Source organism: Haliotis rufescens, unplaced genomic scaffold, assembly GCF_023055435.1.
Source record: "Haliotis rufescens isolate VD_foot unplaced genomic scaffold, xgHalRufe1.0.p SCAF_6, whole genome shotgun sequence".
NCBI lineage: Eukaryota > Metazoa > Mollusca > Gastropoda > Lepetellida > Haliotidae > Haliotis > Haliotis rufescens.
The window spans coordinates 40285919-40430097 of record NW_025964334.1 but is presented as its reverse complement, the minus strand read 5'-3'; the positions used below and the strand labels follow the sequence as shown (position 1 = coordinate 40430097).

General features: G+C 41.3%; 3 protein-coding genes across 5 annotated transcripts; 1 reads left to right on the top strand and 2 right to left on the bottom strand.

Annotated features, from left to right (window-relative positions):
* Positions 1-8530: 8530 nt before the first annotated feature.
* On the bottom strand, positions 8531-11598 carry LOC124115559 (proline-rich extensin-like protein EPR1). The gene is made up of 2 exons (XM_046476591.2): positions 11589-11598; positions 8531-10809 (listed from the first exon to the last, which is right to left on the bottom strand). Exons 1-2 carry the CDS (start codon positions 11596-11598, stop codon positions 8531-8533), a joined length of 2289 nt encoding a protein of 762 aa, XP_046332547.2.
* A 17893-nt stretch (positions 11599-29491) lies between these two features.
* Positions 29492-75700, bottom strand: LOC124115550. The gene is made up of 22 exons (XM_046476578.2): positions 75568-75700; positions 67599-67692; positions 67149-67261; positions 66740-66815; positions 66152-66273; positions 65060-65138; positions 64547-64671; positions 64018-64093; positions 63548-63672; positions 62881-62956; positions 61878-62002; positions 61339-61414; positions 60430-60557; positions 54642-54717; positions 42950-43068; positions 42509-42587; positions 40188-40315; positions 39464-39536; positions 33449-33576; positions 32005-32077; positions 30751-30881; positions 29492-30591 (listed from the first exon to the last, which is right to left on the bottom strand). The coding sequence occupies exons 1-22, from the start codon at positions 75599-75601 to the stop codon at positions 30509-30511; spliced, it is 2139 nt and encodes a 712-aa protein (XP_046332534.1). The 5' UTR covers positions 75602-75700; the 3' UTR covers positions 29492-30508.
* Positions 75701-119952: 44252 nt separating this feature from the next.
* LOC124115563 (flocculation protein FLO5-like) lies at positions 119953-141844 on the top strand. 3 transcript variants are annotated; one of them, XM_046476598.2, is made up of 24 exons: positions 119953-120011; positions 123822-123918; positions 127999-128111; positions 128450-128522; positions 128951-129072; positions 129244-129319; positions 129773-129900; positions 130464-130542; positions 130754-130875; positions 131020-131095; positions 132290-132417; positions 132827-132905; positions 134332-134459; positions 134763-134838; positions 135166-135293; positions 135703-135781; positions 137205-137332; positions 137636-137711; positions 138204-138331; positions 138587-138659; positions 139638-139765; positions 140076-140148; positions 140719-140852; positions 141102-141844. In XM_046476598.2, exons 1-24 carry the CDS (start codon positions 119978-119980, stop codon positions 141179-141181), a joined length of 2358 nt encoding a protein of 785 aa, XP_046332554.1. In that variant the 5' UTR covers positions 119953-119977; the 3' UTR covers positions 141182-141844. The 3 variants fall into 3 exon arrangements, with proteins under 3 accessions (XP_046332554.1, XP_046332555.1, XP_048242168.1); XM_046476599.2 differs by lacking the exons at positions 134763-134838; positions 135166-135293; positions 135703-135781; positions 137205-137332; XM_048386211.1 differs by lacking the exons at positions 135166-135293; positions 135703-135781; positions 137205-137332; positions 137636-137711.
* The last annotated feature ends 2335 nt before the right edge of the window (positions 141845-144179 follow it).

Genomic DNA, 144179 nt, shown 5'->3' with positions numbered 1-144179 from the left:
AACCTGATTGTAGATTTGTTAGTAAATCATTATCTCTCAAGTAATTAAATACATATTTAAAGACACACTTTTCAAAAACTTTAGACAGGCAGCATGTAAGAGCTACCGGCCTATAATTTGAACACTCATTTACATTGCCCTTCTTAAAAATAGGTACCACTGAAGCTTCTTTCCAAATACATGGAAAAACTGACTTATCTAACGATGTATTAAATAATGCTGTCAGGGGATCAGATATTGCTGTTGCGGACAGTTTTAGAAATTTATTTCCTATTCCGTCTGGCCCTGTTGCTTTATTCGCATCTATCGAGAGTAAAATATCCAAAACTTCTTTTTTTGAAAGAATAATAGACGAAAGTGATTCATCAGTTTTCTTAGCAAGTTTAGGTGGTGTAAGGTTTGGTTTTTCAACGATAGCTTGGTCCGTAAAATATTTGTTAAGCACACTCGCAATGTCTTCATTTTCATCATATATCTCGTCTTGATACTTTATCGGAGGGAATCTGTTGACATTGTTTCTGTTCTTAAGAAAAAAAATTACCAAACGCCACCAAATCTTTTCTCCGTATACATTATTAATTCTGTTTTCAATTTTGGCTACATATTCCTTTTTAGCAATACGAACAGTTGAAACAACCCTATTCCTAATATGCCTAAAGTTAGCCCAGTCGATAGCTCCATTACGTTTTTTAGCGAGTTTATGAATGCGATTGCGTTTTCTTATAAGTTTGCGTATTTCATTATTAATCCAAGGTGGATCATCAGGTCTTATTGTTACAGTTTTGTTTAGAATTCGTTTATTACATATATCCATAACAGAGCAAGTGAAAGATTTAGCCATATTATCAACATCATCAGTTTTAAAATAATCCCACTTAATATTAACTAAATCATTTACAATCCCATCTCTAGCAGCTTGATCATAGCTATATATTTTCCTTTTATAGTTACTTGAACTGGGATTTTAGTGATGACATATACTGGACAATGGTCACTACAAATAGGATCTAGAACATCAGATTTCCAAACACTATTAACATTAGTAACAAACAATAAATCAATCAGAGTGCTGGAAGTAGATGTGATCCTTGTAGGTTCAGTGATAATCTGAGTCAATCCATACATCGATTGTAAGTAATCGATTTTGTGTTTACTTACCCCAAAGACATCTAAATTAAAATCCCCAGCAATAACAACTGGAATATTCAAATCTACTGCATTACCTATTGACTGATCAATCAGTTCCCAATATGCTTCACTCTTGTCTACCCTATAAAATGTTCCTATCAGATATTTACCACCTTTACATCTAATTTCTACCCATAATGCCTCAAGATCATTAGTGCATAACTGGTTCATGTCTTTTACATACAAGTTATTTTTAACATATATTGCAACACCCCCACCTCGACTTGGTCGGTCCTTTCTAAACGGTAAATGGAAACCGGGTATTGAGATGTCAGTACTAGGTATGCCCTCATGTAGCCAGGTTTCCGTTATACAGATGACATCATTGGAATTAAGTTCTGTGTACAGCATATCTACTTTATCTTTAAACTTCTTACATTAAGATGAACAATCTTCTAATTACCATAAATTACTGGTCCTGGGTTGGGATGAACATCGCCACAGCATAAGAGAAGAAGAGTCAAAAGAAGAATTATCCTTGAATTATAAATGCAAAGACAAGATAAAAGTGATAATGACAAATTTGACTCTTGCTTTGCCGTGAATAAGAGCTGAGAGCAAACCCATCGCCTGTCTGTATTGTGTTAATTCAACCGACATCTTTAGTTAGTGGCATAAGTTCATACAGGCAGATGGTGGGTTTATTTATTGATAGTTGTGTATCAGGAACAAAACAAACCTGACACGGCCGACAACAGATGACAACATAATGCAAATAATAATGATGAAGAAAAGAACTGAAAACAAAATAACCATGTCCATGGTTATAAAACAAGGTAAAGAAAAGATGAAGAAGGATTGACAATAATGCAATCATTCTTCTCATGATTTAAATGGGAAGCCAAAATAAGAAGAAAAACAGTTATTCAGAAATACGAAACTAAGTCAGATCGGTAGTTATAGGTCATGATGACCTGGCAGCATTGCACGGGCCACGAAGCAGTTGTTGCAACAGGTGCATACTTTTTTCAAGTAATTGGCAATACCAGCCAGGATAAAACTTGCCTAGATTGTCATCTTAACACAATCATACCACGTGGATTGTAGACGGAATACTACCAATGTAAGTAGAAACTGTTATAACAGTAGCGTTAGTGGTTATTTTACTACTATTTGAAATTGTAGTTAGACACGTTATACTAATTACTTCTTGTGCGATTTGTACGAATGACATGTAAAATAGTGTCGATATCAGATTATAGAGTTTTACAGACTATGAGAAGTTAGTCATTTTCTGATCACTGGTCATCCAAATATAAACTGACGTCCAAAAGAAACTTTACCAACTGAAAATATAAATTTCAGACAATGTATAATTTTTTTTTCGATAAAGTCTATCTAAATCACATAACCTAAATACAACAATAGTGTATGGAGCAAATGTTAATCGTCTGTTACATGTTCGCGAGATAACACGCGAAAAAGTGAAAAACACGTGCACCACTGACAACTGCAAATGCACGTGCGGGTAAGGGTATAAAACGATTGCAACGGCAAGTCAGACATCCACAGTGATAAAAAAACCAAAAGAAATGCCACGACTCACAGTCGAACAACGTGAACGAGCCTTGGGTACGGTACAGATAGGAGCCACCCACGCCCATATTGCACGAACCTTCGGTTGCTCCCGTGTTGCCGTTACCAACTTGATGCAACGTTACAGACAGACAGGGCGGACCGCTGACAGGCCAAGAACAGGCAGACCCAGGGTGACCAAGCCCCATGATGACCGGTACTTGCGTACCTTGCACCTCCGGAATCGCTTCCTGACAGTGACGTCATCGGCGACAAATGCCTTAGTTCACAGGGTTAGTCGACAAACAGTGGCCAGGAGACTCAGGGCTCATGGAATCAGGGCTTTTAGACCATACAGAGGACAGCTATTGACAGCGCAATATCGTCGTCTGCGATTGAGATGGGCCCGGACTGTACGACGTTGGCAACGACGTGACTGGCAGAGGGTTGTCTTCACTGACGAAAGTCGATTCTGTATGTTTAGGGCTGATGGAAGACAACGCGTTTACCGCCGACGGGGTGAACGAACGGCGGCGTGTTGCGTGCAGGAGGTCGTACCGTATGGTGGAGGGAGTGTCATGGTGTGGGGAGGGATCTGCGGGCAGGAGAGGACACCGCTGGTCATCGTTGACTTGACAGGTCAGCGGTACATGGATAACATTCTTCGTCCAGTTGTCCTATCATTTCTCCAACAGAAGCCACGTGGTGTCATTTATCAGCATGACAACGCTAGAGCCCATGCAGCCAGAATTGTCGCTAACTTCCTCGCAGCCAACAACGTCAAGGTCCTGCCGTGGCCTGCACGCTCACCCGACATGTCCCCAATAGAACACCCCTGGGACTTGATGGATCGTCGTGTTCGACAACGACCACACTCTTCAGCCAACCGGCAAGACCTGATCTTGGCCCTCCAAGAAGAATGGCGTCAAATCCCACGTGACCTCTCATCAGACGACTGACTTTTTCTGTGCGTCGAAGAGTTTTTGTGTGTATTGAGGCATTTGGTGGTCACACACGCTACTAATGACTTCTTATTGAACGTGAGCGATTGTTTATGTACTCTGCCTATTGTCCATGATTCTGAAAGCTCGAGATTTGTACCACACCCAACATTGGGGGGCTCTGACGTCATTCTCGGTCGCGGTATGATTGTCATTTTCAGTGTCGATTATGTTGATATATTGATCTTCTCAATACACTTTACTTCATACATGTATGTTTTGTTGTTTTTGAGAAAGAGTGATTTCAAACTCTGGTAAAGTTTCTTTTGGACGTCAGTTTATTTATATAACAATCAATGTAGGTCATCTAGTTATCATAACTGCATGCACTGGAGACTTGACGTTTAGGCAGGAATAGACACACATCCTGAAAACATGTGAGGAAAACAGATTTGGCCAGTCAGCGGATGGCAGATATTAAGCAGCTGCCTCCGAAGGAAAGCATCAATAACAGCAGGTTAGCATGTGAAGAAGTGTGACAGGAACAATTTCACAACAAGCCTGTCTGTTATGGATTGCCTAGGGGTCAGTTCTGAAACAAGCCAGCGTTATAGAGATACCCCATCGATGTCGGCACTCACCGTCAAAATGAAGACCTACAACATCGTTATAGACTTAATGCTTGTTCCAGCAGGCAACCACATGCTATTCCGTGTTAGAATGCTGTCCCTCTGTGTGAGCAAAGTATGCCGGTATGTGCAAAGAAGCAGTTCCCCTGTCTGTCGAGATATATACATAACTGACATCCTCATGTTTTTTAATGATATGATATATAGTTCGAAGGACATATGGAAACACACACGGACAAAGATCCGTGTGGAAAGAATTGCACAAAGAACAATAAAAAAGAGATATCACGAATATAATTAAAAAGGCAACGCAAATCAGATTGGTGATAAGACACTTTTATACACCAACTTCTTTCTAAGCTTTAATGTGTGTTTATTTGTGGCTTCAGTATCACATGTTTCTATTCATGACAGAAACGAATATCAATACCTTCAGGTCGTAGCGATAATAATCATATCGTCTATTATTACCTCAAGGGTAAAACATATCAGTGCACATATTTCTGATATTTGAACTTTGTGAACGTGAGAACATGTCGATTTCATGGACGTGAGGCAAAATAGAGGGGAAATATACATTTACATCTGAAAATCAGCGATGACACAAGGTGTTCCTGAAAAAGCCTGTCCGTCCCGAAAGCACCCACCACTCACATACTGCCGTGTTGTAGACTGTCACAACTATAGCGGAAAGATGAATGTAGGCATAGTGGTAGGAAGGACGTACTGTCGTGTTTGGACTGTCACAACTACAGCGGAAAGGCGAATGAAGGCACAGTGTCTTGAAGGACTTACTGCCGTAATGCAGACTGTCACAACTATAGTGGAAAGGTGAATGTAGACACAGTGTCTTGAAGGACTTACTACCGTTATGTAGACTGTCACAACTATAGTGGAAAGGTGAATGTAGACACAGTGTCTTGAAAGACTTACTACCGTTATGTAGACTGTCACAACTATAGTGGAAAGGTGAATGTAGACACAGTGTCTTGAAGGACTTACTGCCGTAATGTAGACTGTCACAACTATAGCGGAAAGGTGAATGTAGACATTGTGATAGAGATGACGTACTGCCGTGTTGTAGACTGTCACAACTATAGCGGAAAGGTGAATGTAGACACAGTGATAGAGATGACGTACTGCCGTGTTGTAGACTGACACAACTATAGCAGAAAGGTGAATGTAGACACAGTGTTAGAGATGACGTACCGCCGTGTTGTAGACTGACACAACTATAGCGGAAAGGTGAATGTAGGTACAATGATAGAGATGACGTTCTGCCGTTTTGTAGACTGACACAACTATAGCGGAAAGGTGAATGTAGACACAGTGATAGAGATGACGTTCTGCCGTGTTGTAGACTGTCACTCAAGACTATAGCAGTACTGCCGTGTTGTAGACTGTCACAACTATAGCGGAAAGGGAAAGGGAAAGGTGAATGTAGGTACAGTGATAGAGATGACGTACTGCCGTGTTGTAGACTGTCACTCAAGACTATAGCGGAAAGGGAAAGGGAAAGGGAAAGGTGAATGTAGGTAAAGTGATAGAGATGACGTACTGCCGTGTTGTAGACTGTCACAACTATAGCGGAAAGGTGAATGTAGACACAGTGATAGAGATGACGTTCTGCCGTGTTGTAGACTGTCACACCTACAACGGAAAGGTGAATGTAGACCCAGTGATAGAGATGACGTACTGCCGTGTTGTAGACTGACACAACTATAGCCGAAAGGTGAATGTAGGTACAGTGATAGAGATGACGTTCTGCCGTTTTGTAGACTGTCACACCTACAACGGAAAGGTGAATGTAGACACAGTGATAGAGATGACGTACTGCCGTGTTGTAGACTGACACAACTATAGCCGAAAGGTGAATGTAGGTACAGTGATAGAGATGACGTTCTGCCGTTTTGTAGACTGACACACCTACAACGGAAAGGTGAATGTAGACACAGTGATAGAGATGACGTTCTGCCGTGTTGTAGACTGTCACAACTATAGCGGAAAGGGAAAGGGAAAGGTGAATGTAGGTAAAGTGATAGAGATGACGTTCTGCCGTGTTGTAGACTGACACAACTACAGCGGAAAGGTGAATGTAGGTACAGTGATAGAGATGACGTACTGCCGTGTTGTAGACTGTCACAACTATAGCGGAAAGGTGAATGTAGACACAGTGATAGAGATGACGTTCTGCCGTGTTGTAGACTGTCACAACTATAGCGGAAAGGTGAATGTAGACACTGTGATAGAGATGACGTACTGCCGTGTTGTAGACTGTCACAACTATAGCGGAAAGGTGAACGTAGACACAGTGATAGAGATGACGTTCTGCCGTGTTGTAGACTGTCACACCTACAACGGAAAGGTGAATATAGACACAGTGATAGAGATGACGTACTGCCGTGTTGTAGACTGTCACACCTACAACGGGAAACTTGAATTTAGGCACAGTGTCTGGAAGGACGTACTGCCGTGTTGTAGTGAGTGAGTATGGTTTTACGCCGCTTTTAGCAATATTCCAGGAATATCACGGCGGGGGACACCAGAAATGGGCTTCACACATTGAACCCATGTCGGGAATCGAACCCAGGTATTAGCAGTGACGAGCGAACGCTTTAATCACTAGGCTCCCCGACCGCCCCTTGCTGTGTTGTAGACTGTCACAACTATAGCAGAAAGGTGAATGTAGACACAGTGATAGGGATGACGTACTGCCGTGTTGTAGACTGTCACAACCATAGCGGAAAGGTGAATGTAGACACAGTGTCTCGAATGACGTACTGCCGTGTTGTAGACTGTCACAACTATAGCGGAAAGGTGAATGTAGACACAGTGTCTCGAATGACGTACTGCCGTGTTGTAGACTGTCACAACTATAGCGGAAAGGTGAATGTAGACACAGTGTCTCGAATGACGTACTGCCGTGTTATTGTAATACGATGAAAATCAATTTTGTTAACATTGTTTGTCATATGCAAAAGTTACTTATGAATGTTTTAAATTGTTATTCATTTTGTCGTTAAATGATAAATAATGATATACATGGTAACTACTGTCGGAAGTAAATAACACCTGTATTGCTGAAACGTCACTGTTACTGTTACTTCAACTACGTTTACATGTACTTCCTAATTTTTGAATACTAGGCCTCCGTATATGTCATTAGAAGTGAAGTTCCTATCCAGCAGCCTAATCTCAGTCTGCAGAGTGAACGCGAGATGTAATATGGGACAAGGCACAGGAACAAGGAAATGATGGCAAGCATCTACTCTTCACAAAACAGTGGTTAGATAGAGCTGATACTCTATTATACTAGACACCTGTCACATGACCATCCTCATAAAAAGGCACGAACTTTAGTAAACACCTTCCTTGCCTAAAGAATCTCGAGATCAACGTTTTCCTGCTAAAAACCCTTGAAACACAATTGTGGCTCACTGATTAACATTAAAGCCCTTGTAAACTATCTAGATATTTTAGTTGACAGCATAAAACATCAACATCATTACTACCCGAACTAATGATGTGAAAACTGTCACCTTATCAGCATATGTTGATATAATAACATTTATGTTCAACTGTATGGAGCCTGATGCGCAAATAATTGACATCACATGAGAAAATCCTTTGACGGGTCAAAACAGCTTAGAAATAAATCCTAGGTTTAAACCAATATTAGCGTGGGGTTTAAGCCCGAGATCACGACAATTACTACTCGCAAGGCAAAACAAATTGGAGTCAAACATACACATAGTTTGTTCAGGGAGGTGGAAGGTGAAGACTGTAGAGGGGGTACGTGGAACGTGTAGGTGTTGAGGTTGGTAGGTGGAACGTGTAGGTGTTGAGGTTGGTAGGTGGAACGTGTAGGGTGTTGAGGGAGGAAGGTGGAGCGTGTAGGGTGTTGAGGGAGGAAGGTGGAGCGTGTAGACTGTAGATGGGGGTAGGTGGAACGTGTAGGGTGTTGAGGGAGGTAGGTGGAACGTGTAGACTGTAGATGGGGGTAGGTGGAACGTGTAGGGTGTTGAGGTTGGTAGGTGGAAGGTGTAGGGTGTGGAGGTTGGTAGGTGGAACGTGTAGGGTGTTGAGGTTGGTAGGAGGAACGTGTAGGTGTTGAGGTTGGTAGGTGGAACGTGTAGACTGTAGATGGGGGTAGGTGGAAGGTGTAGGTGTTGAGGTTGGTAGGTGGAACGTGTAGGGTGTTGAGGGAGGAAGGTGGAGCGTGTAGGGTGTTGATGGAGGTAGGTGGAACGTGTAGATTTAGATGGGGGTAGGTGGAACGTGTAGGGTGTTGAGGTTGGTAGGTGGAAGGTGTAGGGTGTTGAGGGAGGAAGGTGGAAGGTGTAGGGTGTTGATGGAGGTAGGTGGAACGTGTAGTCTGTAGATGGGGGTAGGTGGAACGTGTAGGGTGTTGAGGGAGGAAGGTGGAGCGTGTAGACTGTAGATGGGGGTAGGTGGAACGTGTAGGGTGTTGAGGGAGGAAGGTGGAGCGTGTAGACTGTAGATGGGGGTAGGTGGAAGGTGTAGGGTGTTGAGGGAGGTAGGTGGAACGTGTAGACTGTAGATGGGGGTAGGTGGAAGGTGTAGGGTGTTGAGGGAGGAAGGTGGAGCGTGTAGACTGTAGATGGGGGTAGGTGGAAGGTGTAGGGTGTTGAGGGAGGAAGGTGGAACGTGTAGTCTGTAGATGGGGGTAGGTGGAAGGTGTAGGGTGTTGAGGGAGGAAGGTGGAGCGTGTAGGGTGTTGAGGGAGGTGGGTGGAACGTGTAGGGTGTTGAGGTTGGTAGGTGGAACGTGTAGACTGTAGATGGGGGTAGGTGGAAGGTGTAGGGTGTTGAGGGAGGAAGGTGGAACGTGTAGTCTGTAGATGGGGGTAGGTGGAAGGTGTAGGGTGTTGAGGGAGGAAGGTGGAGCGTGTAGGGTGTTGAGGGAGGTGGGTGGAACGTGTAGGGTGTTGAGGTTGGTAGGTGGAACGTGTAGACTGTAGATGGGAGTAGGTGGAAGGTGTAGGGTGTTGAGGGAGGAAGGTGGAACGTGTAGTCTGTAGATGGGGGTAGGTGGAAGGTGTAGGGTGTTGAGGGAGGAAGGTGGAGCGTGTAGGGTGTTGAGGGAGGTGGGTGGAACGTGTAGGGTGTTGAGGTTGGAAGGTGGAACGTGTAGACTGTAGATGGGGGTAGGTGGAAGGTGTAGGGTGTTGAGGGAGGAAGGTGGAACGTGTAGTCTGTAGATGGGGGTAGGTGGAAGGTGTAGGGTGTTGAGGGAGGAAGGTGGAACGTGTAGGGTGTTGAGGGAGGTGGGTGGAACGTGTAGGGTGTTGAGGTTGGTAGGTGGAACGTGTAGGGTGTTGAGGGAGGTAGGTGGAACGTGTAGACTGTAGATGGGAGTAGGTGGAAGGTGTAGGGTGTTGAGGGAGGAAGGTGGAACGTGTAGTCTGTAGATGGGGGTAGGTGGAAGGTGTAGGGTGTTGAGGGAGGAAGGTGGAGCGTGTAGGGTGTTGAGGGAGGTGGGTGGAACGTGTAGGGTGTTGAGGTTGGTAGGTGGAAGGTGTAGGGTGTTGATGGGGGTAGGTGGAGCGTGTAGGGTGTTGAGGGAGGTGGGTGGAACGTGTAGGGTGTTAAGGGAGAAAGGTGGAACGTGTAGGGTGTTGAGGGAGGTAGGTGGAACGTGTAGACTGTAGATGGGGGTAGGTGGAACGTGTAGGGTGTTGAGGGAGGAAGGTGGAGCGTGTAGGGTGTTGAGGGAGGTGGGTGGAACGTGTAGGGTGTTGAGGTTGGTAGGTGGAAGGTGTAGGGTGTTGATGGGGGTAGGTGGAGCGTGTAGGGTGTTGAGGGAGGTGGGTGGAACGTGTAGGGTGTTGATGGAGGTAGGTGGAACGTGTAGACTGTAGATGGGGGTAGGTGGAACGTGTAGTCTGTAGATGGGGGTAGGTGGAACGTGTAGTCTGTAGATGGGGGTAGGTGGAACGTGTAGGGTGTTGAGGGAGGAAGGTGGAGCGTGTAGACTGTAGATGGGGGTAGGTGGAACGTGTAGGATGTTGAGGGAGGTAGGTGGAACGTGTAGACTGTAGATGGGGGTAGGTGGAACGTGTAGGATGTTGAGGGAGGTAGGTGGAACGTGTAGACTGTAGATGGGAGTAGGTGGAACGTGTAGGGTGTTGAGGGAGGAAGGTGGAACGTGTAGGGTGTTGAGGGAGGTAGGTGGAACGTGTAGACTGTAGATGGGGGTAGGTGGAACGTGTAGGGTGTTGAGGGAGGAAGGTGGAGCGTGTAGACTGTAGATGGGGGTAGGTGGAACGTGTAGGATGTTGAGGGAGGTAGGTTTGAACGTGTAGACTGTAGATGGGAGTAGGTGGAACGTGTAGGGTGTTAAGGGAGAAAGGTGGAACGTGTAGGGTGTTGAGGGAGGTAGGTGGAACGTGTAGACTGTAGATGGGGGTAGGTGGAACGTGTAGGGTGTTGAGGGAGGAAGGTGGAGCGTGTAGACTGTAGATGGGGGTAGGTGGAACGTGTAGGATGTTGAGGGAGGTAGGTGGAACGTGTAGACTGTAGATGGGAGTAGGTGGAACGTGTAGGGTGTTAAGGGAGAAAGGTGGAACGTGTAGGGTGTTGAGGGAGGTAGGTGGAACGTGTAGACTGTAGATGGGGGTAGGTGGAACGTGTAGGGTGTTGAGGGAGGAAGGTGGAACGTGTAGGGTGTTCAGGGAGGTAGGTGGAACGTGTAGGGTGTTGAGGGAGGAAGGTGGAGCGTGTAGACCGTGGAGAAACGTAATTATAATGCTCAAAGTCAATACATTCATATGAATTGATTTACACATCAAGACATAACGACCTATTACCGACAGCAACTATGTCACATGGAGGAAATGAGAATTTCTTATATTGTCGTCTTTTGATATCGCTCGCTCTGAAATGGAGGGAAAGGGAGGTGTGTGTGTATGTGTGCGTGTGTGTGTTTGTGGTGCTGCTGATGTCGATTTATAGTGCTAGCCCACAGAGATACCATGCTGCAGTTTAACATGAATACCCAACTCAGACACCGTTTACCGACTACGAAACAACCAGTCCTTGTTTTATCCTCTTAATGCCGAGCGCCAGACAGGGTAACAACAATCACCATATTTAAACGTATTTTGGTATGACGCGGCCGGGGATCGAACCCTTGACCTCCACCACTAGACCACAGAGGCGGTTGTTTTATATGACATGTAGATGTGTATGAATTCCTAATGCGCGTTAAATAATGTAAGTTGACATCTACTAGACAAATTATAATGCATGCCTTGCGCTAAGACATAGTCTGTAACCTTTAAATCATTTCTCACTATGTGTCATTCTGGTCTTAAATGTTTTTGTTTTTTTCAGAAGGTAAAATTCAAGGTATTCATATGCTAGTAACCTTTTCAAACTCTGCATCGTTTAGCAGAAAGAATGTCTTGTAATATATATTTGTACCGGCTTGATCAGTCTTAACAAAGTAGACACAGTTTATGGATAACAACTTCTTTAATATTGTAAAGGCGACGTTTCGGTATAGATGCTTATTGTCAACGGTATAAGGATCCATACCGAAACGTCGCCTTTACAATATTAAAGAAGTTGTGATCCATAAATTGTGTCTACTTTGTCATCCGTCAACTTCTAAGTAATGCCTATCAAACAATTCATGTTCAGCCTTCTTTTACAATTATGATCATTCATATGATAGAAAAAATTAATTTGAAGTTTACACGAAATACGGCATGAAGTGCTTGAACGACACATTCTGACGTTCATACGTTTTTCACGAAACTGTAGTCTGGAAATGACGTAAAACACTGACTGACTACTTCCACATTCCTCGGGACCCCTGGGAAAACCTTGCACGAATACCTACAAAAGCGCTGTTTCCGATCATTTTGACCCTTTCATCGTTTTACAGGTTCTACTACACCAAATCAGAACCAGCCTTCAGTGCAGATCGAGAGATATCTGCAGGCTGTGATTGGAGGATATTCTTTAAGATTTTTATGTCTTTCAAATATACATCCATCCATTTATTAAAACTGACCATGTTTTTCTATATTTAGTCTTTTTCAACATGATGACTTATGCTGAATGTGACCACAGCTATTTTCAAGTAGGTGACATTTGGTGCGAAACTGGGGGTGGTGTGTTTAGCTTCCTGTACTCGGAAAAGGAGCTGGCTAAGCTGGTAAGTTTTTATTTTTTTACTGCTGCTCTAAGGCCAAACTGTGCACACACGTACAGGTAATAGCTGTTGAATGCTTAGTTATTTTAAAAAAAATATAACGTTACTATAAAAGTCTATGGGAAAACATTTGGTTGTGTGTAACCTGTAACATACACTGAGAAAGGTCAACGTGTTTAACTGCATGATCGTTCTCGAATCTCCTCGCTACGACCCATCTTTGTGAACAAAACGTAGAAATGCACATCCACTAGGCTTATTGAGTATTGATTCTATTCGTGTCTAGACTGACAGTTACAGTCTACAGCAATCTATGAATTTACCTTGGTATCTATTTGACACATCTTTATAATCACCTTTGAATGATCGCCCAGCTGATCAATGATGACCAACACATGTAAACGCCCAAGGCTTATTAACAACTTCGGATATCTCTCCAGTCACGTTCATCGTGTATTACGTGTGTTACGACGCGCTTTCATTGTGACTGACTCACTAAGGTGGTTCGTACCATACCTTTCTGATCCAGTGATGTTATTATTTGAATACATTTCTTGTAAAGAAAGAACAACAGTTTTTCCTGTAAAGCAGGGTGAGCGTGCATACATTTATGTCACCCTACTTTTTGGCGAACTATATTTCCGCGATACAGTTGTTTGTTGTATGGATATCAGTGTAAACATGAAATCACACGTACTAAATAAATTTGTGAATAGTTCTAGGACTACATCCCGTGAGGTAAAAAGCAGCGATATAAAAATTATAAGAATAGACTTTCACTTTGTGTGAGGTCATTGGAGTATGAACCTTCATAGAGTGTGGGCCAAGCTCCGACGTTCATAGAGTGAGGGACCCGTGAAGATCCGGGGTTGTATAAGTCTTCAGCAACCCATATTTGCCGTAAAAGGCGACTATGCTTGTCGTAAGAGGCGACTAACGGGATCGGGTGGTCAGGCTCGCTGACTTGGTTGATGCATGTCATCGATCCCAATTGCGTGGATCGATGTTCATGAGGTCAATCACTGGATTGTCTGGTCCAGACTCGATTATTTAAGACCGCCTCATCCTCATCGGACTCCTCTTGCATAAAGAAAGAGGTAAATATAACAGTCATGATAAACACGATATTATATTGTTGGGCATATTGCGAATTATTCTAAATAATATTTCCAGAGACCCACTGTCCATAAGTTTTCCAAAGCGTTTTTCAACGAGTCTGAGGAATAAATTCTATTTTTGAGTTTCTAAAGAGGCTATGAGAGGGTTCAATGTGAAAATGTGATCCTTTGCAGAGTAACCTTTTCCGAATCCATATTGTTATTCAGATAATATCGCAGAGCTATCTAAGAATGAGTGAGTGAGTGAGTGAGTATGGTTTTACGCCACTTTTAGCAATATTCCAGCAATATCACGGCGGGGAACACCAGAAATGGGCTTCACACATTGTACCCATGTCGGGAATCGAACCCGGGTCTTCGGCGTGACGAGCGAACGCTTTAACCACCAGGCTACCCGACCGCCCCTATCTAAGAATGAAGTCAGTCTGGTGTTCAATAGAGATGTGAAAGGTTTACTTAAAGAGCAATGGGTTATGTGTAGTTTCACAGAGAGTACTGCCCATACCAACCGGAAGTTGATAGATAGCAACTACTATTTTCTCGCTGGCCAGTAAAAAAACTGATTTCACCCAAGCAAATGGGGCATGCATTAGGCAAGTGTTATACCCTTTTAATTTATGTTTTGAACTAAGAATAACTTCTATCCTGCACCGAAGGGCTTCTATACCATAATCTGTATAGTATTTATCAACACCACGCAAAAAAATGTTCAAATTTTTTATCTCTACTTTTGATTTAATTTGTCGCGAACCAGGCATCATTTGATGCACGTACTAACGCATGTGTGTGTCACTTTCAGCGTTGTAAGGCTATTTCGGGATTTTTATCAATTTCTTATCTTTGTGTGATGTATATATTCCGAGGTTTTTAACAAAACAAAAACTATAAGAATTGATGAAAATAACACTATCCAGGTTGTTGATTTTGTACATAAGCTGTCTGTCTTGATATTTTTAGTTTGACAAAATCTCATTTGTACCTTATTCAGATTGCCAATAAGCCACAAGTAACTCTATAATGTTGAAGACATTTATCATTCTAGGAATGACAGAGGCCATCTTTCATTGCCATTACTGATTACAGTGAACGCTTTTCACGTGTAGTGAAACGTGCACGTCTTTATTCATACATTAATTCATGTTTCTTTTTGACGTGGGTGCTTGAAGATAAGGAACTGGTGTAAAAAGAATAATGTCAAACTAGTACTATACATGTAGTACTAAAGACGATCGAAAAAAATTAATATATGTGACATATCAAATAATGCTCCATATGAAGCCAGTATGTTAACTGAGGAAGACATCTGCCAAAACATGCATCAGTACCATCAACTTTGGACTTCACTTTAAAACCTGTCCATTCTTCTTTTGAACGGAATTTCCAAGCTCAATACATGGCTGGGCCCAGCAGCCAGCTGTCATCCACTGTGTGACAGTCCTAAATAACTAGTTAGTAGTTGTTCCCACTGACATGGCCTCAATAACATAACCATTATGTTTAAGCATTACTACATTAATTGTTTGATCAAAGAACTTGCTATACGTTACATTACAGATAATGCCACATGTAAGGCCAGTATAATAACTGACGAAACTATCTACCACAAATATGCATCAGTCCCCTCACCCTTTGGCTTGACTATAAAATGTCCCTTGAACGTCCATTCATCTTTTGTACTGGATTCCATAAATGTATGTACAAGGAGAGATATTTTACTAGGTCCAGCAAATGTACAGCCAAATCCCTGTCTCAAAGATTAACCATAATCCTTTATACAATCAAGGAAGAAATCTATTTATATTCACAGAAGGTATTTGAGACAAGAGGAATAAATACCAAGTGGATTCTCAAACCTCAAAGGACTTGCTTGAATTGTCACAATCTCAGAAAAGAACCAAAAGCAATTGTGTCAAAACATTTGATTTTGTGACATTCTACACCAATGTATCCCACAGGACAAACGTAAGGGCAAACTTCAATCAATGATCCATGGTGACCATAGATATAGTTGCATCTCCAGCTTCAGAGGTTCAGGATTATTTGTCTCAAAAGTGAAAGAAAATGTCATCAAAAGTTTACCGAGAAAACAACGTGAAATGCTGGACTTCTTGAGTCATAACAGCCATGTGAAAATTGATGATAAGACATGATGGCCACCAATTGTCATGCCCTCCTTGCTGAACTGTTTCGTTATTCACATGAATTTGGAATTCCTGCTCAGATTAGCAAAATCAACACAAGGGAATTTGTCCAAGAAATTTAACTTAAGCTTCAGGTCTATCAATGACCAATAACCGTTAAACAGCCAATTCCCTTGCACTGCCTTTACCCACGTGAACTTGAAATAAAAGAGATCAGTGAAACTGCCTCATCTGTGACAAAATGTCTCCACAAGACTGTATGACAAGAGACATGACTTCAACTTTCCAATAGTCAACTATTCCTTTGTGTCAAGCGAAATTCTCACAGCTATATTTCAGCAGCAGAACTTTGGACGTACAGTCGAGCATGTCCTTCCCACGAAGCTCAAAAGTTTGATCAGTGTTGCAGTATTCAAGGACTCTTCCCAAGCTTTCACAAAGTTTTATGGTTGACATGCGATGGACATTTTCAAATGTGTCGCATTAGTATGGAATACTGTAAGGGACATTCTCGCGATCTCGCATTCTCGCGATCTCGACCTTTGGAAACGAGGTAAATATGCCCAAAACACGAGAATGCGAGATCGCGAGAACGCGAGATTTGGCCAAAATCTCGCATTCTCGCGATCTCGCATTCTCGTGTTTTTGGTACATAGCACTTTTTGTCAAAAGTCGACAACGCGAGAATGCGACATTTTGACATGATGCAAAATCTCGCAATATCGCAATCTCGACTTGTCAAATTAGGCCACAAAAACACGAAATATTATAAGGTCAAGCGCATGCGCACGTTAGTAGTCCTTTGGTCATGCTTCTTTCATGCTCTTCATTCTCCAAGTAGCATTTAGCAAACTTATGACTTGAGCTTGAAAATGCTATGTAATTTACATACACAAAGTCTGAGTCATCTCCCGTTGTTACAGTTTCCTATGTACTTTATAATAAAACCCTCAACATGCTAAATATAATTTAACAAAAGAAATTGTGTACATGAATGTCCAATGATAGTGAAAACATTAAAGTGTCCGAAAGCTGGAAACAAAACTATCACCGTCAGTGAGTGAGTAATATTGCTTAAAGCCGCATCATCAGTACTACAGTTACAGAAATAATCACGACCAGTGAGGTTCTCCATGAGGCAATTTTATACACGACTAGCATATTCATGAAAGGCAAAATTCTCATAGACCAATTTGAAATACAAAATTAATTATCATATTTTCATCCGCTCCAACCTGACTACAAAACATCCCTCTTTACATTATTTTATAGTTAAAATGGATAAAATTATCATTAAACCGCCCGCCTGTTATCATAAATGAGCGGGCCACTGTTAAAGAAATAAACGACGAGTGGGGGTACAATACAACACTGCAGGGAGAATAAACCATGAGGGGCGAGTTTTTTATTGTACAATAAACAACAACCACGGGTCGTTTAATGATTATGTAAGAGATCAACATTATGTACAGCCTCTTTAAGGATGTTGATAAAATGTACGAGGTTTAAAAATATTTACCCCTATTTAAGGTGGGTATTTCCCGCATATGCTCACACAATCCTCAGGTCGATTACACGTACCTTTTCTCCCAAAACCGATTCTCATATTGTAACTGGGAATTGTGATGGAAATTACAATTTCAAACAGGCTACGGGTGTGAGTGTTTATTGCCAGAGTAGATAATGACATCCTTTAATGTACAAAACAATAACATTATAAAAACAATAGTGCATAGGTTTCATACACATACATATTCACACCTTCATTCATTTCATATAAACATACGTCTATATTCTGTACATGAACATGAACTTAATAATCAATGATATACAAAATCATTATCTTAACCCTATAATAAACAAAAAAATCATTTAGGGCGATAACTCGATCCCGACATCACTCATAAGATACAATATAAACCTGGTCCATGTCGTAAAATACACTTAACATTATAAATACAATTACCACTTTCTTGAAACTGCTGTATTTATTCAGTAACTCACCATATATTTGGCACAATACACTATTTACAATTCATATTTCGAGACGCGACAAACATGTAAATTACCCGTACCATGTGGGTGACACTGGGATGTTTATCGTCTTCATGCAGCCGTCTAAACGAAGGAAATGCCTCAACATCTATGGAGAGCAACCTGACGGTCACTTCCCTCTCACATTTAATGTCGTCAAACTCACTGCGTTATAATGTTACAAGATCACATTCGAATAATCAGAAATGAGGTCATGATTAATCGTATAATACACCCCGCTTCGTTCTACAATGATCTTAGCGATTAAACGCGTAGTCATCTATAGAATAAGTGAGAGAGTTGGGTTTAACACCGCTTTTAACAGTATTCCAGTTATATCACAGCGTGTCAGCTTAATATGAGAGGAAAGCCCGAAATGATGCAGGTCTCAGACGTTTTCCTCTTCGATGAATCCCACGAGAACGGGTATGGTGAAACAAGAAACATAATCAGGCCGAACCGGGATTCGAACCAAAAATCATAGGTTTCGGGCGTGCCCAACTGACGCAACTCTGCAGAGAATCGCGGCGCCTTAGACGACTGGGCCACCCTAACGAGGGTTGATATATTTGATGTCAGACCGCCGTCATATAGCTGGAATATTGCTGAGTGCGGCGTTAACAACAAACAAACAAACAAACAAAATCTTTCTGAAAAGTACCATTAGATATCCATGTTGGTTATTTGACTGTTAGTTGTCAGACCATTCTTGTCAAATTCAGTCAGTTCACAGGCAAGAAACGGAGCGTGTTCTTGACTTTATTATGTTACCAGTCTACATATATATTACTGTATATTCAAAAGACTTGGAAAATTTGCATTCTGACATTGTCAAGAGTCACGTGATTTTGAGCAGCCATTTTGAAATAAACTGCATTAATTTGCAAAGCAGAAATTTCTATGAACGTTTTGGTTCATCTCGTCGTTTTGATTTCAAAAGACACGAGCGTGAGATTATATTCATCATCCAACATCATTCTTCCAACTTTTTCAGTTTGTAGACAGTAATAAGCAGTGTCTTAAAGATGTTTGATACAATGGTTCGTGCGCATCTCAGTTCACGCCGTTGCACGCGAGTTTACCGTGACGAATTACCTTACAAAATAGTTACATATAACTGTATAGGCAATTAGCACAAAAACACGAGAACGCGAGATCGCGACACTTGACCAATGTCGCAATCTCGCGTTCTCGCGATCTCGTGTTTTTGTGCTAATTGCCTATACAGTTATATGTAACTATTTTCAAAAACACGAGAACGCGAGAACGCGAGAACGCGAGATCGCGACACTTGACCAATGTCGCAATCTCGCGTTCTCGCGATCTCGTGTTTTTGTGCTAATTGCCTATACAGTTATATGTAACTATTTTCAAAAACACGAGAACGCGAGAACGCGAGATCGCGACACTTGACCAATGTCGCAATCTCGCGTTCTCGCGATCTCGTGTTTTTGTACTAATTGCCTATACAGTTATATGTAACTATTTTCAAAAACACGAGAACGCGAGAACGCGAGATTGCGACATTGGTCAAGTGTCGCGATCTCGCGTTCTCGTGTTTTTGTGCTGATTGCCTATACAGTCATCTTGTGTCTTAGTCGTCTGAGTTGTCGCAATTCGTTGTGTAGAGTTGCGTCCCTTGGATGTGCCAGAAACCTACAATGGTAGGTTTCCCCCCATTTTAAAGGGGCACTGATCTTCAGCAAGATCACTGGTCCGAGACTGGTTGTTGCCTTTGTTATTGTTTTTCCCCCGTAAGTATCCGGATGATATAGCAGATATCAAGACTAGTTCGCGACCTGTGCTGCGCCATTCGTAAGCGCATGTATCGCTTTTATTGATAGTATTTCATTGTGGGTATATTGTTTAGCCAAAATGTATAAAGTTTCACGAAGGCAATTTTTGCAACGCCTAAATATTCAGTTATTTTACAAATTGACTGAAAATCGGTTATTGTTATTACGAATTCCAAACATTTTTATGTTTTAATTTCATCACCCAGTGACTGAAAATGATAGGATTAAAAGAAAACGAAATTCAAAGTACGTTTCTATAGTTTTGGCTTCTAATACTAGCGGGGCGGTCGGGTAGCCTTGTGGTTATTGCTGGAATAGTGCTAAAAGCGGGGTAGAATCAAACACACTCACTCACTCTAATACTAGGATAAATAGTCTATTTTTAAGCCCTTTTGAACCTCTTAAAAATTGTTAGTCAATCTGGACTTGGATTCAGTCAATTTGTATATTACTGAAATAATTAGACATTTTATAAATTGCCTGAGTGAATCACATTTTACACATTGAGTGTAACATACATGTATACACGCCTACAGGTACAAGAGGAACAAAAATGATTCTATCCAATGCAACAGCAAATGAATGAAAACAAAATGCAAATATCATAATTACGACCCACCGAAGTTTTATGTATACATTTGGGCAGCTTCCTTGTTCGAGGAATGTATCCGTGAATATTCACATATAGGAACAATATCCCATACGTCTGCAACTGTACAAATAAACTTATTCAACGTCACATGGCTCCGTTACATTCAAATATTTTAAAATATATACATATAGCCTTACTGGATATTATAACCCGTGTTCGTTTCTCAACTGATCACTAAGTTTGTTTCTGATGTTTCACAAAGGTGTCAAGTCTCATCGGTCAGCTAAGATAGCACGTGTGACAATTATGTTCATGATGTCCATGGTGCTTTAAAAATATCCATGGAGTTAGAAAGCAATGAACAATCAATAAACGTATTATCGGCTAATCCTTTGAACCAAGTATGTTGTTTTTACATCGGCACTTCACGCCATGATATGAGTGTATTCCGTCTGCTTAAGTAAACCTACACATGTAAACACTTACAAATCCACTGTGCAAGATAACAGTGATTAATCAATGAAAGTATTTTCTGTGGAACTTTTGATGGCGAGGAATGATACGTTTACAAAAAAGTTAATGAACTGATCACTCCTCTTGCTGGGCTTGCGACGTGAATATTACATAACATACATTTCACCTCACTTCAAACCTGGATTCAGATGAAATAATTACCCCAGCCACAATCATGCCAAATCGGAACCGTTGTCAGGTAATCTGAGCAGTGATACCACTAACTATACCTGTAATAGGTTCATAACTGAGCTTCTAGTGAATGGCAACAAAGACACAGGTGTAGGGTTATGCCAGAAAACGTGGATGACAACAAGAGATAGCAATCGTATTATCCGCCCAATCCAAAATCTGAAAATGCTTTCACTGCTAGGATACCATTTGTTTTAACTATAAAAATAAACTGACGGCCAAAAGAAACGTTACCAACGATATTTCTAGGATAAAATATGACCAACACAAATTGAAGCAGCAATAACAATTGTATTGTAGAAATTCATCATTCAGAACAGTAAAATGCGAATTTACTAATTCAACAACAAAGTCCTTGACCTCCAACAGGGACATTTTCTTGACAAGGGGTCATTCGTCCAGTATTCGATCAACAACATTGGTTACAACTTTAAGGTGACGACGACCCAGACCGTTCAATACGGCATATGACCTCCATGAGCGGCAATGCCTCTTCGAATGCGGCGTCGAACTGAGTAGACAAACGTCCTCACATCGACTGCAGGTATCCGATTCCATTCCTCACGGAGGGCAACGATCAACGCTTGTCTCGTTAAGGGAGGATGTTGACGTTTCCGAAGACGACAGCCCAGCTAGTCCCAGAGATGTTCTGTGGGTGACAGATCTGGTGATCGAGCTGGCCACGGCAGGACAGTCACGTTGTTGGCGTTGAGGAAGTCTCTAGTAATACGGGCTTAATCGGGTGTGGCGTTATCTTGTTGGAACACCGTCCGTTGTTGACGCTGGATGAGGAAGAACCACTGGCCGTAAGATATTGTCAATGTAGCGTTGTGCTGTCAGATTGCCTTCGATGATGACAAGTTCCGTCTTCTCGTCCCCGCAAATGCCGCCCCAGACCATCACACTTCCGCCCCCGTAAGGTTCCACCTCCTGGACACAACAAGGAGCCGTACGTTCACCACGTCGTCGATAATCTCGCGTCCGCCCATCAGGTTTGAAGAGTTGGAACTTGCTCTCGTCACTAAACAGCACTCGCCGCCATTCCCTTTGTTGCCATCGCTGAGTTTGCCTGCACCACGTCAATCTGGCACGTCGATGTTGACGGGTCAAGGTCATGAAAGGGCGATAAGCCCGGAGACCATAATGTCGTAGTCGTCTGGTCACTGTTTGTCTGCTGACCGGATGTCCTAAGCTGTTGGCAGCTGATGACGTCACAGTGAGAAATCTGTTCCTCAGATGAAGTGCCCGTAAAAAGCGGTCATCCTGCGGGGTCGTGACCTTTGGTCTGCCACTCCGTGTTCTGTCTGCGGTTCTGCCAGTCTGTCGGAGACGTGCGACCAGTCTGGTAATGGTCATCTTGGAGCAGTTCATGTTAATGGCAACCGCTCTCTGTGTCGCTCCCATCTGCAGCATACCTATGGCTCTCTCCCTCTGGACAGCGGCCAGTCTTGGCATGTTCGTTGGTGTTAATCATCGCAACCATTGATAGGGAACAGATCCGTGCGTTATTTATACCCGGAAATTGCACGATAATTTGGGAAAGAATGTTTTAAAAAATTGCTGTAAAAACACCAATATTTCCCTAAATCCGCAAAGCACGTGCAAAGAACGACAGAGAACATGAAGGCTGTATTCGTGAAATGTGTTCTTTACTGTTTTTGAAGAGGTTGGCATCTTTGTTTCAAAGTGGCAAATCAGTTAATGTTGGTAACGTTTCTTTTGGCCCTCAGCTTATAACCATCTGGGGTATTTCCAAATAACGACATCCGATGAGCTTCCATCGTTCTTTTTGTCCGTTTGTTTAGGCTGAAGAAATTAATTAACATGCGCCCTTTGTCTGAGATTCAGAGATTACAGGTAACCAATCAGTGTTCTTGAACACGGTAGTCCAGTCTCTTGTCACGCTCAGTTGCGTCAGCGAGCAAATCGGCAGATAGTGAGCCCCAGCTGGCAGTGTTAGACAGCCGAGAAGAAGATTAGTGCCCCTTTAAACCGACAAGCCGGGATATAACTGAAATATAAATACTGTGCAAACCAGTGTTAAGCCAAACTCACTCACTTATTCAGAGCCATGCCGGTCCCCCAGGATGGATATTGGGGGTACTTTTCCAGTATAAGCATGCCTGTCATTTGGATGTTAAGGCCGCAATAAATTAATAGTTACAGTTTGATTGATTTTTTAAAATCATGGGAGACAGGAGGCATTTTATTTTTTACGTTTTATTTTGTTCTTATAGACCTACTTTAGGCATTTGTGTACAATTGCTGTCGACGGGTGCGATTCACATGCATCATGTGTGTTCAGTAGGGCTACGTGTACGGAGTATTTCATCAGATAAAGAAAGTAGGAACACTCATATTAACGATACTTCTATTTCTAGGAATTTAAGGGCATTAGAAGAATGTAAGACAGGATGTTTTGTTGTCAGGCGGGAGCGGATGAAAATCTATTAATTAAAGTAGCGAATATGGTATCGTAACAACATCGGACAATATCATTTTATCCGAATGCTACAAATTGGTCTGTGAGAATTTTATTTTAATGAATATTCTAGCCGTGTAAAATTGCCTCATTGAGAAACTCACTGGCTTGTGATTATATCTGTAACTGGCAGTGTAGCCGCGAATAGCTGAAATACTGCTGATGCGGCTTTAAGCAATATTACTCACTCACTCACTGACGGTGATAGGTTTGTTTCCAGCTTTCGGACACATTAATGTTTTCACCATCATTGGACATTCATATACACAATTTCTTTTGTTAAATTATATTTAGCATGTTGAGGGTTTTATTATAAAGTACATAGGAAACTGTAACAACGGGAGATGACTCAGACTTTGTGTATGTAAATTACATAGCATTTTCAAGCTCAAGTCATAAGTTTGCTAAATGCTACTTGGAGAAAGAAGAGCATGAAAGAAGCATGACCAAAGGACTACTAACGTGCGCATGCGCTTGACCTTATGATATTACGCATGCGCACGGACAGCGTCTAAAACGCGAGAACACGAGAACGCGAGATCGCGAGAAAATGAAATGTCGCATTCTCGCGTTCTCGCGATTTCGTTATTTTGTGGCCTAATTTGACAAGTCGAGATTGCGAGATTGCGAGATTTTGCATCATGTCAAAATGTCGCATTCTCGCGTTGTCGACTTTTGACAAAAAGTGCTATGTACCAAAAACACGAGAATGCGAGATCGCGAGAATGCGAGATTTTGGCCAAATCTCGCGTTCTCGCGATCTCGCATTCTCGTGTTTTGGGCATATTTACCTCGTTTCCAAAGGTCGAGATTGCGAGAATGCGAGATCGCGAGAATGTCCCTTACAGTATTCCATACATTAGTGACAAAAATGACGGACTAACAAAACGTCCTAAAATGTCCTCAACAAAAACAGTTTTCATTTTTGTCCCTGCTGTTTAAATCTGTTCAAATCAACGTGAAATTCGTACACTAACTACCCAGACATTATTATTCCAACAACCTTGACAGTAACTTTGTCATCATCATCAAGTATCATAAACTCGTACATTTTCTGTGGTGTTAAATAACTAATATATACATCACACAAAGGTTAAATATTGATACAAGTACTAAAATAACCAAATAAAACTAGACTTGACACAAACGTGCCCTGGTTTGAAATAATAATGTCATTTTCATGGTGAAAAGCATCTCGCTTTCGTCTCGTCTCTATCGCGCCAAATGACATTAAAAGAAAAGATGCATAAGGGATTTCTTCTGCCTCTCAAAAGTCTACGTGCAGCCTGACTTGCTCGTGGCGGGTTTATTCCCCCGCTGAGAAATGTATTACCTCCAAGGCGGGTTACATTATAAGTTGTAGCAGGATCACTCGGGGTACATGGCGTATTATGCGTCCCGCGTAAAGTTTTATAACACGAGCCGGAGCCGAGTCGTTTATCTTATCGACACGTTCTAATGTGGCATTGTAAAAGAATTAACACAAATTCAAAATTAATAGACAATAGCTGTCAGATTGAGCTGAGGTTACCTTGTCTGTGTAGTGTGACTTCCATTGACTCGGAAAAATCGGGCGGGTTTTTTTTGCTTTGAAGCGGGAAAATAAGGGATTTATTCTGCCTCTCAGATATCCACGTGCGACCTTTGTAGCTCTTGACGAGGTATAAGAGATTTATTCCGAAGCTGAGAATTTTACTACCTTCCAAGGCGGGTTACATCGTAATTTATCAAGCTCATGTGGACCATTCAGATCTCATCATTCTGACATGGCGGTATGATAAAGTATGTTATCATGATCACGAGGACCAATCAGGTCTCATCATTCTGGCATGGATCACGTTAACCAATCAGATCTCATCATACTGACATGGATCACGTTAACCAATCAGATCTCATCATACTGACATGGATCACGTTAACCAATCGGATCTCATCATACTGACATGGATCACGTTAACCAATCAGATCTCGTCATACTGACATGGATCACGTTAACCAATCAGATCTCACCATACTGACATGGATCAAGTTAACCAATCAGATCTCATCATACAGACATGGATCACGTTAACCAATCAGATCTCATCAACTGACATGGATCACGTTAACCAATCAGATCTCATCATACTGACATGGCTGTATGACAATTTATTTTGTGAAACATTTTGTTCCAGAAATAAGTATGGACAAAAAATAATGTCATCGGGTTTACCCCCTCAAAATATTTTCTCTGGACGTGCTGAATGTCCCCCCCCTCCCCCCCCAAAAAAAAAAAAAATGCGATGTGAACCCTTTTACATTATTCGGTTCTTGTAGCACAGAGACAAAGGGGTGTTTTTTTAATGTGAATCACATCCTGTCACTAACAATAATCCGCTGCATGAGAGGCTCGTTGCTCGTCGGTACTGTGCTCACTCACAGCACCATCGGTGTCTCACAGACTTCTGTTGACAGTATTGAAAAAAGGAGCGCTTAGTGGTGTGCTTGTTTGTTATATATTGAAATGGGTTCCGTCCGTCCGTTGGTGCGTCCGTGTGTGCGTGCCTCCCGAAATCGTTTCCGGAGAATAACTCAGAAACCGTTAAATATTTCTCTTTCAAACTTTGCATGTCTATCAGACTCATGCTGAACTGGTGCCTTTTTCTATTTAGGAATTTTAGAAATTTCTATTTTTACCGTTTCCATGGCAACAAGTTGGACTTGGTTCTATAAGGGTGGTGTTCGTTTCCGGAGCGTAACTCAAAAACCATTAAATACTTTCTTACAAAACTTTTTTTACTTAGTGATAAGTGTCTTCAATGGGGACAAGTTTTCTAAAAAAACTACTGATGTTACATGAATGAAACTTTGCAAGCTTATCAAAGAGAATCTTTACATATCAAGACTGAGTTCGAAAATTGGTGCCATAATTTATTTATTCTTAAAGGGGTACTGATCTAAAGCAATTCCTCGGGACTGGTTGTTGCCTTTGTTATTTATTTATTTTTTCCCTGAGTACCCGGATGATACGCAACGCAACTGAGCGTGACAAGAGACTGGGCTACCGTCTGCAAGGACAGCTAAATAAACTTGGAGGCAATGTTTGTTTTACGCATTTTTGAACACTGATTGGTTAACTGTGATCTATAGAGATTTCGACAAAGGACGCATGTCAATTAATTTCCTCAGCCTAAACAAACAGACAAAAAGAACGGCGGAGCTCATCAGATGTCGTCATTTGGAAATACCCCAGATGATTATAGTTTAGTAATAAAAAAAAGTATCTCTGCAGTGAAATCATTTTCGGATATCGGATTGCGTCGATAATACGATTACTACTCCCTTGTTGTCATCCACGTCTTTTTGTATAACCCTACACTTGTGTATTTGTCATCATTCACTTGATGCTCAGTTATTGAATTTATTACAGGTACAATTAGTGGAAGCACCACTTAGATTACCTGACAAGGTTCCCATTTGGCATTTATTGTGTCTGGGGTAATTATTCAATCTAAATCCAGGGTTGAAGTGAGGTGAAATTAGTGTTATGTAATATACACGTGGCAGCCCAGCAAGAGTTAAATGATCAGTTGATTTACTTCTTTTTTTGTAAATCAACGGATCGTTCCTTGTCATCAAAGGATTAACAGAAATTACGTTGATGATTAATCACTGTTATCCTGCACAGTGGATATGTCAAAAGTGAGTGTTTACACGTCTAGGTTTACTAAAACAAAGGGAGTACACTCATATCATGGCGTGAAGTGCCGATGTTAAAACAACATATTTTGTTCAAAGGGTTAACTGATAATACGTTGATTGATTGGTAATTGTTATCTATCACTCAATGGATTTTTTAGGAACCGTGGACGTTATGAAAATAGTTGTCACGTCGGGCTTTCTCAGCCGACCCTTGAGACTTGACACCTATATGAAACACCTGAAACAATCTAAGTGATCAGTTGAGAAACGAACACGGGTTATAATATCCCGAAACGATACATTCCTCGAACAAGGAAGCTGCCTAAAATTATACCCATTAATTTGGAAGGTTGTAATTATGATATTTGCATTTTGGTTTCCTTCATTTGCTGTAGCATTGGACAGATTCATTCTTGTTCCTCTACGTCTTAGTTGGGAAATTCTTCAATGCGCGGTAGACGTTGTTTTCTCAAGTCTTTTCCTTTGTAAGCGTGTATATATTACCGTAATATGTAAAATGTGATTCTCTCAGGCAATTTATAAAATGTGTAAATATTTCAGTCATTTTGACTGAAAAATCTGTCCAGATTGACTAAAATTGAGTTGCTTTAGATCAGGGCCCCTTTAAGGCTTTATGGGACGCCGAGTTCTGTCCCTTGAGCACACCTGAAATCTATGATCGTGGGGTCCAAACCCAGTTCACTCTGATTTTGTTTCTAGGTTTCTCAGCACCATACCCGTGCTAATGGATTGCACCATATTAAGGTAATACGCCGTGGTATAACGGGAATATTGTTCAAAGAGGTGTTTAACCAAACTCACTCACTCATGGCGAGGGGATAGTGATAACGCTGATTTCTTATTTGTTTTGATACGATGGGTGACTCCTCTAATACGAAAGCCTAGAGCTGCCACTTTGGTAACATATATCTTTTTTTCAATTATTTGGTTGTTTTCTCGAAATTTCGAGTTTCTTTTCGTTACTTCGATTATATTTTCGTAATTTTAAATTATTTCCCCCTTGTTTCAATTATTTACTCGTTATTTCAATTATTTTCTCGTTGCTTCGAGTTTGTTCTCGTTACTTCGATTATTTTCTCGTAATGGCGATTATTTTCTCGTTATTTCAAGTTTCTTTCCGAAATTTCGAGAAAATAATTTATTGAAATCGAAATTTTGAGTTTTTTAAATAAACTTCAAATAACGAGAAAATAAATGAAAAATATCGAAGTAACAAGAAAAACTTGTTATTTCGAGCAAATAATCGAAATAACGAGAGAAAAAAATCGAAGGAACGAGAAAGAGCTCGAAATATCGAGAAACTATCTGAAACAACGAGCAATTTCGATTTAAAAAAAAATATGCTTCCATTGTGGCACCATTAGGCTTTCGTAATCTACGGAGTTCCCATGGTGTTCACTGGATTGTAGTAGAGAAGACAAATTCGATCAGATGCACAAGGATAGGATGATGTTTCAGTGTATCGAGTATAGCGGCGTTGGTCGCGGTACTATGAATTCCAGACAAACAGCTCAGCGCAAGAAGGCGAACACAACTGTGCCAGCACATCACTACAAAGGTTGAAATCTTGTCTTTCTTCCGATGAAATTGGTCGTCCCGGAGATTGTAATCCTGTGACAACAGCACGGAGCTAAACAAACATGATTTAGTCAATTACGGAAGATTATGTCCATGCACCGTGGTCGTTAAGTTTTCATATCCCCTGTAATTGTCCAATGGTGACAGCTGAACTGACAGTTAATCTTCATGACAAACACGCTTTCTACACATAATGACGTGACCTCTAATGACAATTAAGCTGAACGTGATGGCGTGATGATAGATATATTAAAAGGTGACATGTGTATAGGTGACATGTGTAGTTTCAGCTAACCATTTTCTTGTATAGGTTTCAGAACAATGTGATTTAGAACTATATTTCCATATGAATAAAACCTGCATGAAGATGTGTTTCATGTTACCAAACTATCAAGAGTTTTCCAGTTTGGCAAATTAAAACTGAAATAGTCAGGACACAATAAACTGAAACAGTCAGAACACAATAAACTGAAACCAAACTGATAGCAGAATACGTTCCCTCGTTCCTCGAAGCACACCCGGTGAAACCTATGATGAACGATGTGTCGCGGTCGTGTGATCACAGTTACGGTGACGAAACATATAATAATAATTCATATTTTAATCTGTGAAACCGACCGATGGCAATCTTTCGCGAGAGGAGATAGTTTCTGAAAATAATGTAACCCAATCTCTGATGAAGACCAGTTTAATGATCTAAAAATCTCCAACAGGTTGTACATTTTATACATCTTTTATCAAAACACCAAACTAATTAGATAACGGAGTTTGTGTAACGGTCATGTTCACACATTCTTTAGTCAGAGGAAGACAGTCGACCGTGACTTCAAGGACACTGTCGTTGTTCCTCAACATCTGCATATTTGATATCAGAAATGAGTAGAACTTCTAGGATTCATTGTAAACTTTATTAAACTTAATTCAACGCCTACATAGTTGTACTTGTAACCTTAACAACGTAGGGGAGTAACATGTAAACAAAGGCGGATCGCAAAAGTTATCAGGTTGCATGTTTCTAATATTTAAACACGAGAGCTGATTTCCCAAGGAGACACGAACAGACATGCTGTAAAGACACGTCGGATCGTAAACCTGCTCATAGTTTAATCAAATATGTTTCACTCGTTTTAGCCAAACGTCTGTGCTCTTTGATCATGTCATAAGTCAGCAACTGCAAACATTGACACGACCTGGGCAAAGTTGATCATCGGGGATACAGGGTCATTGGCTGGGAAGATTGTTACGCCCGACACACACTTATATCCTTAGACGTTACACAATCTATATTGTGACGTCTTTACATTTTAATACTGAAAGGTGAGTGAGATAGATGTGTTGGGTTTAACGCCGCTTTAAACAGTACTCCAGTTATATCACGGCGTGGCCTGCTTGATGTTGGAAGAAAGCCCGAAGTGACGCAGGTCTCAGACGTTTACCACTTCACGGAAATCCAGGGGTTTGATGCTGACAAACCTAGAAACATAATCGGGGCTAACCAGGATTCGAACCCACGATCCTAGGTTTCTGGCGTGACCCAAGCGACGCAACTTTATACAGCGAATGATGGCGTCTTAAACTACTGGGTCACCCGTGCCCGCTAAAACTGTAGTTATGAACGTGTGGAGGTGCGTTTACAAGGAATAACACATTTCTATTGTCTTTTCACATGCATACAGTAAACATGACTGTTCCTCTGATTCAATAAATATAACACACAATTCGAAGCATTCTCGAGAAACAAGAGTTTACAGGGGGTGCGTACCCTTCACCGCAAGGAAAGGTTTTCAGTTATAAATGTACATGCAGACACCCACCCCCACCCCCCAAAAAATAAATAAAAATACCCATTCTGCTTAATCATTCCAACAACAAGTACGTAAAAAACTACTAAGTATTTGTGTGTTTACTACTCATGCAACTGTGGCAGCAACAGCTTGGATGCTATAGTCAGGAGGAGCAAACTCAGGATCGAAGAATCCGTCGAGCCACCTGAAAACAAAATGCAACACAGAAGGTTATAAACTATTTACAGAATATATTCCATCGACGGTTATATAATTGTTCAAAGAAAACATAACATGTATTACGGCACTAAATGAAAGCGAATGACATAAGTGCGTGAGTGGTTAATTATGGAAGTAAGCAGACCTGATGAGCAGAGGTCCAAGTGAGATGACATTGACGCTGTGAGGAGATCCTCCTTCAACTTGCTGCCGTCACATACAGGGTCAGTTGTTTCCGTCACAGCCTCCAGGCAACGCAACAGCTCCTTCAGAGATCTATGCGACGCAGGAAATATTGCCTTCACTGATTCAATGAATATGTCAAGCTATTCAGGCATATATCTTATATTCTCGTAGAAACCCTCTTCTGACACGTCACCGATATAAATAGTCGTGGGAAATAATCGTCATTCATCTGACAAGTAGCTATACAAGTGTCTTAAAAATAGCATTCACGTAGGGTGGTATAAGATGTATAATTCTTGAGTTAGAGTGGTGATCAAGGGTGACGTAGCGGCAAGGGTGATAGAACTGAGCCCATTCTTCCACCCGTCCAGGAATTATAATGATGGAAGTGGGTATCTGGCAGTTGGAAGACTCCTGACTCCAGCCCCTCAACCTCCAGACTCCCGTCCTTCAACGCAGGGACGCAACACACGGCGAATAGATTGCCTTCTTTAGTCGGCTCACACGACTACTACTTATAAGGTTATGGGGAAAATTACAACTTAGTACGAACATAATATTCAACATTGTAATATTTTCATTGAAGCCACATTCATCGCCAACATTGGACCGAGTTGTATAGCTGAAGCTATTTTAGCATAGAGTGCAAGCTTTTCTTTACTGATGCTAGTTATTGGTGAGTTGGTTTGGTGTAACGCCGCAAGGAACAGTATGTCAGACGTGTCATGGCGTGTCAGGTGATGCACGTCTCACACGTTTACCACTTTAGCGAAACCCTGACAAACCCAGAAACATAATGGTTGCATTTGTGGCTCTGATATACATGCAACAACGGTGAATAGTCGAACCTACATTATTTGTATTTATACTTTATCAATACACAAGTGAAGTCTTTATCAGATAATTTATAACGAGAGACATGGGTCAATACACCTTTTAACGTCAAATACTGTAACTATTAAATTTCAATACGTTGTTAACTCGCGTGCAGCTCGGTAGGAACGATTTCAAATACACTACGACTGTAAACATATAAATATAATATAACTTGAACTGCCATTGTAGTATATCTTCTTTGACTAATACTAACTACGATTAAATGAATACAAGTGCAAGGTATATGTTTTGGGACTGCTGCGCCAAATCACACTGCACTGATATTTCCTCTAAGTACTTAAACATCGAAACCTCAGGGGAGATAAATCTAACTTACTTGCACGTGGTAGATCTGTCACTGATATCGGCTTTGTTGAAATTGATCTCACATTGGCATGTGGAAGTAACCGCTGTAATAGAACACAGGCTAGATTACAATAGTGCGTGCGTCACCAGATGCATGCTTTAAGACAACTGATTTACTCTCACTGTCAATGAATCGAACAAATCGTAAACCTCAAAATGAGCATAATAATTAACATGAACCAATTTTTGATAAGTAATTAGTTTTCTGACCACAATGTTTAAAAGCAACGTGTCTATGTTCGTCTATTGTTCAGTGTTAGAAGAAAACTTGTAAAATATTTGATACATACTAACGGAAAAAAGTAACTGTGCTTCATATAAAGTTCAATGAAAAAATAATTTAATCTGAAATTATATAATGCAACTTTAAATACATTTTACGAAGACCTCGCCTCGACTTTAAGGTCGTGATTCACAATTTGCACGAGCATGTTTGCGTGTTTGTTGGGATCATGATACTCACACACGTGTTTTTGTTACTGTCACCAGCACACAACGATTGTTTAGCTATCAGGTGCTCCTAAAACACTTTTGTTTAACCGTAACACTTACGCAACTACACGGCTTGCTGAAAAATCAATGTCTACATGCTATGGATATGCTACAGGCAGGAATGGCGCACAACGAAGTCCAGCGACACGCACAGTTCTGCTTCCATGTCACGCCTAGCTTGGTGTAGACAGCAGTTGGTACATGCGTCCAGGTTTCACTTTGGCAGCTCTGATGGTCGCGCATGAGTCCAAGAGAATGTTTTAGCGACGCTTGCGTTACTCAACGCCGTCAGTTTTATGGTGGAAGTGAAATGGTATGGGATGGCATGACAACTCATGGAAGAACACAGCCCATCATAGTTAATGGCAATTTGAATTGCGGCACGAAGGTTTTGTCAATGAGTTGTAATGATAAAACATTGATCCGACAAAAGACCAAATATTATGTTGTTATTTTCAATAACTTAACATTTACACCACTTTACATGAAGCACAGTTACATTTTCCCGCCAGTATAGATGGAGAGAGATAAAAAAAAAATCACCACTGAGATATAACAAATAGTGATGTAGCCCTACTAAAGAAATAAATAATTGAATGAAATAAAAATAATTCTGCCTGAAAACGAATGCCTCTTGAGCAAATATCTGTGTCTCAATACACTCAATGGTAGATTGCTTGCATATAGAGCTAAATACTAGACGTGTCTATGTGCATCAAGGTATATGCAAATATTATTAAGTTAATAGCATCTGCTCCGCTTTGGGACCAATGCGTGCCTTCCACTGCCCAAGATTCGCTCCGGGTTTGGTCGTCTGTGTGGACCATTCTGAAGTTGTAAACGTCCGCGACCTGCGTTATTGCTGGGCTTACCTTGACCTGCCATACAGACAGATGCTAAGCAGTTATAACAGTAATACGTACGGCAGTCGCTTGGACCAATGTCAGTGAATGTCGACTCTACAATTTTGCCGATGTACGTTTGGGTCGTTGCGGAGCCGCAGCCATTGGCGACAGACGCTAAAAAGCATGAAGTTAGCTTCTTGACCTCACTGGAGAAGAAAGGAAAAAGAGACAAATGTCTGGGTCTCATGACTCGATTATTCATCACCCTGCAACTGGTTTTCCGGTCGATTAACAGCAGAATTTGGACACTGGCAATAAATCCGATTGTTTACTCTATGAGAAATCATATTGAATCTGATTACATGTATTCAAGGCCCTCGTTCACATTTCACAAGGCCCTTGAATTCCTAAGGCGGATTAAACAGAATTTTGTTTGAAAGAATGGATATATTTGGGAAATAATAATAATAATAATAATAATAATAATAATAATAATAATAATAATCCATTAATAAGTCCATTAATCTCCCATGATAGTACCATAATACATTTAGTACTATGTAATCCTTCGTACCAACATTTCATTGGTGCGATGATAACCTTCGTATGAATGATTCCCTTTGTACGATGATATACCTGGTACTATGCTACGCTTCGTACCGCTTCGTACCATCATACACTGTGAGACATGATACACAGTGAGCCATGATAAACTGTGAGCCATGATACACTGTTGACCATGGTACACAGTGAGCCATGATACACTGTGGTACCTTAAACACTGTGAGTCATGATACATCGGAGACATGATACACAGTGAACCATGATACATTGTAGGCCATGGTACACATTGATCCACGATACACTGTGAGACATGATACACTGTGAGCCATGATACACTGTTGACCATGGTACACAGTGAGCCATGATACACTGTGGTACCTTAAACACTGTGAGTCATGATACATCGGAGACATGATACACAGTGAACCATGATTCATTGTAGGCCATGGTACACATTGATCCACGATACACTGTGAGACATGATACACTGTAGGCCATGATACACTGTGGTACCTGAAACACCGTGAGTCATGATACACTGTGAGTCATGATACACTGTGAGTGATGAAACACTGCGAGCCACGATAAACTGTGAGTCATGACAGACTGTGAGCCACGATACACTGTGAATCATCATACACTGTGAGTCATGATACACTGTGAGTCATGACACACTGTGGTACCTGAAACACTGTTAAGCCATGATAAAATCTGAGTCATGATACACTGTGAGACATGATACACTATGAGTCATGATACACTGTGTGTCATGATACCCCGTGGTACCAGAAACACTGTGAGTCATGATACACCGTGAGACATGAAACACTGTGAGTCATGATACGCTGTGAGACATGATACACTTTGGTACCTGAAACACCGTGAGTCATGATACACTGTGAGTCATGATACGCTGTGAGACATGATGCACTTTGGTACATGAACCACTGTGAGCCATGATACAATGTGAGTCATGATACACTGTGAGACATGATACACTGTGAGTCATGATACACTGTGAGTCATCATATACTGTGGGTCATGATACACTGTCAGCCACGATACACTGTGAGCCATTGATACACTGTGAGTACTGATACACTGTGGGTCATGATACACTGTGAGTTATGATACACTGTGAGTCAAGATATTGTGGGCCATGATACACCGTGAGTCATGATACACTGAGAGTCATGATACGCTGTCAGACATGATACACTTTGGCACCTGGAACACCGTGAGTCATGATACATTGTGAGACATGATACACCGTAAGACATGATACACTGTGGTACATGAAACACTGCGAGTCCTCATACACTATAGGTCATGATACACTGTCAGCCGCGATACACTGTGAGCCATGATACACTGTGAGTCATGAGACACTGTGAGTCAAGATATTGTGGGCCATTATACACTGTGAGTCATGATACACTGTGAGTCATGATACTCTGTGGTACCTGAAACACTGTGAGCCATGATACACTGCGAGTCATGATACACTGTGAGTCATGATACGCTGTGAGACATGAAACACCGTGAGTGATGATACACTGTTAGACATGATACACTGTGAGTCATGATACACTGTGGTACATGAAACACTGTGAGTGATGATACACTGTGAGACAGGATACACTGTGAGTCATGATACACTGTGAGTCATGATACGCTGTGAGACATGATACACTTTGGTACCTGAAACACTGTGAGTCATGATACACTGTGGGCCACGATACACTGTGGGCCATGATACACTGTTGGCCATGATACACTGTGAGTCATGATACACTGTTGGCCATGCTAAACCATTGGCCATGATACACTGTGGGCCATGATACACTGTGAGTCATGATACACTGTTGGCCATGCTAAACCATGGGCCATGATATACTGTTGGCCATGATACACTGTGAGTCATGATACTGTGTTAGCCATGATACACTGTGGTACCTGAAACACTGTGAGTCATGATACACTGTGGTACCAGAAACACTGTGAGTCATGATATACTGTTGGCCATGATACACTGTGAGTCATGATACAGTGTTAGCCATGATACACTGTGGTACCTGGAACACTGTGGGCCATGATACACCGTGAGTTATGATACACTGTGGGTCATGATACTGTGGTCCATGATATACTGTAGGCCATGATACACTGTGGGCCATGATACACTGTGGACCATGATACACTGTGGGCCATGATACACTGTGGGCCATGCGAAACCATGGGCCATGATACACTGTGGGCCATGATACACTGTGAGCCATGATACACTGTGAGCCATGATACACTGTGAGCCATGATACAATGTGGGGCATGATACACCGTGGGCCATGTTACACTGTCGGCCATGATACACTGTGGGCCATGATACACTGTGGGCCATGAAACACTGTGAGCCATGATACACTGTCGGCCATGATACACTGTGGGCCATGATACACTGTGGGCTATGATACACTGTGGGCCATGCTAAACCATGGGCCATGATACACTGTGGGCCATGATACACTGTGAGTCATGATACACTGTGGGCCATGATACACTGTCGGTCATGATACACTGTGAGTCATGATACAGTGTTAGCCATTATACACTGTGGTACGTGAAACACTGTGAATCATGATACACTGTTGGCCATGATACACTGTGAGTCATGATACAGTTAGCCATGATACACTGTGGTACCTGGAACACTGTGGGCCATGATACACTGTGAGTTATGATACACTGTGGGCCATGATATACTGTGTGTCATGATACACTGTGGGCCATGATACACTGTGGGCCATGATACACTGTGGGCCATGATACACTGTGGGCCATGATACACTGTGAGTCATGATACACTGTGGGCCATGATATACTGTGAGTCATGATACACTGTAGGCCATGAAACACTGTGAGCCATGATACACTGTGGGGCCTGATACACCGTGAGTTATGATACACTGTGGGCCATGATACACTGTCGGCCATGATACACTTAGGGCCATGATACACCGTGAGTCATGAAACACTGTTGGTCAGGATACACTGTTAGTCATGAAACACTGTGAGTCATGATACACTGTAGGCCATGATACACTGTGAGTCATGAAACACTGTGTGTCATGATACACTGTGAGACATGATACACTGTGAGACATGATACACTTTGAGTCATGATACACTGTGAGACATGATATACTGTGATCCGTGGTACACTTTGAGTCATGATACACAGTGGGCCATGATACACTGAGGGCCATGATACACTGTCAGCCATGATACACTGTCAGCCATGATACACTGTAAGACATGATACACTGTGAGTCATGATACACTGTGAGACATGATACACTGTGGGCCATGATACACTGTGAGTCATGATGCACTGTGAGTCATGACACAATGTTGTACCTGAAACACTGTGAGACATGATACACTGTGAGACATGATACACTGTGAGTCATGATGCACTGTGAGTCATGATACACTGTGGTACCTGAAACACTGTGAGTCATAATACACTGTGGGCCATGATACACTGTGAGTCATGATACACTGTGAGACATGATACACTGGGGGCCATGATACACTGTGAGTCATGATACACTGTGGTACCTGGAACACTGTGAGTCATGATACACTGTGGGCCATGATACACTGTGGTACCAGAAACACTGTGGGCCATGATACACTGTGAGACATGATACACTGTGAGACATGATACACTGTGAGTCATGATACACTGTGAGACATGATGCACTGTGAGTCATGATACACTGTGAGACATGATACACTGTGAGACATGATACACTTGGGGCCATGATACACTGTGAGTCATGATACACTGTGGTACCTGGAACACTGTGAGTCATGATACACTGTGGGCCATGATACACTGTGAGACACGATACACCGTGAGACATGATACACTGTGAGACATGATACACTTTGGGCCATGATACACTGTGAGTCATGATACACTGTGAGACATGATGCACTGTGAGTCATGATACACTGTGAGACATGATACACTGTGAGACATGATACACTGTGAGACACGATACACCGTGAGTCATGATACACTGTGAGACATGATACACTGTGGGCCATGATACACTTTGAGTTATGATGCACTGTGAGTCATGAAACACTGTGAGTCATGATACACTGTGGTACCTGAAACACTGTGAGACATGATGCACTGTGGGCCATGATACACTGTGAGTGATGATGCACCGTGAGTCATGATACAATGTGAATCATGATACACTGTGGGCCATGATACACTGTGAGTCATGATACACTGTGAGACATGATGCACTGTGGGCCATGATACACTGTGAGACATGATACACTGTGGGCCATGATACACTGTGGTACCTGAAACACTGTGAGTCATAATACACTGTGGGCCATGATACACTGTGAGTCATGATACACTGTGGGCCATGATACACTGTGAGCCATGGTACACTGTTAGCCATGATACACTGTGGGCCATGATACATTGTGAGCCATGGTACACTGTGAGCCATGATACACTGTGGGCCATGATACACTGTGAGCCATGATACACTGTGAGCCATGGTACACTGTGAGCCATGGTACACTGTTAGCCATGATACACTGTGGGCCATGATACATTGTGAGCCATGGTACACTGTGAGCCATGGTACACTGTGAGCCATGGTACACTGTTAGCCATGATACACTGTGGGCCATGATACATTGTGAGCCATGGTACACTGTGAGCCATGGTACACTGTGAGCCATGATACACTGTGGGCCATGATACATTGTGAGACATGATACACTGTGAGCCATGGTACACTGTGAGCCATGATACACTGTGGGCCATGATACACTGTGAGCATGATACACTATGGTACCTGATACACTGAGCTAACTTATACACTGTGAGGCATGATGCTTGTCGTGATGCGACACTTTTCTTAATCTGGGGCACGGGTGGCCCAGTCGTATAAGGCGCCGCGATTCGCTGTGCAGAGTTGCGTCCCTTGGGCACGCCAGAAACCTATGATTGTTGGTTCGAATCCCGGTTCGCCCCGATTATGTTTCTAGGTTTGTCAGCACCATACCCGTGCTCACGGGTTTCACCGAAGTGGTAAACGTCTGAGTCCTGCATCACTTCGGGCTTTCCTCCCACATTAAGCTGACACGCTGTGATATAACCGGAATACTGTTAAAAGCGGCGTTAAACCCAACTCACCCACTCACTCTTCTTAATGTGATGCCGCTCATGATAAACTCCACTTCGTACTGACATCAATGATATTCTTCGATGACACACTGCGTACGAATGATATTTGTTGAACCTGATGACCGTCCTTTTGTACCCTCGGTAGTTGTTATCATATTTGGATAGATGTACAAGTATGTTTTTTGCTAATGCAAGTTTAAAGTGTACATTATACAATGGTTATAGAATTCGGATATGTATGTGGTTAATGTATGTTTAATTACGATGTAGTTACTGTAGAGATGAAGGCAGCTTGGAATACGAACGTGCATTTCTTGGAGTTGTCACTGATATCAGCCGTGATGTAGGCGATCTGACACGCACAGTTGGATTTGCTGGCTGGGTGAAGAGACAGATATGACTAATTTAGAATAATTGTTATTGGACTTTGTTATTTTCTTACAGAAAATACATAGCATCAAGGCACTGTTGCTCATTGTATAAAGCTGAATGTGCTATGCCATCAAGTGTGGCTGTATCTAACGATTCACCACAGTTCGTAAAGCGTTGGGATGTAAGACACCGTCAACAATGGTCAAACCAGTTTGCAGATGATGTTCTTGATATAATTTATTCCAACTGTAACGCTATATATTCCACACACATATCTGAGCCCTTTGATTTCTGTGAAGAGGATGTTGAAACATTCTCCACGAATGAAAGGTTCCTACAGTTAAAGAAAAACAAACATTCCTACAGTTAAAGAAAAACAAACATATATTTTGACACAACACACAGACCAATGATGGTTCCAGACATCGTCCTGAATGTTCGTGCTTACACCTTAACATTGTAAGGGGAAGTGAAACGTTAACACACGGACATGCGTACAAACGCGCCAGGCTATGACTTCATTCTGGTGAGCTAAATCTTGTAAAATCGTCTTGTTTTTTTAAACTTTCAACATTATTGTTACGTTATTGTTACGATGTGTAGAGGATGACATGTTTCATTCTTTCGTATCAAAAAGAGACCACAATTTACACATACGACAATCTGTGTCGCCCAACGCTGTCATGCTGGTGTCAATGTTAGACGCGAGCGTGCGCAGGGTTGTACTTCCGTCACATCCGGTTCCGGATGTTCCGATCAGGCAGCCAAGAAAATCCCGAAGAGCTCTGTGGAAGGCCGGCAGGTACAACAGGTAAAAATAAAGAAGACAACATCAGCTGAAAGTCCCACCCACACGGGGGCGGTCGGGTAGCCAAGTGGTTAAAGCGTTCGCTCGTCACGCCGAAAACCCGGGTTCGATTCCCGACATGGGTACAAAGTGTGAAGCCCATTTCTGGTGTCCCCCGCCGTGTTATTGCTTGAATATTGCTAAAAGCGGCGTAAAACTCACTCACTCACTCCCACCCACACGCTATCATCATCTCCAACTTATAGATATACAGGAAGGGAAATAACTCTGTCACTTGTTCAAGAGAACACAACACGCAACCTTGTTTCACAACCATATTTTTAAAGGTAAATTAAAAAAAATTAGCAGCTCCAAGTGATTGAGAGATATACCTTTACTTGCCTACAAGCAGTGCCTCGGTATACATTCTCTCGACATAGCGACAGGAATGTGTGTAAAGTTCCAGGTAATACTGTTATAAGGTTAAAAATGCATCTCAGAAACGAATGATAATAAATAGAACCCATTAGATATAGTTCGTGACAGAACTGGTAGTTGGAAAGGAATCAATAGAGAAAAGACATTTCACATTTATCACAAGTGTATTCTGGACATTTCATATTTATCATTGGATTGGTCCCTGGCTATTATCCATGAGTTAATGAAACAAATGGGGAATTACAAGGTATAATCCATTTGGAGCTTCGGAGCGAGTCACGAAATCAATAGAGAGATGAGCAACCTGGCACGTAGGTTTTTGGTATTTTTCCGATGGTGACACACATGAGTTCATGGTAAGATATAAACTTGTAACGAATCAAATGGAGGTATTGAGACATGTGACAAGGACAGGTCAGGCTCGAACACTATAGAATGATACCCTCAACATTAGGAGAGTGGTGCGCGGTTTACAGTCGATCGAGGCGAATCCCGATCGTTCTAAGTTTCCACCAGCTAGTGACGAGCCTGGCCAGTCTGATCCTGTTCTGTATTGATAGATGGGCTGAGAGTAAGTAAAACTATGTGAGTATAAACTGGTGTTGCGTTTCTTTATTATGCGTGTGTGAATGCTGATAGAGACAACTTGGAGTAAGGGTCATTAGACCAATCACTCCTTGACGGAGCCGAGCCGTGGTGGACAAGGCGAGGGCAATGTCCTGGCTTAAGTGACCACAAGGACCAGGAACGGCAATACATTTAGTAACTGTATTAGGGTCGCACTGGACGCCCGAAAGCAGTTACGACAATACTTTGTCAAACAGCGGGTCTCGGGCCTGTGTTAAGATACTAGTAGGCTGTGGTCGTGTAATGTCAGCTCGGTACGTGAGGAAGTTGGGTGTGCGTCGCCTTGAACATTGTGCTCTCTAATAAAGTAATTTACGGAAAATAATTTCAGTTTGGACAGAATGACATTACATATGTCATTAGGGTGTCAAATATGTTGATAATATAGGATCATCATTAAGTATTTTACGTGTGATTCACCAAATCGCATACGAAAGTTATCTGAAATATTGTCATTCATTATTACAGTGAAATCAATGGTCAGTGCTAGTACCACTTTTCTGCTTGTCCCGGTGAACACGATACGTGTCACATAGGTAGGTCCGACGTCATCTTATACCCTGCGCTAATTTCAAACACATCCAAACACCACCACACCACCACCGCCACACCTCTACGCCCAACTATCTGCACCTGCGAGGGTTGAATTATGATACGTTCGAGGCCTCATATAGAAGGAATTATGTAATAGTGAAATCTTGTGGACATTACGTGACGTCATGGAGGTATATCAACAAAAAACTCAGTATGTTGAACAAATATGACAAGTAATTAAAATGTGACCTTTGGAAAACGGACAAACTTGAGGAAGTACTTGCAGATTGTTGTTTGGAATCAGGCTGGAAATGGTGAACCCAGATTTCATCCATATTCACAAATCGCTGCAAGTACCTTTCTGACTCAGCTTCAAACAACATGACAGGCTTGGGTAACTTTTGATGTTAAGCCCCTTTTCTACATTTACTTCATCACTGCACGTTCCTCAGATCTGTCACAGACCTCTGCTTAGTTTGTTGACGTTTCAGCCACACAGAGAGGTGCTACAACTGCACGCGACGTCGGAACACGCAGGGGACACACCTACATGTATCGTGGGCAGTCAAAGCCGACCCACGGTGATACTTACGTGCATTTCAGACTGCTGGTGCTCATATCAGCCTTCGTATAATTCAGTTCACACGCACATGCTGATCCATCCGGGAAACCTGGTGACGAAAGAACACCAAGTTGCGCTGTTTACTGTTGTATTAGAAATAATCCTAGCGTAGTATTAGAAATAATCCTTATATTAGAAGGAAAGTGAGAGCAGCAGTATAGTCCATACATACTGAAGCACTTCCCTTTACCATGGAGGATGTTGCCAGTACACGTGTACTGTTTCACAACAAAATCAAGGATGCTGAATAATAAACGCAAATGCCGTCGGATACGCTGATATCAAACTCTTACGTACGAAGTTGATGACTTTGATCCATCAGCAGTCATTTGTTGAGATTGTGTTTATCAATACCCACGTCAGGCGATCATCTGCTGCAATCAGTCTTTACAATGTTTTCGGCATACTTACTACAGCTAGTGGTTGCCAGGGCAGCCTGCGCTGAAGTTGCCAACTGAGCAACACTTGTCATGCCGTCACATCCGGTCTGAGATTTTCCCGCGAGACAGGAGATAAATGCCTTGGTCTCACTGCAAGATCAACATGATATGATAAAGTGAAGATCCTTCTCGGACATCTACAGTCCGTTTGACTCCAAATGAGAACGATGAATTGCAAAATAACACGAAATCCAGAAAAGTGTATGAAACATCAATACGGTACTTGACCATGAATACCCTGTGCCCAACAAAATCTTAATTTTGTTTATTTCAAGACCCATGACGGATGAAGTTCTTTAAGAAACTATCATGTAATTTTGTATAGAAATGTGTACATGACACGTAGGGGGGACACACCGAGGAAGGCACAGCGCAAGCACGCATGCACTGCACGTTCTGTGGTAGGGGAAATGACTGAGCGTTAGAGGGGCCGTCTCATGATAATGTCAGTCGCAATCTGACTCGCTCATTCCATAGATCTCGTCGTCGGAACTGCTGGTACCTGAACCGACTGCCACTATTATAGGTTGGACTGTTGCTGGCCGTAGTCCATCTCGTGACCAATAACGTGGCTCTATCTACTCAACGACTGTGGCCACACAACGCCTCCATGTTTCTACTGTTACCCGACCACGGGATAACTTTACGAGTTGTTCAACGTCTCGTAATTTGAACGTTGTTTTCGATCGTCCAACGTCACCCTTGACGATGCCCCATACCAACTCGATTGGATTCAGGGCGCAGTGATAAGGTGGCAGTCGTAAAACAGCGTGACCCTGACCCTTGATGTAACTGTCAACTTTATACACGGGGTCAGGTTTCATGGTTTTGATGATTTCATAGAGCTGTGGTTTCGTCGCTCGAGAAGGAAAGGTAATGTTCCTCCGTTGCAGCCAAGTAACCATGTCTCCTTTACGGTTATTAGAGGTTGGAGTCTTGCTTTCTGGATCCTGCACACTACGATACCGTGCACTGTCCATGACAATGAGAGACTTGGTAGGCAAAGCACTGACTAATTTATCTTTCACCCACTCCAGAAATACATTGCCGTTCATTTCTGTGTGGTAGTCCCTGTTGTCTTTGGCCTTGGCTCTAAAGACGAGGTCACAGTCTGGGAGAAAACCCTGACTAGCAGAACCAGCATGGAGAACTATGAGTCTTTCACCCTTTTCCATTGGTAACTTTCTACCAGACTCCTTACAGTCACCACTGGGTACCCACTGACTGCTGGCTGTGTGTGACGCATTTACCCATGTCTCATCTAAGAAGACGGGCTCATATCCTTCTTCACGGTTCTGCTTGATGGTACGAAGGTAATGATTTCGGAGACGAACAATGTCAGACCGTTCACACAACACAGCCCTATTTTCTCCAGTTATCTTTTTGTATTTGTAACCCAATGTATGCAACAGCTGCCATAGTTTGTACTTTGTAACACGTAAATCATGGTCAGTTTCAAGGTGTTTCTTCAAAATTCTTAGGGACAGGAACTTATTTTCTGAGTGCAGTTTAACAATTGCACGTCTGACTTGATCCCTCTGAAAACTGTCTAATTTATCAACCTTGCGTGGTTTTGACATGTTCCCTACCTCTTTGGCCTGACTATTTGTATCTCGTCGACTAACAACATTTTTAAGTTTCTGAGGGGACATACTAAGAGCTTTTGAAGCTCGTTTCAAGAATTTATTAATTGCATAAAAAGGCTTTGCTCTTTCTGCTTCACTTCTAAAGAAATCATACACATTCAACATCACCTGTTTAACATCTGCTGAGTAGCGCATCTTGTCATTGAATGAACACGGTCACTGTGTAGCACGTGCAGACCGTGCTTGCGCTGTTCCTTCCACTGTTTGTCCCCCTACGTGTCATGTACACATTTCTATACAAAATTACATGATAGTTTCTTAAAGAACTTCATCCGTCATGGGTCTTACAATAAACAAAATTAAGATTTTGTTGGGTACAAGGTATTCATGGTCAAGTATTGTATTGATGTTTCATACACATTTCTGGATTTCGAGTTATTTTGCAATTCATCGTTCTCATTTGGAGTCAAACGGACTGAGTGTGTCATGTCCTGCTTCCCCTCCCCGGGGAAACAGTGACTCGACATGTGGAGACTAGTGCACCATTTGCCTACCCACTCCGACCACGCCCGCAAGGATAACATGGCTGCTGTGGAGCTTATAGTGGATCCTCAGCAATATTTCCGTTGTAACTATATAGTAGTAATTCAGTAGGTCACTCGTACTCAGGTTAGGAGTCTGAGTTTCAGTCATATTTCATTTCCACGAAAGAGTAAATGTAGTATATTTCAAGTGTTTCATGTTGTCCATGAAACCGTTATATTGAACTGACGTATATACGTAAAGGCAGGATTGTGTAATCACTGCCCACTTGAAGGATTGTGTAATCACTGCCCACGTGAAGGATTGTCTAATCACTGCCCATGTGAAGGATTGTGTAATCACTGCCCACGTGAATGATTCTGTAATCACTGACCACGTGAAGGATTGTGTAATCACTGCCCATGTGAAGGATTATGTAATCACTGCCCACTTGAAGGATTGTGCAATCACTGCCCACGTGAAGGATTGTGTAATCACTGCCCACTTGAAGGATTGTTTAATCACTGCCCATGTGAAGGATTGTGTAATCACTGACCACGTGAAGGATTGTTTAATCACTGCCCACGTGAAGGATTGTGTAATCACTGCCCATGTGAAGGATTGTGTAATCACTGCCCATGTCAAGGATTGTGTAATCACTGCCGATGTGAAGGATTGTGTAATCACTGCCCACTTCAAGGATTGTGTAATCACTGCCCATGTGAAGGATTGTGCAATCACTGCCCATGTGAAGGATTGTGTAATCACTGCCCACGTGAAGGATTGTGGAATCATTGCCCACGTGAAGGATTGTGTAATCACTGCCCATGTGAAGGATTGTGTTATCACTGTCAACTTGAAGGAATGTGCAATCAATGCCCTTGTGAAGGATTGTGCAATCACTGTCCACTTGAAGGATTGTGCAATCACTGCCCATGTGAAGGATTGTGTAATCACTGCCCACGTGAAGGATTGTGGAATCATTGCCCACGTGAAGGATTGTGTAATCACTGCCCATGTGAAGGATTGTGGAATCGCTACCCATGTGATGGATTGTGTAATCACTGCCCACGTGAAGGATTGTGCAATCACTACCCATGTGAAGGATTGTGGAATCACTGCGGATGTGAAGGATTGTGGAATCACTGCCCATGTAAAGGACTGTGCAATCACTGCCCACGTGAAGGATTGTTTAATCACTGACATCGTGAAGGATTGTGTAATCACTGCCCATTTGAAGGATTGTGGAATCACTGCCCACGTGAAGGACTTTGTAATCACTGCCCATGTGAAGGACTGTGTAATCACTGCCCATGTGAAGGATTGTGTAATCACTGTCCACGTGAAGGTTTGTGTAATCACTGCCCACGTGAAGGATTGTGTAATCACTGCCCATGTGAAGGATTCTGCAATCACTGCCCACGTGAAGGATTGTGCAATCACTACCCACGTGAAGGATTGTGGAATCACTGCCCACGTGAAGGATTGTGTAATCACTGCCCATGTGAAGTATTGTTTAATCACTGCCCACTTGAAGGATTGTGCAATCACTGCCCATGTGAAGGACTATGTAATCACAGCCCATGTGAAGGATTGTGTAATCCCTGCCCATGTGAAGGACTATGTAATCACTGCCCATGTGAAGGACTGTGCAATCACTGCCCATGTGAACGATTGTGTAATCACTACCCATGTGATGGATTGTGTAACAACTGCCCATGTGAAGGATTGTTTAATCACTGACCATGGGAAGGATTGTGTAATCACTGCCCACGTAAATGACTATGCAACCACTGCTCATGTGAAGGATTGTGTAATCACTACCCATGTGATGGATTGTGTAATCACTGCCCATGTGAAGGATTGTGTAATCACTGCCCATGTGAAGGATTGTGTAATCACTGCCCACGTAAAAGACTGTGCAATAACTGCCCATGTGAAGGATTGTGCAATCACTGCCCACGTGAAGGATTGTTAAACACTGACAACGTGAAGGATTGTGTAATCACTACCCATGTGAAGGATTGAGTAATCACTACCCATGTGAAGGATTGTGTAATCACTGCCCATGTGAAGGATTCTGTAATCACTGCCCATGTGAAGGATTGTGGAATCACTGCCCATGTGAAGGGTTGTGCAATCACTGGTCACGTGAAGGATTGTGCAATCACTGCCCATGTGAAGGATTGTGTAATCACTGCCCACGTGAAGGACTATGTAATCACTGCCCATGTGAAGGATTGTGCAATCACTACCCAAGTGAAGGATTGTTTAATCACTGTCCATGTGAAGGATTCTGCAATCACTGCCCACGTGAAGGATTGTGCAATCACTACCCATGTGAAGGATTGTGTAATGACTGCCCATGCTAAGGATTGTGTAATCACTGCCCATGTGAAGGATTCTGCAATCACTGCCCACGTGAAGGATTGTGCAATCACTACCCACGTGAAGGATTGTGGAATCACTGCGGATGTGAAGGATTCTGTAATCACTGCCCACGTGAAGGATTGTGTAATCACTGCCCATGTGAATGATTGTGTAATCACTGTCCATATGAAGGATTCTGGAATCACTGCCCACGTGAAGGATTGTGCAATCACTGCCCACTTGAAGGATTGTGCAATCACTGCCCACTTGAAGGATTGTGCAATCACTGCCTATGTGAAGGATTGTGTAATCACTGCCCATGTGAAGGATTGTGCAATCACTGCCCATGTGAAGGATTGTGCAATCACTGCCCATGTGAAGGATTGTGTAATCACTGCCCACTTTAAGGATTGTGAAATCACTGCCCATGTGAAGGATTGTGTAATCACTGCCCATGTGAAGGATTGTGGAATCACTGCCCACGTGAAGGATTGTGTAATCACTGCCCATGTGAAGGATTGTGCAACCACTGCCCATGTGAAGGATTGTGCTATCACTGCCCACGTGAAGGATTGTTTAATCACTGACCATGTGAAGGATTGTGCAATCACTACCCATGTGAAGGATTGTGTAATCACTGCCCATGTGAAGGATTGTGTAATCACTGCCCACTTGAAGGATTGTGTAATCACTGCCCATGTGAAGGATTGTGTAATCACTGCCCATGTGAAGGATTGTGCTATCACTGCCCACGTGAAGGATTGTTTAATCACTGACCATGTGAAGGATTGTGCAATCACTACCCATGCGAAGGATTGTGCAATCACTGCCCATGTGAAGGATTGTGTAGTCACTGCCCACTTTAAGGATTGTGAAATCACTGCCCATGTGAAGGATTGTGTAATCACTGCCCATGTGAAGGATTGTGGAATCACTGCCCACGTGAAGGATTGTGTAATCACTGCCCATGTGAAGGATTGTGCAACCACTGCCCATGTGAAGGATTGTGCTATCACTGCCCACGTGAAGGATTGTTTAATTACTGACCATGTGAAGGATTGTGCAATCACTACCCATGTGAAGGATTGTGTAATCACTGCCCATGTGAAGGATTGTGTAATCACTGCCCACTTGAAGGATTGTGTAATCACTGCCCATGTGAAGGATTGTGTAATCACTGCCCATGTGAAGGATTGTGCTATCACTGCCCACGTGAAGGATTGTTTAATCACTGGCCATGTGAAGGATTGTGCAATCACTACCCATGCGAAGGATTGTGCAATCACTGCCCATGTGAAGGATTGTGTAATCACTGCCCACGTGAAGGATTGTTTAATCACTGACCATGTGAAGGATTGTGTAATCACTGCCCATGTGAAGGATTGTGGAATCACTGCCCACGTGAAGGATTGTGTAATCACTGCCCATGTGAAGGATTGTGCAACCACTGCCCATGTGAAGGATTGTGCTATCACTGCCCACGTGAAGGATTGTTTAATCACTGACCATGTGAAGGATTGTGCAATCACTACCCATGTGAAGGATTGTGTAATCACTGCCCATGTGAAGGAATGTGTAATCACTGCCCACTTGAAGGATTGTGTAATCACTGCCCATGTGAAGGATTGTGTAATCACTGCCCATGTGAAGGATTGTGCTATCACTGCCCACGTGAAGGATTGTTTAATCACTGGCCATGTGAAGGATTGTGCAATCACTACCCATGCGAAGGATTGTGCAATCACTGCCCATGTGAAGGATTGTGTAATCACTGCCCACTTGAAGGATTGTTTAATCACTGACCATGTGAAGGATTGTGGAATCACTGCGGATGTGAAGGATTGTGTAATCACTGCCCATGTGAAGGATTGTGTAATCACTGCCCATGTGAAGGATTGTGCAATCACTGCCCATGTGAAGGATTGTGGAATCACTACCCATGTGAAGGATTGTGGAATCACTGCGGATGTGAAGGATTGTGGAATCACTGCCCATGTAAAGGACTGTGCAATCACTGCCCATGTGAAGGATTGTGCAATCACTGCCCACGTGAAGGTTTGTTTAATCACTGACATCGTGAAGGATTGTGTAATCACTGCCCATTCGAAGGATTGTGGAATCACTGCCCACGTGAAGGACTGTGTAATCACTGCCCATGTGAAGGATTGTGCAATCACTGCCCACGTGAAGGATTGTTTAATCACTGACATCGTGAAGGATTGTGTAATCACTGCCCATTCGAAGGATTGTGGAATCACTGCCCACGTGAAGGATTGTGTAATCACTGTCCATGTGAAGGATTCTGGAATGACTGCCCACGTGAAGGATTGTGGAATCACTGCCCACGTGAAGGATTGTGTAATCACTGCCCATGTGAAGGATTGTGCAATCACTGCCCATGTGAAGGATTGTGCTATCACCGCCCATGTGAAGGATTGTTTAATCACTGACCATGTGAAGGATTGTGCAATCACTACCCATGTGAAGGATTGTGTAATCACTGCCCATGTGAAGGATTGTGTAATCACTGCCCACTTCAATGATTGTGTAATCACTGCCCATGTGAAGGATTGTGTAATCACTGCCCATGTGAAGGATTGTGCTATCACTGCCCACGTGAAGGATTGTTTAATCACTGACCATGTGAAGGATTGTGCAATCACTACCCATGTGAAGGATTGTGCAATCACTGCCAATGTGAAGGGTTGTGTAATCACTGCCCACTTGAAGGATTGTGTAATCACTGCCCATGTGAAGGATTGTGGAATCACTGCCTATGTGAAGGATTGTGCAATCACTGCCCATGTGAAGGATTGTGCTATCACTGCCTACGTGAAGGATTGTTTAATCACTGACCATGTGAAGGATTGTGCAATCACTGCCCATGTGAAGGATTGTGTAATCACTGCCCATGTGAAGGATTGTGTAATCACTGCCCATGTGAAGGATTGTGCAATCACTGCCCATGTGAAGGATTGTGTAATCACTACCCATGTGAAGGATTGTGGAATCACTGCGGATGTGAAGGATTGTGGAATCACTGCCCATGTAAAGGACTGTGCAATCACTGCCCATGTGAAGGATTGTGCAATCACTGCCCACGTGAAGGATTGTTTAATCACTGACATCGTGAAGGATTGTGTAATCACTGCCCATTCGAAGGATTGTGGAATCACTGCCCACGTGAAGGACTGTGTAATCACTGCCCATGTGAAGGATTGTGCAATCACTGCCCACGTGAAGGATTGTTTAATCACTGACATCGTGAAGGATTGTGTAATCACTGCCCATTTGAAGGATTGTGGAATCACTGCCCACGTGAAGGACTGTGTAATCACTGTCCACGTGAAGGATTGTGTAATCACTGCCCATGTGAAGGATTGTTTAATCACTGCCCATTTGAAGGATTGTGGAATCACTGCCCACGTGAAGGACTGTGTAATCATTTTCCACGTGAAGGATTGTGTAATCACTACCCACGTGAAGGATTGTGTAATCACTGCCCATGTGAAGGATTCTGCAATCACTGCCCACGTGAAGGATTGTGCAATCACTACCCACGTGAAGGATTGTGGAATCACTGCCCATGTGAAGGATTGTGGAATCACTGCCCACGTGAAGGATTGTGCAATCACTGCCCATGTGAAGGACTATGTAATCACTGCCCATGTGAAGGATTGTGTAATCACTTCCCACGTGAAGGATTGTGTAATAACTGCCCATGTGAAGGACTGTGCAATCACTGCCCATGTGAAGTATTTTGTTATCACTACCCATGTGATGGATTGTGTAATCACTGCCCATGTGAAGGATTGTGTAATCACTGACCATGTGAAGGATTGTGTAATCACTGCCCACGTAAAGGACTGTGCAATGACTGCCCATGTGAAGGATTGTGTAATCACTACCCATGTGATGGATTGTGTAATCACTGCCCATGTGAAGGATTGCGTAATCACTGACCATGTGAAGGATTGTGTAATCACTGCCCACGTGAAGGATTGTGCAATCACTACCCACGTGAAGGATTGTGGAATCACTGCGGATGTGAAGGATTGTGTAATCACTGCCCATGTGAAGGATTGTGGAATCACTGCCCACGTGAAGGACTATGTAATCACTGCCCATGTGAAGGATTGTGCAATCACTGCCCACGTGAAGGATTGTTTAATCACTGTCCATGTGAAGGATTGTGTAATCACTGACCACGTGAAGGATTGTGTAATCACTGCCAATGTGAAGGATTGTGTAATCACTGTCCATGTGAAGGATTCTGGAATGACTGCCCATGTGAAGGATTGTGTATTCACTACCCAGGTGAAGGATTGTGCAATCACTGCCAACTTGAAGGATTGTGTAATCACTGCCCATGTGAAGGATTGTGCAATCACTGCCCACGTGAAGGATTGTGCTATCACTGCCCACGTGAAGGATTGTTTAATCACTGACCATGTGAAGGATTGTGTAATCACTACCCATGTGAAGGATTGTGTAATCACTGCCCATGTGAAGGATTGTGTAATGAGTGCCGATGTGAAGGAATGTGCAATCACTGCCCACGTGAAGGATTGTGCAATCACTACCCATCTGAAGGATTGTGGAATCACTGCGGATGTGAAGGATTGTGTAATCACTGCCCATGTGAAGGATTGTGGAATCACTGCCCACGGAAAGGACTGTGCAATCACTGCCCATGTAAAGGATTGTGCAATCACTGCCCACGTGAAGGATTGTTTAATCACTGACCACGTGAAGGATTGTGGAATCACTGCCCATTTGAAGGATTGTGGAATCACTGCCCACGTGAATGACTGTGTAGTCACTGTCCACGTGAAGGATTGTGTAATCATTGCCCACGTGAAGGATTGTGTAATCACTGCCCATGTGAAGGATTGTGGAATCACTGCCCACGTGAAGGATTGTGGAATCACTGCCCACGTGAAGGATTGTGCAATCACTACCCACGTGAAGGATTATGGAATCACTGCGGATGTGAAGGATTGTGTAATCACTGCCCATGTGAAGGATTGTGCAATCACTTCCCACGTGAAGGACTTTGCAATCACTGCCCATGTGAAGGATTGTGCAATCACTGCCCACGTGAAGGATTGTGCAATCACTGCCCATGTGAAGGACTGTGTAATCACTGCCCATGTGAAGGACTAAGTAATCACTGCCCATGTGAAGGATTGTGTAATCACTGCCCACGTGAAGGACTATGTAATCACTGCGGATGTGAAGGATTGTGTAATCACTGCCCATGTGAAGGATTGTGTAATCACTACCCATGTGATGGATTGTGTAATCACTGCCCATTTGAAGGATTGTGTAATCACTGCCCACGTAAAGGACTGTGCAATCACTGCCCACGTGAAGGATTGTTTAATCACTGACCACGTGAAGGATTGTGTAATCACTGCCCATTTGAAGGATTGTGGAATCACTGCCCACGTGAAGGACTGTGTAGTCACTGTCCACGTGAAGGATTGTGTAATCATTGCCCACGTGAAGGATTGTGTAATCACTGCCCATGTGAAGGATTGTGGAATCACTGCCCATGTGAAGGATTGTGGAATCACTGCCCACGTGAAGGATTGTGCAATCACTACCCACGTGAAGGATTGTGGAATCACTGCCCACGTGAAGGATTGTGTAATCACTGCCCATGTGAAGGATTGTGCAATCACTGCCCATGTGAAGGACTTTGCAATCACTGCCCATGTGAAGGATTGTGCAATCACTGCCCACGTGAAGGATTGTGCAATCACTGCCCATGTGAAGGACTGTGTAATCACTGCCCATGTGAAGGACTAAGTAATCACTGCCCATGTGAAGGATTGTGTAATCACTGCCCACGTGAAGGACTATGTAATCACTGCGGATGTGAAGGATTGTGTAATCACTGCCCATGTGAAGGATTGTGTAATCACTACCCATGTGATGGATTGTGTAATCACTGCCCATGTGAAGGATTGTGTAATCACTGCCCACGTAAAGGACTGTGCAATCACTGCCCATGTGAAGGATTGTGTAATCACTACCCATGTGATGGATTGTGTAATCACTGCCCATGTGAAGGATTGTGTAACCACTCACCATGTGAAGGATTGTGGAATCAGTGACCACGTGAAGGACTTTGCAATCACTGCCCATGTAAAGGATTGTGCAATCACTGCCCACGTGAAGGATTTCGCAATCACTACCCACGTGAAGGATTGTGAAATCACTGCGGATGTGAAGGATTGTGTAATCACTGCCCATGTGAAGGATTGTGGAATCACTGCCCACGTGAAGGACTTTGCAATCACTGCCCATGTAAAGGATTGTGCAATCACTGCCCACGTGAAGGATTGTGCAATCACTGCCCATGTGAAGGATTGTGGAATCACTGCCCATGTGAAAGACTATGTAATCACTGCCCATGTGAAGGATTGTGCAATCACTACCCACGTGAAGGATTGTTTAATCACTGTCCATGTGAAGGATTGTGTAATCACTGACCACGTGAAGGATTGTGTAATCACTGCCCATGTGAAGGACTGTGTAATCACTGCCCATGTGAAGGATTGTGCAATCACTGCCCATGTGAAGGATTGTGTAATCACTGCCCATGTGAAGGATTGTGCAATCACTGCCCACGCGAATGATTGTGTGATCACTGCCCATGTGAAGGATTGTGTAATCACTGCCCATGTGAAGGACTGTGTAATCACTGCCCATGTGAAGGACTGTGTAATCACTGCCCACGTGAAGGACTGTGTAATCACTGCCCATGTGAAGGATTGTGTAATCACTGCCCATGTGAAGGATTGTGTAATCACTGCCCATGTGAAGGATTGTGTAATCACTGCCCACGTGAAGAATTGTGTATTCACTGCCCATGTGAAGGATTGTGTAATCACTGCCTACGTGAAGGATTGTGTAATCACTACCCATGTGAACGATTGTGTATTCACTGCCTATGTGAAGGATTGTGTAATCACTGCCCATGTGAAGGATTGTGTATTCACTACCCATGTGAAGGAATGTGCAATCACTGCCAACTTGAAGGATTGTGTAATCACTGCCCATGTGAAGGATTGTGTAATCACTGCCCATGTGAAGGATTGTGTAATCACTGCCCATGTGAACGATGGTTTAATCACTGCCCTTGTGAAGACGACTGGCTGATTATTGACGACGTACTTGCAAAGTTTATCGCTGTTGCTGACGTCGGCCTTGGCAAAGTCTGTCTCACAGCCACATGGAGTATTTGCCAAACCTGAATGTAGAAATCATGGGAATGGGTTTGAAAATTGCCTTTAAAACATTCTTAAAATAATGACGAAAAACACAAAAAAGGCTTCATGTTCTACCCACCTCCATTCAACCGTAATATTTTGTTCTGATCTATATCACAAACCAAACTCAAACACTAACCTCTGCTTTTGAAGCAAAGTCCTTTTAAATTAAACTTCCTGTCTATTTATGCAATGGGGCACAAGCAATTTTAATATTATAAAAAGTATAAAGACAGTGCTATGACATATGAAATATCGTCAAAAGCATGAACTTAGTGCTTTTAATAAAAAAATTGAAAATATTGTCACAAAAGTATTAAACAAAACGTTTATGTCAAATATTTACCTGAAATACGGACTCTGATTGTGTCATTGTTTATGTCAATACTCATTTCATCATTTAACTCGTGTGAGATAACAGGGAGATGCACATGCACATTTGACCCTTTCGGTCTGAGGCTAGGGGGATTGCTTTGAGCATAGGGATTGAGTTGGGCCTCTCACACAGGGTCGAGTCGGACCACCCACCTGAGATACAGTAAAAGAAATTCACTTGAAGTGACGGGTTCATTTAGAATACAGTGAACTGTGACGTAATAAAGTGGTATTAAGCTAGTGTTAAAGTCCTGAGGAGCACCCCTTTACTCTTATCTGGGGGTCATCAAGGGAGGGATATTTAAAGACAAACTGGACACTGTATCCGGGATGATACACCAGTTCCAGGCCGAGTTTTGCAGTGGCAAGTTACAACATCACAACAACTTCATAGCATTTGGTGGCAGCAAGTCGGGATTAATGTGTTAAAAACGGAAAAACTGAAGAAAGGAATTATTGGAAAAGAAAGACCAGAAAATATTCTCCTCTTGTATAAACCAGGATATAAACTATAAACACTACTGCAGAGGTCATCTTTAAACTTCACTGGATCCTGATTTTGGAAAAGAAGAATTTTCAAATCTCAATAAAACTTGGAAGTAGAGCAAGTTGGAAAGAAAGCCTCCAGTGAGAAGACAAAAACAATATAGATCAAGTCTGATAGTGACACCTGATAAGCCTCCTTGTGAAGAAAGTGTTGACCCCATCAGCGACCTCAAAGACCATTACAAGATATCAGGAAAAACAGACAACAGATACCTGATAATGGACAGCCATGGCAGAGCAATTGAATTTCGGTTCTTGTTGATACTGTGTGGATTCCAGTAATTTGTCAACAATACGGAATATGATTTGATATGATGTGATTATTAATGTGCAGAACTCTGACTTCCTGTGAGAACAGCACGTGTCTTTCATGATATATTCCACATAAGGACAGACACATTTAGGTTCTATCTTTGACTAATTTCATTTATGTAATTTGTTTCAGTTAATTGCGATTTTTATTGTTTTGTGTAAAATTAAGCAACTATTGGAAGAGCAAGGACTCTGGACATAATAGAACTATTACGATACGTTATTGTTTTGAACATTAGAAATAACTGACGGGTTTGGCAGCTACGACATTACAGGGGTTAGCGACAGGTGAGCAGGTAAGTACGCAGAATCAGAAGAGTATAGACCCTATTACCCTGAAGTTACTCATACTCCGTGATGGGTTGAAACTCCACATGCAGAGGAATAGGCATAATATGCACTTCGCAGAGCTGCAAGTCAGATAGAAATAGAAGAACTGCAGCTTGAGCAGCAGCGAATGGAGAACGGTCGAAGCTGGACACCTAACCTATCCCCAATTGATGACATTGACGTTTACTTGCAGCTCTGCTAAGCCCATTTCATGCTCCTGCCAATTCCTCTGCATGTGGACAACTGAAGTCTACGACTAACATGGTGGAACTAGCCGACCAGTACTTGGCCGTAAGAAGGCAAGGTAATGACAACAAAGAAGCAGTACATATATCACCAGAACCACAGCAAGCGGCAGTTAACTTTCCACTTTATAAGCGAGAAGGTCAGTGTTTTAGATAATATCAGGCAGGGCATATCGCAAGCAAATGTGATTTGAAGGAGAGCAAAACCAAAGTCAGGATCAACTTGATTCGATACGGCTTAGTGGGTGGCCTGCTCAGTTGAACGTTAACATAATCCATTTAAACAAATAGGCCGAATGAATGGAAACGAAATGGTTATTGTTCATGACACTGGTGCTCCAAACCATTGGTCAAAGAAAGGCAGGCGTACGGTACCTTACTGGCAAGTATTGGCGTCCGCTTTACAGATGGCAGCTTGGTAAATGTACCCCTTGCGATGGTTCCCCAAGAGAGCCCTCATGCAAAAGGAACATTTTGTGTTGGTTTATTGCCGTTACTTGCGGTAGAGGTTCTCCTTGGCATCTGGAAGCCAAAACAAACATCCGAACAGGAGGCTCGGAGGTCAGGAGTACAGGCTAACCCTGTAATGACGGTCAAAGTCCTGTTATCACTGTCAATCAAAGAATAGAACTGGTAAAGGAAATCCTGCATCAGGATCGACTCCTTTGCCAAAAGAGAGCAGGGGATATCCTGGTACAGGATCGACTCCCTTGTTGAGAGAAAGCAGGGCAAATCCTGGTACAGGATCGACTCTCTTGTTGATATCATGTCGATAGAAAACAGGGGAAAACATGTTAAAGGAAATCCTGCATCAGGATCGACTCCTTTGCCAAAAGAGAGCAGGGGATATCCTGGTACAGGATCGACTCCCTTGTTGAGAGAAAGCAGGGCAAATCCTGGTACAGGATCGACTCTCTTGTTGATATCATGTCGATAGAAAACAGGGGAAAACATGTCAAAGGAAATCCTGCATCAGGATCGACTCCTTTGCCAAAAGAGAGCAGGGGATATCCTGGTACAGGATCGACTCCCTTGTTGTGAGAAAGCAGGGCAAATCCTGCTACAGGATCGACTCCCTTGTTGACAGATTGTGGGAATCTGTTTTATGGAAATCGATAAATCGTGTTGGGTCCTAGACGAGGGCCTGAACCAATACGTAAATGGAACTAGTCAGGTAACACTGACTAGCGATGAAGTGGGTGAGATGAACCACAGTCAGTTAGAGGGACTGCAGTCCTCTGATTCTAGCCTTGCAAATCCTTAAGAACTTTGTTCAAGGATGTTACCAGAAGTCTTCAAAGAAAAGATCCAGAGACAAGGTTAACCATGTGAATGTACCAGTAATGTGTCAACCCTTCAGGAAAATTGCAACTGACATTGTGGGTCCACTCCCAGGAGAACCCCAGGGGAATAAATACATTCTTACCCTGGTCGATTATGCTCGATATCTAGAGGCAATCACCATTCCCCAGATGGAAATAGTAAATATTGCTGACGAGCTTATTGCCATATTTAGTAGAATTGAAATTCTTGAAGAGTTGCTGTCGGTCAATGAACAAACTTTACATCACAGTTTATGCTGGATGTTCGTATGCTACTGGGAACATCAACGCCTCACCACCAAATGGACTATGCGAACGGTTTAATGTTACACTCAAAGTGATGCTGCGAAAGAATGCTACTGAAGACCCCAAGACATATTATAAGTATGATGTAAGAACAGGCACAGGAAAACCTGAAGGAATCCCAGAGGAAACAGGACTATCATGACTGAGGTGCCGGAGACAAAGAGTTGAATTTGATGAATAGGTTGAGTCCTGATGCCATCCTCTGAAATCAGGCTGCAGTGGATGGGGCCTTGTCCTGATGAGAATATGCACGGTTGACTATGAAGTTGACAGTTGAAGCACGAGGAAACGATTCAAGGTCTCCCATTTCAACACGCTGAGGAAATAAAAGCAAAGGACTTATACTGCCTGTGTGGCATCAGTGACTGTCAAAAGCCAACAGAAGATGATGTTGGCAAGCAGCCAATGTTTCAGTCAGAAACATGGACATATGTCCACATCAATAGCCTTCTTTGGATGAAAAGCAACAGGAACAAGTAAGGTGTCTGCTCCTTGAGTTCTCAGACATTAAGACCCGCCTCGTGCAACATGATATTTGCCTGACTCAGACTCAGCTAATTCTGCAGGAGCCTTATAGATTACCAGAATATATGTAGGAGATGTCTGGCCATGTCTGTTCTACTATGTAGCTGTTGTTTTTGTTATATCACGAAATCAGTGTTGTGGACCCACTGATTTGCTCCTGTATTTGAAGGACAGATATCCAAATCATTTCAGCTGGGAACCCAAAAGAGTGAGTGTCAGCTGGCGTTTGACGCACTGAAATCGAGCCCGATATCCTCACCAATCCTCCAGATCCAAGATTTTAAAAGAGAATTCATTCTCCAAACTGGTGCTCGTGATGATGGCATTCCCTCTGGTCTTTCACAAGATTTGGATGGGATCACAACATTTCTTATCAGAACCGAAAGCTCCTTATTAGGGAGAAGAATGACTCCACTACTGAGAAAGAATGTCTCGCAATTGTCTGGGGTGTCTAGACTTTACATTGCTACCTTTATGGTAGACAGTTCACCCTTCAAACTGACCATCAGCCTCTGAGATGGTTGGCCCAAAACAAAGGCAACAATCAGAGACTTCGCTGGAGCCTCCTGATATGGCCAGGCGCACAAATGTAAGATTGGACCTAAAAGTTAAAAAAAAAAAAACATCTGTGAGGTTTTAGATGCTTTAACCACCCGAGCCTATTTAAGATTAAAGGCGTGTGATGGAGACTATGTTGAGAGCGTAGAGCGAAAATGACTTGACTTTAACGTACGTTTTAGGTAGATTTAGTTTGGTCTTTTAAAGAAGTGATTGAGAACATGAAGTATAAGATCTTAACCTATTTCGTGAAAGGTCTATTTTGTTTTAACTGATTTTGACTACCTCGGCCACGTCGCTCCGAACACATGAAATACATCTGAATGCGCTGAGATGAGAGAGAAATGGTACGTGCCTAGCGTCTATGCACTTGTGTCGTATAATATGTCATCTTCGAATATGGTTAGATACATCCAATCCTTATTCTCTTTACGATTGCTCTTTTACATGTAACCTTGCTCAGCCACGCTCACAGACCGCTCGACTTCTTGATTTTCTAGTGAGTTATTCACAATAAATTTATTGATAAAGAATTTCAACAATGTCCACCCCATATCAAAGCATAGTTTTAACCCTTGCCGTTTCAAGCCTCCTTTTCTTGGCTTGTTCGTGGTGCCAACCCGGGCAGAACACGAGATGTGTGCTTGTGTAGAAAATGCGATATCCAATCAGATCGCTGTTTTTATTTCGAATGGCTTCTCAAAGATGAATACCATAGCAGACGACCTAGTCGTTAAGATAACGATACCAGACAAACAAAATGATAGATTACAACAGTACTGAAACTTATTACTGCCGCATTTTGCTCTTACGGGGGCATACAAGCAACACTGAGATAAGCGTTCGGTGGTTCGAATTAAAACACAATGAAGTTGCACGCAAAAATTAACTCTCTCGAGTTGATTGAAACTGCCAACCACTTCGAAAACATTTGTTTTCGCTAAAGCTTCGGAATACTTTCAACAACAATTCGACAGTCGATGGGTGTGGCCATAGCAGCGATCCCGTTTTCGGAACTCGATATGTGCGATCGTCCTCTCATATGTTAGCACAGAAACGTTATCTGTGAAATGGCAATGGTGGAAACAAGCCTTTAATGTAGGCTAGTGTACACTCTTGCCTCAGGAAGATGGAATAAGATCGACATATCAGAAGAATGCATAGAATAACTCACTACAAACTCCACCGGTGATATTGCCCAGAGTTGTTTCGGCCACCGTCACAATCTTATTTATCGATGAACTTCCGTCACATCCAGTTCCGGTTTTACCTTTCAAACAACCGATGTACTTCTTTGTTTCACTATGTCGTAAATGAAAAAAATATAGAATTACAAATATACTGTTTATCAACTGCATAAATATTCTCTCTTGTAGATTTTACATACAACATGAAATTGCTCTGTTGGGGGCGCGGGTAGCTCAGTGGTCTAAGGGGCCGCAATTGCTCTGTAGAGTTGAGTCTCTTGGGCAATACCGATTATGTTGTAACCTTTGTCAGCACGTTGTCAGTTCTTTTGAGTTTCCCCAAAGAGGTACACGTCCGATACCTGCATCACATCGGGCTTGCCTCCCACATAAAGCTGACACGCCGTGATATTAGTGGAATACTGTTCAAAGCAGCGTTCTATCACCATGTGAATCAAATATGCCATGTCGATTTAGGAGCGGCCGTGTAGCCTAGTGGTTAAAGCGTTCGCTCGTCACGCCGAAGACCCGGGTTCGATTCCCGACATGGGTACAGTGTGTGAAGCCCATTTCTGGTGTCCCCCGCCGTGATATTGCTGGAATATTGCTAAAAGCGGCGTAAACCCATACTCACTCACTCACTCACTCCCATGTCGATTTGAGAAATGTGTATTTCGAGATGCGCCAATTTACAAATTACAGTAGTAGAGATATATGCAGAGACTTTCAGAACTATATTACCACATACGATCAGACTGATACACAAGCAAGTCGATTACTTTATTTGAATTATTTTTGTCTTATTTACTTGGGCACGTGTTTGGCTATATACACTCGCTGTGTGACCATGGAATGATTGCACAGTTGTCACACGTATGATCGTATACTTGACGCACGTGCAGAGTTTGGTGTCGTCACTGACGTCGGCCTTGGCATAGGCGATCTCACACGCACATGCTGTTTCGGTTATATCTAAAAAGAAGGACGTTATTCATGATATCATATGTTGCTATTTTAAATGTCTAACCTATTTTTGCTTTACAATTTGAGGCTATTTGGGGTGATAATATCGTGTTTGATATGTACTGACACAAAGTATGGCAGGTTTTATTATTTACCGTTACGGAAGGGATATGCTGGGTTTTCATAGAAAAAATAATTTGTCCCAGACATTTCTTGAAAAAATGCACCATGTTACAGCCTGTTGTAAAAATGGATATTGTCTTGTTGCGGGGGCTTTCTTCAAAAAATATTCAGGCTCATAGGTCGAATTAAATAAACATCAGGATTCTGCGGCCGAAGCTAACCCGTTAAAGTATTACCCCTGTAAATATTATGCATATCGGAATCATGTTGAACATATACATTCTTTACTGGTATATATTGACTGTTCCATTCTGTCCACTCAATAGGCAAGATAATTTTTAGGACTCACTACACTCAGTTCCGATTCCTTTCAGAATTGTCTCCCCTTCTGTGGCCAGCTTTTCCACAGATACGCTCATGTTACAGCCCCTGTCCCTCTTTCCGGCCAGACACGCTATGAATGCCTTCGTCTCGCTAGAGAGAACAATTGCACATGCAAGACGTCACGTGTCAACTTGTTGAAGTCCCAAACACATATTTAATCACCATGCCATATATACAGAGCATTAAGCAAGAAACGTTTTTAAATAGATATGTAACAAGCATGGTCACAGATATTCAACATATTGCTTTCCTGATTACTTCGTAGTACGGCATGAAAGTGGTTCAATGTCGCTGAGTTCTCGTAACCGCTTAACACAGACCTGAGGATACCCCATTGTAGGTCACGTCAGAACGACCTTTCACGAACTTTGACCGACCATTGAAATGACTAAGAAGAAGTCGACCTCAGCCAATCAGAAAGCAGCTTTCTCAGGGTATGCGGCACTAGTCTCAACTAACGACTTCCATTCCAGACTAGGCTTAGATAAATATCGATTCAAAATTTGAAAACTGAACAAAAGAACATTCTGGACCGTCTAATCAGAGACCATAAAATTTATAGCCCGAGGGCTATGGAAAGTCTCTTCATTTCAAATGTTTATCCCACTGAAGCGAGAGACAGACGGTAATGTTGACTGCCGTTCGGAATACCCCGTGTTAACCATTCCGATGATTCGTGATTAGAAAACACACTGACTGTCACTTTCCAGTCTCTGATTGGTCGCTGAAAGGTCGTTCTGACATGACCCGTAATGGAAGTCCTCAGAGTTTTAGCGGAAGCGAGACCTAAGATGTGATTTTAATGAGTTTGGAACATGGATATATTTAATGACAAAAAAGGCTTCCCTTTCAATGTATAACTTTATATGTACTGACACTTTTCGTCATGCCTTGAACTATTATTACTACATGATTCATAGAATATTCCTTTATAAACAATTTATCGGATATTACAAACTATCACTCACGTGCACAGGCTGGCCGGGCTGGTGACGTCAGCTTTCGCATATGTTACTTCGCAGCCGCACGCTGTGTTGCCTAACGCTGGACACGAAGGGAGTTTGCAGAGTTATAGACTTCAGCCAATAGTCAACATAAATCTCCCCGCGAGACAAATTACACATTGAAACTCATACAAGAACACAGAGTGTTATTGAACGTGTTAGGGTCAGTTGTGAATTTACCCCTGCAATAATGTGCCCCCTTTCCTGATTCCCATATATCTCAGTGAGAACCATCTGGTACCTTTAAACGCTATCCAACAATATGTATAGCTCCAGGAATTATGAGAAGACACGTAATGGACACAAGCGAAATTTTAAGTGTCTCAGTATCATAAATCATGTTGCGACCTTACACCGCTATCCTGTAGTGGTATCAAACGAAAATTCTCTATATTTCTCCAAAAGTCTCCCAGGATTTCGATAAAATATAAATTTAAGAAAAGACAGATATAAGGAAGTAAGGTTCTGTTGGATATGTTTGTGTCTGGCGTTAAAAGTTGTTACAACAATATTGTGTCAATCATTGACTTGGCAACACAAATACTTGGCCTCAGTGTCTAGTTTTGCTAAATTGTCTTCTCGGAGATGAGCGGATGTGGTTGTTCTGGGTGCAGAAGGGGAAGTATCTCACCACATGCACTGTCAGGGATACCAGTCAATTTTGTCTCGGCTCCCGTGATCAGTTGGACAATCTCAGTCCCAGTACATCCGGTTCCAGTTGTTCCTCGCAGACATCCAATGAACACTTTGGTTTCACTGTTCACATATGTACTGAGTATGTTAGATTTCATGTTTAGCATGTTTATGAAAAAACATAAAACTTCCTCATATAATTCTACATGTCCATAACTATTTCTAACTAATTAGTATCTAATCAATGATATCATGTACGTCAAACTATTTTGAGGCAATGCATGCGACCTAGTATATCCATTAGTTGATATTTCCTAACCAAGACAAAATGACTTCAGAGTTAATTATCTGAGGACTATCATATGTTCTAGAGTTTAAGGTTCATGTTACTATTTACTTCTTGTATATTTTCAAATACATTACAATATTTAGGTTAAGATTATTGTGAGTAAAGAATTCGTCATTTACGAGCACTTCTTGGTGTCGTCCCCGATGTCGGACTTGGCATAGGCTATCTCACACGCACATGCTGTTTCTTTTACAGCTGTCAAAAGCACATGTCACGGTTCAATACACAATGCATTGTTTCATGTTAAATATAGTTATTAATAATGCAACCATTTATTTGCAGAATTATAGGCCCATGATACAGTATTTAGTGTTCAGGTCGACTGGGGGGTTCACTTGTCGTGTTGACAGGACAGGATATATTTTCAAGACTACAGTCGCGAGCAGACTACGCTTAGTCGTTGATCTTCATGTTCCGAACACATTGATGGATGTACGATTTGTGAATCTTGAAGAAGATCACCTTTAAAAATCGTTATAAGAACCACATGATAAAATATGATACTCATCTTCGACTGCATCGTGGTTGCAGAAGAAACATATATATCCCGCAATGTACAATTCCAGCAAGTATCGACAGTATTATACAATTTAATTTCTTCTGTGTGTTTTCAAGTCATTTGCATATTTATTCATTTTATAAACATACCACATATGTTGCCAGGGATGTTACTGATTGTTGTTTCTGCAGCAACAACCGCCTCTGCCACAGTTGTTGTCATACACACCGTCCCAGGAAGCCCTGCCAGACAACTGATGAATTGCTTGGTCTCTCTATAGCACACAATATATATTCTAGTTACCAAAAATAATTAACTCTCTGTGTTCAAGCTGCAAAGACTTCCCCACTCTGCGAATCCAATGAGAGGTTACAACTGCATTTCGTTAAGTTGTTTATATGTTTAACATATAAATGTTTGTTATCAAGATTTACGAGAACGGTTTACAAGTTCATGTGCAATGGCATAATTAAATTGTTTTGACCCCGTGTGTGCACGAATTCACCATCCTACGTGAAAATAGCTTCAAACCCAAATTAGAAGTTTCAGTAATTCATGTAAACGGTTTGATATTCTTGTAACATATCCAAATGCACAGGTATATATTTCGGATGGAGTGTATACAAATATGACCTTTGACTTCTCTAAATGGATATACTCACGTGCACAACATGCTTTCTGAACTGACATCTGCTTTAACGTAGTTGAGTTCACACTCACATGCTGATCCGGCGTCTATGCCTACAATTACAAATGTCAGCTCGTCACACGCATGGCATGATTGATAAACACAAGGACGAAAACACAAAAGACGTGTACAGTGGACTGTTGACGGAAATAATCGATAATGATTAGTTAGTTTATAAATATTCCAGCCTATACATGAACCTTTAATTAAGCAGTTAGGTAAAGGCAAAGTTAATAAGTACATGTAACACAATATTTCTTATTTGTTATTTTAAGATGCGAGAATCCTCAAATCGTATGTTATAATATAGTATTTATTAATAAATCAAGTATATTTCTATGTATACATAGCTAACTAAACAAAACCCCAGTTTCTAATAGATCCGTGTAGATGCAATGTCAGACAATATGTCGACATTAATGGCATATGGAGCATGGCTACGTTCCGGGGATGAGAGACCAGTCGGCCTTTACCACCTGTTTCGCGGTCCAGTTCACGTTGGTCCACAATGAATTGCGGTTTTGCTCTTATTTGAGGGACAGATGATGGCAGGTGCACACTCGGCGACAAGTCAGATGACCGTCCAGACTAGGATGGATACACTGGTGTTGTTCGGGACTTTCTGTGCCAGTTTCTGTTGGGTCTGGCGTTCTTGCTGGAATAATGCTTATTCGTCCCCAAACCTTTGAACATTAAAGTGTCACAGACGCTAATTAACCTCACTCTCTTCAGTGCCGATACCTTACCCCACACGATAGCGCCATCAAGGAGGATCCCGATATACAGATAGAACAGCACATCTGCCAGGACCAACTTGATAAGACAACTGGATCTCTTGACGCATTATCATGCATGGCATGTCCATTGAAAACGCTGCAACAGCCGTGACATCGTTCACAAATTCAGCCTGTTTGCACTGATGGTGACAAACCATGAGTGACTGTGTTGACCTTCAAGGGGCATGAGCGTTAACATTCGTTGCTGCATGAAATATACACAGCTTTATCAAACGCCACACAAGTTGAAGTATTATATATACATAACATATATTAGCATGTATACGTACTGCAGGTACTGAATGATCCGATGAACGTTTCAGTTGATGTAGCGAGCCCTGCTACTGACGTTGTGTCGTCACAGGCGAGTTCCGTCTTTCCTCTCAAACAGGAGATGCGAGTTTTAGCTGCGCTGAAACGATGAAATCAAACTTTGATCCAATGCCAGATTAAGATCTACATTAAATGGTGGGATATTCAAGAGATAAACTTGCACGGGAAAAGACCGTATGGATTTAGATTTATAGTTACGTCAATCCGAATATATATCAAATAAAGTACAAAGACATTAACCAATGTAAGGAGTGTTATACTTGTGCATTACGTTTATGACTATAATGTTCGAATATTAAGAATAGAAAACACTGCTTATGATATCAGGAAAAATATTATCATTTACGAAAACAAATTAATCACGACATGGCTGAAATACTGCCGTTGTGACGACAAATCTTTACTCGCTCACTGAAAATAAAATAGTCACCATAGTGGGAAAACGTGTGAGTTACACCGGAACAGATCTGGGGCCGGTCACACTCATTACGGTTGTAACAAGTAATAATACCGACCGTCACATCTGTAACCATTGTGTTGCTTACTTGCAGTTTGCATTGTCTGTACTTGTGAGATGTGTTTCCCAGTAACCCTTCTGGCACACACAGGCATCAGTCAGGGCTGCAACATGATACTGAACGGCTAGCTTCATCCACCCAGTACAAAATGGCACAGAATAGATGTCACAAATAGCAAGTACAAGCGTATTTCCATACTACTCTGCGACATTGTTTATCGGATATACTTGTGACTTGTACATCTTCATACTAGAATATAGCACATTAACTGATGTATTTAATTATTATTATGTAGGATACTAGAGTTTGATTTTGAATTTTAAATTATTAATACTAAAGTCTACTTTCAGATATTACTGCGTTATATTTAATCGCCGTATATTTTTGTACATAACAGTATGTATTCACGCGTGTATTTTGTGGCACTAATACTCACAGCAATTATGACTGATCAAATCGTAGAAGTTACCGATCTCCTCCACCTGGCCACTGCCCTGGGGGCAGTTGTCTGTAGCAGTCTCCAGGCATGTCAGGTAGGCCTTCCAAGACCTGAAATTGACGAACAGAGACAAATGGTTCAGACAGCAACCTTATTATTTCTGAGGAGGAATAGGCGATTTTCGGATGTCATTGTGGTTAACTGGTTCGCGGCATGGATATATAAACATGGTTGTAATAGAACCTCGTTGTAGCGAAGATTCATTCTTACATCATGCATGCATATAGGGTGACTACTTCCTTTACAGTTGCCGATGCAATAGAGGCTGCAATAACTTTGCCAGGCATTTTCGTCTCGTCTGTACGTCATTTTACGCCGTGTTCACGATTGTTGTTTTCTTCTTCACATTATATTACCAATAAACAAAGACAACCCGTCAACACTCACATGCAACTACCTGGCACATTTTTTAAGTCTTTGGCTGAGTTGAACGTGTTTTCACAATCAGGGCATGATGTACATTCGACGCCACTGTCAGCCGCTGAAACAAAACACCAAACGTATTCATGTTTTGGACATAGCTGATCGCAAATTAACCATCCACACAATTATCTCCATTAATAACCCACATACGAATCTGCCTGAAATACTATGTTAAAAAGTGCACTGTAAGCTGTAGGTTGTCGCAGGAAAGAGGAACAGTGTTGGCTGTAGCTTCTAGCAGGACAGGGGACAGTCTTGTATGTAGCTTGTAGCAGGACAGGGGACAGTGTTGTCTGTAGCTTGTAGCAGGACAGGGGACAGTCTTGTCTGTAGCTTGTAGCAGGACAGGGGACAGTCTTGTCTGTAGCTTGTAGCAGGACAGGGGACAGTGTTGTCTGTAGCTTGTAGCAGGACAGGGGGCAGTGTTGGCTATAGGTTGCAGCAGGACAGGGGACAGTCTTGTCTGTAGCTTGTAGCAGGACAGAGGACAGTGTTGGCTACAGGTTGCAGCAGGACAGGGGACAGTGTTGGCGCTAGGTTGCAGCAGGACAGGGGACAATGTTGGCTATAGGTTGTAGCAGGACAGAGGACAGTGTTGAGTACAGGTTGTGTCAGGACAGAGGACAGTGTTGAGTACAGGTGGCAGCAGGAAAAGGGACAGTGTTGAGTATAGGTTGTAGCAGGACAGAGGACAGTGTTGAGTACAGGTGGCAGCAGGATTGGTTGGTTGGTTGGTTGGTTGGTCGTTTAACGCCGCACTCAGCAATATTACAGCTATATGACGGCGGTCTGTAAAAATAATCGAGTCTGGACCAGAGAATCCAGTGATTGACATTATGAGCATCGATCCACGCAATTAGGACCGATGACATGCATCAACCAAGTCAGCGAGACTGACCACCCGATCCCGTAAGTCGCCTTTCACGGCAAGCATGGGTTGCTGAAGACCTATTCTACCCCGGATCTTCACGGGATGGCAGCAGGACAGAGGACAGTGTTGAGTATAGGTTGTAGCAGCACAGAGGACAGTATTGCCTACAGCTTGTAGCAGGACAGAGGACAGTGTTGCCTATAGGTTGTAGCAGGACAGAGGACAGTGTTGCTTATAGGTTGTAGCAGGACAGGGGACAGTGTTGGCTATAGGTTGTAGCAGGACAGAGGACAGTGTTGGCTACAGGTTGTAGCAGGACAGAGGACAGTGTTGAGTATAGGTTGTAGCAGGACAGAGGACAGTGTTGAGCACAGTTTGTAGCAGGACAGAGGACAGTGTTAGCTACAGGTTGTAGCAGGTCATGGGGACAATGTTGGCTACAGGTTGTAGCAGGACAGAGGACAGTGTTGGCTACAGGTTGTAGCAGGACAGAGGACAGTGTTGAGTATAGGTTGTAGCAGGACAGAGGACAGTGTTGGCTACAGGTTGTAGCAGGACAGAGGACAGTGTTGAGTATAGGTTTTATCAGGACAGAGGACAGTGTTAGCTACAGGTTGTAGCAGGACAGAGGACAGTGTTGGCTACAGGTTGTAGCAGGACACAGGACAGTGTTGAGTATAGGTTGTAGCAGGACAGAGGACAGTGTTAGCTACAGGTTGTAGCAGGACACAGGACAGTGTTGAGTATAGGTTATAGCAGGAAAGAGGACAGTGATGGCTACAGGTCGTAGCAAGACAGGAGACAGCGCTGGCTATATAGTACAATCGTTAACGATAATTCGAAAGATACAGAGCTCTTCTGGAACTTTCGAAAAAATGTAGAATAGTAAAAAAAAAAATCGGATAATTAACAAATATAACTTTACAGACAGATCCAATCAATATGTTAGGTTCCCCTCCAAAAGGAACGACGTACAAAATGGAAACGAAAACATTAATTATATATGTAAGAATAACAAGTTAGTTGCAATGAAACCTAATTCTGGGAAGAATGTGCCAACATTATTCAATGACATCTAAATGAGTTATTATTAAGTGGTAATGGGGAAATACATTATATCCATGACAGGAGCGGAAACGTCTAAAACATTTGACTTTGACAGAGGGTAGATCACCACAAGCATAGGGCAATCAATCAACACCAAAAGCAGAACCGTATAAACGATCTATAGACGTACGTGTTTTGTCCACATGCACGTTTCAGATCACCAACAATAACCTAACCCAGCGTTACATACGTACAGTGAGGTGTCAGACTCGTCTGTCCCACAGACCCTGAACCATATTATTTCCCTTCCGTCCAACCCTTTCTGTAAAGCAAAAGCCCTCAATGAAACAAGTCTAGATTTTCCTCAGGTTCCGAATTTCCCATATCACTGGAGCACCTTTTCAGTTTAAATGGAGTTATCTGATTCCATCAATAGTATATGCCATTGAAGCGAGAGACAGAGGATGATTTTGAAGGAATCCGTCGTACAGTCCGAAACTGTCGTTTGGAATAACCAATGTTTACCTCTACAAGGTTACATGATACAGTATTCGTCACCACTCGCATGTTTTCGTAACCTACAACAAGGCCCATCCCCCTCTCGAAAGCCGCCATGCGTCGAAACGGCGTAAGCCAATCAGAATGCGCGTCAGGATATGGGTACTTCGATCAATATAATTCCGAGTATTTAAATTATATTTGGCAATAAGCGTTTGTTTAAAAAATGTGGAAAAATGTAGATTGTCAGTCCCTCACCGCAGTGTACATGATTACAGATGACAGAAATGTGATATGGGTTTTTTTTGTAGGGCTATGTTGGATGATAAATTCAAATGTACACGTACGCTTGTTTACATTTAAGAAATGGTGCCCTTGACTGCAAATCCGTTCATTGCAAACCAGTAAGCAAGGATCCACGAGGTCGATGTACGATGGTACGTAATCAACCGAGTTACCGAGTCTGGCCACTTGCGACAGGCATAGGCTACTTGGGAATCCCCGTGGGGTTTGAATATTACTATGTTGATAGTTGTCACCGAATCTACCCTTGTCTCGGTCTAGTGACCGCTCCGGTCCCTCGCTCGGCAAAGTCGATTTGATACTTACGTCTTCAGTATAGATATAGTAGTTAGTTTGCTATTCGTGTTTTCCCCATGTTTAGAAACACACGTTGGCTAAGCCCTTCAGACTATTGTATTCCCTGGCTCGCTCGGTTTCGTTAGTAAGTGAATACGGGGCACTTTTGATCTTGCACTGACTGGTTATATTGAGCTAAACTTAGTAATTAGGGTTTGTAATACTCCGTCTGTCTTGTTATCCGCGGATAACCCACCTTCCTGTGATGGTCTTGCTACTCAGTAAACAGGGTTTCCAATACTCAGTTTTTCTCCGAATCCATGGAGAACCAACCTTCCCGTGACTGTCTAGCTTTTGGGGGAATTTTAGTACTTCCTTCCTCAGTCAAGGTGACTAAATATTTAGTCTGTTAGACTAGTTTGGTATTCAGTTACTTACTTACTTAAATTGGGAATTTAACCTGCGCTTTCGGTCATAAGCGTATTTCGCGCACGGGCCCGCCAGGCCATTTAGTGTTTGGTCGTAAAGGGTATGTCCGAAAGGCAACCTAGGGGGGTTTTTATGGTTGCTTGCTGTGTTTATTTCCCGTTGTTTAACCAAGCCGAGGTTATTCACTCATTAGAGTGTAGAATTAATTAACTCAGGTGTTAATTGGTCGCAGTCGACGTAATTGTCTGTCTACGCATCTGGCCGGCATCTTGTCAAAGTGTTGTATTAGCTACTCTCATTTTATTACTGTAATAAAGTTGTTTTGCTTTGCCGCTTGTGTATTTGCTGTGATGTAATTAATATCAATAGTCTTTGCCAGCGCAGATTGGGCTCATTTGATCACTTTTGTTGTCATCTACTGATATAAATAGCTGTTATTGATAAACCTGTGAACCTATCACCACGTTTTCATTATTACTTTATTCTTGAATAATGACTTCGCTGATAATTGCAGCGCAGCTCTGTGACATTGGTAAATGTAGAAATACTTCTATGGATATGATATTCCTTCATACGATTACCGTAATTAATACATATCAGATATGTGTACTATTTGTTAATGCTTTCAATGAAAGTAGATGTTCAGTCATGGAATAAATGAGTATTAGGAAATGTCGTTTCACGCATTGAAAAGACAATGTCAAATTTGTTACATTCAACTGAACATGTCTTAGAAATTAATTGTTGAAATTACACAAATCCGAAAACCACCTTCGTCTAGTCAGTTTTTATCTTCTAATTTTAATGTATTTTCTTTAAGATTAATAATTTGCAAATAAAAGATAAACAGCTGAGAAAGAATGAATTGGATCGAGAGGTTCAATACTTTTACAACAGGAATAAGCGAGCGAGATTGCAGACGAACGGAAAATCACCCAACTTGCCCCTTACATTTTCACTACACCAATTTCATGACATACTAAACCGCAAAAGAAACGTCACCGTGGATAGATATATGAGAAACCTTATTTGTCCAAGCACTGTAAACATACTTTGAGACATATTAAAAAGATAAAACTTGGCAAAACTGATAATCAAGGTTGTAATTAAAGTGTCAAATGTTCTTAAAGTGAAACTCAACACTAATCTCTGAGAAAAATGGCATCATAAGTCAGTATCTCGTGTGTCCGCCATGTGCATTGATGAGTGCCGTGCAACGTCGATACATGGAATGGATGAGGTGGTTGATGAAGGCCTGACGCAGTTCAGCTGTAGTTGTCGGTCTTGGTCGGACGTCATTCAGCCGTCTTTGAATCTCGTCTAACAGGTGCTCAATGGGATTTAAATCGGGACTGAGGGCAGTCCACTGCATGCTTCTGATGCCATTCTGCTTGAGGAGGTCTCTTGTTGCTCTCGCAGTGTGGACACGGGCGTTATCATGCTGAAACTCGTTGTTGCGGCGACGTGCCAAATGAGGTATGGCGTGTGGTCTCAAGACTTGATCAATGTACCGAGCTGCTGTGACACCATTGCCTCTCCCTGGACCGATGTTTCGGAAGACCACAGGGCCGACCCTTTTCCAATTCCACCCAACACCATGAAGCTCGGACCACCCCACGAGTCTCTCTCAACAACACAAGCATCCAAATAACGTTTCACACGGCGTCGCCAGACTCTCTCTCTGCCATCTGCTGTTGAAATACAGTAACGGCTCTCGTCTGAGAAAAGGACTCTTCTCCACTGCTGGTGGCGCCAATGCTTGTGCTCTGTTGCCTACTGAAGACGGTCCAGCGATGACGTGGTGTCAGAATGGGTCCTCGGTGTGGCCTGTGACAGTGGAGGTGTCTGCTCGTCAATCGTCGACGCACGGTGTCCGCACTAATGTGTCCCTGGTGTGTCCCCATGGTCTGTCGAGCAGTTTCCGCAGCAGTAACAAAGCGATCTTAAAGATGCTGTCGCACAATCTGACGATCCTTGGTCTTCCACTACGTGGTCGGTCATCTATAGTGTTGGTGGCCTGGTACCGTTGCTGGAGCCTGTATATGGTCCTTAAGTGGACTTGAAATACATTGGCTACTTGCCGGGCGGTTTGTCCAGCTTGCAATCTTCCAAGGGCTTGGTGTCGCTGATTTCTTGTCAATATTGGCATGTGGTAGCAATTCAATAACAAATGAATGTTATCCGATCTGGGTGGATTTTTATAGGGCAAGAAATGAGGGAACGCGTGTGCATTTCAATTTGCACGGAACTCACGTGCATTGGGTTACCATGGCCGTTGCCGTGATGCGTTTGGGCGATCGGTTTTATTGTCATCTGCTTTGGGGTTTTTTATGATCAAAATTTCATATTTCCGGACAAGGTAATGTTAAATTTTAGAAACTTTGATGAAAATTACCCAGATATTTAAATGACAACTTTTCATGCAATATAACTTGGGGTGACGTTTCTTTTGCGGTTCAGTGTAGTTGAAATGAAGTAGAAATTCGAATTGACAAACGAATTTGTTTTATCACTGACTTTTGCTATTACTGCTGTATTTGTGTATTTGGTACTGACCACTGCCATCATATTATATGTTGTCATTGAATATTGTGCTGCCACTCTATTGTTTACTGCCATTGTAATTGCTGTGTCCTAATTTGTACATTTTCCCGAGGCAAGGGAGATAACTGATTACTCCAGTTTCCACCCTTGCCGAACTAGGCTGGAATTATTGTTTACATTCTGGCTGGACCAACGTGTCCATGCATAGCCCAATCAAAGTCGCTTGACGAAATTGACATCCGGTTCGTAATCCGCCGTTCAGATTTTGGTCGATTGCAGGATTTGCAAAGCATTCCAACTGCGCCTCAACAGATATGTTCCAAATCTTTTCATGTTTTTTATTGGGTTCTCAGGGACATACGCGGGAGTTGGGAGACGAGCCTGCCACTTGGTCGGCCGATTATCTCCCTATCATAGTATTACACAGTAGTTTACAGCTTTTGTATTTCAAATACAGATATTACATTTTGAATCAAGGTGCTGGCGTGATTGGATGCACTTCTCGATGTAAGACCAGTTTTATGTCAGTATAGATTTTGATTATGCATTAGATCATCTTGATTGGGCGCCGCAAGTGCAAGTGATATGATAGGTGCAATCTGATTCACCAACAGGAGAGACATAGAAGGGACATAACTCGTATTAGTGGCGCTACGATCGAGTCCAGAAATACCAGTCTAGTTCGGAAAGGGTGGAAACTTGACTTTTATAGTCAGTGAACTCCTTTGCCTCGAGAAGATGTAATTTGTATAGATTTGTAAACTTAGTGAATTTTGTAATAAAATTGTTAATTGTATACTATTTGTTGGTTTCACACCAGATTCTTTTACGTACATATTTCTGGGTTAACAAATTGTTTCAATTGAGAATCGACACGCGTGTCTGGTTAAATATTGGGACTTCATGTGATGTAGTGACTTGTCGTGTGTAGTCTTTCGTCTGTGTGCGGTATATTTGTGTAATAAAAAGGCCTACACTTATAACGCGCACACTGTCTCAACAGTCTCACTATTGGGACGCAATACACGTGACAAGTAGAGGAACATCAATGTTTAAACTCTCTGCAATGGTGTCCCCCAAATATAAAATGTTAGTTGTTAGAGGCGTGTTTCTGTGATGTGAAACATTTGATTGAGCCGTACAGTATAGTATATTACGCTATAAATGTGTTGTTTTTACATCAAAGTATTCACCCGTGAAGGTCTTCAGAAACCCATGCTTGCCGTAAAAAGTGACTATGCTTGTCGAAAGAGGCCACTGACGGGATCGGGTGGTCAGGCTCGCTGACTTGGTTGATACATGTCATCATATCCCAATTGCGTCTGGTCCAGACTCGATTATTTACAAACCGCCGTCATATAGCTGGAATATTGCTGAGTGCGGTGTGTAACAGCAAACAAACACACAAACATGAAAGTATCAAAATCTTAATGTCTATTATTTAATGTGATATTGTTTGAAATATGTTGTAACATATGATTTGTAATATTCGTCATCACAAGAACAATGTTACGAATTTGTTCAATTTGCAGATTTACGACTGTTTCATGTTGAATCTCCTGATATTAAATAAGTAGATTATCGGGGTAAAGGAATATGTATTTCATTATTTGAAGATTTAAGTGAGGTTTGTTATATTAAAACTTACAGGTCTTTAAATACCCCCAAACAAACATGTCAGATGTACAACTAAAGAAGTTCTACCTTAGAGGTATACATTACCAAACACGTCATGTCATCATGTCGTTAGGGAATGTTTTGTATTGTCTCTAGTTCCCCTACAGTAAACTTAAAGAACTTCATTTGTTTCATCAAACTCAAAATATGGAATGCGATAGACATAATATTGACAGTTTAGACCATCTTAGTTAAACTTTCTAAATATCAGGCAATCCAAACTAAACATTAGCAAAATATAAGTATTACAACTATATACACAAAGTAAGTATGAAATAGACAACTTACCAAGTAGGACTGTGACGAGAACAATGTATAACATGGTTGTTGATTTGCTAGTGGCAGATAAATGGTAGCGAGATTGTACCTTACAATGTTTTGGGGTGCCCGGCAATAACAGCAATAGGTAGCGTTCTGAGGTCCACTCAGGCCCAGCATGACCCCCTTGTACTCCCGACACAAGTAGACACGGTCTGCAGGTTCCTTTCAAGTATATCCCAAAGTGTATGAATATTGATTTCTTCTTCAGAACGTTGATAATTGTTTGGCATCCTGCATAGCCGTTTTACTTTTTCAAGGTCTTGAATTGAATAAGATACTGAACTTTCTTCAATTACAGTTCATAGCACATGCACGGTATTCGTAGTATATGTGTTCTGTATATATGTATTTCCTATCTCAATATCGACTGTATACAAGTAACCGGAGCACGGATCTAAGGTCTCCATATATGAAGACAGAAATCACCCAGAATGCAGTGTTTTATCATCAACGGACATGTGACTTACAGTAATAAAATAAACTGTACATCAATTGTTAAAATATTAAGTATCTATAATCTACCGTTTTATCATTAATATAGGTTGCAAACATGTGTATTTCTTTAAACTGTGTACATTCACAGTCAGCTCTGATAATGGTGGTAATTACCGCACGACTGTGTTACTGTCAAGTAATACGAGCAATGAGAAAGGCTATATCGACAATATGCGAAATACGTTTTATCCCCTAATTGTCATTGTCTTGAACGTCGACTAGTACAAATAGCAACATAAAAAAGATTTGGGAAATTTATAAACAGTGGCTACGTACTCCATGACGGGATAGCCATGACCCTCCCAGCGATCACAACGGGTGGGCGCCATGCACAGAATGACGGTAGTTTGTGGCGGTGTCGGGGTGTGGACAGGCTTGTGGGATAGTTCTACCTTCCAGCCCTGCCTTTGATTTTACCCTTTTGTAACAAAGATAAAAAAAACAATTGATAGAATTGGTAACGTCTTCATGCGCAAGCGTCTCTGACATCATTCAATAACAACTTTTTCCAGGCACAGCTGGCGTCTAAACTGCCGAAGCACGCTGCTACAGCGTATGAATGGAGCCTGAAATCGCCAGGGATGCAGTCAGAACTCCATCACAGTCTACAACGTAAATACAGTCAGACCATCAATCTGTGAAGATCTCATAAACGCTCATACAACGAGACTTTATGTCATTTCATACAGCGCAAGGATTATTACAGTATATGCATGCAGGAAGTGCAAGTCGTTTGTCACTCTTTCAAATGAACTAGTGAAGTATATTTGAAGACGTTCAATGTTCACATAAATCTTCCATGTCGCATTCACTGTTTACACAGATTCTATGTCCAACGTTCTTTCGACCCGGGGGGGCATATAAATCCGAAATAAACAAAACCTAATTTTTCTTTGACAAAAGCCATTCGAATATCGTAGCATCTTTTTCATCTATCGATCGTGCCAACGCCGATATTACAACTTAAAGTAATGGAAATTATCTGCCAGTTTATGTGTACAGACACTTCGACTTAATCGAAAAGCGAAATTGCCACCACTTGGGTGTTTTGGCTTTGTCAGTAAGCGGGCCATAACTTGACGATAAAGAGGTTGATATGTAAGCGCGTTATTTTTACGCTCCGGTCTAACCAAGGCAATACAAAGTAAAACCCTCTGAATATAAATGAGCGTACAACTGCAGAATATGCATTCAATTATCTGTTTTGCTGAAAGCAGAATGTCGAAAACTCAGAAGATCGTTTGACAACGTGAATATATATGAAAAATTAAAGCAGTATATAAAACTAATTGCATTTATATATGTATGTTCAGAGTAAACCCTGTCGATGTTCAGACAGCCGTATTTTATTGCGTGGTACTATTGGCATAAACTATGATTAGATGAAGTGTGTGAAGATTAAGATTGTTGCTTTTTTTATTCTGAATTCAGATGGTAATTGAAACTGACCGAGTTATTTATTAAGCAATATATGACGAGGGGGAGTTGTGTATCGTTCAATAAAACACAGCAGGGACAATATACTACAAGGGGCGCAGCCTCTGTGTGGATGTTCATAAAATTTACAAACTTTAAACATATTTACCCGTATTTGAATGATAATTATTCCCGTAATACATTCCGATCTCGGCAATGTCGGACAAGTCTATTTATAAACAGGGGGTTAAGACTGGTATTTCCTGAATATTCTCAAAATTCCCACTGTACCTTTTCTCGTACTATCGACTGCCCTATCTCGTCCACTTTTGGATGAAATAGTTTGGCCATTGCGTTTATCTGCATTGTCCAACTTAATCTAAGAGGAACAACTCACTTCTCTCTAAAAATGGCATCGTCCAATTTACGACGTCATCAAGTTGCGAGCGTATGTTCGAATCTTCGTCATGAGATAACGTCATGATATTGCAATGTTTTATTGTGAAATCACTCTTTCGTTCGTCATTGTTCTCGGTGATTTATCGCGTAGCTATTTTGTATAGGTTCATCAAGGTATTATTATAATACCCGGGGCATGACCATGATATATATTTTAAGTTCATTTCATTTGGTGCAGAAGTATGGTTTTATGTTTGACATCCGGTATCCGGTGCGCACATACCCAATGCTGTAAAAATGCATATAATTAGTTAGAAAGAAAGCATATATACGTGTATTGGAATTTAATTTAGAATTTATCAAAAATTAAGACCAGTTGTAACATTTAATACCCTTTATTTACCGCATTGTACAAGATGTGTATGCAGATACGCTAAACTGTCCCATATCGCTGGAGTCACGGGTCTGTTGGTTCTCCAGTTGTGAAGTATACGTATGTTGACTGTTTTGTGGCCTCTCTGAGCTGGAGTCACGGGTCTGTTGGTTCTCCAGTTGTGAAGTATACGTATGTTGACTGTTTTGTGGCCTCTCCGAGCTGGAGTCACGGGACAGTGGGTTCTCCAGTTGTGAAGTATACGTATGTTGACTGTTTTGTGGCCTCTCCGAGCTGGAGTCACGGGACACTGGGTTCTCCAGTTGTGAAGTATACGTATGTTGACTGTTTTGTGGCCTCTCCGAGCTGGAGTCACGGGTCTGTGGGTTCTCCAATTGTGAAGTATACGTATGTTGACTGTTTTGTGGCCTCTCCGAGCTGGAGTCACGGGACACTGGGTTCTCCAATTGTGAAGTATACGTATGTTGACTGTTTTGTGGCCTCTCTGAGCTGGAGTCACGGGTCTGTTGGTTCTCCAATTGTGAAGTATACGTATGTCGACTGTTTTGTGGCCTCTCTGAGCTGGAGTCACGGGACACTGGGTTCTCCAATTGTGAAGTATACGTATGTTGACTGTATAATGGCCTCTCCGAGCTTGAGTCACGGGACACTGGGTTCTCCAATTGTGAAGTATACGTATGTTGACTGTATAATGGCCTCTCCGAGCTGGAGTCACTGGACACTGTGTTCTCCAATTGTGAAGTATACGTATGTTGACCGTTTTGTGGCCTCTCCGAGCTTGAGTCACGGGTCTGTGGGTTCTCCAATTGTGAAGTATACGTATGTTGACTGTTTTGTGGCCTCTCCGAGCTTGAGTCACGGGTCTGTGTGTGGTCCAATTGTGAAGTATACGTATGTTGACTGTTTTGTGGCCTCTCCGAGCTTGAGTCACGGGACACTGGGTTCTCCAATTGTGAAGTATACGTATGTTGACTGTATAATGGCCTCTCCGAGCTGGAGTCACGGGACAGTGGGTGCTCCAATTGTGAAGTATACGTATGTTGACTGTTTTGTGGCCTCTCCGAGCTGGAGTCACGGGACACTGGGTTCTCCAATTGTGAAGTATACGTATGTTGACTGTTTTGTGGCCTCGCGGAGCTGGAGTCACGGGACACTGGGTTCTCCAATTGTGAAGTATACGTATGTTGACTGTATAATGGCCTCTCCGAGCTTGAGTCACGGGACAGTTGGTCCTCCAATTGTGAAGTATACGTATGTTGACTGTAAAATGGCCTCTCCGAGCTGGAGTCACGGAACAGTTGGTTCTCCAATTGTGAAGTATACGTATGTTGACTGTTTTGTTGCCTCTCCGAGCTTGAGTCACGGGACACTGGGTTCTCCAATTGTGAAGTATACGTATGTTGACTGTATAATGACCTCTCCGAGTTGGAGTCACGGGACAGTTGGTTCTCCAGTTGTGAAGTATACGTATGTTGACTGTTTTGTGGCCTCTCCGAGCTGGAGTCACGGGACAGTGGGTTCTCCAATTGTGAAGTATACGTATGTTGACTGTTTTGTGGCCTCTCCGAGCTGGAGTCACGGGACACTGGGTTCTCCAATTGTGAAGTATACGTATGTTGACTGTTTTGTGGCCTCTCCGAGCTTGAGTCACGGGACACTGGGTTCTCCAATTGTGAAGTATACGTATGTTGACTGTTTTGTGGCCTCTCTGAGCTGGAGTCACGGGACACTGGGTTCTCCAATTGTGAAGTATACGTATGTTGACTGTTTTGTGGCCTCACGGAGCTGGAGTCACGGGACAGTGGGTTCTCCAATTGTGAAGTAAACGTATGTTGACTGTATAATGGCCTCTCCGAGCTTGAGTCACGGGACAGTTGGTTCTCCAATTGTGAAGTATACGTATGTTGACTGTAAAATGGCCTCTCCGAGCTGGAGTCACGGGACAGTTGGTTCTCCAATTGTGAAATATACGTATGTTGACTGTATAATGGCCTCTCCGAGCTTGAGTCACGGGACAGTTGGTTCTCCAATTGTGAAGTATACGTAAGTTGACTGTAAAATGGCCTCTCCGAGCTGGAGTCACGGGACAGTTGGTTCTCCAATTGTGAAGTATACGTATGTTGACTGTTTTGTGGCCTCTCCGAGCTGGAGTCACGGGACACTGGGTTCTCCAATTGTGAAGTATACGTATGTTGACTGTATAATGGCCTCTCCGAGCTGGAGTCACGGGACAGTTGGTTCTCCAATTGTGAAGTATATGTATGTTGACTGTTTTGTGGCCTCTCTGAGCTGGAGTCACGGGACACTGGGTTCTCCAATTGTGAAGTATACGTATGTTGACTGTATAATGGCCTCTCCGAGCTGGAGTCGCGGGTCTGTGTGTTCTCCAATTGTGAAGAATACGTATGTTGACTGTATAATGGCCTCTCCGAGCTGGAGTCACGGGACACTGGGTTCTCCAATTGTGAAGTATACGTATGCTGACTGTTTTGAGGCCTCTCCGAGGTGGAGTCACTGGACAGTGGGTTCTCCAATTGTGAAGTATACGTATGTTGACTGTTTTGTGGCCTCTCTGAGCTTGAGTCACGGGACACTGGGTTCTCCAATTGTGAAGTATACGTATGTTGACTGTATAATGGCCTCTCCGAGGTGGAGTCACGGGACACTGGGTTCTCCAATTGTGAAGTATACGTATGTTGACTGTTTTGTGGCCTCTCCGAGCTGGAGTCACGGGACACTGGGTTCTCCAATTGTGAAGTATACGTATGTTGACTGTTTTGTGGCCTCTCCGAGCTGGAGTCACGGGACACTGGGTTCTCCAATTGTGAAGTATATGTATGTTGACTGTTTTGTGGCCTCTCTGAGCTGGAGTCACGTGTCTGTGGGTCCTTCAATTTCGGAGTATACGTATGTTGACTGTGTAGTGGCCTCTCCAAGCTGGAGAGACTGGACAGAGGTCTCTCCGATTTGGGACTATAGATTGTAAAGTAGGGATTGTAAATTGGCCTCTCCGAGGTAGAAGTATACGCATGGAGACTGTGGTGGTCTCTCCGAGGTAGAAGCATATGTAAGTAAACTGTGTAGTAGACTCTCCGAGTGAATAGTATACGTATGTAGACTGTGTAGTGGTCTCTTCGAGTGAATAGTATACGTATGTAGACTGTGTAGTTGTCCCTCCTAATGAATAGTGTACGTATGTAGACTGTTAAGTGTCTTTACGAGTGAAAAATGTACGTATGTAGACTGTAGTGTTCCCTCCAAATGAAGAGTGTGCGTATGTAGACTGTGTAGTGGTCCCTCCGAGTGAATAGTGTGCGTATATTGACTGTGTACTTGTCTTTTCGAGCGAATAGTGTACGTATGTAGACTGTTCAGTGGTCTCTCCGAGAACGTGTACCTATGTAGATTGTGTAGTGGTCTCCCCAAGTCATTAGTGTACGTATGTAGACTGTGTAGTGGTCTCTTCCAGTGAATAGTGTACGTATGTAGACTGTGTAGTTGTCCCTCCTAATGAATAGTGTACGTATGTAGACTGTGTACTGGTTTCTCCGAGTGAGTAGTGTACGTATGTAGACTGTAAAGTGGTCTCTCTGACTGAATAGTGTCCGTATGTAGACTTACAGTAGTCTCCCTCGAGTGAATAGTGTACGTATGTAGACTGTGTAGTCGTCTCTCCGAGTGAATAGTGTACGTATGTAGACTGTGTAGTCGTCTCTCCGAGTGAATAGTGTACGTATGTAGACTGTGTAGTCGTCTCTCCGAGTGAATAGTGTCCGTATGTAGACTTACAGTAGTCTCCCTCGAGTGAATAGTGCACGTATGTAGACTGTACAGTGGTCTCTCCGAGTTAATAGTGTACGTATGTAGACTGTGTAGTCGTCTCTCCGAGTGAATAGTGTCCGTATGTAGACTGTACAGTGGTCTCTCCGAATGAGTAATGTACTTATGTAGACTGTGTAGTCGTGTCTCCGAGTAAGTCGTCTTCCTATGTAGACTGTATAGTGGTCTCTACGAGTGAATAGTGTACGTCTGTAGACTGTGTACTGGTCCCTCCGAATGAAGGATGTAAGTATGTAGACTGTGTAGTGGTCTCTCCGAGTGAATATTGTTCGCATGTAGACTATTCAGTGGTCTCTTCGAGTGAATAGTGTACGTATGTAGACTGTGTAGTGGTCCCTCCGAGTGAATAGTGTACGTCAGTAAACTATGTAGTGGCCTCTCCAAGTGAAAAGTGTACGTATGTAGACTTGTAAATGACCTTCCGAGTGAATAGTGTACGTATGTTGACTGTTCAGTCCTCTCTCCGAGTAAGTGTACGTATGTAGACTGTGTAGTCGTCTCTCCGAGTGAATAGTGTACGTGAGTAGACTATGTAGTGGCCTCTCCAAGTGAATATTGTAAGTATGTGGTCTGTGTAGTCGTCTCTCCGAGTAAGTGTACGCATGCATAGGCAATAGATGACCGAACGTTGGGTAGGGCAGCTGGAGAAGATGGACTGACGCCTGAATTTATAAAGTTATCAAGTGAATGTATTGTGTCCTGCTTGACAACTGCATAACGATCTGTTCCGAAACGATATGTTCAAAATCCAAATTCCAAATGATGATATAACTAGGACAGACGTAAACAAGTTGATATCACTTGTATATCAGTGAACAAGTTGATATCACTTGTATATCGGTAAACAAGTTGATATCACTTGTATATCGGTAAATAAGTTGATATCACTTGGATAGAGGTAATGAGTTCATGTCACTTGCATAGTGAGTGAGCGAGTGAGTATGGTTTTACGCCACTTTTAGCCACATTCCAGCAATATCACGGCGGGCGGAACCAGAAATGGGCATCACACGTTGTACGAGTAATCGACCCTGGGTCTTCGGCGTGACGAGCGAACGCTTTAACCACTAGGCTACCCGACCGCCCCCACTTGCACAGAGGTAAATGAATTGATAACACTTGGGTAGAGGTAAATGTGTTGATATGATATCACATGGATAGAGGTAAGTGTGATGATCCCTAGGACAGAGGTAAATGTGTTTACCACTTGAATAGAGGTAGATGAATTGATATCTCTTGGGTAAAGGTAAATGATTTGATTTGATGTCACTTGGATAAAGGTAAATGAGTCTATATCACTTGGATAGAGGTAAATGTGTCTATATCACTTGGTTAGACGTAAATGAGTCTATATCACTTGGATAGAGGTAAATGAGTTGATATGAATCCATTGAAAACGTTGAGACTTTGTACTTTATATGAAGTTTAGGTGTTGGTAAGTTCGCTTAAAATAAGGCCATACCGGCCGTTGTACTTTATATATTTCTAGTCAGATACGAGTTATACACTATTTGTTGAACTTACTAAGGATGGATTGACATAGATACCCGACTCACTGTTACAAACTGTTGAAGCTACTTGATGAAACAATTAAGGGCAACTGACACTTTGAAGTAAGGAATTATTAGTTTTGTGTGGATATGCTTTCGTGTTGATTTCACAAAAGATAGGTATGAAGAGCTATTTTTGTATTCAATTACACAAACATTCAAGACATGTATCGACAAAACTGGCATCAGCCGGTTACATCGTAAAATCTTCGTATATTTCAAACAAATATATTTCGTTAGTCTAGAAGAAGAAGAAGAAGAAGAAGAAGAAGAAGAAGAAGAAGAAGAAGAAGAAGAAGGCCAAGAAACAAAACCATTTACACACAGGGGGGGGGGGGGGGGGGGGGGGAGGGGGGGGGGTGTTGCTTACATAAGAGTTCGGAAATTTGGAGATTTGGAATGAATGCGAGAGAGAGACTTAGGGAGGTGTGAGTGTTGTAAGAGTTGTTAATTTATTTTTTTTAAATATATCTATAATTTGTTTTGTTTATTTGGGGGTTATATTTGGTTAATAAGATTTGTTTTGATTAAGTATTTGCCTAGGGCTTTAAAGTTGGATGTGTTATTTAGTGCGTTTAATATTTTTTCTAGAGTTAACTCTGTGTTTAAGTTCAGTGTGTTTTGGAGTGTTGTTCTGTGTGTCTTGTAGTGTTGGCAGTGGATGAGTGCATGTTCTGTGGTTTCTTTGTGAGTGCAGTGTGAAGAGGGTAAAGATACTAGATGTAGAAAGTCTATACATGTATTTGCAGCACACGCGGACGTCGGAGAGACATCCTCTGCTTGACCCCCGGGGGGGCACAACTGACTGAGGCGACAAGCCAACGTGTGTTTCTAAACACGGGTTAAACATGAATAGCAAACTAACTATTATATCTACACTGGAGATATAAGTATCAAATTAAGGGCTGAACATAGCTATCCAACGGTATCATTAAAAATTCATAACAAGATACGTACAATTATTGATCAGGAAATATGAATACATGAGTAATATCTGAATGTAGCTATAAATTCCCCTAATGTTTGCAAATCACAAATACAAAAAAAACATTTTCCACACAAGAATATGGTAGCGAACATACGAGAGACAACATACATCCAGTCATTACATGGTTTGAGAGTGTCATTAGATTACAAGAGAAATAAATAGTTAGGCCACTAATTCAAAATGACCCAAATGATCACACACTGTACAATGACGACCGACAAAGTTTACCGAGCAGTGCCGGAAACAAAGTCGAGGAACACAGAGGCACTGGACCATGACATGGGTGAAATTGATCCACGACGACAATTGGTATATCCGAAACTAACAGACTTTTTACACGTTAGCAGAGGGACGTTTTTCTAGTCTAGCCTATTGGCGGAATCCCCACCCCTCAGAACCATATAATAGGATCGGTTGTACTTGCGTGTGAAACATCTTTTACCGTAGTTGAAAATTGTCAAACTTACTGTTAATTCCTTTAATGGCTAAGTCTGATGAACTATTCCTGATTTTTTAAAAAAAGTCCTTGAGAATTAAAGACTTAACCAAGATATTTGGTGCTGGGTACGTCTTCAATTAATCTTTTATTACAATGGGAAATATCCTTTTACGAAAGAGTACACATCGGAATGGATTTTGTAGAATACTAGTATTTAATTAGCTCCTTCACTCATTGGCGCTGTCTGATACTAAAATAAAGTGGTCAGCGAATAACAGTACTAATTCGAATATATCAGGAAATGACTGAAACGATGTTTGCCATAAGAAATAACTTTCTTTAGCAGTTCACATTTTAGCAATGAGAAGTGTAAAGCCATTTTTGGCGTAAACCATTTGGACAGATAAAATAACGTCTTACATTTGCGTTTCAACACATTCATAAATATTTCTTAAAGCGTTCAATATTTTAGCTTTCAGACTATAGGACTTTAAAAGAAGCCCAAACTTATCCCGATTTAGTAAATCAAAAACTTTCTTAAAAACTACAAAAGCCACATGACGTTTGCGTTTCGTTTTGCTTAAATGTTCTGTTTCATAGCATATAATGTAAATGTATCGTCAGCAATTGAATGACCCTATATAAGGCAGGCTTTAGGTTCTGGTATTTTATTCCTTCTATTTGACCAGGGCATAGCCGTTTACATAGCGTAGTGTTGTAGACGTAAGACGCCGAGAAGTGAGATACGACGGTACTTATCTGGAAGTACTACGTTAACCATTGTGTGAATAGGGATACAAACAACTCTAGTCCAAACATCAGGAATAACGTCAGACTCAAATAATCTATTAAATAATGCCTTCATAAAAGCCAACGGTATTATCATATTTTGACAGACTATTAACCATCTTTTAGTACACATCATTGATCTATCTCATCGACTATGACACATTCACACAAGGATCTATACACAGTAAAAAAGTGTTGCACCCCCACATTAATACGTTTGATACATCACAACATTTAAAACGCCCGACTCTGGTTTTAATGGTAGGTATTCCTTGGGGATCTGATGTTAAATGTGTAATGTTTTCGGAGGGAAGATGATCACCAAAACGTAGCAATCAGCACGTGAATTGCATGGTGCATGACATTTGCAGATTGCAGTATCTTCTTAAGCTCAACATCGCCTATAAAAGATGTTCTCTGACAGCCCAGTTTATTGTAACCCACAATGCCGGGTAGACGATTGTCAGAAGCAGTCAAGTGGCAGATTATTGGCCTTCATGGAGCAGGTCTTTCGTTCAAGGAGATTGGCAGAAGAACCGGACATCACTACTCAACAATAAGCCGTTTGGTCAGAAAACACGCACAAACTAATGATGTAAGGAATCGCAGACCCTCTGGCAGACCACGTAAGACCACAGTTAGAGATGACAGAGCGTTGTTGAGGGTGGTAAGGCGTCATCCATTTGCTACAAGCACAACCTTGAAACGTCTTTGGCTTCCTCGTCAACAGTTCAGTACCCAGACCGTGAGAAATCGTCTTAAAGCTGCAGGGTTGAAGTCCAGAAGGGTTATCAAGCGACCTAAACTCACAGACAACCACAAACGACTACGTCTAGCCTGGTGTAGACTGAGACAGAACTGGAACTTGAGGTCCTGGAGAAGAGTCCACTGGTCGGACGAAAGCAGGTTCCTTCTGCATGTTGTGGATGGCAGAGTGAGAGTATGGAGGCGTCCTGGAACAGCTTATACTGCAAGAAACATCATGCCAACTGTACCATATGGAGGTGGATCTGTAATGGTCTGGGGATGCTTCTCATTTGATTGTAAGCTTGATTTAGTGACCATACGAGGCAACTTGACAGGGGAGCGCTACATCCAAGAGGTGCTGAATCCAGTTGTGGTGCCCCATTTTGACAATCATCCACTGGCCACCAGACCGATATTCATGGATGACAATGCCAGACCACATCGTTCACGAGCTGTGACCCAGGTTATCCACAACAATGCTCTGACGCAGATTCCATGGCCAGCAATGAGTCCAGATCTGAATCCTCTGGAACATGTATGGGACATTTTGGGACGCCTGATTTATCGTCGGGACCCTCCTCCACAGAACTTGCGTGAATTGGAAGCAGCATTACACGAGGAGTGGCAGCAGCCCATGGAGCGATTCCAACGTCTGGTGAGGAGTATGAGACGAAGACTTCAAGCTGTGATCCAAGTGCTTGGTGGAAGTTCTCGATATTGACTTACTGTGTTCGTCAAATCTCCATATGACATTCTTACCCTATTGGATGAATTTGGTCACTAAAAATTATTGAGATGTCACCATACTTAATGCGTCTTCGTTGTTCGTTCATTTTTCGTAAAAGTTCAGCATGAGATTATTACATGCCATAAGGTCATGGAATACCCCATTTAAGTTCATTGTATAGACAATCGATGGTTTGTTGATATACACGAAATCCTGGTTATAATATTAATTCGGTTATCTTTACACCCTTTCAAAACACCCCTCCATGAAAAAGTATAGGGGGTGCAACACTTTTTTTACTGTGTATATATCAAACTCATTATAATCATTACACATAGGTAAATCTGTATCATATGTGTAATCACCAAGGAAAACATTGCAAAAAGAATTAAACCAAGTAGCATTGCTTAAATACTTTTGTATGGAACAGTGCTTCACTCCCAATTGTCAGACATCCCAATTGTCAGACATCCCATTTGTCAGACATCCCATTTGTCAGACATCCCAATCGTCAGACATCCCATTTGTCAGACATCCCAATCGTCAGACATCCCATTTGTCAGACATCCCAATCGTCAGACATCCCATTTGTCAGACATCCCAATCGTCAGACATCCCAATCGTCAGACATCCCATTTGTCAGACATCCCATTTGCCAGACATCCCAATCGTCAGACATCCCATTTGTCAGACATCCCATTTATCAGACATCCGATTTGTCAGACATCCCAATCGTCAGACATCCCATTTGTCAGACTTCCCAATCGTCAGACATCCCATTTGTCAGACATCCCAATCGTCAGACAGACGAGTCCACCGTGACCTGTGTAACAGCCTGGTGTTACCTACTAATTAATTAGCTGCTCCCAACTGTCGGCAGAGTAAGCTGCTCCAACTCGTTAAGTGATACAGATTAATCAGATTATGATTGTGTTTATAAGTTGCTTTTGATCTGTGTCGGGTTGCGTGGGTTTTATTAGCAAAGATGTAGAGAAGTTTTTCCCAATGATATATAATATAGGAAACTAAATGAAGATTAACAAACAATGTTAAATACAATGTTAGGTTGAATCAGAACACATTAAATAGATTAAACTTCTCCATAACCTCGGTCACAAAAAGCACTATCACAAGGTTTTTCCATCTTGCAATCTACCTGAATCCATTGCTCACTTGTTACTAGAATGTCGTCAACCCGCGCCCCAGCCCGGGTTCGATTAAAACAATAATTGCAGTTAGATCCGCTATCTGTCATAGATCTCCAAAAGCCAAGAGATGCAATAGCAAAGGCCAAACTAACTCTATTTCTGAGAGTTGGGCAGCTTCTCGAAAGTATGTAAACAGGGCAGCCAAAGATAAAAAGGAAATTATATCAATATACGAAAATAGAAATCATGTCAATTCAAACACAGAAATTCTGTGAATATCGAACTCGCAATAGATATATGTACCCTACTCACACACAGGGACAGGTCAGCCGAAATGGCTAAGGCAGAAGGCGACCTCTTAAACACTTAAAACAACAACAATCACTAAGGAATCACCTAAACTGAACTGAACTGAACTATATTTTACACTCAGGCCGCTATCAGCGGCATCAGAGGTACAACATTATTTCAACAACATAATACATATACATATAATCATAGAATATATACACAAACATCTTGGTCGAGCATGCATGCATATTTATACAGATTGACTATGGTAGCAATATATGTGCAATTATTGGTATATGGCTGAGTACAAGTATTCTTTGAATGGTTCACTTACTATAAGGTCACACACTGGAGATGTATCAAGACCTGACGTCGGAAATGTTCCACTGTTGGGGACTTCCTTAAAGATGTCTCGGGCCACTGCCACCCACCGAGAGATCAGACTCCTGTCAAGTTTGTCAGTACTTTGAGGAAACGGGCCAGGGAAGAAGTAAGGCCAGTGGGCATGCGCAGAAGACACCTCATAAATTCTTGGATGCTGTTGGACATTTGCTGAAGCTGAGCTGAAAACAGACATTGTCCTGAACTGTGATCAGTGTGTACTCTGTATATAGTTTCGTTTGCAATAATGTAATGAATACTTCAAAAAGTGTGATTTCTGGTGTGATTTGATGATTAAAAGTGCATGATAAACCTATCCTGTAAATTCCTCAAAATGTGTGTTTTCTAGTCTGTTCCACTTCAATGAAAGGTAAACAGGTAACTATTGCTTGAATGATCTAATAGCCACTGTTCTAGTTCTAACCTCAAGACCTGTTTTTCCCTGATACACTGTTATAGTTTAACCCGCGTGGTGGCATGTAAATTCCAAATAATAGAATGTCCTTATCACAGTTAAATTGTGATTTCGACAGTTTAATGGATATGGTATTATCAGCTAATAAAGGGTATTGTACACAAAAGAATTAGATTGTTTCCTTTACATACATGTATATACCTCTAGAGAATCTTCCAATGTTAACAATTGTACGAGCTTTATCGAGTATATCGAAATCACAAAGTTGTTTCTTGTACTATAACGATGTGAAATTACTTAACATAATCATTGAAATTACTGTCTTCTAATTTTCTATTTAGACCTTCAATATCCGACTGCAGTATAGACAATCTAGCATCACAATTGTTGTTATTAGTTTGGGTCGAATCAGTTTAACAGTTATCAGGCCCTTTAGGCGAGTGAGAGAAGCTCTGACCACGCCACCATCTTTCATTACTTCTGTTGTTTGAAGCGCTCCTAGAATCTCTATATGGCCTGTCATTGATATCACCTTTAATTGAGATCGCTGTGAGTAAGTGGACTCTCTATTGGATTTCTCTTGATGTTGTTTTCGTTGGGCTCCTTCATGTCCCCTAATGTGATCCACATGTTTTGTAATTAATTGTCCATTTTTAAAATAGGCAATAACCCATTTCCTCTTATCTCTGCAAAAGTAGCTCTGTGTCGCTTCGTCAGATCACTTGCAATGCCAATGTTGTTACTTTGACAGCTCCTGTGTACCGTGAGAGATTTATGCCTCAGTCACATATACAACGGTCGCCGAACAATGTTTCACCGATGCCCCGGCGTGCCACAGACTTTTTCCCACATCTGTGACACAGACAGACAGACAGATTTTTTTTAATTTAAGTCTCACCTCATCAATGTACATTATAAAATACAGCATCTTATTAAAATTTGAGCCACTCCACATGGAGTTATGAGAGATTATATATACTATTTACACATATATACAGATATATATTAAAAAGTATATAAACAACGTGTTTAACGACGATATAAAATGTCTTTTCTTTTCATTAAAATATAATAGCAGGTTTTGGCCGCACCATAGCAAACATCATGGCTGGACAGTATAAAACATAACTTTTCAATATCAGGTAAAATATCAAAATTAAAACATAGATCAAGTAACTGGGATCTCTCAAGATTGTATAAAGGACATTTAAGTAAAACATGGCATTCATCTTCTAAAATATTCTGACATGAAAAACAATATCTCTCATTTAAAACTGTGCCATCGTATCGTCCCGTCTCAATCCTTATAGGGGCTGTTCCACTTCTAAAACTAGCAATTGCTCGTCTATAAGAACGAGGCATAAAATTACTAACATAAAACTCACAATTTTGAAAATACTTAAAATTACAATACATTCTTAATTTGTTTCCTCCCGTACCATTTACACTTTGTGGCTGACACACATCCTCACTCCACTTTGTACGGAATATATCATACATTTTACTCTTGACAGATGTAACTACATATTTGGCACGATAATTATTGGCGATATTAGCAAAATGATATGGCCAAGATCGGATAGCTTTTTTATTACTCTAAAAAAACAATTTCTTTTATTAAAAAGTGCTTTGTTATAGCCCCATACAAATATTTTTGATGTTATCCGATCAGGGTGTATATTACACAAACGTCTATGAAATCTGACAACACTACAACATTGCATAATAAGTGTTGGTGCCCAGCCCATATCACCAATTACAGCATTATTTGGTGCAAATTTACGTAGACCTAAAAAGAAGCGCATAGCTCTATTTTGTACCGCATTTACACATGAAAACTCACACACACCCCATATGCATGACCCATAATCTAGGGTAGACCACACCATTTGTAAAAGTATGATAATTCATTCCACCAAGAAGTTTAAACTTCATAATAAGCAAACCAAGAGCTCTACCAGCAGACGCAGCTGCAGCTGCAGCCAGACGTTTATAATCTAAATGCTCAGTAAGGAGCAGACCAAGATAATTATAAAACTCCACAATTTCCATGACATCATCACCACACTTAAAGATACATGTACACGTAGCTGTAGATGGAGGTCGAAAGTGTATGACCTTTGACCTTGATACATTGACGGTCATTTTGTTACTTTCACACCACATATGTAAAACATCAAATTACATTTAAATCATTTTCATTCTCGGCTAAAAGGACGACATCATCATCATAGGCTAAAATACAGATATTGTTATCATCGACATTTACCCCAATTGACAAATTACTAATGGTAACTAACAGATCATTTATGTACATATTAGATAATAGCGGTGATAGCGAACAGCTTTGTTTTAGACCACATCGCACATCAAACCATGGTGTATGGAGTCCGTTGATTCGCACACAGCATTGAACGTTTTTGTATATGGAGACACGAGCTTGATACATGTTGCCATTTACGTTTGTTTCAGTCAATTTTTCCCACAGCAGGTTTCTGTCAAGGCTATCATAAGCTTTGCGGAAGTCAATGAAGGCAGTGTACGTTGACTTTCGTTGGGATTTACGGGTTTCTATAATGGATGTAAGACTAGATACGTGTTCTACAGTTGACCGGCCTTTTCTAAATCCATTTTGTGAATCATGTAGTAGATCATTGTCTTCCACATGTTTCGTCAATCTTCGATTGAGAATACCACAGTAGAGTTGATGCACACAACTAGTGAGAGTGATGCCGCGATAAGCCAGGGGTCCCTCGGATCACCCCCTGATTTGGGAACAGGGGAGATAATTCCTTTACTCCAGCTAGATGGTAGGATTCCAGTTTTAAAACACCTATTGAACAGTTTATGGAGAAAAAGTACACAATTATTACATCTCATCTGGACCAGGTGATTTACCATTTTTCGTTTTGCTGATGGTTAATTTTACTTCATCCAAGGAGATGGGCGCATTTAGCTCATCGTGTTCGTCTTCGTTAATATTAGGAACAGGCACTGGGTTTTCAGTCGTGTGATTATTGAGAAGTTCACAGTACGATCGTCTCCATTCTTCAAGCATACTGTTCGTATCATTACTCACAGTCCCATCTTGAAGTAACACCTCCATTGGGATTTTCTTTTTTCTCTCCTGTCCAACTCCTATCCGGCCGATTTTCTTCCAGAATTCTCCGGAGTCCGTATCACACAGATTTTCTAGCTCCTGAAGAACAGCATTAGTATGTTGGCGTTTAGTCCGTTGAACAGTTCTGTCAAACAAATTACGCTTATTTAAGAATTGACTTTCACTTTGTGTGAGTTCATTGGAGTATGAACCTTCATAGATTGAGGGCTAAACATCGCAAGCTCCTGACGTTCATACACTTTGACCCTCACTCTATGAAGGTTCATACTCCAATGAACTCACACAAAGTGAAAGTCAATTCTTATTAAAAAAAATTATCACAATTTCTTACCTCAAAGGATGTAGGCCAAGATCTAAACACAGTTTTATTTTGTACGTGTGTGACTTCATGATTACACTGACAGCCATACAACAACCAACTATATCGCGGAGAAAAATAGTTCCTCAAAAAGAGAGGTGACATGGGCGTATGAATGCACAACTTGCTCTTCAGAAACATCTTACGCAGCACATGTGTTCAAATCATATCCTCATTAGATGAGAAAGGTCTGTAAAGAACTACATCAGTAAGCCAGTCACAATGACAGCGCGTCGTAATACATTTACATCAAGTACAAGACGTCAAAATGGCCGTCACGATAAACGTGACGGGCGAGATTTCCGAAGTTGTTAATGAACCTGTGGCGGTTACATGTGTTAGTCATCATTGATCAACTGGCCGATCATTGAAAGGTGAATAAAGATGCGTCAAACAGACACTAAGGTAAATTCATAGATTGCTGGAGACGGTCAATGTCAGCCTAGGCACGGATTGAGTCGATACTACGATAGTTTATATGTGCATTTCTTCGTTTGTTCATTAGGATAGGCCGCAGCGAGGATATTCGTGAACAATCATGAAGTCACGCTCTCAGACATTTCTCAGTGTATACTGAAACGCCGAGACCAAGAATAAAGGTTCTAAATGATCAGAAAGAACGCCTATGTATGTTTTCGTGCTAGGGAATTCCCAGGGGTTTCCCCAGGAATGTGGAAGTAGTCCGTCAGTGTTCACGTCATTTCAAGAACACGATCTCGTGAAAAACGTATGAACGTCAAATTGTGTCGTTCATACACTTATGAACGTCAATTTCGCGTTCATGTGACCGACCTCTCGTGCAATGGAAAAGCCGTATATCGTGTAAACTTCAAATTAAATATTATATACATATACACTTTTTAGATGCTGTTTACCTGGTCCCTGACATTTAGTCCAATTCCTCTCTGCTGATACCATGTCATTCCAAAGTACAGACAGGTTGTCGTTCCACCATTCTTTCCGAGTTCGTCTCTTCTTATTACTTTTACCGTTGTTAATTACAATAGTACGTGTGGGAAGTGTTTGTTGCATTTCTGATAACAGGCAGTCTGTAAACTCACTATATGCCTCGTCAATATCCCCTTGTTCTTGCTTACTGGAATCCAACTTGTCAATGACGTCATTCAGCAGCTCAGTCTGTCTATCTGATTGCATAAAGTCACTAGGCACGTTTGAAGCGTCACACTTAATTTTTCTGGTACTTTGAGATTTTTCACAATTATTCGATCTATATTCATCTAGGGCTGACGTGAGGTCCAATTTCACATTCCACGTGAGAAGCGAGTGGTCTAGCTTTAACACAGTTCTAGTGTCATACCCCGAGACACACCCTACCGCGTCCACCAGTGCATTCGGTCGGGTCACCGCAAAGTCTGTGATACCGTGTAGGTTGTCATATGGGCATATGCAATCGTCCACCACTGAGCACCCTCTTGATGACACATATGTATAGTCATTACCTAGGCTGTGTCTACCGTTAACAATAGCATAATTGGCATTAATTAGAAAATCCGTAAATACATGACCATGGGAGTTGATAGTTGGATCAAATACCTCGCTTTCAATCAGCACATCCACACCCTCTACATATTCTAGTAAATTGCCCCAACGACTATTAAAATCACCACAAATAAATGAAACACCTGGTTCAAAGTATCGATGTACCTGCAAAAGAAGGTTATCAAAATAATCATTTGGATCAACAAATTTTTCAGGAGGCAAAACCGACCTAAATTAATAAATCAAATACTTAAAAGCTCCAACGATCTAACTAAGGCAGGCAAACAAATAGCATTCTTATGGATCCCCGCCCACGTAGGAATATACGGTAATGAAAACGCCGATAAAGCAGCTAAACTATCCCTCAAAATCCCAGAAATAAGCTTAAACTTACCAGGCTCAAAATCAGAAATTAAAAGTGTAAACAAGCAAAAAATCACCAAAAAATGGCATAACCTATATCTAAACTCAAATAGCCAAATCAAAAAGTACTCAGCAAACCACTAACCAAACCAAAAATTCTCAATCCATCAAAACAAATCGACAGAGTAATCACTAATCTCCAAACAGGACACACCAACCTAAATAACCACCTAAATCTTTTTTTTTTAAAACACTCCAGGTTACTGCCCACACTGCAAACAACTAGAAACCCCAGAACAAGCACTCATCCACTGCACACACTACCTAACACATCGAACCGCATTACAAACCACCCTCAATCTAAACAAGGCTCTCACACTAGAAGCAATACTAAACCCACAAAATAAACTAGAAAACTTCAAGGCCTTAGGCGTATTCTTAATCAAAACGGAACAAATAAAACGCATCTAAAAACAAAATAATCTACCAAATCAAAATCACATAAACAAACAAACATCCACCATACGCAGCTCTCTTAGTTCTCCTCCCCAACCCCATCGGCATCTATTCCAAATCTCAAAATTCCCAAATTCTATAAAAGCAACCCCTAAAGACCCCTCTTGAGTTGCTCACACCACTTTCGCCCCTTTCAGAAACACATAAAATGGCCTGGCCGGGCCCGTGTGCGAAATACGCAGCAGTCGGAAAGCGCACGTTAAATCTCCAAAGTAAGTAAGTAAGTATGCCTGGCCATCAATCCCATTTAAAACAGTTAAAATAGGCAAACCATCGGTACCATGGTGGAACGAAGCAATAGAAACTAGGAAAAAACGTAAAACCGCATTCAAGGCCAAACGGGACCACAAACATCTATTGCACATGAACTAAACCACAAAGTACAAAGCTTAGTCAAAGTAGCCAAAACCAAAAACTGAAAAACATCTGCGACGAAGTTAATCACCATACAGACGCCAGAACGGCCTGGCGCAAAACACACGCCATTAGGGGCATAAACGTCAGAAAAAAACTCCCAACATAAATAAATCAACAAACCCCTCTCAAAAAGCTACCAACCTAGCAAACCACTTTTCGGCAGTAAGCAGCAATAGTAACTTCAGCCAAAAAAATTAAGATCAGATAAAAGCAGAAAGTAAATTCTCCAATTTACCAAAAGTCGATAACCTGGAAAAAAACGACCCATACGCAATGGAGGAGCTGCTCCACATAATCAACAACAGGAAAAAAAGAACAGCCCAAGGACTAGACTTAACCTCATATCAAATAATCAAACACCTCCCCCCAAAACTCCTCAAAACACTATTAAAACTTTACAATCTAATCTTCCTAAACGGCCGGGTCCCAACATCATGGAAACAAGCTCTGATCATTCCAATCCCCAAACCGAAAAAAACTTTAAAAATAGGACTCAAAGGACAAATAATAAACTAACAAACCGCAAAATAACTGTGGGTATAGACCAAACTCTATCGGACCAGGGTCCCCTAGAAAACGGCACACCCCAGGGCAGCAATCCTAAGCCCAACACTCTTCAACATAATGATAAACGACCTTTTCGAGGGACTATCCCCTAAAGTAAACACGTCCAAATTCGCAGATGACGGATCCCTCTGGATCCGAACAAAAAGCATAAAATTAGCACAAAATCTTCTACAAAAATCACTCAATAAAATCCAACAATGGACAGACAAATGGGGCTTCTCACAAAACTCCGAAAAAAAAGGTATAGTCTTTAAACATAAAAATATGCAACCTGCCTCTCCAAAACTACTACTTAACAATAATATCATCAAATTCCCAAAACAAACTAAATTCCTAAGACTAATCTTCAATGAGCATCTCACTTGGGATGCTCACATATAAAACCTCGTAACCAAATGCAGTAAGGACCTAAACGCACTCAGATGCCTCACGGGATCCAACTGGGGAGCCTAAAAAACCTACTTTCACTTTACATAGCTCTTATCCGATCTAAACGCACCATTTACAACACCCAAAACAATTCATTAAACAATATATTAAACTCAATCTAGTACCAAGCCCTAAAAATAATCACCAGCACCCAAAAAGGCACTTATGGCACTTCACTGCGGGCTCTAACAGGAGAAATCCCTTTAGAATTACGCGGGGAACAATTATCTCTAAACTTCTAGGCGGCCGCCCAATCCAACCCTCTCATCCAAAACATTCTTAAAAACAACGTAAGACCAAGAAACAAACCGCTGGCCCACAAAAACCCACTACTAACCCCCATATCAGAAAGAATAACAAACTACCTAAATGAACACAAACTAAATAATTTAAGATAAAACACCAAACCTTCCAACATTTACACACCAAAACTCCAAACCCCTAAAATAGACACCACACTTGCCTCCACGCTAAACAAACAAACAGATCCAAACATCGCTAAAAACAATTCATTAGCATACATCCACGAGAAATGGCTAAATTGGTGCCACATTTACACAGACAGATCCTCTGGTCCGTCCTCAAGGCACACCGGCTTTGGCGTCCACATCTCTCAACCATTAAAACAAACAAAATTTTACCGACTCCCCAGTAATCAATCAATCTTTACGGCCGAACTCATGGGCATGGCCACAGCCCTTCAAAACCCACAAATAAAAACCCACCAAAACATCCTCACAGACTCCCTCAGTGGACTCCAAGCCCTAAAAACCGCCCCAAACTAATTAATCAAATACTAAAAAGCTCTAATGAACTAACTAAAGCAGGAAAACAGATAGAATTCGATTGGATACCCGCACATGTAGGAATTTATGGTAATGAACATGCCGACCAAGGAGCTAAACTTTCACTAAAACTCCCAGAGATAAGTCTAAATCTGCCAATTTCCAAATCAGAAATTAGAAGCATAACAAAGCAAAAAATCCTTAAAAATGGCAAACAAAATAAAAAAACTGTCAGCTCAAAAAAGTACTCAAAAAACCCCTAACAAAAGGTAACATTCTTCACCCATCCAAAAATATCGACAGGGCCATAACTAAATTACAAACACTTCATACCAAACTAAACAGCCACCTCCAAACACTAAAAACACACGCAACAGGCACATGCCAACACTACACTCAAAAAGAAACCACAGAACATGCACTCATCCACTGCCCACACTACAATACACACAGAACAACACTCCAAAACACATTAAAACTAAACTCCGAGTTAACTCTAGAAAATATCTCAAACCCACTAAATAACACATCCAACTTAAAAGCCCTAGGCAAATACCTACTTAAAACAGATCTTATTAACCGAATATAACCCCCAAATAATCAAAACAAAACAAATTATATAAAAAATAAAAATTAATTAATAAACCAAACAACTCACACAACACTGACACCTCTCTTAGTCTCCCCCCCAAAAAACAACAACAAACAAAACAACAACAACAACAACAACAACAAAACTGGCCAGGACGCTCAATTGTCGCCTGAACACAGAAAATCAACAGGTGCAGGGACGTGTATTAGGATGATCGAGGTGTCGTGAAGTAGGTGTGACTTAGAATCGTTGCAAAGACTACGCCTGTTTCAGGAAGTAGGGGCAAGTGTTTCAGGAAGTAGGCGTGAGTTGGGACAGGTGTAGAGACATGTGTGTACATTCCATTTCCACAGTCTTTGGCAATGAAGAATGTATTAGTCGACTGTGCTCCAAAGCTTCTGACATCTGCTCAAAAACGCACCGGCACAATATTTCTCTTGATAATCTAGTTCTGTCTGAAGCTGACCCTTTAAAGTTTTTGAACGATATGTCACTATTGAAGACACCATTTCCAAACACCAACCAACACAGTGGAAGCATTTGGCATCATCACCACTAAATGTCCCATCAGCTGGAAAGGTTATGGCCGTAATGTGTATCTTCCAAAAGGCCAGGCAATGAACGAAGCATATTATGCTACACTTCATGCATATTCTGTTTCCTCTTCCATCAGGACACTGCGCCAGTGCAAAAATCAGTCATTGTCATGGCGACAATCCACGAGTGTGGCTTTGTCTCCTTCAGCACCCACCTTATTCCCCTGACCTGACTCCGCCAGACTTCCGTCTGGTCCGAAACATGACGAAAGCTCTAACCGTAACCCATTTCGACGTGGACGATGACATCAGAGCAGCGGTGGTGACGGTTTTGGACAACCAACATTGTTAGCAAAAGTGAATCTACGTGGAAGCAGATTTTGTCAATCACACCTCGTACATTTATAAATATACTTGATCAGTTAGCCTTGTAAAAAACCGCAAAAAAACAAAGGCAATGAAATAGTGAATCACAAAATAGCAACGACTAGTTCATGTTTCTTTCATGCTTCTATCACATCAATTAGAGCCAGAAACAAATCAATGCTTCGCTCACCTCGCGGCTGGCTATCGTGATGTCACCGTCGTCATGTACTGGCACTAGAAACACACTTGTGGCACTGCTAATTACACAGGGCAGCGGTTATCACATGTTAAAATGAAAAGTTGTAATGTCTCTTTTTTTAACTAGTTTTTATGTTATTGTTATTTTTCAGTAAAATATGTTGTCTATTTCTCTATTAAATTGCCTGAATATATATCTGGAAACGATGTTAAATATGAATGAATGACATTTTGACATCAGGGAATTTTCTCATACCATGTCGGGATCATAATGTCATGACTGTTGTCTAAATACCCAGACCATGCCGGGACCATAATGTCATGAGTGTTTTTCCGATATCCAGACCATACAGGGACCATAATGTCATGAATGTTGTTCCTATACCCAGACAATGCAGGGACCATACTGCCATGAGTGTTGGTCCAATACCCAGACCATGCCGTGACCATAATGTCAGGATTAGTCTTACAATACCCAGACCATGCTGGGACCATAATGTTATGAGTGTTGTTCCAATACCCAGACCATGCCGGCACCAAAATGCCATGAGTGTTGGTCAAATACCCAGACCATGCCGTGACCGTAATGTCAGGAATAGTCTTACAATGCCCAGACATTGCCGGAACCATAATGCCATGAGTGTTGTCCCAATACCCAGACCATGCAGGGACCATAATGTCACGATTAGTCTTACAATACCCAGACCATGCAGGGACCATAATGTTATGAGTGTTGTTCCAATACCCAGACCATACAGGGACCATAATGTTATGAGTGTTGTTCCAATACCCAGACCATGCCGGGACCAAAATGCCCTGAGTGTTGGTCCAATACCCAGACCATCGTGGGACCATACTGTCATGAGCAGTGTCCCAATACCCAGACCATGCGGGGACCATACTGTCATGAGCAGTGTCCCAATACCCAGACCATGCAGGGACCATAATGTCATGAGCAGTGTCCCAATACCCAGACCATGCAGGGACCATACTGTCATGAGCAGTGTCCCAATACCCAGACCATGCAGGGACCATACTGTCATGAGCAGTGTCCCAATACCCAGACCATGCGGGGACCATACTGTCATGAGCAGTGTCCCAATACCCAGACCATGCAGGGACCATACTGTCATGAGCAGTGTCCCAATACCCAGACCATGCAGGGACCATAATGTCATGAGCAGTGTCCCAATACCCAGACCATGCAGGGACCATAATGTTATGAGTGTTGTTCCAATACCCAGACCATGCAGGGACCATAATGTTATGAAGGTTGGTCCAATACCCAGACCATGCCGGGACCAAAATGCCCTGAGTGTTGGTCCAATACCCAGACCATGCAGTGACCATAATGTCATGATTAGTCTCCCAATACCCAGACCATGCAGGAACCATAATGCCATGTACAGTGTCCCAATACCCAGACCATGCAGGGACCATACTGTCATGAGCAGTGTCCCAATACCCAGACCATGCAGGGACCATAATGTCATGAGCAGTGTCCCAATACCCAGACCATGCAGGGACCATAATGTTATGAGTGTTGTTCCAATACCCAGACCATGCAGGGACCATAATGTTATGAGTGTTGGTCCAATACCCAGACCATGCCGGGACCAAAATGCCCTGAGTGTTGGTCCAATACCCAGACCATGCAGTGACCATAATGTCATGATTAGTCTCCCAATACCCAGACCATGCAGGAACCATAATGCCATGTACAGTGTCCCAATACCCAGACCATGCCGGAACCAAAATGTCATGAGTAGTGTCCCAATATCAACGCCATGCCTGGACCATAATGTCATGAGTAGTGTCCCAATACCAATACCATGCAGGGACCATAATACTATGAGTGTTGTTCCAATACCCAGACCATGTAGGGACCATAATGTTATGAGTGTTGTTCCAATACCCAGACCATGCAGGGACCGTAATGGTATGAGTGTTGTTCCAATACCCAGACCATGCCGGGACCAAAATGCCATGAGTGTTGGTCCAATACCCAGACCATGCCGTGACCATAATGTCATGATTAGTCTCCCAATACCCAGACCATGCCGGAACCAAAATGTCATGAGTAGTGTCCCAATACCCAGACATTGCCGGAACCATAATGCCCTGAGTGTTGCCCCAATATCAAGACCATGGCGGGACCATACTGTCATGAGTGTTGCCGCAATATCAACGCCATGCCTGGACCATTATGTGATGAGCAGTGTCCCAATACCAAGACCATGCAGGGACGATAATGTCAGGATTAGTCTCACAATACCAAGACCATGCCGGGACCTTAATGTCATGAGTAGTGTCCCAATACCCAGACCATGCCGGGACCACAATGTCATGAGTGTTGCCTAAATACTTAAACCATGACGGGACCATTATGTCATGAGCAGTGTCCCAATATCCAGATAATGCCGGGACCATAATGTCAGGATTAGTCTCCCAATACCAAGACCATGCCGGGACAATAATCTCATGAGTAGTGTCCCAATATCAAGACCATGCCGGGACCATAATGCCCTAAGTGTCATCAGTGTCATCATAATGTCATCAGTGTTGCCTCAATACTCAAACCATGCCGGGACCATGATGTCATGATTGTTGTCCCAATACCCAGACCATGCCGGGACCATAATGTCATGAGTGTTGTTCCAATACCCAGACCATGCCGGGACCAAAATGCCATGAGTGTTGGTCAAATACCCAGACCATGCCGTGACCGTAATGTCAGGAATAGTCTTACAATGCCCAGACATTGCCGGAACCATAATGCCATGAGTGTTGTCCCAATACCCAGACCATGCAGGGACCATAATGTCACGATTAGTCTTACAATACCCAGACCATGCAGGGACCATAATGTTATGAGTGTTGTTCCAATACCCAGACCATACAGGGACCATAATGTTATGAGTGTTGTTCCAATACCAAGACCATGCTGGGACCATAATGTTATGAGTGTTGTTCCAATACCCAGACCATACAGGGACCATAATGTTATGAGTGTTGGTCCAATACCCAGACCATCGTGGGACCATACTGTCATGAGCAGTGTCCCTATACCAAGACCATGCCGGGACCATAATGTCATGTGTAGTGTCCCAATACCCAAACCATGCGGGGACCATAATGTCATGAGTAGTCTCCCAATACCGAGACCATGCAGGAACCATAATGTCATGAGCAGTGTCCCAATACCCAGACAATGCAACGACCATAATGCCATGAGTGTTGGTCAAATACCCAGACCATGCCGGGACCATAATGCCCTAAGTGTTGCCCCAATATCAAAACCAAGCCGGGGCCATAATGTCATGGATGTTGTTCCTATACCCAGACACTGCCGGGGCCATAATGTCATGAGTGTTGGTCCAATACCCAGACCATGCCGTGACCAAAATGCCATGAGTGTTGGTCCAATACCCAGACCATGCAAGAACCATAATGTCATGAGCAGTGTCCCTATACCAAGACCATGCCGGGACCATAATGTCAGGATTAGTCTCCCAATATCAAGACCAAGCCGGGGCCATACTGTCATCAGTGTTGCCGCAATATCCAAACCATGCCGGGACCATACTGTCATGAGTGTTGCCGCAATATCAACGCCATGCCTGGACCATTATGTGATGAGCAGTGTCCCAATACGATAATGTCAGGATTAGTCTCCCAATAGCAAGACATTGCCGGGACAATAATGTCATGAGTAGTGTCCAAATACCCAGACCATGCCGGGACCACGATGTCATGAGTGTTGCCTCAGTACTCAAACCATGCCGGGACCATTATGTCATAAGCAGTGTCCCTATACCCAGACCATGCCGGGACCATAATGTCAGGATTAGTCTCCCAATATCAAGACCAAGCCGGGGCCATACTGTCATCAGTGTTGCCGCAATATCCAAACCATGCCGGGACCATACTGTCATGAGTGTTGCCGCAATATCAACGCCATGCCTGGACCATTATGTGATGAGCAGTGTCCCAATACGATAATGTCAGGATTAGTCTCCCAATAGCAAGACATTGCCGGGACAATAATGTCATGAGTAGTGTCCAAATACCCAGACCATGCCGGGACCACGATGTCATGAGTGTTGCCTCAGTACTCAAACCATGCCGGGACCATTATGTCATAAGCAGTGTCCCTATACCCAGACCATGCCGGGACCATAATGTCAGGATTAGTCTCCCAATACCAAAACCATGCCGGGACCATAATCTTATGAGTAGTGTCCCAATATCAAGACCATGCCGGGACCATACTGCCATCAGTGTTGCCGCAATACCCAAACCATGCCGGGACCATAATGTCAGGATTAGTCTCCCAATACCAAAACCATGCCGGGACCATAATCTTATGAGTAGTGTCCCAATATCAAGACAATGCCGGGGCCATACTGCCATCAGTGTTGTCGCAATACCCAAACCATGCCGGGACCATAATGTCATGAGTTTTGTTCCAATACCCAGACAATGCCGGGGCCATAATGTCATGATTGTTGTCCCAATACCCAAACCATGCCGGGACCATAATGTGATGAGTGTTGTTCCAATACCCAGACAAAGCCGGGGCCATAATGTCATGAGTGTTGCCCCAATATTGGGTATGCCGGGACCATAATGTCATGATTGTCATCCCAATACCAAGACCAAGCCGGGACCATAATGTGATGAGTGTTGCCCCAATACCCAGACAATGCCGGGGCCATAATGTCATGAGTGTGGCCCCAATATCCAGACCATGCCGGGACCATGGTGTCATGATTGTTTTCCCAATACCCAGACCATGCCGGGACCATCATGTCATGCGTGTTTTCTCAATACCTAGACCATGCAGGGACCATAATGTCATGAGTGTTGCCCCAATACCAAGACCATGCCGGCACTTTAATGTCATGAGTAGTCTCCCTATACCCAGACCATGCAGGGACCATAATGTCATGAGTGTTGTCCCAATACCCAGACAATGCCGGGGCCATAATGTCATGATTGTTGTCCCAATACCCAAACCATGCCGGGACCATAATGTCATTAGTGTTGCCCCAATATCCAGACCATGCCGGGACCATAATGTCATGAGTGTTGCCCCAATATTCAGACCATGCCGGGACCATAATGTCATGAGTGTTGCCCCAATACCCAGACAATGCCGGGGCCATAATGTCATGAGTGTTGCCCCAATATCCAGACCATGCCGGGACCATAATGTCATTAGTGTTGCCCCAATATCCAGACCATGCCGGGACCATAATGTCATGAGTGTTGCCCCAATATTCAGACCATGCCGGGACCATAATGTCATGATTGTCATCCCAATACCAAAACCATGCCGGGACCATAATCTTATGAGTAGTGTCCCAATATCAAGACAATGCCGGGGCCATACTGCCATCAGTGTTGCCGCAATACCCAAACCATGCCGGGACCATAATGTCATGATTGTTGTCCCAATACCCAAACCATGCCGGGACCATAATGTGATGAGTGTTGCCCCAATACCCAGACAATGCCGGGGCCATAATGTCATTAGTGTTGCCCCAATATCCAGACCATGCCGGGACCATAATGTCATGAGTGTTGCCCCAATATTCAGACCATGCCGGGACCATAATGTCATGATTGTCATCCCAATACCAAGACCATGCCGGGACCATAATGTGATGAGTGTTGCCCCAATACCCAGACAATGCCGGGGCCATAATGTCATCAGTGTTTTCCCAATACCCAGACCATGCCGGGACTATAATGTGATGATTGTTGTTCCAATACCCAGACCATGCCGGGACCATCATGTCATGCGTGTTTTCTCAATACCCAGACCATGCAGGGACCATAATGTCATGAGTGTTGTTCCAATATCCAGACCATGCCTGGAATGCTTCAATAGTTTCAAACTCAATAAATCCTGCATGTAATTCTGTCTTTCCCAAATGTGAAGACCAATATGAGTGACGTTTGTTCAAGTCCTTGCCATTGCCACTGGATCTCATCTTACAGCCATTAATGTCGATCTATATATTATATCTTCATACCAGCCCTTGTATAATCCTCCTTACTTGATAATCAGGCAGGTTTCTCCATCAACACAACTGAAGCCACTCATGAGAAGGATTACGATTCTCATTCTCATTGGATCGTGACGATTGCGACACAGCACGCTAGCCAGGCGCTAAGTTGACCGAGGCATTGATTTGTTTCTGGACTTCATACTAGGAGAGGGAGTTCTAAGTAATATTGCGCGACGTAAAGAGAAATATGACAATTGTAATGTTGAAGTCATGACAGCTTATAGTTTACATGTGTTAATGATAGATGATGGCATCTGTCTATCAGGGTAAGGTATTTTAATAAAAGCGACAAAACCCTAACAGTTGATTGTACGACTCCTACTGTATCATAGGCATGTGTTTGAATTTGTATGAAATAGTGTGGATATCGGGTGTTCGCGAAACGGTGAGCGTGTCCAGCTTAACCGCACCCGTCACAAACACATACAAAGGCAAATCAATGGTTCACCTAAAATAAAACGCGCGAACATGGTACAAGTCAAAATATGGCATCGCATTGGACATCATTTGGTCACTGGTGGGTCTAGTTTTGATATGTCTCTCATAAAACCGTTTTGATCCTTACATAGGCCTTGAACATGCTGTTAACCTTATCAACCGACGCTTGAGCAACAGCCATATGGCGCTCTTTCAAATTTTCGGAGAAAAAAGCTTGCAGGGATGAACCTCAAGAGTTGTGAGGCTGGAGCTCTTGGCATATTCCTGGACATAAGGGAACGTTGGCTCTTGCAAAGTTGAAATCATACCTCTTATATTCTCTTATGTGCTTCATGCATAAGTCTACCTATGAAACAGATGAGGCGATCTTACAAGTCTTTTTCGTTTCTAGTTAATTGATCTGTGCAGTGGAAGGGAATTACCTGTTTGACAATTATTGAACGATTTCAGTTCGTCGATATCCCTGAATCCTAAGCTAAACATCTTGGCCAATTTATGTGTTTTGACTGCGAATCCGTTGTGAATTCCGATTCCTATGAATACAGAGACAGCTCAGCAAGGATGGAAGCACCATTGGTACCAATGAAGATGCCTACTTTTTGCCTGAATGTCCTATTCTGAGGTTTCATGTTGATGTTTCTGTGGTTAACACGCTTAGGGGTCACGTTCAGCATGACAGAGAAGGACGACAAAAGACAGCGGGTTTTTTTTGGTTTTGTTTTGTTTTGTTGTCCTTTTGTTGTTGTTCTTTTTGGTGTTTTTGTTGTTGTTGTTGTTGTTGTTGTTGTTGTTTTGTTTGTTTTGTGTGGGTGTGGGATGTGATTTTATTTGACAGATATATTGAGATAATATGCTGTTACCGTTGATACGGTTGATTAATGCAAAACTACAATGCTCTCAATAATGCACCTACCTACTTAAAGTTGTCACCGGAGATGGCTGTGCTACTACTGAATAAAATCTTTAAACTTTTTCCAGCATCTATTCGTGATTGGCAGAGTAAATCTTAGGTAACACCAAAGACAGGAGTCACCTGGCACGCAGCTGCTGACAGCGTCGGTAGTTATTTTACAGTTTCCAGGAAGTCATTTATACATCTTTCATATCGGGAAATTGACACATTTTCATGTGCAATCGATAAAACAAAACAGTGCATTGTAAACAAAGCACCAATGACAAGAGTAATTGTTTAATGTACTCAAACATATCCCATTTGATTAACGATGTCTGGAACTGTACAGTTCACATACTGTATATCGTCAAATTGGTGCCTACATTTCACAACGTTTGCGTTACAATCGAGCATACTCTTTCTACAAGATTTCAAAAGGCGTCACACGACGCTTGCTCAAAAGTTGTTTGACCAAGGTCACAAAATTCAAGGGCTTAGTAAAGCTGTTCCCGTGTCTGTTCAAATGAACACTTGACTTGTATTTGCATGTGCTTGTGACGGGTGCTACCATCGGGATCCACTCACCTGCTGTACAGATACAGATACAGGAAAAATATTCAGTATTTCAGGCCATATGCGGCTATTGCCAACTAACTATATTTACTCGAAAATTGTGCACGGAAACTCCGAATTTACACAATTTTCTTTTTAATACTATAAGTTTATAGTACTGAGTATTGTTCAGGTCATAGTTAAAATTTGATACAAGCAGAATTAGAAAGACAGTTTGAAGATGTAACCTGCTGATGCCAATTTTGGCGATACGTGTCATTTAGTCTTTTGCTAAATTGAATACAAATATAACACTTCTTTACCAATCTCTTTTGAAATCTTCACGAACGAATATGCACACCTAAATAGTTTCATCACTGTTTGATAGTGATTCGTAATGAGTACGGGAAAGGTTTAGTTTTATACAATTACAACAATCGGCAAAAAGCACGCTGTCCGAATTTGAATAGTGTACCAAAAGCATTAAAAGCCTCTGTGGGTAGTTAACTGCAGTCCAAATAAAGTAACGTAATGAAGAATATACTTCTTTGTCATATCTAATATCTATAGTCTACCCGTTTCCCAAATTTGGCAAAGGAATTTAACGAACAATAATTCCGTATTCACGAAGATGTACATGCACTTAGAACCAAATATCTTACTTTGAGTAAAAGACAATTTATATGTGAACATCTTTCAATTTGAACAGTTTTTCAGTTATATCACGCTAAGGAAATCCCAGAATGGGTTTGGTGTTAACAAAACATGAATCATAGTCGGGGCGAATCTGTGATCAGAAATCACGGTGACAGGATCCTGACACACATAAGGGACGAGATTCTACAATGCGAATTATGGCGTCTTAAACTCATGGACCACCCGTGTCTCCGCGGAAAAGATGAAATGTTATAAATTAAGACTGTAAACTAAAATACTTATGTTACATTTGGCTTTTGTGCATTTTGAACATACACGTCGATAATTTTTAAAAGTAATCGTGAAGATAAACCTCAATTTTCACATGGATTGAGTTGTTGAAAAAGTTGTAGAATAATTACAAACAGGACTATACTAGTTCACCCTGACTGTATGTGTAGATACACAGCACGTTGTCGGGGAACGGCGTATATTTGAAACCCAAGTCTTACATGTTCAGTGGCCTTTGAACCTTCACAAGAAGAGGCAATTAATGTGATGCGGCGTGACAAACGTTTTTGAGACGAACTATGGACTTTGTGGCAATGTGTTTGAGCCGCATAGCAGGCTAGTTTTGTTCGCAGAATAACTAACGCACACGTGCTCCTACACCTCGGGGAGCTATCATTAACAGAACACCGGCCTTTTATCTCAGTAAACTCCACCAAGCGCGTTTTGGATTTGGCTGTTGTTTGTGGTAATGGGTTTTCTGCACAGTTAGCCAAGCCAAACGATTTATTTGATACCAGTTATATGAGCGGCGCCGATGCGTGTACAGAAGCAGTGACCTGTCGCCTGTAATACAACTGATGGTGTGATTGGTGTCATTCACGTGTTTATTTTATGTATAGAACGCTACCCCTATCCTGGGCGACCATACACGTAGTCAATCTAGGATATTGTTGTATGAAATTACAACCTACACAAAATATAGCTTATAATCATTTGGGACAGCGACGAATATTCCGTAATCATTACATAGCAAATATATTGATTTCAGGCCTTTCAAGTACCTTTGTGGATGTGGTACTGCTTTCAATATTCATAATATGTGTAAAGTATGCAGCTAAATAACCTACTTTGTCTAAAATACCCTTTGCAAAAGATATCTGAACATTCCTTGATTTGAGTTGTAATTATACATATAAGATTGTTCATATGACTTTGTTAACGTTAATGGTTTAAGGAGGTTTTTTTCTGATTTGATTTGATTTTACCGTTATATATTGAATGAAAACTAAGTAAACGTTTGCCGTCGTACCCGGTGTCTCATATAATTAAATTTGGAGGGATATATTAATATTTATTCATTTTCTTTGGCTATCGGCCTTTGATTATGACGTCTTCACCGACAACATTCGCGATCGTGTCGATGTAGCCCTTGAAATATGATAAAGTTTCGAACAGATTATATCATGGCTGCATTAGTTGATTGAATCCAAGACTTCGCCAATTACATCTTGCTGTCAATAGATTTATTACAGTGCCAGGTCGTGTTTAGGAGATCGTCGCTTCATCATGGCAACAAGATTACAGGTGTTCTTAACGGACCTACGACGCTCTTAAATGTTACTATTTTTTAAGCAGTCACATATATATTGCGATAATATCGCAATTGTTGTACCAATAAAGTGATATTCCCATCATGTAGAATGCTATCAAGTAGATTCGGCTAAGTCAGTTGTTAGGAGTCAAATAATGACGGACATTACGTTATAAGCGTCTTTCCGATGGCTACCTTTGTCTTTTAACACACATAATCGTAACGCAAAATATTATCAGAATTATCATTGCTTACTGAATTGAAATCAGATCGCGGTATGATCGGGCAATGGGTAATTGCAATATATCGACAGTTAATCCCCTAATCGCCGTGATCAGGCTATTCCATGAAAAGAGCAATACATTTCATTTCTGTGTTTACTTTTCATGTTCATGGTTGAAGCGTGTTTGTGAATGTCGTAATGTGCTAATAATGCATTACAAACCCATATCAGCTAATGTCATGTACATGTATATGTACCGTTCTTATTAATTCACATAATGAGTGATGTTTCTTTTAAAAGCATGTACCCCTATCAGTCGTAAGTGAGTTAAGGACATGCAGAGTACGAGGGCCATAACAAAGTGAACTAGTCAATGTAGTTAATTGTTTTAGTTGTTCATTGCAAGTGTATTTGGTCTGTTGAGGCCAGAGTAGTGACAGTCAGTTGATTGTGATAGGGGTCCAAATGGACACAGAAAAAGGAAGTTGTTAACTTTAGAGAAAAGTACTCCCCAAGAAATCCATGACCGCATGTCACAAGTGTATGGGGATAGGAGCCCTAGCTATTCCACTGTTAAACGTTGTGCAGCTGAGTTTCAGGCTGGGAGAACCTGCCTTGATGATGACCCCCGGTCCCTCTCTCAATCAAGGAGGAAGAAAAAAATTATACTGTCACATAGACGTATTACCATGGTTAAACTTGAGGAAGACTCAGGTCTAAGCCATGGTCCATTAAAACTATTATTCATCAACATTTACAGATATATAAGATAACTGCTCGTTGGGTGCCAAACTTTCTAAATTCTGATCTTAAGTAAAAAATAACTGACATTGCCAGAGACATTTTAGAGCTAATTGAGGAGGATTTTAACAAATTTAAAAAGAGATCAGTAACGGGTGAAATATGGGTCTACCACTATGATCCCGAGTCAAAACTTCTATCATGGAATGGCACCATTCCACTTCTCCGGTACCAAAGAAATTCAAGTCTTCAAGATCAGTGGAGAAAGTTATGACCGCTGTGATGCAAAGGGTGTGATCCTTGTTGCTTTTTAAAGAAAGTCAAAAGACGATTACCGGTGCCTACTATGCTGATTTGCTTCATCGCCTGAGAGATTCCATAAAAGAAAAGCGGTGAGGAATGCTGACTGCTGGAGTTCTGCTATTTCATGACAATACCTCTTCTCACAACTCTCGACTTGCAATGGCTGTTGTGCGACAAAGTGGATTTGAATAGCTTCCTCACCCTCCATAATCGTCATACCTTGTACCAAGTGATTTCCGATTGTTTCCTAAAATGAAAGATTACCTTCGTGGTAAGCGCTATGATGACAAGGATGACCTCAAAGCTGCCGTGAATGGGTTTGTCAGGGTGACTTCAGAAAACTTCTTCCTGACTGGAATTAGAAAGCATCACTATCGATATGAGAAGCGTATTGAAAAGCAGGGAGATTATGTTGAAAAATAAAATTAGAAACACTTTCACAATTGTTGGTTTTGCTTGTCAGGCTTAGAACCTTTTGCCCAGCCCTTGTATAGCCACCTTCGTAAGGGATGTAATGTGAATTCCCGTGAAAGCAGTAACAATCCCTACAACTGTGGATCACAACATCATCATCGAATATATTTTTAAATGCTATGCCCTTTTGTACTTTTGATAAAAACTACTCGCATAAGAAATAATGTCCTGCTGGGAGAAGTAAATAATTCTGCTTTTTGTAACGTGTTTATAATGAAATTACATGTCACAAATATTACCTTAATTGTGTGGAGCTTAGCTTCCTATTTACACCCAGAAACAGAAACATATACATTGTATGCGTTGCTAAAAACACATTCAACATTGTACTCAAATGGAACCTATAAAAGAATATGGGTCACGTTACCTTTAATTATATAGAAATTGTTCGTTATATTCTGAACTGACTAAAAATCTACCTGTATATAGTCGATTATGTTGAAACACAATACAAGGTTCGAGTTCGGCAAAGAAATAGGACAAACTCGCAACGCCCATATTGAACTGTATGTAGTTGACGAAACACGTCGTAGCTATTTGATCGTGGTGGTCGGTGCATGACGTATATTGCCATGTTGAAATCCATTGCTCATACATGATGAGACGACATCATGTGTTATCAACCCCTTTTCGCTGCCTACGTCAATGTCTACGTCATTGTTTTATTCAATGTGTATCAGTTTCACTTCCAGCATGTCAGACGTGTGAACCTTCCAGTAGTATCAGACGTGTGATCATTAAAGCAGTGTCAGACATGTGAACATTAAAGTAGTGCCAGACGTGTGCACATTAGAGCAGTGTCAGATGTGTGAACATTAAAGTAGTATCAGACGTGTGAACATTAAAGCAGTATCAGACTCGTGAACATTTAAACAGTGTCAGACGTGTGCACATTAAAGCAGTTTCAGACGTATGCACATTAAAGCAGTGTCAGACGTGTGCACATTAAAGCAGTATCAGACGTGTGAACATTTAAACAGTGTCAGACGTGTGCACATTAAAGCAGTGTCAGAGGTGTGAACATTAAAGCAGTGTCAGACGTGTGGACATTAAAGCAGTGTCAGACGTGTGCACATTAAAGCAGTGTTAGACGTGTGAACATTAAAGCAGTGTCAGACGTGTGAACATTAAAGCAGTGTAAGACGTGTGCACATTAAAGCAGTGTCAGACGTGTGAACATTAAAGCAGTGTCAGACGTGTGAACATTAAAGCAGTGTCAGACGTATGAGCATTAAAGCAGTGTCAGACGTGTGAACATTAAAGCAGTGTAAGACGTGTGCACATTAAAACAGTGTCAGACGTGTGAGCATTAAAGTAGTATCAGATGTGTGAACATGAAAGCAGTGTCAGACGTGTTAACATTAAAGCAGTGTCAGACGTGTGAACATTAAAACAGTGTCAGACGTATAAGCATTAAGCAGTGTCAGACGTGTGAACATTAAAGCAGTGTCAGACGTGTGCACATTAAAACAGTGTCAGACGTGTGCACATTAAAGCAGTGTCAGACGTGTGAGCATTAAAGTAGTATCAGACGTGTGAACATTAAAGCAGTGTCAGACGTGTGCACATTAAAGCAGTGTCGGACGTGTGAACATTAAAGCAGTGTCAGACGTATAAGCATTAAAGCAGTGTCAGACACATTCAAATAGTGTCAGATAAGTGAACCTTCCTGTAGTGTCAGATGTCTGGATCTTCCAGTAGTGTCAGATGCCTGGACCTTCCTGTAGTGACAGATGCCTGGACCTTCCCGTAGTATCAGGTGTCTGGACCACCTAGTAGTATCAAGTGTCTGGACCTTCCTGTAGTGTCAGATGCCTGGACCTTCCAGTAGTGTCAGATGTCTGGACCTTCTAGTTGTAAAAGGTGTCTGGACCTTCCTGTAGAGTCAGATGTCTGGACCTTCCTGTAGTATCAGGTGTCTGGACCACCTAGTGGTATCAAGTGTCTGGACCTTCCTGTAGTGTCAGATGCCTGGACCTTCCAGTAGTGTCAGATGTCTGGACCTTCCAGTAGTATCAGATGTCTGGACCTTCCCGTAGTATCAGGTGTCTGGACCTTCCAGGAGTATCAGGTGTCTGGACCTTCCAGTAGTATCAGGTGTCTGGACCTTCCAGTAGAGTCAGATGTCTGGACCTTTCAGTAGAGTCAGATGTCTGGACCTTCCAGTAGTATCAGATTTCTGGACCTTCCAGTAGTATCAGGTGTATGGACCTTCCTGTAGAGTCAAATGTCTGGACCTTCCCGTAGTATCAGATGTCTGGACCTTCCAGTAGTATCAGATGTCTGGAACTTCCAGGAGTATCAGGTGTCTGGACCTTCCAGTAGTATCAGGTGTCTGGACCTCCCTGTAGAGTCAGATGTCTGGACCTTCCTGTAGTATCAGATGTCTTGGCCTTCCAGTAGTATCAGGTGTCTGGACCTTCTATTAGTATCAGGTGTCTGGACCTTCCAGCAGTGTCAGATGCCTGGACCTTCCAGTAGTATCAGATGTCTGGACCTTCCAGTAGTATCAGGTGTCTGGAGGACTTTCCAGTAGTATCAGGTGTCTGGACCTTCCTGTAGAGTCAGATGTCTGGATTTTCCTGTCGTTCCAGAAGTACCAGATGTCTGGACCTTTAAATGGTGTCAGATGTCTGGTCCTTCCAGTGGCGTAGTGTACCTGACCTTTCCTTGAGTGTCAGATAGCTGGACCTTCAAGTTTAAGATGTCTGGATCTTCCAATAGTGCCAGATGTCTGCATCTCCCAGTAGTGTCAGGTGTCTGGACCTTCCTGTGATGTCAGATGCCTGGACCTCTCTGTAGTATCAGATGCCTGGATCATCTAGTAGTGCAAGATATCTAGACCTTCCAGTAGTGCCAAACACCTAGACCGTCAAGTATCATATGTTAGGACCTTAAAGTAGCCTCAGATGTCTGGACCTTCCAGTTGTGTCAGATGTCTGGACCTTTCAGTAGCGTCAGACATCTGGACCTTGAAGTAGTGTCAGATGTATGGACCTTCCAGTAGTGTTAGATGTCTGGACCTTGAAGTAGTATCAGATGTCTGGACCCTCCAGTAGTGTTAGATGTCTGGACCTTGAAGTAGTATCAGATGTCTGGACCCTCCAGTAGTGTTAGATGTCTGGACCTTGAAGTAGTATCAGATGTCTGGACCCTCCAGTAGTGTTAGATGTCTGGACCTTTCAGTAGTGTCAGACATCTGGACCTTGAAGTAGTTTCAGATGTCTGGACCTTGAAGTAGTATTAGATGTCTGGACCTTGAAGTAGTATCAGATGTCTGGACCCTCCAGTAGTATTAGATGTCTGGACCTTGAAGTAGTATTAGATGTCTGGACCTTGAAGTAGTGTCAGATGTCTGGACCTTCCAGTAGTGTTAGATGTCTGGACCTTTCAGAAGTATCAGATGTCTGTACCCTCCAGTAGTTTTAGATGTCTGGACCTTGAAGTAGTATCAGATGTCTGAAGCTTCCTGTTGTGTCAGGCGTCTTGACCTGAAAGTAGTGTCAGATGTCCGTACCTTCCTGAGGTGCCAGATACCTGGACCTTCAATTGTCAGATGTCTGGACCTTCAAGTGTCAGATGTCTGGACCTTCCTGTAGTATCATGTGTCTGGACCTTTTCGTAGCGTCAGATTTCTGGACCTTCAGGTAGTGTCAGATTTCTGGACCTTCCAGTGGTGTCAGATGTCTGGACATTGAAGTATTGTCAGATACCTGAACCTTTCATTAGTATCAGCTGTGCCCTCGTGTCATATAAGCGCATTTTGAATACTGAAAATTGAAAAGTTTTGTACTTCGCATGTAAATTGCAAAGATGTTTTTCGATTATAATAGTTCAACTAAAGATATATTAATTATACTGGTGTTTAGTTCAGACTAGTGTATATTTCAGCTACAGACGGACCTCATACGGCTTTTAGGTTATAATATTTAAATAGATAAATCTAAACAAACAGGAAATGTATTAACGGAGGATAATATACTCGTGGCCAAGTAGATGTTTAACATCCATATACCCAGTCATTATGAAGGTTAGAACTCATTGCAACACGACTTAGAACTATAAATAACCCACAAAGACATGCTTCCGGAAATACAAAAGAGGGAACAATAAAATAGTTTTAGTTTTGTTATATGTGTTATATCAATTTAGAAATAAATCAAAGATTTGTCTTATTCGTCGAATATTTGGAATTTACAAAGAAAATATAAAATGAAAAATAGCTGATAACTTTGTTCACGACACTTGTATGGATACTTGTTGATGTGCCATTAGCAAACACTAAAATCCGTCTCCGCGACCATCTCGTAGCACATCACGACGGCATATTTGTAGTGTCTCATTACGTTTTCGCTGTGTATGACACAAATGACGGTTCGTAGCTTTGCCACGTCGATAGCGAAGTCTATCCATCTTCTGTGATTTGATCTACTCAGATCGTGTTCCCCTATGATCCCTGACAGTACTATAACAGCGTAGCCTCTGTTTTATAAATATACCTATTGATATTGATTGTTTTGGAAATAACAGATCACTTTCCAGGGACTTAAAGTAGATTTTAACCATCCCATACATGTTGCATAGAGCAGGGGCGCTTTTCCGGCGTTCGTTTGCCAATATATTTTAATGTCCAGGCTCAACTATAATTATAACTTATTTAGAGAGTAACTTACCAGCTACGAGGAATTACTGGTTATGTCCCGAGTGAAAATATCGTTCACAGTCCCGAGCCCGAGTACATTTAACGTTAATTTCCAGAGGGAAAAAAATCCGTAATTGCCTGTGTCGAGTAGGTTATATTTATTGTTACCCAGATTCATTATTTGTGGTCATCTCTTACAAATTGTTTCAGTTTTCGTAAACTTGTAAGAGTGACGACCCTTTGGCAGTTGGAAGAATCCTTCCGCCTGCCTTGTTCCGAGGCCGTAATGTAATCGCAAATAAACGAAACACAGACATGCAAGTGGTTATGTTAGACCATACAATAACCAAACGCATGAGGATTATCTATAACAAATCACAATGTCGTTGTATCAGTAAAACCAAAAGTAACACGAATCCTCGATGGTTAAGGAAACAAAGGGGTTGATATTGAACAGGCTGCTTGCTTTATATCAATCACATTTAATGAATCTGACGTTAAAGCAGTGAGAGATCTCCGACCTTGTTAATGGCCTTGTGGCGATTACATGTGTTATTCATCATTGGTCAATTGGCCGATCATTGAAAGGTGGTTATGAAGATGTGTTCAATAGATACTGTGATAAATTCATTGATTGCTGCAGAATGTCTCTGTCCGTCTAGACATGGATGGCCTTTCAATGATACTGCGGATATATTTTGGTCTTAGTAAAGAACATCTGAAACACAATGCCGATTACAAACTACTTTATAATCAATCCTTAACGGGTTGTCTGACATAACTTGTCATACAAAAAGGCGTTTATATGTAGCATTTTTTATAACCGCCTGGCGTTCAACATTAAGGGGCTAACACAAGGACTGTTCGGCTTGGCTTGTACTGTGTCTGAGTGGGGTATCCACTGCGGTATTGTATCTCAGCAGGCTAGCACTATAAAACCGACATTAGTCCGGACTAGAACAAGCGGCCACAGACTCGCTCTATAACTGCAGTGACCTTGAACGCGACGATAAACCCCATGTCACCTCAACTATAATAACTGCTTATTTAACAAATATCAAACAACAACGTAATCGAGTGTGGTCGGTATAGCTTACTTGATCCAAGACACAATAACAACGTGTTGCAGTTTTGCAGTGCCTTTTGACTATATTCACTGCTATAACTTTTTACAGGTAAGAGTCTGTTGAATTACCGATATTGTGATTGTTGAAAGCATTCAGTGTTACATACATATCCAATTGTGCAAACTGATATACCCCTATGTAACATTAAACTCTGATTTTCAGGGGCGGTCGGGTAGCCTGGTGGTTAAAGCGTTCGCTCGTCACGCCGAAGACCCGGGTTCGATTCCCGACATGGGTACAATGTGTGAAGCCCATTTCTGGAGTCCCCCGCCGTGATATTGCTGGAATATTGTTAAAAGTGGCGTAAAATCAAACTCACTCACTCACTCACTCTGATTTTCATTCTATTCATAATAATTGGTTGATATTCATTCAAAGAATCCTTGAAAACTGTGGCTTAACATGTGCTATAAACAATGCGCCAAATTGTGAATGCCAATGGCTTATTTAATGGCTCTTTCTATAGAGACATTGACAATAGTTCAAAAGATTTATACTAATATGTCCTTAAAACATACCCTCTTTTGAGGGATAGCTTTTGCTTTGATTCGAACATCTACTCAGTATCTTTCTGCAGATACTGGCTGTCAGATTGGTGTACCACATAAACGGTATACCCTCTCTGTGACCCATTGTCTTATCAACACCTTTGAAGATATAGATATATTGCATCTTATTATTATAAATGTCCTTACCTTCATAAAGAAAAAAAACTGTTGTGTACTAGAATGTTTCCATGATAAACACCTCTTCAGATGTATTGTAATTAAACATCGCACTATCAGAACTAAATGTAATACTAACCGCCATTGTGATCATGTTATGTATTGCTTTATAAGTGTTATAACTGTATGCTCTTGTACCACCGATGGTGTCTTGAGAATAAAGAATAACTGAATAACTGAATTGACAATGACACCGGTTGCTTGTATCCACTCCACCACATCTTCTTGCTCATACTGGAAACAACTCATTAGTGCCTTTTATAGGCGATTAATATATGACATCGCAACATGAACCATTTGAATCACCAGGGATGAACAATAAGAATAACCGTGAAACCTGATGGCCATGTAGCCAGGCCCGACTTAACGTGGAACTACGTCCAAGATATGGCGCAGATAGATAACAATGAGCACAACGTACTGGAGCAAGGAGGCGTGATGCAAAACATACACACACAACGCATACATACAATTATCGTAATCACTATAAACAAAGATTTCTTTAAAAGACGGAAGCCTATGAACGGTGACAAGCCACGAGCACAAGAAACTCTTCAAGTGAATTTCTACACTTTAAGAATCAATAATAATCAGTTTAACGTAACGGGTGTACATGTTTGCTGTCTTGCGGAAAACCGAACACCCGATACTTGTTTTGGGTTGAGCATCTGAAAGAGGTATGACATAACTTTATAGAGCAACCAACACATATTGAGGATAAGGACCATAGTCACATCGAACTGTGTTGCTTGGTGTTGACTTGCTAACACTAGCAGCATGACTCGAGCTGGTCGCAATCCTTTATATCTTTATGCTTAAAAGAGTTGTTGGTTATTCGATTAGGGTATTGAGTATGTCCGATTATCGCAATCCCAATAAATGTTATTATATGATGCCCAAATCAAATTAATTGGGTCTCAAGATGTAAATTTTTATTATTCAGCTTGGGGTTGGGCTCTTTTGGGGAATGCTAGTGTATTAGTCATCATCAATCTTTTTTGTCTCGTCTGGAAATTAGTCATGAACACGAGGGCCATAGTCTTCTGGAAAAGGGTAGTTCATCTGTAACGTGTTCTCTAGTCAAGGCAGCATTTGATACATAGCTATATCCTTGTCAATATATGTAAAGTTGCACTTATTTGTGCCAACAGCTATGTGTTGAAACTGGGAGAAAATCCATGGGGCAGAAAATTATGTTGTGTGTGTAAATGCTGAGTATGTGCAGGACCAGTACCAGTTTCTGTTAGCCTGCTCTGGTTGTAACACGCTACTGTTGAATTGTTAGCAAAGACATAATGTGTGCATCGGACCAAACATACATCGTAATTGAATATAAGTCATTTAAAAACATCTTGCTATTGAAATTTTAAGCGATACCACGTCGACGTACATTATTGTCAGTAGAATAGTATCTGTGTACATCACGTCGATTGTCACACGAATGTCATCGTGATGAATGTATCTTAGACGACGGAGGCGGTCTCATCTGTTTTAGAACAACATAAAACTGTTTATATTGTTTAACATTTCTTTGTATCTAGGATAGATGACTCGCTATTTTTATCCCATACATGTGTCACAGAAAATCAGAGACGAATACAATCAATATTTAATTCTCTTACATCCCTGTTTTGGTGGCTCAGTAATTAACAGTTGTTTTGGAGCTTGTCATTAAGATTATATCTATGAACACATAGTTGAACACGTCGCCTGTAAAACTTCTATAATTACTCCTTTATTCTCGGTAAGAAGAATGTTTTCAATTGAGTTTTTAACCTACGGGAAGGAAACATGCAAACAACAAAATAAGTGACCCCCCCCCTCCCCCCCCCCCCCCTGTGGGAAGAAGGTGTTTATTTAATTCATATCGTTTTGAAGAAATTAGACGGCTTTACGGTGTTCAAGTATCATATAATATTGTCATTATTCTGAAGATAATATTATTTACGTGAATAAATCATTGGGTTTTGTGATAGCATAGTTGCTCAATTCCAAGACAGATGCTTGTGTTAAGGGTTGAAGTAAAGACTCATTTGTGTGGACAAAGTATCACCATGGAAGCAATAACACGTGATTTGGGCACATGCGTCTGCACAGGACTGTCAGACTACCACGTGACTAGTTTCAGATAATAAAAGACCGGTCACCCGCGCATCCCGCCGCCGTGCGGAACAATCATGAAGCTGGAACTAGGACTTGTCGTGATTGCAGGTGGGTGAAAAGTACTTCTACTTCATTTTAGTTCTTTGAAATTATTCATTTCTGGTGAGCATTCGTTTTCAAGGACGAGTACTATTCCCGAAACCAAGTATAATAATTTAAAATGTAAATTTATAGTTGTTACGGAAATAGAAAGGACATGCATGAATTTGTCAATATGTAAATGTCGTTGTTTCCTTGGTGTATAGAATCCGCGATATTACTTGTACGTCTATGAGGACGTATAAACGCTTGTTAGGTATAGCTTTAAGTACAGTAATTACCATTGTTCAACGTGTTACTTTCTTATTACTTTTTTAATTCTCTTTCGAGGCATTTCCCTGCGTAATGTCACCAGCAAGTGGTACTAGAAGTACTACCCGTATTCTTCCTGGCTTCATTGCTCCAGAGGCAATAACATGATAGGTTAACTTTAAAGTTAATGAAATTGTCACGGTAGGGTTTCAGATAAAGATAAGAATTTCTTGTGCGTGGATAATGTCTGTATTATCTAGAAGTTATTCCGAAAGATAGTTGTATTTGCTGTTTTAGGGAAATATTTATGTAAAGAATTTAGCCTTACTAAGTATTATAAGTATATCAATACATATGGGGACATATACCGTATTCGATGCATTTCTCGTCCACAAGATATCTTTTGAAAGATAACATATGAAATTCCAACCCCGGCTATAGTATTGATCATATTTATTTCGTGATCAAACAAACAGAAGCATAAATCGAGTATGATTATGTAGTCTTTTGATAAGCTGTTGTTATGTTTGCATTACCTTGTATGCTACCTGCTTGCTTGATCGAATTAAACTGACGATGACCGTTCAGTAAGATGCTCTCTTGTGTCATGTAATAAAACACCGAACAGAGGAACCGTTTACACATGGCCTTTTGGGGGGTAATATAGAAGTGATATGGTAGAATGAAGACCTCACGTGATCCAAGTTGAAGTAAAGGTAGTACTGCTATGGTAGAATGGACCTCACATGATTCAAGTTGTAGTGAAGGTAGTAATGATATGGTAGAATGAAGACCTCACATGAACCAAGTTGTAGTGAAGGTAGCACTGATATGGTAGAATGAAGACCTCACATGATCCATGTTAGAGTGAAGGTAGTACTGCTATCGTAGAATGAAGACCTCATATGATCCAAATTGTAGTGAAAGTAGGACTGATATGGTAGAATGGACCTCACACGGTCCAAGTTGTAGTGAAGGTAGTACTGCTATGGTAGAATGGACCTCACATGATCCAAGTTCTAGTGAAGGTAGTACTGATATGATAGAATGAAGACCTATTATGATCCAAGTTATTGTGAAGGTAGCAATGATATGGTAGAATGAAGACCTCACATGACCAAAGTTGTAGTGAAGGTAGCAATGATATGGTAGAATGAAGACCTCACATGACCAAAGTTGTAGTGAAGGTAGTACTGATATGATAGAATGAAGACCTATTATGATCCAAGTTATTGTGAAGGTAGCAATGATATGGTAGAATGAAGACCTCACATGACCAAAGTTATTGTGAAGGTAGCAATGATATGGTAGAATGAAGACCTCACATGACCAAAGTTGTAGTGAAGGTAGTACTGTTATGGTAGAATGAAGACCTCACATGATCCATGTTAGAGTGAAGGTAGTACTGATATGATAGAATGAAGACCTATTATGATCCAAGTTATTGTGAAGGTAGCAATGATATGGTAGAATGAAGACCTCACATGACCAAAGTTGTAGTGAAGGTAGCAATGATATGGTAGAATGAAGACCTCACATGATCCAAGTTCTAGTGAAGGTAGTACTGATATGATAGAATGAAGACCTATTATGATCCAAGTTATTGTGAAGGTAGCAATGATATGGTAGAATGAAGACCTCACATGACCAAAGTTATTGTGAAGGTAGCAATGATATGGTAGAATGAAGACCTCACATGACCAAAGTTGTAGTGAAGGTAGTACTGTTATGGTAGAATGAAGACCTCACATGATCCATGTTAGAGTGAAGGTAGTACTGATATGATAGAATGAAGACCTATTATGATCCAAGTTATTGTGAAGGTAGCAATGATATGGTAGAATGAAGACCTCACATGACCAAAGTTGTAGTGAAGGTAGCAATGATATGGTAGAATGAAGACCTCACATGACCAAAGTTGTAGTGAAGGTAGTACTGATATGATAGAATGAAGACCTATTATGATCCAAGTTATTGTGAAGGTAGCAATGATATGGTAGAATGAAGACCTCACATGACCAAAGTTGTAGTGAAGGTAGCAATGATATGGTAGAATGAAGACCTCACATGATCCAAGTTGTAGTGAAGGTAGTACTGCTATGGTAGAATGAAGACCTCACATGATCCATGTTGGAGTGAAGGTAGTACTACTATGGTAGAATGAAGACCTAACATGATCCATGTTGGAGTGAAGGTAGTACTACTATGGTAGAATGAAGACCTCACATGATCCATTTTGGAGTGAAGGTAGTACTACTATGGTAGAATGAAGACCTCACATGATCCATTTTGGAGTGAAGGTAGTACTACTATGGTAGAAAGAAGACCTCACATGATCCATTTTGGAGTGAAGGTAGAACTTCTATGGTAGAATGAAGACCTCACATGATCCATTTTGGAGTGAAGGTAGTACTACTATGGTAGAATGAAGACCTCACATGATCCATTTTGGAATAAAGGTAGAACTGCTATGGTAGAATGAAGACCTCGCATGACCCAAGTTCTAGTCAAGGTGGCACGGATATGGTAGAATGAAGACCTCACATGGCCCAAGTTGTAGTGAAGTTAGTTCTGATATGGTAGAATGAAGACCTCACATGATCCAAATTGTAGTGAAGGTAGTACTGCTATGGTAGAATGAAGACCTCACATGATCCAAGTTGTAGTGAACGCAGTACTGATATGGTAGAATGAAGACCTCACATGATCCAAGTTGTAGTGAAGGTAGAACTGATATGGTAGAATGAAGACCTCACATGAACCAAGTTGTAGTGAAGGTAGCACTGATATTGTAGAATGAAGACCTCACATGATCCAAGTTGTAGTTAAGGTAGTACTGATATGGTAGAATAAAGACCTCACTTGTCAAAGTCGAGATGTTGTAATGGTGTTATGTGGGAACTTGTCAAGGTCTATATATTGTAATGGTGTTGTGTTGGAATTTGTCAAGGTCCAGATGTTGTAATGGTGTTTTGTGGGAACTTGTCAAGGTCCAGATGTTGTAATGATGTTATGTGGGAACTTGTCAAGGCCTTGGTGTTGTAATGGTGTTATGTGGGAACATGTCAAGGTCTATATGTTGTGTTGATATTATGTGGGAACTTGTCAAGATCTATATGTTGTATTGATGTTATGTGAGAACTTGTCAAGATCTATATGTTGTAATGATTGTAATGTGGGAACTTGTCAATGTCTATATGTTGTAATGAGTGTCATGTGGGAACTTGTCAAGGTCTAGATGTTGTAATGGTGTTATGTGGGAACTTGTCAAGGTCTATATGTTGTATTGGTGTTATGTGGGAACTTGTCAAGGTCTAGATGTTGTGATGGTGGAAATTGAGTCATCGTCAGTGTCTAATTGAGAGAAACGCCCACTACCAGATTGACCCACACTGTACAATATGATTTATGTGTCACACAAAGTTTCTTACGACTTCAATACAAAAATATAGGAATCCTAATTTGATAGGCACCTTTTCTCTGGTCAAAGATTTAAGTTGTAAATGTGTTATTGGCCTGTTTAGTGTCAAAATGAGAATATACCATGACGTCTTTTTTTCTCGCCAGGGCTTTTCGCATACATTCACGCCGACACGTGTGCGGTATGCGAGACAACATACGAAACTGGTCTTGGTACAGCAGCCGATGACGCTGCAAAATGCACGTAAGTTGATATCTTCACGAATTCTAGTTAAAAATGTAACAAGTTGAAATGTAACATATTTACATGTAACGCTGTTTTTTAAATTTTGCATGCTAAGTGTACAAAATATATGATAAGATTTCTCACAACCTTATTTCTGCTAGTAAACGACATGGCTTAAAATTGTTTTCCTCAATGTATTTCTGTCTTTTAAAAAAATAAAAGTGAGCAAAATGCGAAATAATTTTGTAGAACTATTTTCAAAAGTTTATGCCAGAAAGATATAACACATTTACATATTTTCATATATAGAGGCTCTTGAAACAGGCTGTTCTTGTTCAGGTCAATTCATAGTTACGATTAGCTATCAACGATCCTATATTAAACTATTTTCATCAAATAAAAGATTATATGTCTGGACTTTGAGATGGGACCTCCAAAAGAATTATTTGTATTTTACTCATGTTGACATTTAGTTACGAATTAATACAATAATTGTAAAGAATATTTTTGCAATTCTTAAAAAAATAGAACAGATTGAGCCAGGTTCGCTGATTAATGAGATGACAGGTTTTCTTCCTGCTTGACATCAGTTAGGCAAGGGAAGTAGTCACAGACGACACATTATTTGCTGGCATCGGTGATTTTATGTTGTTAAATATATTTTAACCAATGTTAGAAATTTACCTCTAATGCACTTTCTGCCGTTTATACCTGGCTCGGGTTTCAAACAGTGTTGTCAAACGCCGAAGTAAAATCGATTAATTGCACAAATCATTTTTCCTTGATAGTTTTACAACCTGCATAAGCATGTTTAGAACGAGAATGTTATTTGAATTATATATATTTGTCATAAAATGGTTTTGAAAGTCCGCCTGATCTGACGATCAGGTTTCTGTGGTTTCCCATCTTGGAAATTTGTTTGGCGAGTGTTAAATACACAATTTTCCCAAAACAGCTGAATACTGTAATTGGTCTATGGAGGATATACTTAATTTTCATAAATTGTCTTTATCCTGCCTGTCAGACATAAATCGACGTCCAAAAGAATCTTTACCAACTGAAAATATAAATTTCAGACAAAGTATAACATTTTTTTCGATGAAGTCTATCTAAAACACATAACCTAAATACAACAATAGTGTATGCAGAAAATGTAAATCGTCTGTTACATGTTTGCGAGATAACACGAGGAAAAGTGAAAAACACGCGCACCACGGACAACTGCAAATGCACGTGCGGGTAAGGATATAAAACGATTGCAACGGCAAGTCAGACATCCACAGTGATAAAAAAACACAAAAGAAATGCCACGACCCACAGTCGAACAACGTGAACGAGCCTTGGGTATGGTACAGATGGGAGCCACCAACGCCCATATTGCACGAACCTTCGGTTGCTCCCGTGTTGCCGTTACCAACTTGATGCAACGTTACAGACAGACAGAGCGGACCGCTGACAGGCCAAGAACAGGCAGACCCAGAGTGACCACGCCCCATGATGACCGGTACTTGCGTACCTTGCAGTGATGTCATCGGCGACAAATGCCTTAGGTCACAGGGTTAGTCGACAGACTGTGGCCAGGAGACTCAGGGCTCATGGAATCAGGGCTTTTAGACCATACAGAGGCCAGCTATTGAGAGCGCAGCATCGTCGCCTGCGATTGAGATGGGCCCGGACTGTACGACGTTGGCAACGACGTGACTGGCAGAGGGTTGTCTTCACTGACGAAAGTCGATTCTGTATGTTAAGGGCTGATGAAAGACAACGCGTTTACCGCCGAAGGGGTGAACGAACGGCGGCGTGTTGCGTGCAGGAGGTCGTACCATATGGTGGAGGGAGTGTCATGGTGTGGGGAGGGATCAGTGGGCAGGAGAGGACACCACTGGTCATCGTTGACGGAAACTTGACAGCTCAGCGGTACATGGATAACATTCTTCGTCCAGTTGTCCTATCATTTCTCCAACAGCAGCCACGTGGTGTCATTTATCAGCATGACAACGCTAGAGCCCATACAGCCAGAATTGTCACTAACTTCCTCGCAGCCAACAACGTCAAGGTCCTGCCGTGGCCTGCACGCTCACCCGACATGTCCCCCATAGAACACCTCTTGGACTTGATGGATCGTCGTGTTCTCTCCAGCCAACCGGCAAAAACTGATCTTGATCCTCCAAGACGAATGGCGTCAAATCCCACGTGACCTCATCAGACGACTGACTTTTTCTGTACGTCGAAGAGTTTTTGCGTGTATTGAGGCATTGGTGATCACACACGCTACTAATGACTTCTTACTGAACGTGAGCGATTGTTTATGTACTCTGCCTATTGTCCATGATTCTGAAAGCTAGAGTTTTGTACCACACCCAACATTGGGGGGCTCTGACGTCATTCTCGGTCGCGGTATGATTGTCATTTTCAGTGTTGATTATGTTGATATACTGATCTTCTCAATACACTTCTTTTGGACGTCAGTTTATTTCAAGCACTGTCCCAGAGGTGAAAATTAAGTTACAAATTCAGTGCATATATATAGGAGATAATAGTATCCATGATGTACTAATTTTCAACAGGTTTTATTCCCGAAGCCGTGTTCATTTTACGTGCCTTTGCGGCTTGATTTATTTCGCTTATTATGAGTATGCAAACGCATATTTGGCAATTGTGTGCTTGTGCACCTTTCGTATTATCTATTAAATGTTCGTTTAGTCAGAAACATGTTCTCCTCCCTCATGTAACGCGTCACAAAACTTTTAGACAGCGTCAATACCCGGTGTAAGCTGCCGAAATCTAGCTCCTTCAGAGTATACCCGGGTAAATTCTGGGAGCTACCCCGGGGGTAGATTTTGGGGACTTCCCAGAATCTAACCCCCTTTCCCAGAATCTACCCCCAAGGGATATAATCCTAGAGTTTCCAGAATCTACCCCGGTGTAGTTAATGATAAATTGTTCAAAAATTCAAAATGTTGTTTTATACAAGCAAAGAAGAAATAAATATTATTTATACTAATAATAAAGTATCTTACAAATCACTCTGACTTCAACTCATTGTAGTCATCATCAATTTATAAGTTCGAAAGTTGGTGTTGAGAATTGTGTGAGGAAATGTCTTAATAAATTATGCTTAGTGAATAGACCTAACTGCTTTGGATTGCATATAAAATCATTTTGAAACCAAATATAAGTATGCGCTTGTGTCTGTAAGTACCTTTGTTTGGGGAGGCATGTATCACAGTTTCAGTAATGTGTTCTGACTATAGAAGACATCACATCATTAAAAGCATCTAATCATTTGTCCATTTACATTCTTATTCTTCTTAATATAGTCAGATGGGTGTAGTAAATTTCACGGAGCAATTGTCACTATCTTAGTCAGAGTTTTTATATTATTATCAATAACAAATAGAGAAAACTAACATAAATATAAAGCAATTTTATTCTGAAAACCAATATCCAATTATTACATGAATCAAAACGTCGTCATAAACTTGATCATCCATAATTAAAAGTGGATAACATCGGTACCTTTGCATTTATATATGCATTTGTATAACCTATTCAAATGAGTCACATTCTCATCTCACATGTGAGATTTCTTTAATTATGATTACTGTTTGGAAAAACTGGTGCTCCCACCTTTGTCTTCTCAAATTAAAAGGATATGAAGGTTTTAAAACTAATTGTGTACTGAATAGGCATTTATGTAAAACTTAATCAGATGACAATGTTGTTACAGCAACTGACCAGAAGAGATCAAGGCTGAGTTAGATGCATCCCAAAAAAGAAAAATTCACGTACATTCATGAAATATCTTTTTAATCAAACAGGGCTGTAGTAGATTCTGGGAGCTCCTAGGTTATACCCTGTGGTAGATTCTGGGAGCTCCTAGGTTATACCCTGTGGTAGATTCTGTGAGCTCCCAGAATCTACCCAGGTAGACTTTGAAGGGGGGAGGGGGTATACTTTCAGACTTTACACCGGCACTCGAGTAACTGACTGTGCATTGTATTTATTAAAACCCTTTCAGAATTTTCATGTAGATTGCTTTAGGTTTTCGCTCAGTATACACGTAAGTAATTCAAAGAAATTTGACATTTTCAACAGCCTCTTGAAGGGCTATCTTACCTGTCTGGAAACTGGAACAACCCCCGGTTGCCCGCTGACCACTGTTCAAGCTGCCAAAATACTCAGCGATTTCACATCCTTCGCAGGCTGCAGTATGTATTAAACTGATGTCCATTAAAATACATATCACTATTTTAACTGATGTTATACAAAGAAAGGGAACTTAACATGTCATATGGATAATGACGTACATCATACTATTTCATTTGCGTATTGCAAGCATTGAGGTAGAAGGAATATCCTCATCCCAGTCTGAGTGGTATAGTATGTCGCATACCATACCAGTCGACAGAAGAGAGGAAAATCTTCAGCTCCAACATCAGTTACATGTTCATCTTGTCCACGGTCAATCTAGTCAGTTTATGGGATTTCAACATCTAGCCAATCACATTTCTAAAATAATGAATCGTACTTTTTATTTGCTCATCAGCACTGACCGACTCTTGTACATGTCAGAAGGATTATTGGGGCACCGATTTAAGTTCAAGTCCAGGCGACTGCACGTAAGTAGACATGCGGTTTTTCAGCAATATGATAATGTCAGCCATGATGATAAGTGGACATCCTTGTACGCACGACCTATAATCGGGATCATGATATATCAGGTGGAAACTGTATGTAGCCTTGTGCAAACGCAATTCTAGATGGAACTATAGGTCTTATTATACAAGAACTTGATATAGGGATTGAATGCGTTAAATCATATAAGATAATCCTCCATGCCAGAACATACAACTCACCGCCATGTGTATGGTCACTTACACGATATATTATCTATAAATTCTTATCCATTCTATTAATAAAGTTGTCTGTTTACTTTTCATAAAGTACGTACGTGTCGTTACCAAAGTTTTCACCATATGAAATTATCCAGTTCATCATACATTCATGAGCAAAAGACGTGTTTTGATACTATATTTGTATATATCAGCGCTGCAAAGCTTCGGGCATCCTGCCTCAAAACTGAAGAGGCCGTAGGATGTGATGGATCGACAACGGTGGTAGCCTTAGCCACAACTACAGAAACAATAATCACCAACTTGGCAGGTTGCAGTAAGTGTGTCGACATTATTCCTGCAAAATCCGTAACGCAATTGTACGTTTATTTAATGTTGTGTGTTGCGTGTGTGATTTATCTATATATCAGGACCATAGACTAAATCGCATCTTGGCCTAACGCATGACAACATCATGTCTTCCAAACACCATGGTTTTGTTTTACAGCTGTGACAAATACTGCCTGTGGTTGCGAGCTAGCCTATGCCAAAGCTGACATAAGTACCGATGCCCTGAAGTGCTCGTAAGTTTGATGTTTACATAAACCTTATTCGTTAACATTTAATTGATTTTGGTTGAAAAATGCAGAAGATGAGGCATCTAAAACCCCGTGAGTGTTGAACAGAGGTCAGAGGAACGGAGGAACGTAAGAGTAAACAAATGCAGAATTCTGAATATTATTTTGAAGCCCACATCTCAAACATTGTTCTATCAGTTTACAAATGTGCAGGTCTTACACGTAAATATGATCCATGTAGTCTTTGTTTTTACAAAGAACTAGCATACTTATAATGATGGCTATGATGTATTTTTGTTATGTTCTACAACCATATTTGTTTTAAAACATGGAAGCCCTAACCATATTGGCCATGGTGCTATGTATATAGGCTTGTGCTATATTTGGTATTGGTGTAGACAATGACTGCGACGATGTTTATTGTGTTGTTATCATCTCCATCTTATTCCCTCTGTGTAGTGAAGCTAAGACGTACATCGGCTGTTTGAAGGAAAGGACAGACACTGGATGTGACGGCACTTCGACCGTGTCTGCCTTGATCACCGCCGCTGAAGGAACCATTACTGGTCTTACTACATCTGTGTGTAGTGAGTTGCCTTCTTTCGTAATCATATCATTTTCGACTTCATTCACACTTCTTACTCATACGTCATATTTTATGGATATAGAAACGGGTGCTTATCTTCAAGGGTAATAAGTATGCAGGAGTACTTATTGCACTTGTTAAGTGTGCTTTCTTCAAATGACCGCCCCCCCCCCCCCCCCCCCCCCCCCCCCCAGAATTATGTACTGTCCATGAAGTTAAAACGTCACTTAGAATGACCCTTTCCCCATGGATCTCCTTAGCAAACACAATACCTGCTATGAGTTCCAAACAGCCTATTAAGAACGTTCAACGTTGCAGATGCGATCACTGGTCACAAGCAAGATTCGCTTCTCAACTTATGTGCAGTAAAAGACAAAGATGCGTGTAATGGCTTCATCATTGCAATAGTCCTACTCACACACTTCGGCAGTATGTTAATGAAATACATAACAGGTCACTTGCCTTTTTTCACGTGCTGCACGACTTCTCGCTGTGAATAATTAGCAAGTGATGAAGAAGAATATATTTATGATAACTTTCAAAACACTTTCTTACTATCTGCAGGTGCTATTGCCGGCACCCCATGTGGGTGTGAATCAACGTTTGGCAAGGCGGACAGAAGCGACAACACCAAGTTATGCGCGTATGTACATTACTTACAGTTTTTCCAGGCACATAATGTATTACACATAAAAGAAAATAGATTGATTACTTATAACCTATTGTATTGCATAAGTAACAAATGACAAAAGCAGAACCACCAACCAATCATGTACAAACATTTGCAATAAGTATAGAATGTAATTTATCAACTCTTAAGATCGCTAGGTTTTCCCCTACTCTTGCTTCTCTAGAGAAACCAAGAAACTTGGCGGTTGCCTGAAGACGCTAACGGGTACGGCATGTGCGGGCGTAACAGTTACAGCTCTTGTTACAAGTATTGAAAGCAGCATTACATCTATTTCCGGATGCGCTGGTACGTTGAACAGCTTTATGGAATCTCCGTATTGAGTAAATCTTAAGACAAATAATGTCAATAATTGATAACGACCACAGGACATTATGTACAATAATATATCTTCCAAACAGTTCAGATGAACACCGTGGTTTTGTTTTACAGCTGTGACAAATACTGCCTGTGGTTGCGAGCTAGCCTATGCCAAAGCTGACATAAGTACCGATGCCCTGAAGTGCTCGTAAGTTATATTCTTCGGTCAAACCAAAGTCATTTCATATTTCTCGTCACTAGCGCCATGAAAGGTGTTTCAATGTGAACCAGACTCATATGCAGGACATATTAGACATAAGCTTATATTTTCTGTTGGTATACTTTTAAATCCATCTTGATAAAATGATTTTGTTTCAATATTTGAACGTTCCTGTCACAAGCTTGGAGCAGGCGAAACGGAACGGACGTATAGAGACTAAGACTTCTAAAATAATCAAACTTTGTATTATTATATTTATCAATTTTAATTATATACATGAGGATATCACAATTAGGAATAGTTTTATCTCTGTAATATGACAACATTTACCCAAGTCGACCCAATGGTGTTACCGTTAGTTATTCAAGGTTACCAGCGTATAGCTATCAAGGATAACCGATTTGTGATTCCGGAATATACTTTTTAGCAAGAATTTAGTGAATGATTCCGTTTTGGAAATTAACAACTTGGATGAATGGAAGCTATGGTCGCACCCATATTCCTCTTCTTTATGTTTCTGACGGTATTTTAACGTATTAAATAAACATAAACATTTGAATATAATTATGACAATACGTGTTTCTGCAGAATCAAAATACTCCGATTGACTCTCAATCATATAGCGTACATTGTGTAATTGGAACATGTGTTGTAACACTAATGATTTTACCTGTGTAGTGGACCCGTGAAGATCCGGATTAGAATAGGTCTTCAGCAACCCATGCATGCCGTAAAAGGCGACTAACGGGATCGGGTGGTCAGGCTCGCTGACTTGGCTGATGCATGTCATCGATCCCAATTGTGTGGATCGATGCTCAATTGCTCATGATGTCAATCACTGGATTATCTGGTCCAGACTCGATTATTTACAGAACGCCGTCATATAGCTGGACTATTGCTGAGTACGGCATTAAACAACCAACCAACCAACCAACCAACCAACCAACCTGTGTAGTGTTTCTTATCGACCGTCCATATTTATTATTGTCAAAAGAGTTACAGGCTCCGACTTTGATTAAGAAACCAACCTCAGTTGCATCACTACCACACGAAAGCTCTGCACACTAGCTCTTATGTTTCTGCTCATGTATGTCTCCCCCAATGTCGAACCTAATTCGAGGGACAGGGCTGTGGTGTTTCTTAATGTGTTGGGAAACTTTCACTCTGATCATGTCTCTGCAGTGAAGCCAAGAAGTATATAGGCTGTTTGAAAGATAAGAGTGGAACTGGATGTGACGGCACTTCGACCGTGTCTGCCTTGATCACCGCCGCTGAAGGAACCATCACTGGTCTTACTACAGCTGTGTGCAGTGAGTTACCTTCTTTCACAATCATATCATATTTGACTTCATTCACACTCTTGCTCATAAGTTATATTTTATCAATAAGGACAATATATACTTAAGCAATTTACATGTGTACTTTGTGTCAGATGCTGTATTTCAAATGACCCCATACTATTGACTCTTCATTGTATGTCATTGCGTGTCACTTCTCTTCACTTCATATATGCCAGACACCAACAGAGATGAGTACTTCTTAAACGTATACATATAAGTACACTTTGAACATGTAAACAATGACACCTATAGTTAGAAAAGCACCAATATATATAATGATCACGGTCACCCAAATACAATTCACTCACTCATCCTAAAAATTATCCTTCGGATTTGAAGTGGTGGATGTAAAAATGAGATCCCAATTCTTCTTCGACAGGTGCCATAACAAGTACGGCATGTGAATGTGAAGCGACTTATGGCAAGGCTGACAGAAGCAGTGATGTCACCAAATGCACGTGTGTACCATTTTACACTTACATACGGCAACATTCAAGGGCATGGCATTTTGACCCCAGTCGTCGAATTAGTGAGCACTCTCAATTCAGCTCAAGATGCCAAAATGGCTTGTATTCACTTTACTATCAGGTATTCATTATTTGCTTAATTAACAGAGGGAAATGTCTAATGTCATGTCTTCACCTAGGAAATCTGAGGAGACAGGCTTGTCGAGCGCGGTGCCAGTTTTTTAACGTGCAACTGGCTCGATATTGTTATTTGTACAGACTTCCTGAAGTAAACAACCAGAAAGTAGAGTGTATCACCACTTTAACTGAAACGATTTGGTTTTCTGTTATTACTTGACTGTTTACAAACATATAAAATTGGTAATATAAAGACGCTTGATAATTTCAATAAGGTATTAAATTATGATTACAGCGTTTAATGACAGTTCCGATTGATTCTACCATAAATATTTTGAATCCTGAATTCTGATTGGTCCGAAATCGGCATAGAATCAACATTTGACCATGATTTTGATGCGAACCGCATTACCACGAAAGAAAATATTTATTTGGAAACACTTCTTTCACAAACAAATCGTTTGGCAATATCTTACTTTATTATGTTGCCAAACAACATATAGTGGTTCCTAATTATTTACAGCAAATGTCGCAATACATTTCAGATGCAACACTTGACGAACAAATACATGTATTGTAAGATCGATTAACATCAACACGGATTTACTTTCGGCACTATTTTATCGCGTAGTGTGAGGCCATTTCTACCGCGCCGCAATGCTTAGATTTCCCATCTGTACAACTTTATTCATAATAGTTGTGTGTACAATAGAACAAAACGTTACAAATATCTCTTCATTCTTTCTTGCGATATCAGCTTGAGTGTTGCTTGCAGGTGATCTGCTAAATGAATATAGTATATCTCGTTGAAGTGGTTCAAGTATTGTAATGAAATGTATGGTTTCGGCACATAAAGCAAACATGTATGCATGTTAAATCCGATCTTCACAGATCCCTTAATTCGACCTTTCAATACTAAAAATATTAGGTTCAGCCGATGCCACATCCGCTGTGACCAAAGAGTTTGCGTTTGTTTCGTCATTGTGTCATGGCAGAATAGAGATACACCTAGTGTATTTTTCAGTGTCATGGTTTCGAACTTCAAATCGCATGAAATGTATGGGCATCGCACCTACCTTCTAAACCTCCACATTGAAAACACACTAGGAATATCCTAACTACGAGCTTTTGCTATCATCATGCTTACGTTTATTTATGAAAATTCAATACAAAAAGCAGAGAAGGACTATCTTACAATAATAGTACCGTGAGTACTAATTTACCTTATATACGCTATATCTATTAATCAACTGTGTTTGATACTTGAAACGTACTTGTGGACCTGATTCCCAATTTGCAGAGAAACAAAGGCGTACGTGAATTGTCTGAAGGACAAGACAGGGACTGGTTGTGACGCGACAACAGCAGTGGCGGCCCTCGCAACAGCAGCAGAGAGCACTATTAATGCAATCACTGGAACTCCATGCAGTACGTAACACATTTGTCACCCGACTTTAATTTCGACGTGCCAGTCAGCAGTAGACTAGTGACTGCTCGCTTGCTCATACTCGTTTGATTTGGGACCACGACCTTCAGATCATGCATTTTTTATTCATATGATCAATAACTATCGGGTAACGGGAACAAGTCATTACGTCTCTGTGGCATTGTTGAAGATACAGTCGAGTACTTCAAAGAGTTACCGATCACTTTTCAAACCCAATTCCGGATTCACTTCAAAAGAGAGATTTAAAACCCTTTTTTAAACATGAACTGTTTACATTGTTTCAGCCCTTGTTAACACGGCATGCTACTGTGACGTACAATATGCAAAGTCAGACATCAGCGATAATACCAAGAAGTGCACGTAAGTGTCGAGTGTTAACATAAACATATCATATTAAAACCATTGTTCTTTTGGTCATAGCAACTAGAGAAAAACACTTGTTTCGCTTCGGTAAACACTGTCACAGGCTACATCACAACGGCTTGTGAATCACTGATGCTTAAGACAGACGAACACATGATACATGTAGATAAACAGCCACACCCGTATTTTTAATTGGCTCTTACAAAAAGCTTTGGACACTATCGATAAAGAACATATGCATACTATATTATTCTGACAGGGCTGACAGGGCTGTGGTGTTTCTTAATGTGATGGGAAACTTTCACTCTGATCATGTCTGTGCAGTGAAGCCAAGAAGTATATAGGCTGTTTGAAAGATAAGAGTGGAACTGGATGTGACGGCACTTCGACCGTGTCTGCCTTGATCACCGCCGCTGAAGGAACCATCACTGGTCTTACTACAGCTGTGTGCAGTGAGTTACCTTCTTTCACAATCATATCATATTTGACTTCATTCACACTCTTGCTCATAAGTTATATTTTATCAATAAGGACAATATATACTTAAGCAATTTACATGTGTACTTTGTGTCAGATGCTGTATTTCAAATGACCCCATACTATTGACTCTTCATTGTATGTCATTGCGTGTCACTTCTCTTCACTTCATATATGCCAGACACCAACAGAGATGAGTACTTCTTAAACGTATACATATAAGTACACTTTGAACATGTAAACAATGACACCTATAGTAAGAAAAGCACCAATATATATAATGATCACGGTTACCCAAATACAATTCACTCACTCATCCTAAAAATTATCCTTCGGATTTGAAGTGGTGGATGTAAAAATGAGATCCCAATTCTTCTTCGACAGGTGCCATAACAAGTACGGCATGTGAATGTGAAGCGACTTATGGCAAGGCTGACAGAAGCAGTGATGTCACCAAATGCACGTGTGTACCATTTTACACTTACATACGGCAACATTCAAGGGCATGGCATTTTGACCCCAGTCATCGAATTAGTGAGCACTCTCAATTCAGCTCAAGATGCCAAAATGGCTTGTATTCACTTTACTATCAGGTATTCATTATTTGCTTAATTAACAGAGGGAAATGTCTAATGTCATGTCTTCACCTAGGAAATCTGAGGAGACAGGCTTGACGAGCGCGGTGCCAGTTTTTTAACGTACAACTGGCTCGATATTGTTATTTGTACAGACTTCCTGAAGTAAACAACCAGAAAGTAGAGTGTATCACCACTTTAACTGAAACGATTTGGTTTTCTGTTATTACTTGACTGTTTACAAACATATAAAATTGGTAATATAAAGACGCTTGATAATTTCAATAAGGTATTAAATTATGATTACAGCGTTTAATGACAGTTCCGATTGATTCTACCATAAATATTTTGAATCCTGAATTCTGATTGGTCCGAAATCGGCATAGAATCAACATTTGACCATGATTTTGATGCGAACCGCATTACCACGAAAGAAAATATTTATTTGGAAACACTTCTTTCACAAACAAATCGTTTGGCAATATCTTACTTTATTATGTTGCCAAACAACATATAGTGGTTCCTAATTATTTACAGCAAATGTCGTAATACATTTCAGATGCAACACTTGACGAACAAATACATGTATTGTAAGATCGATTAACATCAACACGGATTTACTTTCGGCACTATTTTATCGCGTAGTGTGAGGCCATTTCTACCGCGCCGCAATGCTTAGATTTCCCATCTGTACAACTTTATTCATAATAGTTGTGTGTACAATAGAACAAAACGTTACAAATATCTCTTCATTCTTTCTTGCGATATCAGCTTGAGAGTTGCTTGCAGGTGATCTGCTAAATGAAAATAGTATGTCTCGTTGAAGTGGTTCAAGTATTGTAATGAAATGTATGGTTTCGGCACATAAAGCAAACATGTATGCATGTTAAATCCGATCTTCACAGATACCTTAATTCGACCTTTCAATACTAAAAATATTAGGTTCAGCCGATGCCACATCCGCTGTGACCAAAGGGTTTGCGTTTGTTTCGTCATTGTGTCATGGCAGATTAGAGATACACCTAGTGTATTTTTCAGTGTCAAGGTTTCGAACTTCAAATCGCATGAAATGTATGGGCATCGCACCTACCTTCTAAACCTCCACATTGAAAACACACTAGGAATATCCTAACTACGAGCTTTTGCTATCATCATGCTTACGTTTATTTATGAAAATTCAATACAAAAAGCAGAGGACTATCTTACAATAATAGTACCGTGAGTACTAATTTACCTTATATACGCTATATCTATTAATCAACTGTGTTTGATACTTGAAACGTACTTGTGGACCTGATTCCCAATTTGCAGAGAAACAAAGGCGTACGTGAATTGTCTGAAGGACAAGACAGGGACTGGTTGTGACGCGACAACAGCAGTGGCGGCCCTCGCAACAGCAGCAGAGAGCACTATTAATGCAATCACTGGAACTCCATGCAGTACGTAACACATTTGTCACCCGACTTTAATTTCGACGTGCCAGTCAGCAGTAGACTAGTGACTGCTCGCTTGCTCATACTCGTTTGATTTGGGACCACGACCTTCAGATCATGCATTTTTTATTCATATGATCAATAACTATCGGGTAACGGGAACAAGTCATTACGTCTCTGTGGCATTGTTGAAGATACAGTCGAGTACTTCAAAGAGTTACCGATCACTTTTCAAACCCAATTCCGGATTCACTTCAAAAGAGAGATTTAAAACCCTTTTTTAAACATGAACTGTTTACATTGTTTCAGCCCTTGTTAACACGGCATGCTACTGTGACGTACAATATGCAAAGTCAGACATCAGCGATAATACCAAGAAGTGCACGTAAGTGTCGAGTGTTAACATAAACATATCATATTAAAACCATTGTTCTTTTGGTCATAGCAACTAGAGAAAAAACACTTGTTTCGCTTCGGTAAACACTGTCACAGGCTACATCACAACGGCTTGTGAATCACTGATGCTTAAGACAGACGAACACATGATACATATTAGATAAACAGCCACACCCGTATTTTTAATTGGCTCTTACAAAAAGCTTTGGACACTATCGATAAAGAACATATGCATACTATATTATTCTAAAAGCTTGCAAGACTAATGTTCGATACCGCATATGGATATTTTATTCGGAGCCGATGTTTATCTCCATCACGAGGATATTGCTGCTGTTACAGAAGCTACGAAAATCACTTACCCGATGGTTATGAAATAACACCGGGATAAGGGTATAGCCGACTGCTTTATAATTATGCCACATATCTACTTTATACATGTGTATATATGTGTATTTAATAAAGGCTTCCTTTTCTCCAGGGCGCTGAAGAACCTTGCTAGTTGCCTTCTGGGTAAAACCGGAACCGGATGTGACGGATCAACTACTCTTCGCAGTTTGGCCTCCGCAACTAGTTCATCTATTACAACACTTGGTGCAACCGTTTGTCGTATGTATAACAGAGTATCCCTCAATAATATACACACAGATAGGGTCATTCATGGTTTCGATGAAGATATCGCCACAAATTGCCATCAATGTATGCTCCTTTTCGGGTTAACCTTAGTGAAGCTTCATGAATTGTATAGCGCTTCCTTGAATATTTTTTGTGTAAAATAAGCAATATATCCTTTTGTGGTATATTGTAAGAAGCTTTATATCATATTTTTCATTAAAATGGAATGTCGTCTTTATTTCAACGTAGCCAAGACTAGCAACTGTGACTGCGAGATCGCCTATGTTATGGCCGACATCAGTGATAACACCAAAACGTGCACGTAAGTACACTACATGCGCTGATGTTCATATTTAATTACGAAGTCGGTTGGGACAGGACAATATTCACATTGTTTCTAATATAATCAATTTCTATATACATAATTAGAAAGCGATAATCCTAAAAAAAGCTTTACTGAAAGCAGATCATTGTACATCTCATATCATGAGCATGTGTTTATGAATCACTATTAAATAGTGATGATAGCAGGTGTTCCCCACCTGTAACAGTCGTCATAAACACATGCAAAGTCAAGTCAACTGTTTATCTGACAGAAACGTGGTAACATATGGCATACATCATCATAGGGAACTGCATGGATATCATTTTTGTCACTTCAAATTTGAAAAATATCCTCCAAATGTATACCACAAAACTTTGTAAAAAAATTGCTCAGGGCTTGGATGTTGTAACCGTCATCAACATTTGAGCAATATGATGCTCTTGGAAAGAGATTGTTCGATTGTAAAATGTAGACATTAAAGGCTGGAGTGCTACAAGATTGCTTGCCATAAAGAGAAAGTTGATGATTGGAAAGTTGAAGTCATCAGTCTTGCCATACGGTTGTGTTGAGAGTTTTTTGTCACTCCGAATCTTAAAAGGACAGATCTAAATGTGAAACAGATGAGGCAGTTCCCTGGTTCTATTTCTAGTTAAGGGGGGTAAATCAGTGGAATTGAATTGGCTATTTGACCGTTGTTGAACGATATCAGATCCTCGATATATAAGACGCTTTATAAACTGATCAGTAAGAAGTGTGCCTATGGGGATGCCTACTTCTTGCCTAAATGTCTTACCTCTATATATCACATAGATGTTATCAATGAAGAAGTCCAGCATTTTACACATGGTTTGATCAATAGTTGTTTTGTGACATTTACATTCATATTGACAAATTTCCTGATCGTCTGCGGACAGAGATGTAACTATATATATGGTAACCACGCTTAGTAACATTTTCACCATCTGCATTGTCCAGTGAGACAAAGACTCTGAGCACATGCATTGACGAATCTTTGAACAATGGCTGTGGAACCATGGCAACACGAGCAAGTATTGGCACCAAGGCACAGGAAGCGTTCACAGACATTGGATCGACAGCATGTCGTAAGTATAGCGGACAAACGTGGAAAGTTCTCATTGAAGGAAGTCTTGTCAATCTTGAAAGCTAAAATTGATTTTGATGCCACAGAGTGGCAAAATTGAGGTCCAAATATTCTTATTACATCATGTTGCTCCCTTGGTTCCTGTGCTTGTGTAACGTGATATGTAAAGAAGACTTTGTTTAAGAATTCTTCCTGAAAAGCTTTGTTTGCGACAGAAATATTACAAGAAATGTGAGTACATTGATATGTTCAAATATAATTTTTTTAATATCTTTGCTATTTATAATGCATGATTCATCTTCTCTCATCAGCTATCACCGATGCCTGTCAGTGTCAGATCAATTTCAACAAAGCCGATGTCAGTACTAACACCAACAAGTGCAGGTAATGAAGACAAAGATATATTTTCGTAAATGCACCTACAAATCGATTCAACAAAAGAACGTAACACAATAAGAACCTTACAAACACAACGGTTATTGTCGTACGTAGTTTTCTGACAAGCTGACTGGCAAACTTGTGGCTGATGAATGGGGAAGTTTTGTGTTTTTTCCCTCATCGACAAAATGATATCAGCAACTTTCTATATTTTGTTTATGTTTATGGGTAGTCGCTTTAAATTAAATAAACTTAATCCTTTTAAATTGCTGTACGAACAGTAAGCAGGTTTTTATGCCGAAGGAAATGCCCCTGTGCTGCCAATGACAGCTAGGTGTTGTCAGTACTGCAACAGTTTCTACAACGTTGCATGGAGGCAGGATAGGAGATTGTCCGAAATAAACCTGAAAAGATAATTTCTTAAACCTATTTGTGAAAAGGACATTTTGCTTGACATAGATAAGGAATCTTTAGTGTATCAGGTTTGTCAGGACCATAACGATTTTCCTTCAGCTTACATGTGAAATGTGTTTGACTGGAACATAACACTTTCTGTTTTCTCCCCTTGGACTATAGTGCAGCCAATGCTCTCTCCACCTGTGTAGGGGCCATCACTGCAACTACTCAGGCCGCCTGTGATGGAACCACCCTCAAGGAGGTGTTGAAGACGAGCGTGTCTGCCCCTTTCATAACCTCTTTCTGTTCCACAGGTGAGTTCTGGGTTTGTGAGTTGATATTATCCTGACTCCACCCTCTTACTGATTACGTAATCTGTTGATGTATTTTTACAACACCATTAACCACTTGCATACATGGTTGAAGGTCATTGGAATAATTCGGCACAAAACATTCAAAACCGTCTCAAATATTGCAGCATTAAAGGAGTATATATATTCATTTGCACAATAAAACAGTTTCTGGCTAACTTTAATGTTTTACATGCACATACTTTCCTGCAGGCATCAGAGTAGATAGTTCCTCCATGGCCTCGCTGCTGTTGCTGATGCTGCTGCTGCCCCTGGTTACTGCCTTCTTCTAAAGGCTCACAAATGACATTATCTCTCATATATTACCGAAAATGCAAAATGTCGAATATAAAAAAAATATGTATTCAATACGTCAGGTATCTGCTCTACCTTTACATAAGCAGGAAGGAATATGTCCTCATCCTTTTGTTTGTGGTTTGCTGTGATCTGAAAGTGCCAAAGAATATTTAAGAATATAGTTTCTCTGTTATATGCAACATTTACCATCCTCCGTCCATTTGTATTGTTACAACCATGCTGTCAGTATCATATATATAAACTCAGATTATTGAAACTTATATCAGTCTGTTTTCAAATGGTTGTTTTTTTCTTGCTAGATTATGATTATTTATAATTACCTTTTAAAAATTGGTGGGAAAGCGCAAATTGGATTTTTTTAAAATTGTTTTGTTGTAACACTGATTACTGATTGGTTTTTGTTAATGAAAGCGGAACGTTCCGTCTGAAGATCACATTGACCAATGAGAAATGAGGGATATCGAAAGATCAGAAATTCATTGAGGCATGTATTTCCATTTGGAAAGTGGTATTAAAAAGTTATATTAATGTTTGGGTTTTTCCACTCTCATGGTGACACTTTGATGATGCATTGAGTGTCCCTGTTGTCCCTTTCCGTAGCAGGATTGCGCTCTGTTGAAATAAAGCTACACCATGAATCATTTTGTCTAGTTGTGTTTTCATTGTCTTCGTGTAGGTACTGGTAATCGACAGAGAATAGATGACACTGCTTCATCCAGATACTACTGTCGGGTATTTCTGCGCTTCGTACAGTAATCTAACAGCTAAATGTCACATTGTGCATGTCAAGATTCTAAAATGAAGCGTGTGCTACAGTGTATGAGTGAGCGAAAAGGTTGCGTTAATTATGGTTTATGGTCGTCACCCCAAGTTACGCACAGACTGTGCTCGGGTATTAACAAACGATCATTATTTAGATATTCGAACCCACTGTCAACAAATCCGGGAATCAAGGCAGCGTTATTGGCAGTGGTGAAAACAAACATGAATAGTTTGTTTTGTGGAAAGTACCCGAACGTCAAAGTTTTGCTGTTAATAGTGAAAATGAATAGATTGTTTGATGGTACTCAGTAAATTGATTAATACAGCTGGGGAAAATGTATTGTTTTAAACAAAATACAAATCAAATGAATGGTTCCTTAACGAGTGGAGGACTTATGGCAGCAGTATTGCAGCTTCACCACGACTATCAATGTTCCCGTCTGGGAGCATGATTTCCGTACTGGAGTGCTCCGGACTCGCGGGATTTAACACTGCTTCCGCTTTTTGATTACTTTCGTCACTAAGAATGAATGTCACTTCCTGTTTATGTAGGTGACCTGTTAAGTGAGTGGCTGTTGTGTATGTAGCCATAAAAACATCAGTTATAGTCAGAAAATGTGAAATTTAGAGACTCCGATGGATTATCCAACCTATATATGCACGTTCACCACTCATGCTGTATACCGATGATTACTAGCAGGGACCTGATGCACATCCAACATACCCCTGGCTGGTTTGCTTCCTTTCTTAAATATGATTTGATGACATTCTAGGTCAAGGTAACTCAGTATGAACAGACGTTAAAGTTTGTGTACACCGCAACTTGAGTATTTTTAATTCAATTTGGAATTTGATACAATTAGGTAGACATTATCGCTGGAACAGGGCTTCGATGGCCTCATGTTTTGGGTGACCTCCGTGTAGGGTCAAGATCCCTAGAGATCAAATTATGAACATGGCTTAAACTTCTTGACTTTCGAATCACAGCATTTTCCGATCATTTATGACAGACTCTAAGTAACTAATTAAACACCTATTATATGTCACATAAAGTAATCACAGTTGATTGTATGACAATGAAGGTAAAGCTCACTCCATGTGAATTAGGGAAATAGCTTTAACGCGTTTACCCTTTTCGCAAACAGGTGGTATCATCAGTGATTTTCCGCGGTCATTCATTTAATTGTAACAGCAATTTCACCCTCTACGTCAGATGGAATCTGTTTCGATGGATAATCTAGACTGGTTATTCTCTTGCATTGACAATTTATTTTACCTGTAGATTGAACCGTGATAAATTGATTTTGTAACCAAAGCTCAGCGTGAGCTTTCAACTTGTTAATTTATTGCCTTGATATCTACAGATTGCCTTGATATCTACAGATTGTCTTGATGTCTACAGACAGATTGCCTTGATATCTACAGATTACCTAGTTCAAAAGTGGAATATCTCCACCCTACCATGAGTAAACAAAATGCGAATTCTATGGGGTCAGCACATATTTTCAGTACAACAGCCTGGGTTCAGTTCAATGTTTCATTTCCATCGTACCCGTGAAGATCCGGGTCAGAATAGGTCTTAAGCAACCCATGTGACCACGCTTGTCGTAAGAGGCGACTAATGGGATCGGGTGGTCAGGCTCGCTGACTTGGTTGATGCATGTCATCGTATCCCAATTCCGTGGATCGATGCTAATGATGTCAATCACTGGAATGTCTGGTCCAGACTCAATTATTTACAGTCCGTCATGATATAGCTGGAATATTGCTGAGTGTGGCGTTAAAGAACAAACAAACAATTTCCATTGTGTTTTTTGCCCAAACTTGTTTTGCCACACATCCTTTTAATATCGTAATAACCGCAAATTTGCATTTTGTAACGTATAATAGTACATATTTTCATACTTATTTAAAATCCTTGCCGATTATGACTGAACATGAAGTTCTATTCTTTAAATATTAGTTTCCGGGGTGATGCGGACGTCAGATCGGCTGTTTCAGCATAGGTGGTTAATAGTGATTTTGATAAACCTCAGACTGACCAATCGGAATCATGTAATTTCAAAATTAGTGTTAGAATTTGGTTTAGCACCTAATATCCATACAACTGAAGTTTCTTAAACTACCATCCTTTCTTTATATGTCATCTGCTTTATGATGGTACCGAAACGAAAGGAGTTAGGAGAAACAAATAATTTTTGGCTACCGACC

Bases quoted from the DNA above. Each gene is read 5' to 3' on its own strand.
- LOC124115550 (XM_046476578.2), bottom strand. From the start codon at position 75,601: ATGTTATACATTGTTCTCGTCACAGTCCTACTTG. The intron at 63,673-64,017 runs GTAAATGACGAA...ATATGTGAACAG, and splicing joins GACGACACCAAGAAGTGCTC to TGAAACCAAAGTGTTCATTG. The intron at 61,415-61,877 runs GTGAGTCCTAAA...CCTTCTTTTTAG, and splicing joins AGGAATCGGAACTGAGTGTA to ATATAACCGAAACAGCATGT.
- LOC124115563 (XM_046476598.2), top strand. From the start codon at position 119,978: ATGAAGCTGGAACTAGGACTTGTCGTGATTGCAG. The intron at 135,294-135,702 runs GTGAGTTACCTT...CTTCTTCGACAG, and splicing joins TCTTACTACAGCTGTGTGCA to GTGCCATAACAAGTACGGCA. The intron at 137,333-137,635 runs GTACGTAACACA...ACATTGTTTCAG, and splicing joins AATCACTGGAACTCCATGCA to CCCTTGTTAACACGGCATGC.